This window comes from Squalius cephalus (genome assembly GCF_949319135.1).
Source record: "Squalius cephalus genome assembly, chromosome: 22".
Taxonomy (NCBI): domain Eukaryota; kingdom Metazoa; phylum Chordata; class Actinopteri; order Cypriniformes; family Leuciscidae; genus Squalius; species Squalius cephalus.
The window spans coordinates 25,988,426-26,132,604 of record NC_137143.1 but is presented as its reverse complement, the minus strand read 5'-3'; the positions used below and the strand labels follow the sequence as shown (position 1 = coordinate 26,132,604).

The following is a 144,179-nucleotide window of genomic DNA, read 5'->3' as shown; positions in this document are numbered from 1 at the left end:
GCCCACCGACTCTATACACCAGTGGTTCCCAATCCTGGTCCTGGGGACCCACAGCTCTGCACAGTTTGTATGTCTCCCTCATTTAACACACCTGATTCAGATCATCATCTCATTAGGAAAGAGCTCTATGAACTGAACTGGGTGTGTCAGATAAAGGAGACATATAAAATGTGCAGAGCTGTGGGTCCCCAGGACCAGGATTGGGAACCACTGCTATACACAATGTGATTGGCCTGACTAGAGTTTGGTTTTTCCAGCTTGCAAGCCAACGGAGAGTTGCTAGACGACACTGGCTGCAAAATAAAATTTGCTGCCGCTAGGGTGCGTCTAGATTTCTAGGCTAATGTTTTTGGACATAATATAGTATAATTTTTTTATATCAAATTGGGATCAACTGTGGGATCCCCATCTGATACCATGACTGTACCATAGTAATTTTTTTTGGAAGATTTTTCTGACTCAAACTCCTAAATTACAGGTACCAAACCAAACCTGTGTTCCCTCCACATCCCTTTTATACTCTTATGTTTAATCGAATAACTTCTAGTGTAATAACAGAACCTATCGGATTTACAGTTGTATTCATATGTCCATTGTCAATATGACAGGTTGCATCTTGTAAACATCATCTCATAATTAATACAGATCAGTTGAGGTCTTTAGGTCAGTTCTTTTATGTTGTTGTTCTTTTCATGCTGTTGTTTTTTTGTCTGTGTGAGTATTTACAAGTGTCTGAACGCATGCATACATACAGCACAGTAGAGGGACAAATGTGTTTTGTTCAACTCAAGGTCAAGCATTAGGGTCAAGAGTTCCGCTAGCGAGGCGCTAATCTGCTCAAAATGGAAATGCAGGAAGTGTACTTAGTTGCCAAAAGGTCATAACCTTCCTATTCAGTAAAAAAAATTAGGTCACTGTTAGCAATAAGGCACAACCGGCATCATAAGTATTCAGGTGACACAAAAAAGCAAATGTTTTGCTCTCATTAAAGCACAAGAAGTACTTTATTCATCTCCACAATGGCTTTAAAACTGAGAATAAAGTGCTTTAGCAATCCAGTAGTTCCAGAAGCATATTGGCAATCCGTTCTGTATTCATTCGTAGCCAAAAAAAATACTTTGATTGTTGGATGATTGTAATATTTAAATGTAAAATAATAGCAATAGTGTTTCTCTATCATTTCAAAGAGACATGGTGTAGGCAGATGGTGCTCATTTTGTGATTATCAAAACTTCTCATGCTTTGTGTGCAAACACAAATATCCCATCATGCTCACATTGATGTTTTAACTAATTAAAAATCTCATTAGAAGAACTGGAATAATTATTTAATGATCCCTCCATCGGCATATACTGTAAATCCGGTCAAAGGTTCAATCAGATTTGCGCTGATTATGACTCATTTCAATGTCAAACGGGTCATAAACAACTGATTGTTGATTTATTTTTAAACCCTGAACATTTCATTTCATTATTTATCTTTTTGAATGCCATCTCAAATCCCTGTTTGACTATTTTTTCAACTTTTTCAAGATGCTGTCAACCATGGCTTTTCCCTGGAGAGTGTGTGAGACGAGGTATAATCCAGGATAAAGTTTTTAAGTAATTTTTTCAATGTTTTAGGCCAAGATTGTCGGCTAATCACAAATCTGAGATCCAATCTGGGATCTGTGCTGTTGCTACGGATTGTTCTAAAGCTCCCACGGCAACAGCCATGCAACTTGCATGCAACCGGCCTGAGCAGAATTCCAAATTGACCTTAGAGCGATGAGATTGCCACAGGCGTTTTTATCCCCCACCTGTCCGGAATTGGGCCTATAACAGGGCGGTGTGAGAAAATACTTTGCTGTTGATCCACTGACACTGTCTGCCATGGCTTTGATCTCGCTGTAATAATCTCATTGTTTATGGAGATGGAATTTTGTTTTCCAGGAAAGTTGTCGCTGTGTTTTCAAATGAACTGTGGTGAGAATGCGTGTCCTGGAGGTGCATGTACCGTATGCATGCGTGTTCTGAGAAAAAAACGTCGGCTTGAATCTCATTACGTTTGATTTTACATGAGTTGACAAGTGTAATGCATTAGCTATGGGAATTACAACAAATAGAAATCTTGACAACGGAATCAATATAGTTCATAAATGAATTAGATTAATCCCCCTCAGCCATAGTTTCGGATACTGTACGATTCTACAGTCAACATACCATCTGATTCAAGATAAGGCCTGATTTACCCACAATCCCGAGCAGTTATTAACTGCTCACTGTTGTTTGATGAATCGTTCTCATATAGTCTCATATGTCCCCTGTCTTTTCAGTCCCAATACCATGAACATTTTATTAAATAACATTGAGTGATAGTTTTAATCTTTTTCCCATTCACGGTATTTATTCAATTATTTTTATTTACTAATTTTCCGAGTTTAAATGGGCTATATGCAATCATTTTTATATTTTAATTGCTTTTTTTTTTTATTGCCTATGTTTAATCAGCTTGTAACAAAACAAGACCAAAAAAACTCTTTTGTTCAATGATACATGAAATAAATGCTTATACAATGTTCAGGATAATGAAAGAACCATTGTGTACTGTAATGTCAATGTGTCATGCAAAGAAAAGGGATTCATTTAAACATAGCCAGATCTTTAGTCTCAAATATACTTTAGAATCAAACTATCACAACAGTGTAATTTTACTTAGCCTACCTCATCATCTGTCGACATGATGCCGGTGAATTGCAGAGCTTGTGCAAACATATCCTCATTGTTATGATCAGATGATTTCTTAATTGCTGTTTTCTCACTGCTGTCATTGTTTTGTGTGTGTGTGTGTGTGTGTGTGTGTGTGTGTGTGTGTGTGTGTGTGTGTGTGTGTGTGTGTGTGTGTGTGTGTGTGTTTGTTAATGAGAGGAAAGCACGCAGCACATATTTACATATTCATCTAATTGTCGTTCTCAGCAGCGTGAACGTTGTCGAGATGTTCATTAAAAGTATAGGCTACTGTTGCAATGGTATTTTCAACTTCTTTTTACTTCTAAGCCACGAACAAAAAACAACTTCGCCTTGAGTATATCCTGATATCAAGACAATTCGTACGTATTTTACGAGTTGCCCAAATCGTATGAATTCGTACGAATGACATACCCCTGACCCCGCCCCTAAACCTACCCATCAGACAAATTGTACGAATTCGTGCGAATTGGTTGTGAGATAGCGTTGGTATATCGGGGAATCATGTTCAGTCCCTTGTACGTTAAATGTGCATGAGTGTGAGCACGAGCAATAAGTTGCCAGATGCAGTTCACTGAACGGCCACCGGTGTCGCTAATAACAAGGGTTTTTGAATTCCACATACTGTATGTTGCCCCTTTAAATGTCCTTGCGAAGTGGACAAATAACAAAACAAAGTAACTATTAGGCTATAAAAATCTTATATAATTTTAACTATTATTTTAAAAAAAAAATACATGTATGCTTTTCCCTTTCTTTCAACATTATTAATTTACCTTAAAACATTTAAAAAGTTAATCTAAATGTGTCGTCGTGTAAGATTTTTTATTTTAAATAGTGAAATCGAAACATGCCAGATCATTTTTGAAAGCGATCTTGGGCATGGTACTGCAACAGCAATAACTTCAGTGTATTAATATAGGTTTGAGACCATTTCAAATGTACAAATGATTCAGTCTATTATTTGCCCTCGAAGGATAGGGCTATAGTGCTATATTGAATACATGTTTGCTAAGCACCAACATGTTCTCAACAAAAGGATATTTTATTTATAAATGAGCATTGTTAACTGCACAGAAAGGAGATAACGTGTTGATGCAACTTTAACAAGCTTCAGGCTATTTAGCAGTTCAGCCTCTGAGGACTGCTGTTGTTACTAAGAATGCACTTATGGAAATGTTGTCAACAACACAATTTATTTATTTTATTTCTAAATTAACACTGTCAACAGGAAGAAAAGTTTGAGAAATTGATTAAACAAATTGCCTATGAATGCTTTCAAGCATCTGGGTCACTGCAGAATGTCAGAAAAACATTATTAGAGCATTTAATTTTCCATTTGTTGACAATGTTTTTGACACTCAAAACTAGAGAATGTTTTTTAAAAGTTTACCAGACAATTTGTCAAAGGTCTACTCTGTGCATAGCTGTTGCAAGAACACTTCCTATGTGAATGCCCCTTATACTGAGGCTGAAAATGGAACTTACAAGTTAGTTTACAGTTTTATGCAGTGAATGTAAGAGTAAAAAGCAAGTTTAGCTCATGTCAGACACCTAGATAAAACACGTCTGTTACCATAGCAAAGTCGCGCACAAGAAGTCCTGCAGTGATGTCCGTTGAAACGGTGACGCGCGAAGGATGCGCGTTTCACACTCCTTGAGTGACGTGACGGATCCCATTGAGCGCGCAAAACCGGCCAGAGAGCGCGCGTATGGCGGCGTGCGGCAGCGCTGTGACAGTTCCCCCGCTGGGTTAAAAGATGACAGAGGAAAGAATGAAATGAACACACATGCTGGGACATCTTGTGTGAAAGGCTCACCAAAACTACCCAGACAGTTTTTTGTGTGTGTGTGTGTGGAAAGAATAAAGATAAAGAAGTGAAAATGGCGTATTTCTTAAAGCTCCCCAAACGGACCCATCTGGCTCGTTGTTGTTCCTGACTTTAATTTGAAATTGATCGCGTTGACATTTTAAAGGCTATTGCGTTTGCCAGTAAGCTTGAGCCAAAAAAAATAAAGAAAGAAGGAAAGAAGCTGCAAACCTCAGCCATAGACCAAAGCATTGATGTTACTATGACTTTCCTCGTTTTTGTCATTCTAATCATATTTAACTGTTCCTTAAAAACCATTATATGGATCCAAGTTAAAACTTAAGGTTTTGTCCTACTTCATATGGCATTGACAGCAGTCTCATGTTTCGGTATGCAAATACACCTGCCGGATTCAGACGGACATTATACTGCATAATGCATAGACACTGACACTGGCGAATTTTAACGCGAGTGTCTATTGGGACTTGCGCGATCCCGAGCTCACTGGGGTGAGACCTGTCAATCAAACACCACGCGAATCAGCATTTCTCTGTCGCCGCGACCTTGTCAAATGGCGGTTGATATCTCCCCCAGGAGTAGCCTTATTATCGTTACTCATTATCTCCCTGGTTGAGAAGTCGTTTGTTATGATGACTGATGGACCTTTTAATCAGAGGAACGAGAGGAAGTTGTTGGAAACAAACAAACTGTGCAGGGTCTGAGGAAAAGCGTAATGTTAGCACCTATGTCATGGCAGATACCACTGTAATTTCTCACACATCAACAGATGCTTATGATGTGAAGTGCGCTTACTCGATGATGTCAACCAGAGGACAGATTGCATTATATGTAGACCTGAAGGATTGTAAAAACAAAACAGCCCACATACCCCAAAACACAATTAAATACAGTAACACTGTATTAAATTTTTTTTTTTTAAATAACACCTAATAAAAATAACCTGCTGCCTTCATTTTTTTAAGTACAATCAACTTGGATGTTTAAGTCATTTAAACTTAAATTACATTAAACTGACTTCAAAAATTAGTTCAATCTTATAACATAAAGAAGTTGAAAATTGCTTAACTTTTTTTGATGAGTTAAGGCACTGGAAAAACATAACTTATTGATCAGATTTTTATTTATTTTTTTAATTTTATTTTTTACAGTGAACTGATTAGGGAAAAAACACATACACATACAATTCAATTAAAAAACATCAAATGTCATGCAGATTTACATTTTTTGCACTGTATTATAAGATGACTCGTTCTACACGTTACATGAAATGTTCCTTTACATCTATTACATTATTATTATTAGACCTATTATAATTTTTCACCGTAAAGTAAGGGAACTTACAGTTCAGAGTTTTTTTTTACTATATATCATTTTTACAGTCTCAAATTAAGATTTTTTCCATGTTGCATGACTGCTTTACAAACTGAGTAATATATAATGACATAGCTGTAAATGTCATAGAATCTGTCCTAAAACAGGCTTCTCCTCTATTTCATTTGATGTTGAGTTGAAAAATGACTTTGACCCAGTAAGATGTGGTTGTATGCATTATCTGTTTGACATGACTTGGAGACAAAGTGAATTGTTTATCTCTGTCCACATCAATCCGTCTGCTCAGGTTAGGAGGAGGGATGAGACAGAAGAAAGGGGGAGAGGCCAGTGGCCCATCTTAAGGTGTTCTACAGAGCTGACATGATCCAATTAGGAGATGATTGGGTCTAAGCTTCTAATCCTGACTTTAGAGTGCTTAAACCAGCGTGAAAAACAAACATTACCCCATCACCAAAATCATGAGGTGGAAATTCCTTGTCTGTTACGCTGCTGTTGCACATCGTTCACAACAACCTAACACATCCCATTCTGCCTGAGCACAAAATGAAAGCAGTTCATCTACAGACTTTGTTCAAAGCAGCGCACACACACACCTTGATGCTGGCAGATGCTCCAGTCACTGGGATGGTAGTTTGAAATACCTGAAACAGCAGAGAGTAATGATGTCTAAAGATAGAAAGACACTATAGGTTGCGATTATCACCACACACACACAGACACGCGCACATAAACAGGCGGCTGTACTTAAATTGTTCATTTTGAGTAGAAACAATATTCAGGGCAAGGCAAGGCAAGTTTATTTATATTGCACATTTCATACACAATGGCAATTCAAAGTGCTTTACATTTAGAAGAAATTCAAATAATAAAAAGAAATAAGAATAATTAAAACAGTTTAGAAAAATAAAATACAGTACAGTACAAACAGTCGGACGAACAGTGGCACAGTGCTCATTCAGTAAAAGCACAGCTAAACAGATGTGTTTTGAGTCTGGATTTGAAAGTGACAACTGTAGGAGCACGTCTGATCTCTTCTGGAAGCTGGTTCCAGCTGCGGCTGGCATAATAGCTAAAAGCAGACTCGCCATGCTTAGAGTGAACCCTTGGTATTTCTAGCTGATATGATCCTAATGATCTGAGTGATCTGTTGGGTTTATATTCAGTGAGCATATCTGCAATATATTGAGGTCCTAGGCCATTGAGTGACTTATATAATAATACTTTAAAATCAATCCTAAATCTAACTGGGGGCCAATGTAAAGACCTGAGGACTGGTGTGATGTGTTCATATGTTCTGGTTCTGCTCAGCGTTCTTTATGAGCTGCAACTGTCTTATGGTGTTTTTGGGAAGGCCAGTGAGGAGTCCATTACAATAATCCACCCTGCTGGTGATGAAAGCATGAACAAGTTTCTCTAAGTCTTGACTGGAAACAAAGCATCTAATTCTTGCAATATCTTTGAGATGATAGTATGCTGATTTAGTTATTGCTTTGACATGACTACTGAAGCTAAGGTCTGACTCCAGAATCACACTGAGATTCCTGACTTGATTTTTAGTTGTTTGACCCCTAGAGTGAAGGTATGTGTTCACTTTGAGAACTTCATCTTTGTTTCCAAATGCAATGACTTCCGTTTTGTCTTTGTTTAACTGAAGAAAGTTTTGGCACATCCAACTGTTGACTTCATCAGTGCATTGGCACAGGGAGTCAATGGGGCTGTAATCGTTAGGGGATAGGGCTAAGTAGATCTGTGTCTCGTCTGCATAGCTGTGGTTAGCAATATGGTTCTTTCTCATTATTTGGCTCATTGGGAGCATATACAGGTTGAACAGGAGTGGCGCAAGAATTGAGCCTTTAGGGACTCCGCATGTCATGGATGTCCATTCAGACTTATGGTCTCCTATACTCACATAATAACCTCTCCCTCCTAAGTATGACCTGAACCATTTTAGGACTATCCCAGAAAGCCCCACCCAGTTTTCCAGCCTGTCAAGAAGTATGTTATGATCGACAGTGTCAAATGCAGCACTGAGGTCGAGTAGTACCAGCACTGATAATTTGCCTGTATCAGTATTTAAGCGAATATAGTTTATTATCTTTATGAGCGCTGTCTCTGTGCTGTGATGCGATCAGAAACCAGATTGAAAATTGTCAAAGTATCCATTCGAGCATAAGAATTTGTTCAGCTGATTGAAGACAACTTTATCAATGATCTTGCCAATGAAAGGAAGATTTTAAATCGGCCTATAGTTGCTTAATATGGTCTTATCCAGATTGCTCTTTTTCAGGAGGGGCTTCACAACTGCAGTTTTCAGGGAGTTTGGAAAAGTCCCAGAGAAAAATTGTTTGTAAATTGTTTAGAAAATTCACTCAAAAATTATTAGTAAATTTCACAAATAAATAAATGCCAAGTACCATTGAATTAAACATGACATTTTGAAGTAGAAAGAAATTGTACTTTCTTGTAAATAACCTTATTTTATTCTTATTTACAGTTTCGAAAAAAATAATTTTACACTATATTATTTTCTTTTTGTTTTATTAGTCTTTTTTACAGCAATTATAGCTTCATTGATGAATGAATGAATCAAGTGAAGGAATGAAAGTAACAAACACATCATGTTTCAATTACAAATATGGAGTTTTATTTGTTGGAAAAAAAGTCTCCTTGCTTTGTTCTGCTCATTTTTCGATTTGTTCCTGAACACTTAATTTCCAAAGAAAATGTTTGGAGTGTCCAGATATTTCCAGACAGCGCTCAGATGAGAATTGAATAATGGGTATACATAGAAATGTGTGTGCGTGTGTGTTTGTGTGGCCTTGTGAGAGTTCTGTTTACCGTTAGCTTGAATTAATTGTGTTGTTCTCGCTTGTGTTTGCTCATTCACTCACTCAAATACACACACACACACACACACACACACACACACACACACACACACACACACACACACACACACACACACACACACACATACACACACACACACACACAGAGCCTCCCCAGAACCATGTACCCAGACACCTCCCACCTTCTGCATGTACATTGTCTGGAAAGAAAGCATGAGTGAGATTCCGCTTTCACAGGAAGTGCATGAGTGATTTATTTAAAGGGGTGCTATAGACCCTTTTCACATTCCTGTGTTTCTCTGAAGCGGAAGTCGTCATAGTTGGGTAAACTTTTATAGCGGTGAATGAGAGATTACATTAAAAACATTTTTTTTCAAAAATAGGAAAAAAAATAGAGAGAGATTGAGAACGGCAGTCAGAACTAGAGAAATATGTCATTTTTACCGTCACTCCCATAGCCGCTCACAACAGCGTTAACTTTTTATTTTTTTATTTTTTTTTACATATTTTACATTACTCCTCTCTCCCCTATCTGGCTCGAATGTGACATTAGTTCCTGTTTCGATGAAGCCCCTTCTTCCGAAATACGAAATGTGCTGTGATTGGTTAACTGGCCCAGTGTGTTGTGATTGGCACCACTTAGCGTGTGTTCTGGGATACCGCCCGCCCCTCCATAACTGTGAGTTTCATCTGCTCAGGTGTAAATATGAAGGATGGTGTCAATTTCAAACCAATTCAAGCCTGATTTAGACTTAAGAAAGTCCAGAATGGATTTCATGCGCGTACTTTGCAAGCACAAATTTCACAGGACGTTTCAGAGTGGTATGTGTTTTTTTTTGTGTTTTTTTTTTTGTCATTTCCTTATACATTTTATATGGGTATACACCATTTAATTATGATATTTGTCAGAAAATTATGGTAATACAAACACTAATCAATCACAAAAACATGGTTAATTTTCCTAAGGGGCGGTGAACAGCCTTCCAAACGCAAGAGCTTACAAAAGCTAAAGTAAACACTACATCAATACTGTAATGTTAATGCCCTTAGTTTGCATCTTAGCAACTACATAAAACGTATACTTAGAATCAATTTTATCCACTCTCATCAGCCTTAGGAAGGTCAAACAAATGAATTTTGGAAAAGGGGTGGAAAAAACAGCGTCTCTGACATAGCAGCAGCTCAACCAGGCCTTGTCCCCATTTTTGTATATTCTGTGGGCGGGGATTATTTAAATGAGTAACCTTATGACTTCACAAAGCCCTTAAAAATATGCACTGTTGTCCAAACGAACCATTCGTTGCAGTTCTTGGAAAGTGGATTCTGTTAAATAAAAGATCTCCCTTAGGAGTGGACTTTGAGCTTTGTAACCTTGTAGAAGGTTTAAAGCTCTCATACCAGCAATGTAGTTTTTGCAGCAAAGCTGCTGCAAGCCAGACTCTTTAACCTGTGAGGCCCATATGGAACGATGCCTAATTAAGAAGGCCTTTTTCCAAAGCATAGTTCAAAGACCAGCAGCTATGCTTAGCCATCTAATGTGCATTCTCAGTAGAATAAGCAAGTAAGAGCACCTTGGCATGCTTCAGGCAGGTACATCATGTGCCTATGTTCTTAGACACCATGTAAGCTCCTAAGCGGCTCCTTTGATTCCTAAACACCATTTTGTGCACCATTGAAAATCTAATTTAGAATGCCTTTAAAATTCCAATTCACTCCCTGAATTTGAGTTGAATTTTAATTTAAAATATTGCAGAATCTGTCTGCAGCCTGCAAAACGTCTAGTTACGCCCCTTCAAGTTACACCCACTTCAGGTTATGCCCACTTCAAGTTGATCACTGTTTTTTTCCGACTTAAAGCAGCGCTGCACAGACCGGTCGGTGTGTGACATCAAAGTACCACGAGAGCGCTTAGAGAACAGACAGTTTTATCAATTATTCGTCCCACCTCAACTAGAGTGTGGAGCAAGCACTAATATATCCTTTTGGAATTGGGCTTTATTTCTATTATTTTTTTATTATTTTTTTATTTAAATAAATCATTTTATTTTAAACATCTTTTGATGTCTGATTGTATGCCTGATTTACTGATGATTAAAATTTTTGACTGATATCAACAGCACTAATGAACAGCTAATGATACTTTTGAGACAAATGAACAACAAGCACACCCATAGCAAAATATTTTAATTGAAAGGCAACACAATGAGGGTTTATGCAAACCCAATCTAATATGTTCTGGCACTAATATTGTCTGTTCTGGGCTACTGCGGAAGAATTACATCCAATAGAAAATCAGATCTCAGAAAGTGCCCCCAGCCACATAAAAGCAGTAGAATCTAATCCTTGTAGTTGTCCCCTCTGTCCACATCCCCTGTAGGTTTCACAGTCTTTGTAGAGAGAATTACATTGAATGCAACAGGAGATTAGATACGGAGTTCTGTAGGTCTTTCTATGCTCCTTTGAAAATGTGTTCCAGTTTACCACACCTGTTGACAAAAGAAGAGATGGTTTCATGTGTAAAACATGTTCAGATTTTTATTTTATTTTTTAATTTGAAATGTTCTGGTAGCAGTGTTTCCTCAGTATTCATTTTAGTAGTGGTGTGTCAGCAAGAAAATGTCAAATTAAAAGAAACACTTATTGTCTAAAACAAAGCATTAGTCTACTATAGAAGTAATTATTATATTATGATGATTAAAATTATTTTAGCTCTAGAACCTCGACTTTAATCATAACTTAGGCCCAAACATGGACAGATAAAGGACAAATGAGGAATCGTCACTCAAAAGCACCACCGCTGCACAAAAAATAAAGAGGAAACAGACATAAACTGGTATAGAAAACAATAAATGTCATGTAAAAAGCGGCAATATGATTACTTATTACTTCGATTTACACGGTTATCTCAGAAAAATATTACTACCGTTGTCTCTGTATGAGCTGGCATCTTGCCGACAACATCTCGCTTTGAGTTAGACATATTGTGTGGTTCTGTGTGATTTGGACAACTTCAATTTACGCCCACTTCCTGTTACGCCCCTCTCTTGCAGTCCGCAGACAAACCCACCTCGGAGTAAGCTCGTGTAAAGGATCGGCCCTTTTCTGAACGGAGGCGGGGAGCAGCAGCTCATTTGCATTTAAAGGGACACACAAAAATGGCGTGTTTTTGTTCACACCCAAAAAAGGGCAAATTTGACAAGCTATAATAAATTATCTGGGGGGTATTTTAAGCTGAAATTTCACAGACACATTCTGGGGACACCATAGATTTATATTACATCTTGTGAAAATGGGCATAATATGTCACCTTTAACAAGAAAAGTAAAGAATTTTGACTTCACAAAGCCTTATTTGAAGGTTTTGAAAAGTTTAAAGCCTTAAAATTTGAAAATGTAGATAGATAGATAGATAGATAGATAGATAGATAGATAGATAGATAGATAGATAGATAGATAGATAGATAGATAGATAGATAGATAGATAGATAGATAGATAGATGTGGGGTGTGTCCAATTAAATTCAAATTCATGCTTGTAAATTGAAAAGGAGCCAGTTCTTCAGGCCTGAATTTGGCGCAGTCCTGCTGACCGCAGAGAAACTTTCAACAGGCCGCCATCCGATCTGGCTGCCCCCAAGTGACCTCAGCAGAGCAGAACGGACACATCAGACCGGTCCATCGGAGAGATCATTTTAGATCTGCCACCTGTTCCGCTGCTGAAACCGCCAGCAAACACAATGCACTGTGAAGGACAGGCTCAAGCCGACCTGTTAGCCTGTGCTTAGACGTCACACCTGACTGGCTTAGGGCCAGACAGAGGCGGCAGTGGCATCGGGTCTTCTTCCTAAATGAGTCACTCTTTAGCCAGCTCCAGAGAGGTGGAAATGAGACGTATGTTAATGCCTCACTAGGAAACGAACCCCTGGGGTGCAACCATGGGAAACGATGTGGGTTGGCGTCTACCACACAGATGGGATGGGAGACCTGCCACCCTTAACCCAACATGCCAGGCCAAAAATAGGTTCCCTGATCACAATAGAGAAAACACGGTTTGCAGAAGTTAAATAGTTCCATTCAGTTTCGCCATCTTTAAACAAAAATCATATTTAAACACCTGAATTCCTGGTGAAAACTACTCTACACCCATCTGATGCATATTGCATACAGAAATTTCAAGATTGTTCTCAATTTGACAAGCTCTAAACTGATTGGCTGGCTTTGTGAAACTAGCAGGAGTCTGTCACAATTCAAATGTTTTTTTGTTTTTAGTTTTTCGTGCTCACCAAGGCTGCATTTATTTATAAGAAAGTACAGTAAAGTACAGTTTTTATTTATATTATAACAATTAAAAATAATAGATTTTTTATATTAGTATATTTTAAAATATAGTATATTCCTGTGACTACAATGCTGAATTTTCAGCATAATTACTCCAGTCTTCAGTGTCACATGATCCTTTAGAAATCATTCTAATATGCAGATTTTTTTGTGCTCAAGAAACATTTCTTCTTATTCTCATATTTGAAAACAATTGTGCTGCTTAATATTTTTGTAGAAACCTTGATAATTTGTCCCCCCAAGATACTATGAAGAATAGAAAGTTTAAAAGAACAGAATTAATTTGAAATAGAAATCTTTTGTAACATTAAAAATGTCTTTACTTTTTATTAATTTAATGTCTTTGCTGAATAACAGTAATTTATTTGAACTTTACAATTATCATTATTTGTTTTCTGTACAGCTGTTTGTGGACAGAGACTGCTGTGCTATCACATTTGAATGATTTTTTCACCTGTTTGATAATCCCACCCCTAAATGTCTTAAAGGTCCCATGTTGTACACCTTTCTGAAGTTTCATTTTAGGTTTTGTCCTTAAGAATATATATTTGCGGTATAAGTACCAAAAACCATCCCAGTACATTTTTACAGCTCCTTTCTCAGGAGCTCTGCTAAGAACATGTCAATTTTGGCCTGTCTAATTAATATTCATGAGCCTCTCTTCTGATTGGCCTGTTGTTTTCTGAGTGACGCACGGCCAGGCCAACTGTGGATTGCTGTGGATTGGTGATGCTCACAAGTAAGGTAAATAAGACACCTGTAATGATGCACATTGCTGAGGGAAATGTTATCCGGCCTTATATGTTCGAGCCGGACTCAGACCCCGAATCGGCGACGACGGGATACAAACAACCACCTCCTTACTTTCGGTGTTATTGTAAGAGTATTATAATTAGCATTACATCAAAGCTGCACGCAGACACTGAATGCAGTATGCTTTCATACTGATACAGTAAGTTGATGTGCTACAATTTCTTTTACAATGTTACTTTTTTCTGTAAAAGGTGTACTTGTGGTAAATGTGCAAAGATGCCCACAGAACGTGAGAACATGCTGCAATTGAGGCCCAAGGTAAACTTGTAAAACTATGTACTGGTCGAACTAAATTGCTGTGGCGTTTCTGAATAAATAAACACTAGCCACTGTTCTCTTATATTAGTGTTGTTCGGAAGCCTGTGTAATGATGTAGTTTCCTGACGGTGGGCAGTGCTCGGGGTGGGGACTGTTCTGACGTCACATTTATACGGAAGTCACAACGGCTCGTGAAAAGGCACAGCTACTTTATGCTGGCTGTGTGCATTTGTCTGTGGATTGACTGTTTTGAAACTTATATGGTAGGCTCATAGCCCCTAGACCTCTGTTATCATGAAAAAAAGCCAGGAAATTTCAAGTTTTGACAATATGGGACCTTTAAAACTAAACAAAATGCCATTTGCTGCTTTAAATGTCATTCAATCAGTTGTCAGTTCTTGGCCGGAATAAGCTAATAGTCCAAAGTCTGGCTCTACCAGACTAAATTGTGTAGTTATGAGAGGCAGCCAGTCACAAAAGATAGTCAAAGACTAATGTGCACTTTGTCTTTCGTTTTCAGAGCTTTGTTTGGTATTGTCAGCAATGAAGGCTGAAATTTCAGTCAGTCATTTCTTTTATTCCATCAACATTTGCCTGTATGTGTGTATATTATGTGTGTGCATCTTTGTTCAGACTGAAATTCCTTTCAGGTCAAGGTCCAGGTCCATTGATCTGGATATTTAATTTCATTCAGGAAAGCCCATTTGCAGAGGGATTCCATCTCTCTCTCTCTCTCTCTCTCTCTCTGTTTCCTTAGTTCAGCTCCTTAGTGTAGTTTTCAGAGGGGAGAATAGGCTGGTCTTCTCAATGACGATAACGGGAAAATGAAGAAGAGAAGGAACAAGGGAGAAAATAAGAGTGTGTGAAATGGCTTGAGTCAGTCTCTAGCGAGTGGCATCAGTCACTCAAGAAGGAGAGACAGGAAGACTGTGAGAAACACTAGCCTTTCTGAATGCAGAAACCAATCAAAACTTCTATAGTGTACTCATTTTTAGCAAATGCTGACTTATTTGTGTGCAAATTACTTACTACTTATACAATTATCAATAAAATAACAGTGACTGAACTTAGTCAACTGTTTAGCATGTGTTGCAAAAGAATGCATAAAAATATAACCATAACAGTTGCACTTTATTTTACAGTACTTGCACTTATGTGTACTACTAAGAGAGTACTGGTTAATATAAGGTAACTACATAGGTTAAGTTTAGGTTTAGGGGTAGGTTCAGGGTTAGTACCTAGTTATTGTAATTACTATAATAAGTACATGTACATGTAAAATAAAGGAAAAAAAAATCTGTTTAAATGTTTTTTTTTAATCTATATTTGCCAAACATATGTTCCCCTAATGTCCCCGTTTATCACCATTGCATGTGTTATATAGAATATCATATACATAAATAATAATGTACAGCTTACATTAAAATAGCATGCTTGTGGTCTATGCAGATTTTTTTTCTAAAATGTTTCATGCATTCAGTGTTTTTTTAGTGTGATTTATTTACCATTATAGTGTTTATTTATATTTTGAATTAGCTTTTATTTTTAGATTTTCAGTTTTCATTTTAATTTAAGTTTTACTCATTTTGCTATGTGTGTCTGTCTTTTTCATTCGTTGCTTTTTATATTTCTATTTAGCCTTAATTTACTTTAGCTATAGAAATTTTAGTAGCATACTTTATTTCAGTTAGTTGGCACCATTTCCAATTTTTGTAGTATTTCAGCTTAACAGAAGAACATTTCTGTTATGTTTACATTTACAGGACTTGTCAAGCTCACAATTTATTTTGTAAATAATAAATGCACAAAATAAATTATTATGTTAAATAATAAACTTCTTGATAAACTTTTACAGAAAAACAAAATTAAAGATTTTTTCGATTTATATAAAGTAATAATAATAATATGTGAATAATGTGTTTGTAATGTGTGGTTATTTGCTAGTCAGACATGTTTGCACCCTTTGCAACAATTTAACTCTATAACATTCAGCTCTGATGTGCTACAAAACAAAAATGTTTTGTTTGAAATGAATTGACAAACCTGGTGAGATTGCAATGGTTAATTCATGTATTTCAACAATGCTGTAAATTGGGAAGAGCCATGGGTGTGTGCCGAGTGTGCCAAGTGTTTACATCTTATCAAGCATCAGTGCGACTAGCAAAACAAGCACAGCCTTTCCAAACACTTCTGCTTGTCACAACATTCTCTGCTCTTATTTGTCTCAGCTAATGCTAATAAGCCTCATGTCTCACCTCTGTTCTAAACTAGGAACTGCAGAAAATACTCCGCTTGGTTTGTTGCCCGCTTTTCTGAAATCATGTGAAACCCACACATCACATCTTGGCTGGTGCTCACTGACCTGTTTGCGAGTTGTAGCCCCAGACAGAAGCCAGTGCTAAAAGCTTTGGCTCTGCGGTGTGACGGGAGAGAGATTGTGGGGGAGTTTGTGTGAGATTGAGGTGTCTCGTCTCAGTTTAATTATGGCCTGGAATGTAATCCAGCGTAGAGTTTCTCTGTAAACTGCGCTGCCCTCTGCCTTCTTGATTGACACAGGGGTTAAAATGAGTCTCAGTCAGAGATGAAGTTAGAAGGACTGCAACTGAGGGAAGGCAGGAGAAAAGAAGAGTGCAAATTGTAGATGTTCACAAATCAGCGCCGTCTTTAGTGGTCACTTACGGACAGCGTTTGGGGGTAACGCATTACAAGTAATGCAAGTTATGTAATCAGATTACTTTTTCAAGTAACTAGTAAAGTAGTGCATTACCTTTAAATTTACAACAAGTGTGACTTTTTCAAATAAGTACCACAAGTTGCTTTGTTCATTGACACCTCTCCTGTCCCCATGTTGAGAGAAATCGGGAATAAATGCAGAGGCGTTGTGTGTGCTGTGTAAATATGATGGTTACTGTAGTTAAATGTGAGAATGCATTTACTCATCTCACTTGCACAAAAACAGACTCAGCTTTCCTCAAAATAAATAAAAACAGTGAAATGCAAACTCAGAATATTATGCAAATCTGCGATAATTAAATATGTTAAACAACACAAACATACTTTATGTATTTAATCTCACTTTATTAACCAATGTCTTTACTGCTGATCTTTGATGATCCAATTCAACCATAGGAATAAGCAAAAAATTACTTTTTTTTTACTGTTGAATTAAGAGAACTTTCTTCTCCTGCCCTATTCTTCTGCAATCCAGAATGGCAGCACAGATGAAAGGCTTGTTTGAGCTGCGCCCTCTACTGTACAGGTGTGAATTTGCACTTCCTTCAGCCAGAGGCTTATTCACTTTTGTCGTGAAAGGGCCTTTTCAGTGGCAAAAAGTAGTACTTTTTTTGTTATTAAAAAACAAACAAACAGGCCCAGCCCAGGTCCGAAAAAGTAACATAATATAATACTTTCCAAAAAGTAAAGCAATTATATATATATAGGCTAAGATTTTTCCCTGTGCTCCCGATTTCCAGTTCAGTCCTGGCGATCTGCCTAAATTTGTGGATGAATGAGTCTGTCTGGATCAGAAAATGAAAAACAAATAGAGTGCAATTTATGGTCTTTTAGAAGCCATTATCACAAAAGAAGATCAACAGGGTGAACTTTCTTCCTTCTCTCACTGTTTCCATGCTCTCTTTTTCTATAAATGTCACTTATTCTTTTGGGATTCTGTCATTTTTCTTCTGAAGGTGAGGACACAACACCCATTCTCTCTGTCTCACACACACACACACTAAAGTAACCTTCAACAGTCCTCCTCCACAACCAATTTTGGAATTGAAATTCTAACAAAATATTCTTACTATGTAAGTATGTATAGTATATCTAGTAGTAGGTTAGTGTACATTGACCTTCCATTTCCAGTGTGATGAATGAATCTTGACTTAATTACAGCTGCTATGTTTATATCTGTCTCTCTGTTAATATCTCTGTTTTTATTTCCCAGAAGTAATTCTGAAAGCCATTCACAAGCTTAAAGACTTCAAGCGACAACAATGCAGCATACTACTCTTCGAAGAATTTACCTTGGAATAACCCCTGCTGTGTCGAATACTGTTTATAAAAACAGTAGTAATCAGAAAGTATTAAGCTAATATTCCATTCCGAACATAGATATGCAGTTTAAACAGTTTTCTTTCCTGATGAAGTTTTTTTGTTTTTCCTGTTAAAGGGGGGGTGAAATGCTCATTTTCACTCAATCTCCTGTTAATCTTGAGTACCTATAGAGTAATATTGCATCCTTCATATCTCCAAAAAGTCTTTTGTTTTATTAAATTTTTAACAGAAAGATAGGCTGTACCGAGTCTTTCCGGAAAAAACCGAGCGGCTGGGGGCGGGCCCTGTGGGCGAAGCTTAGCTGTGCTAACGCGCCGAGCTAGTGACAACACACAGAGACATTTGTTCAACAAACAGTTTTACTCACCGTCCGGTTCCAACGCACGACCGCGAACCTTTATCATTGTGACTGCTCGATCCTTAAGCATTAGACGATCTGCAAATCCGTCGATATGGGCTTTGTTTATAAAACAATCATCGTCGAAATGCAGGGAACAAACAGTCTAACAGTTACACAACTCCGTTTATGCTCAGGAAAACAAACTCCATCCACGGGTTCCTTAACGCTGGGTTCTTTGGGAATCTGTGCAGGGTTGTCTTGCCCTGGCAACCAAAAACACACTTCTTTGGTGACATTGACTTCCCAAAAGCCGGGCAGGGCGCTTTGATGGTGAACTGCTTTCACTCTCTTGCTCTGGTCTACGAGTGCGCGCGCGGCCGCGATCTTACCGGAGAAGTGCCCTTAGGACCCATATAAGGAAATTCCACCCTATCTTACGTAAGACAGAGCCATACTCGAAAAAAACTTTCCGAAACTTGTGACAAACCGGAAAGAGTATTTTTGGAACAAAAATACTCCTTCAAACGTACAACTTAGTTTTTGAAACTTTGTCCATGTTTAGCATGGGAATCCAACTCTTTACCAGTGTAAAAAACTCAGTATGCATGAAATAGCATTTCACCCCCCCTTTAAAATAAGAAGTTGGGGCGCAAAAAAGCTTAAAAAAACATATGTAATAATACCCTTTAGTACTTTTCAAAATAAATAGAATAATTGAAAGTGCTATTTTTACTACTTCAAAATGTCATGTTTAATTTAGTGTGTTACTTGGTCTTTCTTTGTAATTATTTTTGACATTTACTAGCAATTTCTGAGTGAAAATAGTTTTTACACCTTTTTTTTTTTTTTTTTTTTTGAGTGTGGAACAATATAAATGATACGAGCACAACTTTGCCGTTGCAGGCAGGACTAAAAGCCATTTTAAGTTGTCTTTAAAGTGCAGAGACAGTGATTTCTGGAATAGTCTGAAAGAAATTGTAAGTGTTTAGGGGTGAAAATCTGATGAAACTATCATTCATTTGTTATACTGTTTGTTGCTGCAGAAATTTGCGTCTACATCTTTAAGCACTGTCGCTCTGACTGTCCTTTCAGCAGACGGATGGCATCGTTCAGCCACCAAACAGCAGTGTCATGATCACACCGTATCGCAGGTCCTCTAAAATGACCCTTAGCTGCAGAAAGAGAGGGGGAGACCATGAGACGCCTAAAGATGATGAAGTGCTTCCACAGGCCTAGCAGATGGACTGGGGGTCAAAGGTTAGGCTGCAATGTGCTGTTTTCCCGCCTCTCTCCCTCCCTTCCTTTCTCTCTCTCTTTCAAATTGTTACTCTCTGTTACAACCCCACATCAAAGAGGACTGATAATTCTATCAATTTCAACCTGGGGAAATACCAAGATACAACAGAGAGAGAGCAAAGGAGATGAGAGGGAGCGAGAGGGAAACAGAGAGATGAGTGTGTTTGGTTGCTAAGGAACTGCTTGGTCGAGCTCAGATTGTACTTTCTGGTGTGTGTCAAAGTGATGGTGTGGAAACAGGAACATGAAACCACTTTCTCTCCTTATTTTCATCTCCTGAAAAGAGAGATAACCTCCAATCAGAACACACGCATCGGGTCCGAGACCTCTCTTTAAGAGGTTAGATTGTAGCTGGGCCGCTTTACCTCATCAAACTTTATGGTTAACCTCCCATCTCTGCCTTAGCACACCGCTGTTAACCTCGCATCTGTATCGGTGTGAACTTTACCGTTAACCTCTCGTCTCTACCTCTGCAAGCTTTATTATTCACCTGTGTAGCGTACTGAAGCATGTGTTTTAAAGTGAATAAAAGTCATAAACGGAGAAAGTATGAGGAGGACTTGATACTAGAAGATAAGGAAAGAAAGTCCCATCTTTCAGTTAAAAGAGCCAATCAGTTTATTGGTAGATTAGCAGGGCCAACCTGAAAAATACAATTTTTCATTTAGTTTGTTTTTAGTTAAAGTCACAATTATGATGACATTTGTCCCAGATGTTATTGGTGATTTGAGAAATGTCATTGGAGCATAAGCTCAGCCACCAGTTCTGGAGATCTGTCTATAAGTAGATAGGAGAGACTGCGTGCTTTTCAAAAATCGAACACAGAAATAGCCGCCAGGGACCAAGATGGCCACCAAGTGAACTGACTTGCTTTAAATGGAACTAAATCAGTCTAATCTGATAAAGCAAGAAGCGTTTAAAGCTATAAAGTCCATGTAAATCTGAATTTTTTTCCCCTAACCAGATACGACAGGACATTTAGTCTTTTTCTTGGTTTCTAGAGAGTGCATGCCTGATGTATTTTTGCAGGCCATCCCAGCAGTTAGCATCACCCTGATTCCATTGACGAAAAGCCAACAGGATTTTTCCATTGGCTTTTAGAATACTGCAGAAAATAAGCTGTGTCCAAACAAAGTTTATGATCCGTGCACGTTTTGTTCACATATGAACGCAATCTAAATTTTGTTGGAATCTACAAGTTGAGTTTTTCGGTTTGCCATGTTGATGTTTAATGTCCCCAAAAACCTTTGTAGTCCGCATTAGCCACTTGAGTCCCCAGCATGAGTTTAAGGTGACTGTTATTTTAGAACGCAACATGTTGCAAAAATCGGTTTAAACTGTACTGCGGTCTCCCAGAGTTTTAAAATCGGTTAAAATCGTGTTTCGGGGGTGGAGGGGACAAATTTAAACTGAGAGGGCAAACAAAAAGATCTGAGGGGGCCCCTCGTGGCGCCGGGCCTGATGCCTACCCTAGTATGCAAACAATATATTAAATTATAATTTTTTTTTTTATCATACCCTCATTGGGGGCTGAGCCCCCCTAATATCGAAATCCTAGAATCGCCCCTGGGTGAGTAAATGATGACAGAGTTTACATTTTTTGGTGTACTATCCCTTTAAGACATAAAATATGTCCATATTGGCTGTGGTGTTGCATGGTGTCACAGACAAATGACTTGTTGCTGGAAACCTATAGAATCACACCTGGTTAGGATGCTTATATGGTCTTTGAGAGCGCCAGAAATACATGTAAACAGATTCGACTAACTATATGCAATGTAAGGGCTTGAGGCCAGTGAGCTCTATGGATGTAATTATGGAGAAGGCGTGGTGGAGGGATGCCAGAAATTTTTTATTAGGGGTGAGTTGAGCAGCCATGTATACAGTACATCCTTAGAGATGTGATTAGCATACTTCTATGAACCTTTTGTTTACTTTATTATTATTATTATTCTCAATTTTTCATGTCACCGGAAAGAAAGTTATAATCATTTCTTGGTACCGTTGTCCACGTTCATAATGTACATGAACATTTAAAATACAAATCAAGTTATTATGTAATTCCTGTTTTTTTTTTGTTTTTTTGCTTGTTTTTTCACACATGAATTCACACCTCGTTCCACAGGAGGCCAACGCAAATAACAGCAATTACGATAACCACATTCACGCAAAATAACTGTGTTTAATACCTGCTCCTTATGGGTCACACACTCACACTCACACACACACACACACACACACACACACACACACACACGCACACACACACACACACACACACACACTGTTTGTGTTTGTATGTACGTATGAAAAAGCAGAAAGTTTGGGACCAGCAGAGGCCACGGGTTAAAAGTTATAAATAAAAAGAATATGAAAGCACAGAAGACAGTGTCAAGGTTGAAGGCAAAATAAATAAATGACAGTGAATGACAAAAGGTTATAAATCATCATTCATTGAAGGTAAATAAAATGAAGGCCTTGTCATTTGAGGACAGCTCTCAAGCACCAGCATAGCCAAAATCTCGTTTTAAATTTCTACCTGGCTTGTTTATCTGATGAAAGAGGAAGTCATTGCAATGCTACATAAACAACAATATTGTGTTACAGGCTTCATTTGCCTAATGCTTACTGATGAGATTTAATCTGTCCTTCATGCACAGACACTTTCACAATGTTCTGGTCTTTGTCCTTAGTCCCTTAGTAAGAAGAAAGAAAAAAAAATTCTCAAAAACATACTTAGCATTAAAGTTTGAAGCATTAAAGCATCAGATTGATACTTGATGATTTTTGTTGTGTCGTTCAGAACCTCTATAACTATCTTAATTCCGCAAAACACAATATATATATTGTGTTTTGATATATATATATATATATATATATATATATATATATATATATATATATATATATATATATATATATAAAGAGTTCATACAATGAAAGTCAATGGGGTCCAGTGTTGTTTAGACACCACTGTCATTCAAAATAACTTATTTTGTGTTTCACAAAAGAAAAAAGTCATAAAGGTTTGTAATGAACACTGGTAGCACAGATAATAAACATGACAAAATGCCATGTTTTTTTTTTTTTTTTTTTTTTTAACATGCTGATTGAACTGTTGCATTTCTCCCTAGATTTGTTCTATTCTATTTTGCTACAATGTGTTTTTCTTACAATATTGGATAACAGCCAGATCTCTGAAAAGATCAAGTCTTTTTGATACTACAGAGAGTTAAAGTTTAAAGTTTTAAAGGAAACATAATATGTTGATTTTGAAATTATTGTTATTACTTATTTTTACACAGAATCATCTCGGTCTCTGAGACCCTAAACAAAGACGGTAAAGTCAATCTAAAATGAATCAGAATCAGAAAGAGCTTTATTGCCAAGTATGTTTGCACACACAGGGAATTTGGTTTGGTGGCAGAAGAAACTTCCAGTACGCAAAGACAGCAACAACAGTACTCACGTGGTAAAATAAAATATTAACATATATGTGAATAAGATATTCAGATAGAACAGAATAATGGAAGTGTTAAATTATGCAAAACAAGTGTGCTGCCCCACAACTCTTCTGTTCAAACACTGATCTGTTTTTCCACCATCTCTCAGACTGCTTAAAATGAGTGAACAAGCTTTGAATATTTCATTAGTTCACACATATGATTACCTGAAATACAGAAGCTCTTAAGATTAGGTGCAATTTGTGCTGAGGCAGTTTTGGAGGTACCACTAGGTGGGGTAAAAGAGCACATGAGAAGTGATTCATGTTGAACATAAATCATTAAATGCACTGTCCCAGGACTATTAGCATTGAAATTGATTTTTAAAATGAGCTATACTAGAAATAATTAAGCCTAAATGTGGATAGGATGTAGGGCAAAAGAATAGCTTGCCCAGATGTCTGTTCATTTGTATGCAGTGCAAATATTGGGTCCAGTATGGAAAATGGGCTTGTACTGTATGACATTTAAATTCAACAGAAAATATTGTTTTTAAAAACATTTTTTTATATAAAAAAAAAAAGAAAAGAAAAAGAAAAGTCCTAGTTTGTGATTCATCAGTGCAAATGTTTGGCTATGTAATGTTTAATCAAAATGTGATAAATGTTGTGTATATATATATATATATATATATATATATGTATAAATATATGTGTGTGTGTGTATATATATATATATATATATATTTTTTTTTTTTTATGATCAAGTCAGGTCCCTCCTTCCATTCTTTCCCTATATCCGGTTTCATTTAGCCTATTATGTCCTTTTACAACGTCTTGATTTTGTTTTTGGGATCTACTCGAATACGTTTTCGGGTTGGGGAAAGCCCTGGCAAACTACTTTGGAAAACCCATTGCCAAGAAAATGTGTGTACAGTCTCTTGCGTATGGCGAGAGATGGCCATAGAATGACCAAGAGTTGGATACGACTGAAGTGGTAATATAGACAGAAAATACGCTTTCATGCTTGAATGTTAAAAAAAAAAAGTATTTTTTCACAAATGTGATATTGTTGCAGCACCTCTCTTCCCAGTCTGTCAGTAACGCTCTGTTTAGTTGTCTCTATGCAGCTTAGTATGTCTCTCCTGTCTCTATGAAGCCCCTCTTTCGGAAAAGCACAATGTGCTCTGATTGGTCAGCTGGACCAGTGTGTTGTGATTGGTCAACCGCTTCAAGTGTACTTCAGAAATACCACGCCCCTCACCATAACTGTCGCTGTGTCTCAATTTAGGGGCTGCATCCTCCGAAGACCGCATTTGAAGGCTGATTGCGTCACAGCGGCGCGACGAAGGCTGTCCCAGAGCCATAGAGAGAAAGAGTTGCGACACTCTTTGATGTCGCCGCTATGGCTGTCACGTGGTTCATGTAAGCCCCAATAGTTCCAAAACATACGCTGGCTGTCATGTTCTTCTATGGGACAGACAGCAGCGATTGCATTATTGAACGGTAAATATAAAATAAAACACACACCCAAGTACTTTTTCAGCTGTTATTGCATTATTGCATTTTGTTAATGTCAGTTTTGCATTTGGAGATAAGTTTTAGGCTATATTTTTGGAGGGAAAAGCTTATATTGTTCATGTTCGCATGGGTAGTAGCACTGGCTTTAGCGGCTCTAACTTAACTTTTCCATATCATTCATCTAATGATGGACGTCTCATGATATTTATTTTAGCACAACTGGGCTGTATTAGGCTATTGATTCCTGTGATTTTGCTTATAAATTTTGATTCAGCCATTAGCCTACCTTCGTGATCACGCAAAGAGGTCTGCCGTGGCGGTCCGTTCAGAGTTCACTTAAATATTTTTTATTAAACAATGACAGACAACAAAAATGTGTGCTTGTGTGAGTGTGTGTGAACAAGAAAAACAAAAACCAGGGGCAGGTGATCCATGAAACAGACAGGACTGGTGATCCCATAACAATCCTAGAGGTCCAGCATTGTTCTCACAAGCCGCTTCATTTAAGACAATAAAACATAATGAAAAGTTAGTATATCCCAAAAAATGTAATTAAATAAAAGTTGCTATTAAGGTGGTAGCAATTCATTACCGAACTCTTACTGTCACAGCTGACGAAGTCGCACTAGCTAGCAGGCAGTGCTTGAAAATTGGTTGAAACAACCAACATAAAATATAAATAATTACGCTGTGCATGTACAAATGAAGACCAGTATAAGCATCGCAAAGGGCCTCTGATACAATATAGACAGTTGACAATTCAAAAGAGGTCGATATTTCAGCAACTTAACTCTGGAACAACTCGACGCGCAGCAATGTAAGTGAATGGTGTCCAACGCCCAAATGACAGTGTTTGGAACTATTCCGATCTTCAAATCCCGGAAGTAGGCGGTTAAAAGCGCCGCCATTTTTTACAACGGAGGTCTATGGGAGTGTCGCAACTCTTTCTCTCTATGGCTCTGGGCTGTCCCAAGTTGAAGGATCCTTCTAATGCGGCCTACCGTCAGTGTTGCCAAGTCCGAGGATTTCCCCGCGGAATTGGGCTACTTTTAAGTTGTTGCCGCGGGTAAACATCTTTTACGCTGGTTGATTTCCATCCCCGTAAGCACGATTTCAACGCTCCAACACCCCCAAAGCATCCCTCAGACGTACAATCCGGTGGAGAATTCGGCCACCCGATAGAGAAGAGCCGATGGGCTTTTTGGGCTACTTTTGTTGCACAGACCTGGCAACCCTCCGTTCTTTACCTCCCTACCGTTCTTTTTTCCCCGGGCCACGAAGGATAGAACAAGGAACCAGCACCAGCCAAGAGAAACGAGACCGAGAGGAGGAGCTGATCGATATACACTCTAAAAAATGATGTGTTGGATTTACTTAAAATATATATGCACCATTTTTGCATCATACTTTTTAAGTAATCCTAACTTGTAATAATTTTACTTAAAGTTAATAAGAAAACCTTTGTTATATGTACTTAAATATTTGAGTTCATGCAACATTCTTTACTTAAAAATATAAATACGTATAACAAAGGTTTTCTTGTTAATTTTAAGTAAAATTATTCCAAGTTGGGATTACTTAAAAAGTGTGATGCAAAAATGGTGCATATACATTTTAAGTAAATCCAACACATATACATTTTAAGTAAATCCAACACAGTGCAGGCCATGTGAGATCAAAATAAATCTTAGTTGTGTTAACTTAACATTTAAGCTCATTTATAAATAAAAATAAGACAATTAAATGAATTAACATTTTTACTTAACATTTTTAACTTATTTTAGATCTTCAGCTATTGGTCTGCTTACTGCACTGCTTTCAATGTCTTAAAATAAATAAAACATGCAAATCACACACAATAAAGCATTTCACTTTATTTTTTTTGCCACAGGCTGCAAAGCCTGAAACCACACATCATGAAATATACAACAACATATGGCAAATTGACAAATGGAAGTTCACTTACAACAGGTCACTTTTTCACCCTTTGCAACACTTAAAAAGATTTTCTGTTGAGCCACCTTTCATGATGATCCTCAATGTGAGCTGTTCCAGTTCTTCTTCGTTCCCATGAGTATCCTTAAAAACAAAACAAAAAAAACCAGCAAATCTGCATTTACTTGCAACATCACCTGCTATTGTTCAGATTGTCGCGAAAAATACAGTGCATTGAAAATACATTGTATTGAATCACAAAATTAGAAAGAAATGTATAGAATTTCTATAATGTAAGTATAATGCATACTTGCTGAATAAAAGTATTCATTTTGTTTCTTTAAAAAAAAAAAAATAAAAAAAAAATCGAACTGACCCTAAACTTTTAAATTGCATCTTAAAATATATTCAAATAGAAAACAGTTACTTTAAATTGTAAAAGAAATTCAAAATATTACAGTTTTTGCTGTATTTTGGATCAAATAAATTAAGCCTTGCGAACAGATGGAACTTCTTTTATAAACATTAAAAAAATCTTACTGGTTGTGTGTGTGTGTGTGTGTGTGTGTGTGTGTGTGTGTGTGTGTGTGTGTGTGTGTGTGTGTATCTATATCTATATAATTATTATTTTGTCTGTTGATCAAAAATCTATCTAAAAATAAAAAAATAATAATTAAATGTTACAAATTAGTCCATTATTAAATGCCTATAAATATAAAAAATTAGTCTATTCAATAATATTGATTAATATATATATATATATATATATATATATATATATATATATATATATATATATATATATATATAATAAATAACTATAAGTTAATTAATGAAGACTTTTGTCCAGAGGTTTGGAACGAATCTCATTGAAAACATTTTAACAGTAACTACTGGAATAGCCTAACAATGTAATAGATCTACAATCTTTATTTGCATTTACTTATTTTGATAATAATTTCGAAGGTTTAATAGACAGTCGTCGTTGTCATTTAGGAATAATATTGTGCTTGAATCAAGATCGCCATTTTTTAATGATAAATAGTGCACACATATGGAGCTGTAGCCAATGTGTTTTCGAATTTAATATTTATACAGTACGTTAACGTTACCAAAAGTAACCCACGCAAGGCCACAGGCCGCCCCCATTTCCCGCGATCCATAGAGAATATGGGAATATGTAAACATGCAAAGAACAACTTATATGCATATATAATAAATGACAACTACATTTACTTAAAAAATACTGAAGTATAAGCTACGTGACAACTCGTTAATGTAAAGTACGAATTTCTCCGTGCGGGAGAGCAAGCCTCCCAATAACGCCGTCTGAATAGTCATCTTAATGCAATCTTAATGCATACGTGCCAATGCGATGCATGGTCATATCCCACGAAATAAACAATAAATACTCTGACTACTATAAACACTTATCCCTACATTCGATGGAAGCTCACTCGCTTAATAATTCAAATAAAATATAGCCTATAGCCTATGTTTTTGAATACTCGCACACAGTCACTCATTTCATAGGCTACATCAACTAATATGTCTACAAACGTTTTTATAAGTATTCGTAAGTAACACGTTTCTTGTTGAAAATTCATAGCAATTCTGAAATTCAGTTTAAAAGTTAATTTCTTGACCAAAAATGCAATAATCTAGTGTAGCCTACCTTAAGTGAAAAAAGTTAAGCTTACCTCTTTTCAGTGTCTTCATCACGTTGCGTTTCAGAAAATCTTCACCCACTAACACAATAAACAATAAACAAGTGTTTAGCCTATTAATGTTAAAACGTCAAAATCTAATATTTTACTAAGTTTATAGAAAGTTAAGCTTACCTTTTCACCATCCTCATGTGCTTCACAAAATGGCTCCAATTTTTTGGCTGGAAAGGCATCACGGGAAATTGCATATCACGTGGCTCGTATAGTTACTTAAAATGTTATGCTAGATTTACTTAATTTTGACGCAATTGTTATAGTAGTTGATTTGACTTGTGTTTTTTCATTTTATTTATGCATACATTTAAGTTCACCTGGTAACTTATATTTTTGTGTTACACACACTATATATGTTAAGTAGAGGTTGAAAAGTTATGAATACTACGTTTTTTGTGTTTAATAAGTAATGGTTGTTCAGCCAACGAAGCGTTTTTTAGAGTGTATTTAGGGAGGACATGAAGTTTCATAGAGAGAGAGAGCAGGGAGAGAATGGACAGATTTTTTTCTCTTCTTGACAGATTGTTAGAGAAATAAACTTTTGGTTATGTGAATTAAAATTTGTAAATCAAACAATCTTATACATATTTTTTTAATTTTAATTAAACAAGAAATAATTTCTGTGCATTGTTTATTTTTTGTAATGCAAGTTATAACTTGTAAATGTAATAAAATGTATTTTTGTCATGTCAGTGAATTTGTACATTTGATACAAAATAAATTGTTCTATACATTTTTACTCACAGTACATTTTACAACTATTTACAAGATAAGTTACGTTTAAGATAAGAAATACAAAATTAAAAATAACAGGTTTGTAGCACTGACTTAGGCGTGGGCTGCCATGTCACTGAGATGTTCTCAGAAAAGGGAAGAATAAAAGAAATTAACTCAAAAATCAAACCATAAAATATTTTAACATGCAAACCCATTCTATGAGCTAAACTCTGCAGGACAGCAGCCCTCCAGGACCGAACGTTACCTATCCCTGATCTATAAGACATATTTTTAGTGTTTCTATTATATACTGTTCATATTTTTTTAAACAATATCTAATATCAAAATCTAATATCCATGTGTAAAAAGTCAATATTTGCCTCTGAGATGAAGTGGAGTTGAATCTAAAGTACTTCAAATTTATACTTTAATCCAGAGTAATTTTATGTCGTTACATACCACCACTGGTTATTTGGAAAATGAAACTAACAAAATGTATTGTCACATTAACAAATTGTTGCTAGCTGTCCTGGGAGTTGTGACAGCCGTTGTGATGAGCGGCAGTAACATTGGTACTGGACCCTAAAATGTACACCAATTTATGTACATAATAAAGTCTAAATAGTATAAACTAGCCTATGTAAAATCACAGACTGATCACATATAAGTCAACATTTGAACCTTTATTGTATTATACGTATTTTTTTCTTTCATTTTTATCATGAGATACATGCAAAAGATGCAGTTCCTGAATTGGGACACAGCTTGTGAGTTTCAACACACTACTAACACAACTCTCAACCCCCACTCCCCCCTCTCCCCTCTTTTTTTCTTTGCTTTTGCCTTGGGTAGGAATTATTTAAAGTTCCCCTGTGGTGAAAATCAAGCTTTTAATGTTGTTTATATGCCTATGTGGTGTTTTTAATATGCTTTAGGACAAACCATGTACAAATTCATAAGTCAACACCATTGCTGAGTATTTTCTCCTTAAAACTGCATTGAACCAAAAGCAGTCTCAAAACCGTGGTTTAAAATCGCTGGTGTTAATGACGTCACAAACTACCTTGTAACCAATCACGTCAACGTGTGGATCTCTGAGCTGGTGTGAGTGAGTAAAGGCGGGACTCATTTGCATATTCATAAATCCGCGTATACTAAATGAGGTAAGGGTGTAGAGTTACATTCAAGCAATTTTAAGACACAAAACTTTTAAATATGTCATTTTTGTGATCAAAGAGGAGATCTAAGGAATACAATTATTGACTACAGGGGGACTTTAAGTGAGAAATATTGTGGCATGTACCTTACCGGAAGAAACTTAAGACTAAAATGGAGACATTTCAGTTTAGAAACAGTGCTAATACTAATATAAACTTTGTGCTTTGTAACTTTGCAGACCTTTTTCCTGCACAAACAGCAACATTACACACTAACGAAAGTTGAAAATGTACAAAAGCGTCGTCTTTAGATCTAAACCTGTGCCTTATTGTCTCTGTATTAAAATCTATGCTAGTTCATAAATACATATGTACTCACCCCAAGTAATCTGACATGTTGCTACTGTAGTGAGATACAACACGCTGTGAGGTAATGGGTAAATTTAGGTCGTCCCTGTATTTCCCGAGAGAATAAAATCACTGCTAAACATCCTTAACCACATAACACAGCTGACACTCAACAGTCATAAATAATAGAGATGGTAGTGTTTTGCTCTTTATAGACAACACATTGGGTATGGAGGAATGGGGTGTCAGGAAGAAAGTAAGGAATACTGTTTATTTCACTCCTCCTTGATTCCGCCTGGCATTAAAGAGTGCAGAGCGATAGGGGGAGAGTGAGAGCACATGTGAGCAGGCAGAAAGAGTGAACACAGCTCATGCATGAGGGGACACGACACTTGAAATGGGTTACATGCCTGACTTGGCTTTGTAGCTGAAGATAATAGCAGGAACCAGCTGTGAATTGCTGGTTCGATACCTGCACAAGCACGCTTCCATTTATACACCGCGGAAACACAAGCCGGCGCGTAGAACGAGGGAGAGAGAGAGAGAGAGAGGCAGAAGGAGAGCGAGAAAGAACAAACACTTAACAGCTATTTAGGGAGAGGATGAGAAGAGGAGAGAGGAAAGGAGGAGGCAGAGAAAGTCAGAGAGAGAGTAAGAGTGATTTGTTTTATCTCAGCGGTGAGAAGCATCAATCTCTAATCATTGTCTCTTCACAGGTGCATCAGTGGGACATAGATCCGTCTGACAGCTATTTAAATAGGTGCTATTTTAGGGGGCGGAAATACATCAAGAAAGATGGATCAATATATTTGGGCGCAGGGAAATTTGCCTTTGAAATCCTCCGAACAGCTGGATTCAACCAAATGTTTCATGTGCGGTATATTATTTTGTCCAATCAGCATCTAGAACCGGAATTATCTGGTTTATAGTTAGCGATTGACTGATTTTGATCCTCCTTCTGTCAGTTCCAAAATCTGTTGGTAGCATTGATGTACATATTGAAACTCAATGGGGTCGAAACCACACTAGACTCCATTGACTTTCATTGTATGGACAAAAAGACTCTTTAAAATATCTTTTATTATGTTTCACAAAAAAAAAAAAAAAAAAAAAAGAAAGAAAGAAAGTCATACAGGTTTGGAATGACATGAGGCATGGCAAAAATGTTTTATTTATCAAATTTCTGCAGGGAATCCTGACGTATCTTCCCGTTGAAAGCCATGGAGTGCGCTGGGCTGAGTGGTTAACCCCACCCTGTTAACTAACACTGTCAACCCTTATTTCCACATCAAAGTGTGCGAGAAGGCATTGTGAGATCATAAGAGGCTGCTCTTAACGGAAGCGCACTGGCAAAAATACGAGTCAAGATGAGTTCGATGTGACTGAGTGTCTTATTCTCAGAGCTCTCTTTTCCTCAGAAGTATTTTGGACAGGTTTGTAACGTGATCCAGCAGTGCCTCAATGGAATTATGGCCTGGTTTTCATGGGTTTCTGCCACTTCAGTCAGAAAAGCAGTGTGCAATTTGCTGATGCTCAGTTTGTCCCTTCATAATATGAATCCAAGCTGTTCAAGGTTTTTTTTTTTTTTCCCTTCTAAATTCACACAAAAAAAGGTAACACTTACTTAAGGCCTTTAGATATAATGCATTATAAAAGTATTTTAATATGTTAATTATGCCTTGAAATGCACCTTATAATTCATTGTATGTTATAATAGATATGATATTTTAATGTATTAATATAACAGTTGTAATACATTATAATACATTATATTATCTATTCATTGTTACACCTTTAGAAAGTATAGTGCTTTAAAACACCTTACAAACAAACAACTTAGAATCTGCAAATATTATACTGCATTTTAACTTTGGTTACAGTTAATTTAAATAATATATATATAATGCATTAAAATATTTATAATGCACTATACATAAAGGCTTTAAGTAAAGTTTTTCACAAAAAAAAAAAAATTAAAAGGGACAAAAAGGTCATGTTTCTTCCCAAAATCAAAATATGTAAATAATACATTTTAGTTTGCTTAAAGGAAATTAAGCCTATTTTAGGACAATACGGATTTTTCCATTGTATTTAATTTACTGTATTTTTTTTTTATGTTTCTCTTCAAATTCTTATTACTGTAATGCATTGCAATATTGCATTACTCCCTAAAAAGTAACTAATTGGGTTACTTTTCATGGAAAGTTATGCATTGTTACTTTTTTAATAATATTAATTATAATAATTTGTTACATTTATATAGAATTTTTAGGAATTATTTAGGAATTTTTAATGATCACAGAGAGTCAGGACCTTGGTTTAATGTCTCATCTGAAAGACGGTGGCTTTTTCTCACCCGGTGCAGGGCTGGGCTTGCTTGTTTGTTTTTTAATAACAAAAAAAGTTCAATTTTTGGCAAATGTAAAGGTATTTTTAAACCAAAATTGAAATGTATAGACCTCATACCGAAGGAAATGCTCATTTAAGCCTGTACAGTAGAGGGCGCAGCTCAAACAAACCTTTCAGCTGTGCTGCCATTCTGGATTGCAGAAGAATAAGAAGAAAGATCAACACTCTTATACTTCAGCAATACAAACAAAAGATTTGCTTATTGGTATGGTTAAATTGGAAATCAACGAAGGTCAGCAGCAAAGATATTAGTTAATAAAGTGATATTAAATAGTATTAATTATTTTACTCTAGGTTTGCGTAATATTCTGAGTTTAACTGTTTTTATTCATTTTGAGGAATACTGAATCTGTTTTTGTCCAAGTGAGATGAATAAATGCATGCTCACATTTATAGAACTACAATAATCATCATGTTTACACAGCGCACACAACGCCTCTGCATTTACTCCCGATTTCTCTCAACATGTACCCTGGCTAATGTCAGACCTCTTTCTCATTGAGACGTGGTCTGGGAACCACATGTTCATTTTCTCGTATTTGAGGCGTGGTTTACGAATGCCCAGAGCCGTTTATTGGGCACTACGAATGTCTATCAAATGCGCCTGTACGTAGCTCATAGCCAATCGTTTCAATTATACCAGATGACGTATGTAGAGCGACAGAAATTCGACGAGGAAGAAGATGATGGGTCAGAGATTTATGTGTACACGATGGCGTTCAGCGACTAAACTACTTAGAACACTATCTAAGGCTGCATCGAAAGGTAACTTCGCGTCTGATGCCATGTTGGATCCATAGATAGAAACAAACTGCTTCGGTGTGTCGCATAGACGTCGTCATCGTCTTGCTGCTCCCTCTCCGTTCTGTGATTGGTTCCCTTTTTGAGGGGAAAATCTGGTCCATGGTGTCCAGGCTGCCTAGCAGCGTGAATAAAATCGCGCTGCGCGCAAGGCAGCATGGGGAAACCCAGGCTACTCAACATGGGGACAGGAGAGGTCTCAGTCAATAAATGGGAAAACAAAGTAAATTTTGTCACTTACAGTATATGAAAAAGCAACTGTATTATTTTGTTGTAAATTAAAAGTAATGAAGTACTTTACTAGTTACTTGAAAAAAGTAATCTGATTACTCGCGCTACTTGTAATGCATTACCCCCCAACACTGTTTGTAAAATATGTATACATAAGTATAGTGTTAAAATAAAAAGGTATTTCAATAAAAAAGAAAAACATGTACTATAGTAAACAAAATGAGTATTATTATAATGAGAACCTAATGAGGTAACCATTGAGAATAATTGGAATAAAACAAAAAAATGTCTAGTAATTATAATTTTGGGCAAAATTTTGCTTCAATTTTTTTTTTAACTGTACATATTGGGATGAACTGTGACTATTGTCCCAAATTGATCCTAAAAGCTTTTATATGGAAAAAGGTCTGTAATGGGCTATAAACAAAAAACAATTTAAACAAAGATGATGTACTGTATATGATTTCCAATCTTCCAAAGTAACCAAAGATAAATAAGCCAATGAATTGTTCTCCTCTTCACTTCCTGCTCGGGCTCTTTCCTCCAAAATGACCCCTTGTCCTCGTTTCTCTCTTCGGGTGAATAATAACAATAATTGTGGGCTAAATTGCAGCTTGAGAACAGAGTCGCCTGACAGTAGCTTCCTCAGGCACGATTCAGCCTCATCCTGGCTCTGTGACACGGTCTCCAAATATCCATCTAAAACATGTATACACACACCTTTCATTGTTTAGTACATTATTACATTATATTTTTGTAAATGCATGACTCTGTCACCCTTAAGTGGTTCTCTCATTTGATATATATACTGTAAAGACTCCAAGCAAAAAAACTCAAATAAAGTGTAATTGAGAGGACAAAAAGTGAACTAGCTTGTGTGAATTAGTCAAGGACAAACTAAATTAAGAGCTAAGAAAAGAATTTCATCCTTGATAGAGTCTTTGACCTTGTTATAATTACTTTGTTGGTTGGAATGAAGAAAGGAGTGAATGTTTGGTTCTGTAGAGTAACCTGACGGAATATGGAACGGAATAATTGTAACCTCATTCAATCCAATTTTTGACACTAATAATTGCAACGTTACATTGATAAATCGTGGTGTTCTCTGGGAGCGATATTGAGAGAGATTTTTTTGTTTCTGATTAAAGTGACGATGGATTTATTGAAGATTTCGTGTTGATTCACATTATTAATTCATGAGTCAGGCTGTCAATCATGTGAAAACACTTCTGTGAGCTCTCAGCAGACACACACACACATACACACTTGTCATACAGTACTGTAGATGTGAGAGCGGGGGATTTATTTACTGTGAATAGGATGCTTCACCTACAAATATGCAACCAAGAGCATAAAAGTGACTTTTTTAAACATTCTCCATGGTATTCTTTTTAGCTCAACTCGTAGAATAGCAGCACTAAGGTTTGATTCCCTGCCGGGAAAACACAAACTGATCAAATCAATTCGTGCAGGTAAAGCCTCTGTTTATTTAATGGCTCATGATTGCTTTCATCACTTAATCTGTCAGTATTTATCTGCATGTTGATAAGACACAAAGTTTGTCCACTGTTGCTCAGTGTGTCCAGCTGAATGCTAGTTATTTTAGTCAAGTAATTTATCATTTAGGCAGTATTACAATTGTGTGGCTGTTGTCCATGATATAAATATACATACACATTCCATAAAAAATAGAATGTATGTTATATTAACATATTATTTATTAATGATTTAACAGTACACATTATTATTATTCTTTATTCATGTGCTCTTTTCCCTCCATCTTGCAGCAATATCTCTTACTGTCACGGTTTCAGGACCACCTGTCACTCACTTGACATCACAACAATCCAATTGATTGACAAAATCAAGTCCCACCCTGCAATTTAAGGCTCTTGTTTTAGCACAGTGTTTGATTGACAGGTGAGTAGGTGGTCCATTGCTATAGGGATGCATCAGGATAGATTACAGCTCACACTGCACGTGTGATATGGTCGCATGTATTTTTCACTAGCTGTTTTGAGTGATCGGCTCGCCAAACATTTTACACGGCCCATTTGTGAAATAGATGTTAATTTCAGGTGTAAATGGGTCTGAATGTCTTTTCGTCCTGATTTTCCCCATGCTCTTCTGTTAGCTCTGATGTGATATCTCTTTCTTGCTCAGTATATGGTATCAGACATATAAATGTTATAATATATTGAATAATTACCATGAATTGCATAGGTCTGTTGTATTTTGCGGTATGCAAAAATATTAACATGGCATGAGCTAAAAAGGAAAATTGACTAGTTTTACTTTATCTTTACAGTTTGAGGTTTTTAAATTTTGTTGAATATTCTCAGTAGATTAAATTCTCAAATCATGTTTAACCTCCTGGCAAGCTAACCTATATTTACTCCAATCTGCGATGTATTTTCTTTTACTTTGTGTAGTTTCATTCATAGTTTTCGAGGATGGCGGCATCGTGGCTTTTTGTTACATGCAAATCGATCAATCTCAGACTTTTCCCAGTGAACTATTAGGGTGCCTTCATTAAAAACTTTAACGATTTAAAAGAATTTCTTTACATCTTTAGGGTGTGTGTGCCTCGCCTGAAATCATGTGCTGACCCAACTCCCCAGAACAAAGAAAAAAAATCCCTCTGACCCATTTTAGTGTGAAGTAGTGCAAGTTTCTATTCCGTCCTTACGGCTGAGATGAACAAATGAGAGCGCGGAGGCCATCCCCGCCTTCTATAAAGAGCATTGTCTCACACAAACCAATTTATTGCAATTCCCACTAGGACAGAAATAGATTTGAGTATAGTGATTGTGCGCTGTTTTCATATAGACAATGATCATGCCCATAGGGCTGGAAAATGAGAGAAACACAGAGAGGAAGGCAGTGAAAAGGGATGTAAAATTGCTGAGATGTTGGGCTGTGGAGACTGGTTAACTATCCCACATCTACAATGAACACACTCAATGGGTTTGTACCGTAACGGCCCGTCAACACCTTGAGCGCAAGACACAACAAAACCAGGAAGCGTGTATGGAGTGGAGTGTTTCTCCTTGTGGCTTGCTTGCAGTGTTGACACTTCAAAGTTGGCTTTGCTTCAGGGCTGATCAATAATCACATGTAGAGCATTAGTTTCTCCTGCCAAGTCTGTGTCCTGTTTAGATATATATACCAAACCTGTTGAGGCTTAAAACAATGGGCAACTCAATATGGTGAATGCGGAACAACAGCATTACACACCAATTACAGTGAGCGGAAAATGTGGGTGTTTGTGTTCAAGTGGGTTTTAGTTTAAAGAAGCAAAAACAATATTCTGATGGGTAGATGTACAGTCTGTACTGTGTGGGATATGATCTGAGTTAGGCTGAAAAGAGCTTTTAAAGGAATGTTCCTGGTAAAATACAGCAATTGAGGCATAAAACTTGTGTCTCAGTTCATATAATCAAGCAAAAATCATGTACAGTTATGAACTTGAAATAAAAAGTTTATGGGGCAAGGCTTTTCACCTGAACACACTTTTAAGAGCATGATTTGGGATGAATTGGACAATTTTCCAGCACCAAATAATTCATATTGGGTGTACCAAATAATTAGTAAGTACTTTGACAAAAAATACAAGCTTTTTTTTTTTTCTGAAATGTCTTGTCCCATAGACTTCCAGTGCAAGTCTCTGGAATAACTTACCAATTTATGTTAGAGCGGCTACCTAGTTTTAAGAACTTGCTTAAAAAACATTTATTTTCAATAGCTTTTAACCAGGTATAACATATCTACTGTATTGTTTGTATTTTATTTCTATTTTGTCTGACTTTACGTGTATTGTACAGCACTTCGAGTTGTGTTAAAGGTGCTTTATAAAATAAATACAAGAAGAGATTAAGCTGCAACAGATGCTGTCGATAGTTAATACCATTAATCAATATTTTATATGGGTTAGTTTATGGGTAGATCGTTGATGATGCTACCATACCGTTAAAGCTTGATTTATGCAAATGTTGCATGCCGTGCTTTTTTTATTTATTTATCTTAGATTTTCTATAAATGTATAATTTATACATACTCATTAGAAACGATGCATAGTGGAAATTTGCAGTTGACTGTAAATAACAAGTTGTGCAAGCTGTATTTATTATTTGTTGAGCTTGGGTTTAAGGTTATAGCGGAATGATTTCACTAATGATTGATGTCATATGTAACTTCCTGTCATTATGAGAGTTGTTAGTCTCATAACACAGTGGTGATTACAGTTAAATGGTTTGTCTGTGTGATGTCTATAAGGTAGAACGAATTCAAGCAAAAAAAACGATTCAATTATATTTGTTTAAGAAAGCGAGGAATTTAAAGTGTTTTTATATGGCAAAAATGGCTGCTTTTAATATTAGCTCAAGAAACTTTCAGCTGTTTATTTCTGAACTGAATCTTCTAAACATCAATTAAAGTGGTATATTTGTATGTGCATGCAGTTTAAATCACTGTCATCCACTGATCTCACGTTCTCAGGGTGTTTCAGACTGACGAAACATTAATTAGAATTTCGCCTTTGTCAGCTTATCTCACACCTGCAGGACAGAAGTGAAAGAGAGAAAAAGAAAGAGAAGTTTGGCTCCACTGGGAGCAGGTGGAAGAAGAAAAGAGAGAGAGAACCCTCAATTTCATCAAAGTGTGGCAGGGCGAGTTTAACTAAGATTGAATCAATGCATGCAAAATCAGAAATAAAGGTAAATTGTGATTTTGATTTTACCAAGTATATGGTGCCATTTACGCAGAAAGCAAATGCGGGATGCAGAGCAGTGAAATTAAAAAATCGCAAGGTTTATAGATGCGCTTAAATTGAACTCCTTTCTACCTGAGCGCTGTGTTTTTAAGATGTGTGCACAGCAGTCAAACACGTCCATCTACTCTAGCGAAAAGAGCAGTGGAATGTAAAAGTGCGTTCAACCCAACCATAAACTTAACTACTTCTACAAGCATAGATGGATGGATGGATGGATAGATTTTTTTTACTGAATGCTTGAGTGACACTCATAAAACAGACATCAGCCGTTTTAAATGAACGGGTTAAGTGAATGATTCAGTGACTGATTCATAAGGACACTTGTTTCATACATGAATGAATCAGTGTATTGAACGAATCGTTTGAGTGAATGAGTCAGCATCTAGCTCAAAGAGCCTCTGAAGAAACCCCACCACTAATGCCCAGACAGATAATGTGTCTTAGTATAATATCACCTACTAAATGAATAAATATAAACTTAACTCTAAAGTCTAATTGGATGCTAGCCATTTTGTTCCATAAGCATGAACATATAAGGATGTAAGATGTTGATTATGGCATGTGATATCCAATTCTGAGCTCTAACCCACATCTGTCCTCATCATAACAAGCGCGCACATACAAACATATTCTAACTCATGCAAATATTATGCCTGGCCTGACTGATAGGTCCAACCAAATCTGTTTTCAGTTTATTCTGTTTGTTCAGTGTAAATTAGTGAGATCTCTCTATACATCCAGCAACTCAGGTAACAAAGGTTCATGGTCTGCTACAAAACAACATACATCCACTTTCTTGCACTTTTACTTAGAATCCAGAATGGCACACAAACACCTCAGCGTCATGTCTCTGAATCCAGCTTGGCAAGGTTCTCACAGACAGACATCACCTCAGCATCATTACCAGTCCTCTGAATGCAGCATGGCAGGGACTCCACACAGACAGAGTGAATGAAGCCAGCAGACCTGTCGCTCTCTCCTCCTCCGCTCAGCCAAGGCCCTCCTGCTGTTAGGCGGATTGAGGGTGGCTAGCAGGGTAAAGTGGAAACCTTCTTCTCTCAAACTGCTCCAGGTCTGACCCAGACATTTATTGCTTGGCTCGCGGTGAGATGGAGCCTCACACTGGGGCTTTTTTTCTTGAGGTGTTGTGGTGTCTGATCTGAAAGCCTGCTTAACTGTTCTCAACACTGAATGCCCAGTAGGGGTGGGTGGGTGAGACCAGCTGTGTTCTTCTATCACTAGTTTACTGACCTTTCGGTGTGTGGGTGGCCTGTGAAACAAGTCATGATAGATATATAGATAGATAGATGGATGGATGGATGGATGGATGGATGGATGGATCTATCTATCTAATATTATATTAGACAGATAATTAGACAGATATCTATCAATCTATCTGTGTCTGTCTGTCTGTCTATCTATCTAGACAGACGGACTGACGGACAGACGGTCTGATAATTAGACAGATAGATGATAGATAGACAGACAGACAGACATACACAGATAGATAGACAGACAGACAGATAGTCTATCTATCTATCTGTGTCTGTCTGTCTATCTATCTAGACAGACAGACGGACAGACAGACAGATGGTCTGATAATTACACAGATAGATAGACAGACAGACAGACATACACAGATAGATAGACAGACAGTCTGTCTATCTATCTATCTATCTATCTATCTATCTATCTATCTATCTGTGTCTGTCTGTCTATCTATCTAGACAGACAGACGGTCTGATAATTAGACAGATAGATGATAGACAGACAGACAGACAGACATACACAGATAGATAGACAGACAGACAGATAGTCTATCTTTCTATCTATCTATCTGCCCGTCCGTCCTTCCATCCATCCATCTATCCATCCATAGATGTGTGAAATTTTCTCTGCTGTCATTTTGCGAGTGCAGGGACAGAAAAGCTCTGATCTAACACACCCCTCCATTCCCTTACCATTGCAAAACAGAACAAGAGGAGAAGAGAGCAAACGCAGATGAAAATGTTACTGGAAAGGGCAGCTACACTGAACAAACCGCCTCCTCTGAGAATTGTCCTCGGCAGACATTAAAAAAAATTCATTTTGTAGCACATAAAAGCCTCATCTCGATAGAAGGAAGAGAGAAGCAGACAGAGACTCCGCTTTTCAGGCAGCCAGTCCAAAAAGACCAGGCCCTAGCACAGTCTTAATACCTGAAGAAAAACTGTGCCATTAAATTGAAATTTAATCTGCCAAATTGTGTTTTAATATATAGCTATTTGCTTCCATCCGTCCAAATGTGTCTTCTTTCGCGTGTCTTAAGGCAATTTAATTGGACTAATAGAGACAGCTGTTAATAACAGGGCTTCTATTGTGTGGCATTGGTGGTTTTCCATCATGGCTGGACCCTCAGGACACACTAGAATTTGAAGTAGATTCAGTTGGAATCCAGAAGGGAGCTTTCGGCTTCTGCAAGCAACAAGAGATTTGACTCAGCACACACGCAAACACATGTGCCGTATGGCTTCTCTCATAAAGTCCCTCAAAATCCACTGAATTAATTCACATGTGAGCTTCAGCTTGCCAGTAACGCCATATGCATCTTCTATGTCAAGAAGAGGCATAAGAGGGAAGATGCAAAAAAAGATGGATAAACACCCCCATCCTATAACACCTCATGAGTAGGACATATGTGCGCCACTTCCTAGAGAACAGAAAAACCTCATCATCGAAGTCAAGAGAAAAGGTCACGCTCAAGGTCAAGGATACGGCAGCCCACATTGAGCCTGAACGGGAAGATTTACAGCTGAAGCACTATCAAACGCTGCTCTATCAGCGCATAATCAAAGGGCATTAGAGACAGAGAGGCTTCAAACAGCCTGCATTACAGAGGCAGCCCTGTAATGATATGACAATGGAGAAGCATCTCTAGAATATTAAGGGGCCGTGCGCTGGTATTCACAATGAATTCAGACAGCGGCTCCAATCCCCATGTCGGCTGATGATGAGCTGGGCCCATGCGATCAGCAAATGAAAACTTGCGTCAGACAAAGGCAGCGGATCTAGAACCGTTTTTTGTTACGTGTCATATCAAAAAGGATTACAGCACATGACTGACGCTTGGTCAGTGGATGGGGTGATTGCTACCTAGATATCTTTATTTTTGTTTCAGAGAATTGCACTACATTATAAATGTATTAAATCTATAATTATTATTAAATACTATTAAACTATAATTATATCAATTATATATATATATATATTCTATATTTATTTATTTGTTTCTTATATGGATAAAATCATTATATGAAATACACAAATATTTTATAAAGATATTTCATAAAATATGTACACAAATAAATATTTAATATTCAATAAAAAATACAATATATAATACAGTATTTACGCAATAATAACAATACAACATTAAATATACTATAAGTATGCTATGTACAATAAATTTGTACACACACACACACAACTCACGTAATGTGCCGTCATGAACTTCACAGTGAAAAACGAGGGGAACTCTAGTTGAAGGTTCAAAGATGTCCACTAGAGGGCCTAATGAGCTGATGGAAGCATCTTGTGTTTTTCTATTCCATTTTCATCCTTCAGCTGCTTGGCACAACTCATAAAGCATTTATATAGCATTTTATAGCTAAATTTTGTGTTCCTGAGTGTAGACTGAAAACCTTAAATATGTTCATGTTTTTGTAGTATACAATCCTATGTAAAACATTCTAGATAATTTTATAAACGTGGCTGTCTGTCTTAAGAGACATTCTATAAACTGTTTTATAATCTCTCTGTCAACCGGACATACACACATAGATGCTACCTCTCATGCCATACTTTTTCTCCTATCTAATCATTACAGATATTGAGATTTACTTCAGCTAATGGACAACTCCTTTAATAGTGACTCTTCAGAACTCCTGTTGTTGTTGTTTTTTTTTTTTTTTTTTTTTTTTTTTTGTCAGTTCTAAATATACCCTTTTCTGTTGTTTTTCTCTCATTTAGTTTTTCTCTAAATGTAAAGTCAAAAGAGCACCAACATTCTGAGAAAAGGGAGAAACAATACAGGCATGCAACTTCAACCTAACTGCCAAGTTAGTTCTAGAAAGCTCAGTGAATAAGACCAAATTATGATCTTGTGTAGCCTACAGGCAAATAAATTTAACGTTTCTGCTTGTTCATTCATCTATCTGTGTGTCTTTTTTGAAAAATTTTAGTACCTCTTCATCAACTCCAAACCAGAAATATGTTTCTTTTAAATTTGTATTATACTGGATCTCATTCAGTATTGTTATAAATAATATTAATTGCCAAATGTTAGTATTAATAACAGTCACTAGTAGTATTGGTCACTATTATTCTAGTAAAACAAAACAAAAACCACCCCATGCTGTAGGTGGGAAACAGACTGACCAATTTGCGAATATAGCCTAATTCTGCCATGAGAGTCGCACAGTTTCTTTAACGTAACAATTTCCAACCCCGCTTGTAGCTCTCAAAGTACAAGAGTCTTTTATAAACTCCCGTCTGCGCTCAGAATCGCGTCCACATCACTCACATAAAGGACCTCTTTGAAAGCCCCGCCTATAATTTGAATTCCTAGAATCCGATTGGATACGTTACCTCCTCCTCCTTCATCCATTGGTTGGCGGCGGATCAGTAACAATGTTTAATGCACTATGAGACAGAGTGAGACAGTCAGAGAGAGAAACGCACAGAGGAGGCTGAAGGGACACCGGCACGCCACAGTGCATTTATTCCCGTACCGTTATTGACAGCTGGTTTTTAGTGACAGTCGGATTGGACTGAACACTTTCGGTTGATTTCTACATTTAAACTTTGGACTCTCTTGTGTTTCCTCTTTTCGGTTATTTTCTACTGGGAACTAGACGGATAGCCTCCCGAGGGGCCAGGACGCATTTATCACGGGGATGTCTCACCCCGCATCATTGCAGTATAAGAGGCTGTTCGCGCTGGTGATATCAACGGTTGTGGATGTACATTTTACGCCTGGGACAAGATATCTGTCCTGAAGCGTCTACAGCCTGAGTCCACGAGCGCAGGAGAGTCACTGCATCCTAATCAGCCTCATTGACATTACAAGCGCACTTTTGGGGAGCACTTTATTTTTCCATACAGTCTAGTTGGAGTTTTTCCCACTCATCGGAAAGGTGCATTAAGGATGTAACTCGTCTTTGGTGATGGTTGTGCTTAGACTGGATAGTAGGCTACAGGTAAGTCTGTGTGATGTTTCTCATCATCATTCTGTTTCAAAGTGTCATCCTGGAAGAAAAAAAAAAGAAAGAAAAGATGAGACGACATGTCATATATGCTCCCTGAGCTGCTGGATGCGCACAGTGTCAGTGAGGATGCAACAGCTTATACTCGTATTTATTCAATAAGCGCAGTATAAATAACCATCTAGGATTGTGTTTCATTTTCTCTGCTTTATGCGACTATGTAAGAATTGTATTTAACAGCAGGATTATGCCGGTTAAGAGGCTTATTTCAACGCTTTTGCATTCAAGGGATTGCCTTAAGACAGCAAGGTAGGCTATAGATATGGCATCAGTTAAGCAGCTGTTTCAGGACGCAGGGACACTGAAAGAGATTTGTCCGTTTTTATTTGCTCACCACCTTTATCCATAATTGCGCGTTTGATGCGCGTAACGCTCTTCGTGCCACATGGCGCATCCTCGACGCATTGCTTAGCCTACATGTTGAGAGCAGAATAACACAAACATCCACCTGTGTTTAGTGGTTAAAGAGCTCGACGCATCTCAAGGTTAGATTGACATGCCATTCACGTCGTTCGCCAGGGAATGAGGAATTACGCATTAGAATTACGCGGTCACAGTACAGAGGAAAAAAGCGCATATGTTGAGACACGAGGTGTTTGTTTAAATCATTATGTCAGGATTTACATGATTAAGTGTAATATTACATGCAATACTATGAAATAGAAATGTGTTTTTCTTTTCTTTTTTCCATTACAGGCGAAGAGGCTGGGAAAGGCTATTTCTTTGTGGAAACTGGATTGTGATTATGCCTCCAATGCGCCTGGGCGTTCAGCAGAATATAAATTAGCTGTACAGCCTCACCGTTTGTTGTAAAAACTCAGGATAAAGGGAGCTCTGCGAAGAAAAAAAGCATTTAAGCTTTAAAAAAAAGCCCACATAATGACTTTATACATTTTTTATCATGAATCAGCAGCATGTGTGCTCAGTAATTGAAAGTATAAATTGTGATATTTCTGGGAAGATCAACAGGTCGGAGGCGTAAAACGCATCACAAACCTAAGGCACTCTCACTGAAAGGGATGCATCTTTCTGTTTTCCTTTTCCTACTTTTATGGGCGCAAGCCCTGACGTTGAAAAACTTGAACTACTCAATACCTGAGGAGAAAATTCAAGGCGTCATTGGAAACATTGCCAAGGATGCGGAGCTGGAACTGGGAGAGCAGGGGAAAAAATCCAACTTCAGGGTGTTGGAGAACTCCGCCCCACACCTTATTGATGTGGATCCCGAAAGTGGGCTATTATACACTAAACAGCGGATCGACAGGGAATCACTGTGCAGACAAAACTCCAAGTGCCAGCTCTCTATGGAAGTGTTTGCCAATGACAAGGAGATCTGCATGATTAAAGTTGAGATACAGGACATAAATGACAATGCACCAAGCTTTCCTTCTGATCAGATCGATATTGACATATCTGAGAATGCAGCCCCAGGCACACGTTTCCCCTTGGCTGCTGCCTACGACGCTGACACTAGGGAAAATGGCCTGAAAACATATCAGATCACGCGGGATGATTACAGTATATTCTCTTTGGATGTCAAATCCAGAGGGGACGGAACTAAATTCCCTGAATTGGTTGTTCAGAGGTCCTTAGATCGAGAGGAACGTAGCCATCACACTTTAATTATAACTGCCACAGATGGAGGGGAATATCCCAAATCAGGCACAATGCAAATCAATGTTAAAGTCACTGATTCCAATGACAACAGCCCTGTGTTTGATCAGCCCTCATATGTAGTAGAGGTCCCTGAGAATGCACCCCTAGGCACAGTATTGATAGATTTAAATGCTACAGATACAGATGAAGGCATTAATGGGCAGGTTACTTATTCTTTTAGCTGTTACGTCCCAGACAGGATCAAAGAGTTGTTCTCAATTGACCCCCGAACGGGTGTCATAAAGATTCAGGGTAAAATCGACTTTGAGGAGAACCCAATTATAGAGATTGATGTTCAGGCAAAGGATCAAGGCCCCAACCCAATTCCTGGCCATTGTAAAGTCACTGTTAAAGTGCTTGACAGGAATGACAACTGGCCGTCAATAGGTTTCGTTGCGGTGCGTCAGGGGGCGGTTAGTGAAGCAGCAACTCCAGGGACAGTTATTGCGCTTGTCAGAGTCACAGACAAAGACTCAGGCCGCAATGGGCAGCTCCAGTGTAGGATTTTGGGAAACGTTCCCTTCAAGCTGGAGGAGAACTATGATAACTTCTACACAGTAGTGACTGACAGACCTCTGGACCGGGAGGTAAAAGATGAGTATAACATTTCTATTGTGGCCAAAGACAATGGCAACCCTCCCCTGAACTCAACAAAGTCTTTCACTGTTAAGATTTTAGATGAAAATGACAATGCACCCCGCTTCACAAAAATGGTCTACCTTCTCCAGGTGCCTGAAAACAACATCCCAGGGGAATACCTGGGTTCTGTTCTGGCACATGACCCAGATTTAGGCCAAAACGGTACTGTGTCCTATTCCCTCCTTCCCTCTAATGTAAGCGAGGAATCTATCACGACATATGTTAACATCAAACCGACTGATGGTGCAATTTATGCCCTGAGGAGTTTTAACTATGAACAAACCAAGTATTTCGACTTTAAAGTCCAGGCGAAGGATTCTGGAAACCCTCACCTGGAAAGCAACACCACTGTCCGTGTGAGCGTGCTGGATGTTAATGATAACATTCCTGTAATTGTCCTTCCATTACTTCAGAATGACACTGCTGAGATCCATGTACCTCGGAATGTGGGAGTCGGACACATTATCACCACCGTGAGAGCGGTGGACAACGACTTTGGTGAGAGCGGTCGGCTCACCTATGAGATCTCGGATGGGAATGAGGAACACCTGTTCGAGATTGATTCAGTGACAGGCGAGGTACGGACAGCCCAGCCACTTTGGGAGGAGGTGGCACCTGTTGTGGAGCTCATCATTAAGGTCACTGACCATGGCAAGCCGTCACTTTCCGCCATGGCCAAACTTATCGTCAAAGCCTACTCAGGGCCCTTACCGGAGGGTGAACCGCGCATCAACGCGGAACACCACAACTGGGACATGTCGCTCCCGCTAATAGTAACCCTGAGTATCATCTCGATCATGCTCCTTGCAGCTATGATCACCATCGCAGTCAAGTGCAAACGGGAGAACAAGGAGATCCGCACATACAACTGTCGCATCGCTGAGTACACTCACCCACAACTCGGCAAAGGCAAGAAGAAGAAGCTCAACAAGAATGACATCATGCTGGTGCAGAGCGAAGTGGAGGAACGGGACACCATGAACGTGATGAACGTTGTCAGCAGTCCATCTCTGGCCACCTCGCCCATGTACTTTGACTACCAAACGCGTCTGCCCCTCAGCTCTCCAAGATCAGAGGTCATGTACCTCAAACCCACTGCCAACAACCTCAGCGTTCCTCAAGGACATGTTGGCTGTCACACCAGCTTCACCGGACCTGTTACGAACACCACAGAGACGCCAGTGAACAGGATGTCAATAATACAGGTAGGAAGGACAACTTATATTCTTCTTCCTTATTACCCTCCATCCCCCTCTCATCCTGCTCTGTCTCACTAGGTCAATACAGGAATGGATGAGTAGATGTGTGTGCATACAAAGCAGCGAGGGAATCATAATGTGTGGGGGGGGAGGGGATCACAACCAGTGATATTATGAAACACGAGTCGCTCTCCACTCCTTGCCAGATGCCGAAGAGCACCTTGCTATCGTTTTTTGAAATCTAGCTTTGCTCATATTGTTTCAGGTAATGCGTTAAGAGGAAATTGAGTATGGAACATAACTCTGTTCTGGAGATATTGTTTTGATGTTACCTCTGGTGTGGAGAGATTTGATGCACTGACAGGTTCAGCCCTGAAGGTTTGTTATTTCATAACGGCCATACTGTGATGATTTGCTGCTCTTGCCTAGAATATCTTTCCAGCTACTATATTGCGAATGAATAGAGCTTCAATCAATATGTAGTTTCCTGTGGCGCTTTGAATGTAAGGTTCCTACACTTTGCTTCTTACAATGACAGAACTGATGTTTTCATTTTTTCCCAATACATGGAAATGTGTTTTCATACAACGTAATGTAATTTTTCTTGACCTCAAACATTTCAATTTTCAGTCTAAACCTAACACCCTTAACGTTTTACTTATTCAGCAGGTTTGTCACCTTCATAGTCAAGAACGTTATGAGAATCCTCTCTCTATTAAAGATGTTCAGACCGCATTTCACCACAAGAAAGAAAGAGCTTTCCCAGATTTTCCTCATTCCTTGCTAATGCGTCTTTGTGTGGAGCGATTTGGTTAAGCCAGTGACAACTTATGTGTGTCTGTGCTGCTAAGCCAGTTTAAAGTCATTTGAAATCTGTCGTGTCAGATGAGGCTAAAGTCACCTCTTTAAACTCTGTGCATCAGGTGTGCATGTGTGTGCAGCAACTGAGATTACAGCTGGCAAAAAATTAATTTAGCTCTCTCTCTCTTGCTTTATTTTATATACATATTTCGTTGTAGTATTTCTACTTAGGATTGTCTTTTGTAGTTAACTCTCTGCTGAATGTGTATACTATCACATGTTGCTTTTGCTCATATTTAGGGTTAGTGATTTGAACAAACCTCCAACATTAAGTATTTAACTTTGGCGCAAAACTCATCCCACAGTGTTGCTATAGAAATGAAGTAAACAACCACCCAGAGCACATTAGCATTGTGGCTAACTGAAGCATTGTGTTTTTGTGGATAAGCATGAATTTGTGAGAGCAAGTATTGATAGTAAAGAGCATGTTATTCTCAACAGAGCATCTTGAATTATATTATGCATGTTTTGAATGGGTATCTTGTGTGATTAACATTCTCTAGATCTGTGTGTTTGCTTCTGCGTGTGTCTGTTCATGATTGTGTGAGTGAGTGTGTTGCTATTCATTGCTATTCATTGCATCCCAGCTGCAGGTCAGAGGTCAGAGTGAGGCCCATTATTCTGGGCCCTTTATTAATAAGCAGAATAACTGCAGACAGAGGCTTCATCAAATCACAGACTCAGGCACTACAGCATAGATACATGCTCTTCTCTCTCACTACCATCACTCTGTCACTGAAAACAAACAAGTCCCAAAACACATACATAGAGTGCATGCTGTGTTTACACAGATCCATACAGTACAGGATATACTCTCCATTATTTACAGCAGAAGTGTGGCAGGAGGCAGATCTGCTATCCTGTTACTGAGCCCGTAAAACAATCTGGCTCTCCTCTCCTCTGGCCCGGAACAGAGAGAGAGAGAGAGAGAGTGGGATTAAAAGAGAGCCATAGAAATGTGAATCCCAGTTGAGAGGTTATACATTTTTTTAGAAATCTCTCCCTTTCCAGTCCCTGTCGATCGATGTGTCCAGGGGGCTGTCATCTGTATCTGTCATCAGAGCTAGAAGATAGCCTGAAAGGTGAAAATAAATGGACATATAAACAAATATATAAATACAAGCTCACACAGTCCCCACTGCTTGCCACACAGCTGCACAAGGGAATTGTAAATGCTTTCCATCAGTCCCGGCGACAACAAGAGGGTAAGACCCGGGGCTCCGTAATGGTGTTTTATAATAACTGATCCAGAGGTTGCGAACAGCTGGCCGTTGAAGTAATACGTCTGAAATGAAAAGAGGTTTAGGGTCAATTACAGCGCCAGGGCTGTCTGCTCTCAGAAAGCACAACAGAATGAGGGGTATAATTCGATTGTCCGAGAAAAGTTTCCTGGATAAACGGATGTAATAACGTTTAATTGCACCACAGGCGTCCAAATCTATTACTTAATGGCGAAGAGAGGTTTAAGAAAATTTTCAGTGGTCGAGATCAGGGGATTTTCCTTTTTTTTTTCCACCTAGAGAGCATTTAATATTCGTCCTCATGTTTTAAACATACTTAACCTCAGATCTAAGGCCAGAAAAAAAGCTAAGATTTATTTGCAGACGCTTTGTTAAATCCTTTTTTTTTTTTAAAAACACACTCAGGAAAATGAATTCCCTTGCTTTATTTGGGCTTAACTTGCTGTTAAAGTAAAGATAATGTTTTTACTGTTACTTACCTTAGTTTGAGAGAGTAGAAATGTGTGTGAGAATGAGCCAGAGGCTGCTGTGAGCATCAGCATTGGTGATCCAGGCTATAAAAGTGTCCCCAAGGTGGCGACAGTCTGCCTTCAGTTCAGAGTACTGTGAGCACATAGCAAAGCGAATGAGGCTTGATTTGAATGCACATGCAGTGTTAGCTTTCAAATTTATGTATTTTTTCTCTATGCGTGTCAATGTAATGATGCTTATGAAGTGAAAATTGCATGCAATTTAAAATCTTTTGATGCTTTCATCTGTTTGTTTATCCTAAATAGAGAGGTCAAATGAGTCACTTAAGGTCAAACCGGTAAGGCAGGAGTAGCAATTCATGTAGCGCTGGGGGAGGGCACACACTCCAGTTGTAAAGGTCAGCGGTTGGAGGGAGTTTGCTACTGGACAATAGTGATGCCTCTCCAGGGATTGTCCGTCTGAGTTGTTTCTTTCCATTAAATGCACTTAATGCAGAAAGAGAGGAGTGGAAAATAGATGACAACAGATCACGCTGTTGAGTAACTGCCTTGATATGAGGGCTGTAGTTGTGCTTGTGGCATAATGTTGTTGTGTCGTGCAGTGAAGTCGCAGTGTTTCATGGAGATTGGGTTTCTGTCAACTTGTTTTTGCAAAATTGTGCGATAAAAGCAGCTGTCAGGTAATCAGATTGCTGCACGAGCTCTAAATGTATTGCTTTGGGAACTGAAGCGAAATACTGTCAAATGGCAAGGCATGAGACTGAGAGTCAATGTCTGACAATCTGTTTAGTGCCCTCTTTCACTCTCTCTCTCTCTCTCTCTCTCTCTCTCTCTCTCTCTCACTGTGTGTGTGTTTTGCAGTGGGACAGCAGGAGTGTGAGCACAGTCATGCATGCTAATGGTTCTGTCCTTCCATGCTGCATTATACGATACATTGTGTGTGTGTGTGCAGTGTGGGAGGGGGGATTAGTGTGTGTGTGTGTGTGTGTGTGTGTATGTGTGCTGGCAAATTGAGTCATAACAATTCCCCTTGATGAGTGTAACAGCCCATTGTTTGTCCTTCAAGTTCTCTTCTCTTCTCTTCTCTTCTCTTCTCTTCTCTTCTCTTCTCTTCTCTTCTCTTCTCTTCTCTTCTCTTCTCTTCTCTTCTCTTCTCACTTGTAGAGAAGAGGCTTAGAGATTTTCATCTGACAACATTAAATTGCAATTTCTGCTATACTTCAGTGGAACGAGTCTATAGAAAAAAGTAATTGTAAAGAAAGATGCATTTTCTCCCCTTTAAGCCTGAGCAATAGAGCATTTGTTTATGGTTCTGAGTTAAAGACAAAAGACTGAGAGAGAGAGAGGAAAGATAATCATGACAGTTTTAAGAGGTGTTTTTTTTTCTTTTCATTTTTCTGCCCCAGCTTGTCCTTCTTTAGCTCTTGCGTATTAAATTTGTTCTTTCTTCTGCCCTTGGTGTCTTGTTCATATTTTCAGATGGCGTTTTTGCGCTGAATTATTGATAGCCGGTTTTGATATACGCGCGTGATCGATGTGTTCTGCAGTATATGAGGGAAATCTAAACAGTACTTGTCTGCTAGGCTTAAACGGTGCACATGAGACCCTATACAGTAAATCCTGCCTTTGTTTGTTTGATTTCTCCAGCTTTAGTCCTTCTAGAGTTGCAGGGGTTTTATTTCTTTACCTCGTGATTTGTGTGGCTGTTTATTGCGCGCGTGTGTGTTACGCACTCATCCGATCCTCTGCTATATTTACCGGCTCATTAATAAATGATCAGATTTAACAGAACAAGACAAGACCAGAATGCCACGATAAACGTCTGAAATTTCTCTCACTACTCCATGTTAACAGCAGAGAGCGTCGCCACAAAACCTCACTTTTTAAAATCATATTTCAGAGAATGTGTTCACATTTTGGATAAATGTTGTTCATAAGAATGCCTTCTTCTGAAATAGATTGATGCACAACCATCTATGTCGCACAAGTAGACACCATATTTGACAAGTTTTTTTGTATTCATCTGTGAAGAAGCCTTGGGTTTCAAGTGGTTTAGATACAGATTAGAAGAAGGATTGAGATTAGCCCAGTTCTTCGGGAGATGAAAATCAATCCTGCAAAGCCAGAAACAACAAAAAAATCCATCCGTCTGTCCTCCCCTCCCTTCCTCCTTCACGTGGTCGCTGAGTTTCTTTGGGTGCGCTGGAGTGTGTCAAAACCTCGGCATGAAAAATGTAGCAGGGAGGGTGAAAAGATCTCTGTCGTTTTTTGGCACTCATTTATGTGATTAATTACTGCAAAGCTGAAGTGTATAGATATGTGTATAATAGCAGAGACATTTGTTGAACTGCATATATAATGTATGGCAATTCTGGAAATCCAAGTAATGCCGTTGAATTATTTATTGAGTTGTATACTTAATAACCCAGCTCCGTCCACCCTGCGTGGATTTGGAATCCCAGACCCGTTTGGGAACCAGCGGGCCGAGGCCATTAATAACTCATAAACGCATTCGTAATTTCACCCCGCCTTTGTACAGTTCCGCTTGAACGATGGAATTAATCATGAGAAAGTCATTGTGCCGGAGTCGTTGGGCTAGATTGACGACGTGGCTTCAAATGCACAGACGAATGAATGAACGATACATATGGTTTTGAGAAATGAACGGATATGAGAGGTTGTCGGATTTCTTCCTATTCTTTTTCGTGACCAAATACATCTTATCTAAGTGAATTTGGAGCCAGAGACACTGCTATAGTTTACAGTGTTCCAAGTGTGCTGATATTTCATATTTTGTCAAACTGTAGGCCCTGTGAACATTCAGAAAAGAAACTTAAATATCTTATAATTCAAATAAATCTTTAAACACTTTATTTTTAGGATGCTTAAAAGCGAGAATTGTATATATCCTACATAAAATGAAATTGTTAGCAAACTTTTTTGCATAATTTGAAAATTAAATAAAGAAGCTTGATTGAACTTGTTTAGGAGACTTTTGTCTCCTAAACAAGTACATTTTCTTTTGAGAACATTTGTTAGGATTTATTTGTTGGTGTGAAAACGATGCCACAAGTGTGAGGCAGTTTTTGAAACATTTATAAATAATTTTCTCATAAATATTGAAGTGGTTTATGATTATTTCAGACTTTGTTTAGATAATTTTATGCTTTTAATAATTCATTTTTTTAATGATGGATTTTCATATTTTAAGATTGAAAGTCTGAGTCTGGGACAAGAGCTGTGTTGATCTAGGAGAGTCGTGTAGTTTGAGATGTTAGTTTTGTCATTTTTGCACAGGGTTGCAAGTAATGCTCCCATAGTGCAGAGGTTATTTAATTACTTAAGCAAGCACCAAAACCTAAAGTGTTAAATGTGAAAAAGATAAATAATCCAGCAAATGTTATAAGACCACAAGATTTGACCCTTGAGGCAGAAAACATTGAGGCACTTAAACTAATTTGCTTGGTCAATGGAAAGGAACTCATTGAAGGACATACTGTATTGGTGTGGAACATCCTAAACTGTTTTATGTTCAAGTTTTTAAAGAGTTTGGAGTTTGTTTGAACTATACCTGCATTAAAATGTTCTTTCTCTCTATTGATTTCACAGTAAACGCCATGTTCCTCTTTCCTTGCCCACAAGGATGTTGCACGATGGGATGTTTGGGAAACAAGTCCTAGTTACTCACTGTCAATATTTGTTGCAGTAATGGCTAAAGCTAGCCTTGCTAACGCTTCAAGGCATTGGCGTTGGAGTTGCTGTCAAAGGTTTGGTTGCTTATGTGCTTGTTTGTTTTGGATGGTAGGATAATCTAACCCTGATGTACATGGTTTAGACTGTGTCAGTGATGTCGGGCAGAGTGACGCCCACATTTCAGATGGCTTATGGTTGTGTGTACTCTCTCTCTCTCTCTCTCTCTCTCTCTCTCTCTCTCTCTCTCTCTCTCTCTCTCTCTCTCTCTCTCTCTCTCTCTCTCTCTCTCTCTTTTCTGGCACCATTTTCCAGCTAGCCTTTTTAGCCATGTGGCGCTTAGATTTTGAGATGAGACACTCAATCAGACAAGTGCTCTTTAATTAGAAACAAAAACATCATCTGCATGTTTAAATGATGCGGATGCTAAGCTAGCAGTCTGCTAGGTTACATGTGTCAAATGGCTGACCTTTGCCATTGTTCCTTCACTCTGAATGCTGGAGCAACTTGTAAATAGTTGATGCAACAATGTGGCGGCTAAACACAAAGTCAAATCAAATTACAAGTCCTTAATAAAAGAATCCAACACTGACAGGGGAACAAATAATTGAACACATGGCGTAAGTTTGTGCTGGATGTAATGAATTAAATGAAATCCTACACACAAGTGTATAATGAAAGACTACATTCAAATAGTAACAGAATAGATTAGATCTGTTTTAGTGCTTTTGCTTTGAGTTGTGCTCTTTTTCTTTTTCTACATAAACATGCAGTAGAGAGATGATTTAACTTAAAAAAAAAGGGGTTAATTGTGAAAAGACATTCAGGTGTTACATTTTTTTGCAATGTCTTTTAAATTGATTTTGATTGTCTGATTCTATTTATTTTATCTCGATGTATCTTTTCTGTATGTCTTTGTAAAGCGCTTTGAGATGCAACTTTTAAAGGCGCTATATAAAATAAAGTTTATTATTATATCATTATTATTAATAAAAGTTGCCATATTTGATATTTACTTCAATTGCTATGGTTACAGGTGTTCACATATAGACAGAAAATGGGTCTCATTCACTAATACTTGCGTGGATTATTCGTATCTATATGCACAGAACCATTTGAGAAAAAATTCTGGTTACACTTTATTTTACCGTATTTAGTTTACTTACAGTGTACTTCCCCAAGAATGTACTGGTAATATAATGTAACTATATAAATGTGTATATATATATATATATATATATATATACCGTATGTTACATATACTATATGTAACATGGGTTAAGTTTAGGTTTAGGGGTAGGTTCAGGGTTAGTATAGGCTAACTACTGTATAAGCCAGTTATTGTAATTGCTATAATAAGTACATAGTATGTACATGCGGGAAAGGACTGTAAAATAAAGTGCTACCAAATTTCCTCCTAATTCACAACTCATGCCTACACACATGATTGTTTCCCTAAATTCCCTAAGTTCTGGTGTTAATGAATGTAGAGTATTCTAAATGAGCAACTATGTAAGGTTAGTAATTTACATAAATCACATCCAAACCGTTCCCATATAAAATCTTTTAGAGTTTCTTCACTCTCAGCAAACATATGGTTTCAGTTCAGTTGTTCCTTTATTTTAAAAGAATCACGAAAATGATTGAGACCCAATATTCGAACCACTACTGCAAGATAATTGAATGAACAGGGAAACCGCGAGTCACACCTGTTAGTAAATGTGGTTGTCAAATCCAGACTTTGTAGCCAAAGAAAACAGCAGCAACTTGCTTCTAAATTCTACTCTCAATCAATGCAAACAGATCGTTTTCTCTTCATATTCACGGCAAAAACACACACAGCTGTCTGTTGCAGCGCGTTTGGCCACAGGGAAGCGAGTCCTCACAGCTCTCTGCTGCGTCCTTTCTCTGTGTGTCAGAAATCATGGAGCATTGTTCAATCACAAGCTGTGCTTTCAAGCACCATCTCTCCTTTTATTATGTGCAGATTGCGTCAGTTCCCCTGCAGGGCCACTCTAGACCCCGAAGGGTTCTTGGAATACTTCCCACGGGGCTACTTCTGCTAAACTGTTTAAATGGCAGTATCCACTTAAGGATGTTTGTTTGCTTCTCTTTTATTTACTTCTTTCATTTTCTTCTTTTCCCCTGGTTTATTTATCAAAAGACAAAGTTCCTACATTAGCATTATATTTCACAGAGCACACATCTGGGAATTTACATGTAGATGCTGTAGAAGGTAACGCTAAAAACGGCATCCTGTTTCAAAGTCAAACGATGGGGAACATGTTTTATTAAGTGTTGGCAGTTGTCCAATCAACAGATCTTTTTTTCTTTCAACAGATGTTTTCTCAGGTACATTATCACAGTGGGAATTGTGGCCTTTTTTTTCTGGGAAATAAAGAGAGATCCATTTTCCACCTCCTATCCTTCTTCTTTTTCTCGCATCATGTCGTTTTACAGTTTGAGGAACTCTTTGCAAATTTCCAACGGACATCTTGCAGGTTGCCAACGCACTTGTCCTGATGTCTTAAATGTTGTCAGAGAAAATAGGTAATTAAAGAATTCCCGGTAGTAGCATAAACAATAATTTGGCGCAGCTCTCGTCCGCCTCAGGGTGTTGTTCGAACAAGTTCTTCGTACTCCTCTCAAATCTTATTCCTCATGCTATCCACTAGCTTTAGTGAAATACCTAAAGATAGCTCCTGGCTCTAGGCCTGTCTTTCCAGTGAGGTGTTGGGCACAGAGATGATGGCTCTCTTTCGAGATATCGGATTGCCATGTGACAGGACCGGCTGGTAACATAAACCCTGCATCTGTGGCCCGGTCAAGTTTAATGAGTGAGCTTGTCAGCACTCATGTTTTGTACACAGTCTTATCTGTCTACAGTTACATCTTTTCACCTGCAGCTCTGCACTGATGGGCTGAAGGCTGTCAGCATCTAAATAAAATGGCTGGCGGTTTACATGGGGCTCTTATTTCTGTTTGTTTTTCTTAATCCTAGTAAATACAATGTGAACATGCTTGACTGACAAAAACCTTCTATTTGTTTATGGTCTGTTTTTTTCTCTCTCTATTTCTCTGTCTGTGAGGGTGATGTCCTTACCTGTATGCTTGGGTTCAATAATGCAGCCTTCAAGCAGAGACATACAGTAAGAAATATTTATAAGTTGACAGGTGACAGAATTCTAATAGGAAAATGAATGGGAGAGATATCAACGCTGGAGGCTGTAGGAATGGAAGTTCTGCCTTTTCATTATTTTATTTTATTTTATTTTATTTGCTGTAGAACACCAGTTTACTTTAGCCAGAGTGTGATTTGTCAGATTTGATTTGCTAATTCGAAATATGTTATTGAAAATATAACATAATAGAAAAACAGTTTTGGAGATTCTAGTCTTTCCTCATTCAAGTACACTCTCAGAAAAAAATGGTACAAAAGCTTTCACTGGGACGGTACCCTTTTTTAAAAAAGGTTCCAATGTACCATTTAGGTACCAATATGCACCTTTAAGGTACTAATGTGCACTATTTGGGTAAAGCAGTTCTACTCTCTTTTTCTTTGCTTCATTTCTTTTTGCTTGCTTTTTCAAAAATATGAATACGCCCAACTGTATTCATACCAAAATCCTTTTAACAGTAGATTCTTGCATTCATCTTTTAATTGAATCAGTGTACAAGATGCTGGTATATTATGAAACATTTACTTTTGCATAGAACTCAGGCAGATAATGTTGAACTTTTAATGGCTGTTCATCAGTTTAGTATAGTAGACAAATGCAAAGTTTCTGAAAGTTGATTGTAAATCAATGCCGCACTCAAGTATCTGTATTGTATGGCAGCACTTAAACACCTGACCAAAGATTACCGTATAGCCATCCACTTATATTTACAAAAACAGTATATCAAAACATGCTCAAGTTACAAGCAAATATCGAAATGAATGTCTTGAAGGCCGCCCCATCTTCCGTCTTTAAGAGAGGCATCATTGGCGCCCTTTTAAAGTTAGATCAATCCACAGTCTCTGAACAATTGATTGATCCAAAGAGTGAGAGGTTCATAAAGGGCCGATCCAGTCGGAGAGTTGTTTTCTAAGAGACCACTAACACACTTGGAGCTGATAATTACAGCCTCGCTTTCTCTTACATGCTCTCTCTATGCTTTTGTCATTTCACATCAGAAGTGCAATGGCTCATGTCGCTGACAACTAAATCCAAATTTCGGACAATTAGATTATCTTGTCACCATACAGTAGCAAACTTCACACCTTTTCATCAATTGATTTTGTTAATAAATGAAGTGGTGCTCTCAAAATCTGTTGCCTCCATTCTGAGCCGGATCTAAGGTCAGTGCATATTCAGGGCTTAGAGCTGCCTTTCTGACTGGTTGTTTTTAAAGGGATAGCTCACCCAAAAATGAAGAACACAAATGAAGATACTTGGTGTGTTTTTGTCAATACAATAAAAGTCAACCCCTTTGATTTTCATTGTATTGGTACTGTTGATACATTCATCAAAATATCTTCTTTTGGAACAACACGAGGGCGAGTATATGAGATAATTTAAAGATAAAAGGATAAAAGTAAATTTGGAAGGGTAAACTATAATTGTTGGATTTTAAGTTTGTAAAGTTCATATCTCAATAAAAGAGGTTTGCAAGTACTGCAAATGTCCTGGCTTGTCTTAAAGCTTAAAGCATCAAAATCCTCAAGCACATCTATATATTTTTATGTCTGGATAGACCGTAAAAAAGCGAACAGGGTTAATATCTCTGGTGTTGACTGTAGAACGTAACGCTAAACGATAATTTATACAAGCTTCAATAATGATATTGTAATTTATGCCGATAGTCAAAAGTCTATCTTGTCTTAATTATAGAACATAATTACAGCCCTAAACGGATTTAATAGTGACAAAAATGATCAGACATGAAAACCAGTAAAGACAAGTTGAGAAGAAGAAAAAAAGATTTGTTCAGGCCGGAATCCTGATGAGAAACCACCATGATGATGAGTCTAACAAAGGAGTCAGTGTTTTCACAACAAACAAAAGGTATAGCAAAGCCAAAAGCGGAGGTCACATTCAGAAAGAAAAAGAAAAAAAACTCATATGGAATTTTATTCAGAACTGTTGGGAAGGCGAGTGGAGAAGTCAATCATTCCTCTTTATAGGAAGAAAAGATTGGAGGGCAGAAAGGAGAGAGAAATCTATTGACTCAGTTCCTTTAGCTCTCTCAATCTCCCGTTTGAAGGTGGAAATTTAAGCGCGTTTGAAGGCAAGGTCGGCCGAGTTTATAGCTTTAGATTATGCAATTGTTTCTTCAGGGGTTTGCTGATTAATTCCATACTCTGGCTGACAGGTTCTTAATGCACAGCAGACAGGGCTGCATCGGGACGTTCTGACAGCATTGCATTAAGCAAACCATGCTTTTCTCAATTTATACACACACATAAAGAGAGATGCACGTAGCTGACCCTGAGAGAAATGGAAATGGAAAGAGAGAGAGTCACCTTGGAGTGAAAGACAATTGTTCTGAGCGCTGCCACAACAGTAATGCGTGCAGGCTTTTATGTGCGAACGTGTGCGTTTTTGTGTGAGGCATCTCTTTCTGGAGTTGTTTGGAGAGCAGTCTAGCGGCTTAACAATGCTTTCTTTCATTACTATATTGAACCATATTATATATTTAATTTTCTTATTTGCTTATGAATTGTTTATCATGTCCCCATGACCTAAATTGAGGCTCTGTTGCTCTGTTGAGTCATTTGGCAACATTTTAATCTTTATCAAAGCATGTTGGATTGCAGAGGAAGGCTGCTGCACTAATGAATGGAGTCTAATGGAGTCTGGTCCCACAGTTTCTGTATTCTATGCCTGGCTCATGGGAACCACTTTATGTGGTCTGCTATAGATTATATCATGTAAAAAAAAAAAAAAAAAAGTGGTATGCTGTAAATGAATTTGGGAAGAGTTCTGAAACTCATTTGCTCAGCTCGTCTTCCAGAAAGCTCAGAGAGTGGAGATGTTTAACCACCCTCCTTTCATTATGCATCGCAAAAAGCTGTAGCTAGTTTGTTGTTTTGTAATTAGTGGTGCTTGCTCTAAGGTTCATGCTATCATTCATGCTTAGGGATGTGAACAGACCATGAGAACTACATCTCAGCATAGACATGACCCCCTAAAACAGCTTAGCAGCCACCTAGAACACCCTTGAAGCACCTCAAAATCCCATACCAACTAACTAGAACACCCTTTCAACTAGAGCTGCACATTAAAAAATCATGATCTCGATTCAAACACCTACACGATCTCATTCCTAAATGACAACGATTCGCCTGTGTCACAGGCTCTTTGGAAAACCGTTCCCGTGGAAAAAAATTTGCAAAACACACAATACGTACCAATACGGACATATCACTGCAGTTTTTAAAAGAAATGAACACTAGAGGCAGTAAAACAGCAAGCACTTTTAATTGTTTTCACACACAATTATGATTACAGGGGAAAATTATGGATTAATAAATACTTGTTTTCACGCGGCTCCTTGCACAATTATGTTATGACCTTAAAACACTTTTTACCATAGTGCATGATTTGTAAATGAGTATATTTTTGAATTTGCATCACTTAAGCAGGTCCATATCTTCAGTTTTACTGACTTAAGCTTGCTCAGTAGCTCAGTTGGTACAAAAATGTATTGTGACGTGAAGAGCTCGGGTACAAATCCTGTGCAAGGCAAGTCACGATAAAAAAGCTCAAAGTTCAAAATCAAGCTAAAATGCCATGGTTATGATTACGTTTTTATGATGCATTTGCTTTTGTTAACACTATCGGGTAGGTTTAGGGCAGGGTATAGTGTAGATGTACGTTATTTTAAAACGCAATTGAGCATTAATCTTTTAGCGCCACTCACTGGACATTTCAGTTCAGAACAGCAGTGATACCTACAAATGCAGACGTAATAAAACGTTCATCTGTTCCGGAAAAAAACTAAACGCGCTTTTAGCGCCACTCACTGGACATTTCACTTTGAAACTGTCGCGAAATGTGCACAACACAACGTATTTTGCGCTTTGCGAAAATGTTGCCATAGGTACGTTTTCGAATGAGCCTGGGCTGATTAAACCTTTGACGAAATCACACAGGAATATTCAAATCCACGTTTGCGCTGCCGTTAACCTAGGGAAAGCAGTAGGTCTTGTCAACCACACAGAATCGCTATTTCTGCCTTACAAATATTCAAATTATCACAGAAGTACTGGAATAAAAGTTTATATTTCGGATATAAACACTATGGAAGCGATCAAACTAGAGCAATTCACCTTTGTAAAGTAACTTGGTGCTTTAAATAATGATAGTATCGATTGCATTGTTACGCCACTAGGTGGCAACAAGTGACTTAAAACATTTATTTGTCATTGAATCATTCATTCAAGAGATTCGTTCAAAAATGCTGATTCATCCAGTAATGAAGCGAGTAAATTTAATCATCCATTCAAATTCAAACTCAAATTTTTTTAAGAATTCATTCAAATTAATTATACATTTTAAATAGACTGCAGCAATTAACATTTTGTCAGAACCTCTAGTAAATTACATGTTATTTTGTTTAGTTATATGTTGAGAATCGTGGGAGAATCATGATCTCTATTTGAAACGAATAAAATATGATTCTCAATTTATCCAAAATCGTGCAGCTCTACTATCAATCAACCCCCCAAAACACAATAGCTAGAACACCTTAGCAGCCAACTAAATCACAACCCCTAGCAACCCCCTTAAAATCTCCTAGCAATCACACAGAATGCCCTATCAACCACCAAAAAGCACACAAGCAACCAACTTGAAACATGACAGCAGCTTTTGCACGAGTAAGCAACACTCATATTTGTGATAAAAAGAAAAAAAAGTAAAAAATCTGGTTCTATATAGTCTTTGTGGCAGAGCGTAAGCGTATCACAAAGTGTAAGTAAAAAAAAAGTGGAACATGAATGTTTTCGAGGGCGACAGCTACTCACAGTCTCTCTTTCCTATCTCCTAAACTGCTACTAATTAATCTTTTGCTGTTACTTGGATTACAGGGTTGAGGTCTGGAGCCTTTAAGAGCCAATCAGAGATTAATTGTGTTGGACATAACATACTCTGAAATTAGTTTTCTCCTCCATTACTTTGTTTTCAAGCCACCTAGTTATTTAATAATTTTTTTAACTGATTTCACACAGTGGCCTGACGGGTCTGTGGAGATTGTTCCTGCGTGACGGCGGGAAGCAGTTTGGCGTGAAACAGCCTCTATTTTGAGAGAGCGTGTGAACTGCTGTGTTAGGAATTTCAGGGAGAAGAGGAGAAGAAAAACGATATTTCATTCCCCGAGGCTGAACATGTCACTGATGAGGTTTGGTGATACCAACACAAACGGTCCAGTGACATAGCCAGCATCCCATTTTATACTTCTCCTCTTCTTTGAAGAAGAAAAAAAAAGCTTCCATTAACAATAGCTGTGCTCATAAAAGCATGCTTATATGAGAGATGAGAGGCCAGCTCATATACTCATCACTGCGCGTTGATGCATTAGTATTTTCAGCATTCGGACCTCTGAGAGGGTTGCACATAAATAATCCATCATTTCTCCTGCAGAGATCAGGTTCGTTCATTCATTCACATAAGACTTCCCGATACGTGCATAAGGTTTCTTAATACTGTACACACAACACTTTTAAGGTCAGTGGTTCTAAACAGGTCCTTCACAGTCTGATATGTTCAGATAATCATGCATATTTACTAGGATGGCAAAATAAATATGCTTAACACACTTCTTATAGTTTATATATATATATATGAAGATGTGCCCGATTCTGGATAAAGTAAGAATCACGATTTTTTGGTTTCAAATAGGGATCACGTTTCTCCCCCAGTTCTGAACAGACTAAATAAAATAACACGTAAAGAGGTTCTGACAAAATATGAATTGTTGCAGTCTATTTAAAAAAATTATAATTAGGATGAATATAAAATAAAATAAAAGGTTTGAATGAATGATTCAATGACTCACTCATAAAGACTTCACTTGTTTCATTTCTGGATGAATCAGCGTTTATGAAGGAATCTCTTGAGTGTACGATTCAATGACTCACTCATAAATACTTCACTTGTTTTATTACTGAATGAATCTCTTGAATGAATGATTTAATGACAACTACTGTACATTTGAAACAGTCATTTTTAACAACATAATCTTATTTGAAGGGGCATGTTTCTTTCAAAAGGGTATTTGCTCTATTTTTATCGCTACCGTAGACATCAGTGTTTATATCTGAACTCTGAAATGTTATCCCAGTACTTCTGTGATCATTTGAATTATTTTAAGACATAAATAATGATACTGTGTGGTTGAAAAGCCTGTTTGTAAAGTTGTTTCATTCCTATGCATTGCAAAGGCTCTCTCTGGCTCAGTGTCAGCGCCAACGCAGATCTAAATGTTCCAGAGTGATTTTGTCAAAGGATTAATAGACACAGGCGATTCGTTGTTTTTCAGAAATAAGATTGCATGTGTGATGAGAACTGCTAATTTAGCTAGTTTCTTCCATACGCACACACACCCACGTTGCAAAGGCCAAACGCAGCATGACACCAGGGGGTGGCTTAGGCAAAGCTGTTGATAGCCTCATCTCCCAAATCACTAACAGGTGGTCAAAGACTGGGCTGTGCTCACCGTCTGCAAACTGCATGGGGTGTTTTTCAGTGGATGTCTTTTCTAAGGAAAGATTAAGAGGTCTTTGACCTGGTGCACACTAGTTTTAACACCTTCTTTAGCAGAGTTAACCCCATTGGTGAGAGCTGTAAGGCTATTGGCAGAGGGGTTATCGTGCTTAAATAGGTTTAGCTTGGCGTGCCCGTTATCTGTTTTGCGTTTGAAAGACGACCAAGTGTTGTTACCTCAGTTCAACTCCGGATCCAACTTCCAACACGCTCCCACATTCAACCTCTCAGATACTTATCCAGTGATAATTTGATCTTCTGCGTCGAGGCCGGAGAATCCCGACCACAGCTCCATTTAAGTTCCCAGCTCCAGCCTTTTAACAGCGAGCAGATAGGGCCGACATCGAGGGCCGACGTCTAGTTGGATGTGTTTTGTGGTTTGGCTTGAAGTTTTCAAAAGGCCTCCGTTACGTAAAATGGAAAAACTAATAATGGAGGCTCCAGCAACACAGAGAATTGCTTCGTGCACTTCTCACCAACATGGGCTGTAAAAGTTTGATGCACAAGTTGAGCATTTATAGGGCTTAGGTTACAGTTTGTCTCTCAATCTCGTTTTCGTGTCATGCCTCATTGTCTTTAATGAGGAGATATATTTGGGAAGAAGCAGGTTGATATAGGTAGCTGCTAAGAAGCTTGGGCAGATTTGAGTGTATTGATTTTTCCTGTTCTAAATCTGTTGTCTCCATCTTACGCTCCTTAAAGGTGCAGTAAGTGATTTCTGGTAAACGCTGTTGATATTCGAAATCACCAAAACAAACACGCCTATACCCAAAAGCATCACACCCATATCTTGATGCCTCTGCCCCCACATTCACGTACAGTACATGCTATGTAACACAGGCAACGACTGTTTGATGTCATCAATAAGTGAAAGCTATGATAATTCCAACGCAATCTCTCAGTAATTCGTTTGTATTTTACGAGGTGGCGACCTCACTTGTATGTTTTCATAGCATTTGTCTTGACCCCAGTGATGGGTAGGTTTAGGGGTGGGGTTAGTGGTGATGCCGCTTTCTGAAAAATCGTACGAATTCGTACGAGTGAGGTCGTAGGACTTTGTACGAATTAGCCACCTCGGGAAATACGTACAAATTGCAGTGAGATCGGGTTGGATAATTTAGGTTGAGTGTCTAATTCATTCCGATATTAAGGCGGGACCTCCTGCCTGATTATAACCGTTCTTTTGAAAGTTATATCCCCCTGACATTTTCCTCTTTTGTATTTTCTCTGCCATCTCCCTCTTTCTATAGTCGTTCTGCTAATGTCCATCTTGTGCACCGAGCTCTCTCTCCTCCGCCATCATGAGTGGACACGCCCCTTACTGCTGATTGGCTACAGGTGTGTTTTGGTGCTCGGTCCGATCCACTTTTCAACAACTTTTTTCAAAATATCGCTTACTGCACCTTTATCGTTTGAATTCTTCTACACTAATATGTTGTGCCTTCTCTGTATGCAATATATTTTTTTGTTCCCTTTCAGTTAAATGTCATATGGAGGCCATCTCTTACCTCAGCAAGCTAGTTGTTCAAACAGTAGAGCATGGTGCTAGCAAAGTCATGAGTCTGATTCCCTGGAAATGCATGAAGTGATACATTGCATTCAGGGCATTCATTTAAGGATGATTTGAATTTGAACGCATGAATGTAAAACTTGCTTTGTTATGATTGTTTTGTAATGTTAATGATTATCTTTGTGTTTTGTGTGTGAAATGTTAAGGACCGCTATCTTGATTCATTTTAAGATGCATGCCCCAAGATGTCTTCTGATTCTGCAGAGATCCTCATTTTAAAGTATTGCTTGCAGTAACTTCTCCTCATTTATTCAAAATGTTATTCTGATAAAAAAAAAGCTGTGAGGTTCAGTTGGATCGTTTGTCTTCACATACAGCTCATAACTGAAGAAACAAAAAACAAAAAAAACAGGCTGTGCTATGAAGTGTTTATGTTTATGAATGTGAGAGGCCGCAGTGGACCAGATCTTTAGCGTGTGTCTGAGAATGTTTGTTTTTGAAGTGCTCTAAAAGCTTTTTGCTCTTCTGCGAGGTGTCCTTGGGGAGGTCTGGACCACCAGTGGTGGAGAATCAGGAGGAATCCACAATCTGCTGTGTAAGGCTCTGAGCTTTCAGGAGCGACCTCGGACGATTAACAAATCAATTACACGCCGCTGCATTTCGTTACAGAGGAACATGTGCCATAGCTCTGTAACCTCAGCATGAAGCCGTGCCGATTCGAGACACCCTGCACTCTGACCAACCCCTGACGGCACTGCTCCAGCCGTGAACCCAACGGGTGACCTTATCCAATAATAGAGAGAGTAGATTGCACATGTTTGTTTGTCTTCACATTCACTGAAGCAGAAGTGTGCTTGACATTTCCAAAGCAGTACCTCGACTCTCAAAGCCCCCAGCGGAAACTTTTAACACCCTTCCTCTCAAGAAACACGTTCAAGAAATGGTGTCATAAACCCATAACCACTCTTAATTAGTGCACGGTCCATTTGTGGACATCTCTATTTTGAATAAACCTACATTATCTCAAGTATCATGTTTGCATTTGTAGAAACCAGCTTTTCTTCTGAACTACAGGGTTCAAATAAGGATTAACTGTCACGCTGTTTGATGTTAAGCGTCTCATCCGGGGTTCTCTTCTGTAACACCTTTTTGAAATTCTAATTAGTCCCACACACTTCATCCAAATGAAATAAAATTATGTGGGAGATTTCTGCACAAGTAATACATGCAGTGCAACGTGGGAAGTGAGGTTGTTAAGCTGGGCACATTTCGGCCGAACCGCAGGGCTCGCTACTTGAAAGGGAATAATACAGGAACGAGGTGCACATCTTTGAACAAATTCGTTTTGAGCAGGATCCTCCCCCCCCCCACCCCCCCCCTCACACAATTTCGTATCTTTGAAAAGAATGAATCAGATTTAGATTCTCCATCTATTGCCTTCTTTCCCTCAGTTTCCTTTAATCCTCCAATATATATGCACATTATTATTATAAAAATATGAATATGAACTAGAAGAAAATGTAAAAAATTAGTTTTGAGCAGGACTATATATATTATATATACACACATTTTATGGTACAAATATAAATATAAAAAAGAAGAAAATATGGTTAATTTTTACATTCTTTATTATTTTAAAATGTGTTGTATATTATTTTTTCATATTGTTTAGAATGGGATGGCACAAAACCGTGTATAAACACTTTATATATTGGAATGGTATAGTTCATATAGATATTTTTATTGATTGGAAAAGCCACCTGTTTCCTACAATAACCCCCAACACTCTTGCTCCCTAAAGCCTAAGAATCGTTAAACCATCCACCATGTTTCGACTCAGAGAGGTTATCCCTTGTATCACACCTCTAATGTGCTTAACTGGAAAGCCAAGCCACCTCGCTCTCTCTATCTCAAGCTCTCGTTCTCACTCTGTCCCTCTATCCTTGACGTCTGCCTCAGGTCTCACCGTTGTATCCTATATTTCCTAGAGAGTCTGAGCATGAAAAATGACATTGGCAAGAGCCTTTTTATATCTCATAATGAGCTTAAGAAATGTATTTTCCACTTCGCTTGTTTTTAAGAACAACGACCAGAGCTTTAAGGACGAGTTGAATGTCAGAAAGCCTTTTGTTTCTCACTTCAATAAAGCAAATGAAAGTTTTGATATGTGAATGAATTTTTTTTTTTTTCAGTGTACTCATACTCATACTAGAAAAGGACAGCTGCCATCTTTTCTGTTAACATAGTTATGGGATTATGTTCTGCATTTCCCGAGAGAAAATTGGGTCTTATCTGGTCTGTATGACAGTTGCCACTGACTGCATCCATGTCAGCCGGACACAGGCGGTTGGGAGATAGAAGCAGGTCTGCCCTGAAGCTTTTATAATCCCACCCGGGATTACTGTAATCTCCCTCTCTTCATTTTTGAAATCGGGATTTGTGAAAAGAAATGGTGACTAGATGTGGTTATTGCCACTGAGATACACTGTCTGGCTCACATATGTATAAGGGCTTCTTTTGTGGCTCAGATCGCTTGTTCTGTAGTTATGACGAGCGCTGGAATTGAAAATCGCTGTAATTGCACTCAGAAAGGATTTCATGTATTAAAAACACAAAAGAACAGACATGTAAAAATGGTAATGCAGATTTTAGCCTAATTTGCCCAGTGTTCTTGTTCATGCATTAAAATAGGTTTTATTCCAAAAGGCTGTAGGATCAAAAAATCGTGTGAGGGGACACAACCCTCCCACCCTTATGTTGCTTCAAACCTGTGTAACTTACTGTCTTTTGTGGAAACCAAAAGATGATAGTTTGGAATATGTATTTTTTATCCATACAATTAACGGCAGTAGGGTCCAGTGTTGTTTTCGAACCCATTGTATTTTCATTGTCTCTAAAATATCTTCTTTTGTGGTCCACAGAATAATGAAAGTCATACAGGTTTAAAAATGAAATGAGAGTCAGTAATTGATGACAGATTTTTGTTTTATGTGTCCGGCTGCATTTTTTGTCTTTGTATTGTGACCAAACCAATCATGAGAAAAAAAAAAAAAGTTTAGAGATTTTTAAAAGTAAAGTGGATAGTCACAATGGTTGTTATGCACCTGTCTGGGACCGTTTTAGGACAATGATATCCACTCATAAGTGGACATTTGGGACACAGATTAGACTTAGCATTAATGGCGATTTAAACCCTTAAACAACAGAAAGCGGAGTGTCGTGGCTATTATATTTAAAAGGTTCCTGTCAAATCCAAGCTTAGATAAAAACGGATGACCTGCGGTGTCTGTTGAGCTCCCCGTTATTAATCTCGATGAATATAACTCTGACCACAAACGTCTAGAGTCATGTGGCGTTAATTTCAAAGGAAGCAATTAATTTTTCAAAACTTTTAACTGGGGAGACCAGAAGCAGGAAATGGCATTTGGTTCGTTAAGGCTAGACGATAGATAGGCTCAGTAACCACAGGAAAACATGACCGGCTAATTGAATTTGATCACTTGGTAATGCACCAGAGAAATGACCTAATCAATGCCCGTGCCATTGAGTAGGCCATTCTTTGTCTCTGCCCCTATAATGAATGCATCGCTTGAGAGTCCGATTATTCTGTTATTCATTTGAGTCGGCTCGGCACGCACTGGGGTAACTTGTCCTGCTCTTGTTTGTTATGTAGTTGTAAACATCGATCGCTCTTTGTTTATGAAGCTTTATTGTGTACATTTCGCAAATGCGATTCCACCCAGGGGCTTGGTGTTCAAACAGCCAAACAAACAGACGCAAAAAAACGGCTTGTTTGCCCTTGAAACCTTTGATTCTCGATAGCCCGTCATGTCAGATGGCTGTTTTACACTCAATTAGGGAGCTATTGGACCCCAGTCTGTTTGCAGTCAGAGTTTGGTTTGTTTAGTTGCTGTGAAAGTTTTCTTCTGGGGTACGGTTAATGTGGAGATATAAATAAATCTAAATTATGGATGTGAGCTACATATATTTGACGTTCATTTTTGGTCTCATTTCCCATAGTATAATGCATTTCACATAGCTGCTTGTCACAAAGTTTTGGTGGTAAATCCAATACAACAAAATATGAATAAATCAGTGACGCTGACACCTGTTTAATACCTATGAGAGCATTTTAGTGCCAAATTAAAATAAAACATTTAATATTTGGATAATAAAGTCATAATATTTAGAAAATAATCTCAACATCACAAAATAAAAGTAATACTATTTTGAGAGTAAAGTTAAAATAATGAGAGAATGAAGCTTTTTTTATTTCATTTTATTGTATTTAATTATTTCAACAATGCACAAAAAATACACTAGTAAATGGTGGTCACTAATCCTTATTGTGGCAGTGACATTGATGATGAAAAAACAGAAACAACTAAAAAGTCTGTTTTAAACAAAGTGCAAACAGCCTTAATTTTACTTTGCTATGGTCCAGTGTAAACTTTTACGTATAGGCTACATTAAATTGTAATTGTACACTACTGAATGTTTGTCTGTATGCTAAATATAGCCTTTATAGTTTGTCAGTAAACTATATATATATATATGTATCTGTCCACTTGGCAGACTTACAAGGTTGAATTGAACGTAATGCACACATGCTCTTCTCCGAGTTGTGTTTGTATTGTCAGACAGCAGAGGGCACATATCTGGCACGGCGAAATACCCAGATGCATTTCACAAGCCAGAGAGCTCCAATGACGTTCGAAAGGCAGATGGGCATATATGCTGCATAAGCATCCCTTCCTTTCCCTCATGACATCTTCCCCCCCACCTCCATACCTATCGCTTACAATGCCTCTATATTTCATTCTCTGTTTGTCTTGTAAACACGCTTATGCACACACACACACACACACACAGATTTGCCTGTCTTTTGTTCATTTGTCTCTATTGAAAGGAGGCATCTGGCTGGTCACCGTGAAAACACTCAAGAGAGTGTAGTGAGGATTCCTTGAAATAGATGAGCCATTTTCTGCTTCTCTCTTGAGAGAGTCTGTTTTCTCCCACACACTCCCTTAGACAAAGTTCCTCCCGTTTTGTTGCTTCGCACGAGTTTGCTTACCTGTTGTTTGGGGAGTTTATGTTTAAAAGTCCTACAAAACCTCCTTTGGAGAGATTTGGGGATCACACAATTCAAATCATATACATTTTTATTAGTATTTATAAATTATTATTTAATATATATACACACTAGGGGTTGAGCAACTTTTTTAAAGTCGACATTTATGTGATGAAAGCCGATGTCGACCAGTCGCTGATGGCGTCATCGATGAACAAATAAGCCTGAACCTTGAGCAGAGACTCGAACGCGAGTTGCCTTGTGCACAGCTATGACATATGACAGAGCTTCTACATAACAGTTTTTTTCTTTGGGTAGTTATATTTCTTATTCTGAATCAGATAGAGATAAAGTAGCACAGTAAAGATTACATATATATGAATGCGTGAGAGAGCGATAGCGTGAAGTGCACGTGGCAGCGTCTCTCTACTAATAGTGAAGCTGTGAGTTTTAGTTACTAAGAAATATATGCTAGAACTTTTCAGTTTCTAAGCTATTTTATTGAGAAGTCAAAGAGCAGAGTTTACAATACATTTCTGTGCTACTGAATGATTCTGTGTGCGTGCGATCTTCACGTGAAATGCGCGCTGCTGTCTGAGTGTGTGTGTGTGTGTGTGTGTGTGTGTGTGCGTATGCAGCAGCAGTTTAGAACAACGATTAACTTATCTGTACAATAAGCTGTGTAAAATGTGCATTCACTCGATCAATTTTGAGCATCCAGATAGTATAATCATATTGTGGAGCGCTCTCTGAGTGTGTTTTTATTTGTCATTTTAACTGAAACGGAGCGTAAAAATGGACTTCAAAGATTTCTTATCCTGTTGTGCCCTCTATAGGCCATGAATGATCAGCGATCAGGTGTGTGTGAGTGTGTATTAACATCATTGTTTTATTAAATAACTAAGGTATTAGGTTTTCCTGTACACAAGCACCAATGTGCAAATATTGGTGATAGTTTGTATAAATATTCAGTTAAAGTACAAGCAGTGATGTTTTCTTTGAAAAATGTATTTTGAAGTTAGGAGTTAGCCATTAGCGTTTGTCTCTATTAATAAAGAAGCATCTGGCAACTTTGAAAAGTCTGATAAAAATAAAAGAATGGTAGAAGTTAGAAAACTGCTGAATCACTTACAAAACAAAGAAAAATCTAGAAATCAGTCATGGAAAGTCTAGAGTATTTTGCTAATGGCTCCAGTCGAAAACATGCAGATGGAAGCTAATCCTGTTGTTAATACTTGTTTGCTGCATTACTGCAAATGATGGTCCAGTGCCCTCATTTGGGAGTTAAACACTCAATTAAAACAAGCGTAAGTTTAATAACAGTGATAAATAGTGTTAGTCATTAGCTGTCTGCTAGCCTGTTGCATGTAACAGCTGGACTGGATATGAAAATAGCAGAAACGCAGTTACCTGATGCCATACACCTCCGTGTCTCATTAAAGCCAGGACCTGAAGTTGTAAAAATCAGTATGTGCTAATTGGCAGGAGAATGTGTGATCTGTACTACTGTAATGTACTTTATATTAGCTTTTAGTTGTTGATACAAAGCATTTATTTATAGCGGCTCACAGCAACACTGTTGGAACGAACAGGCGACGTTGGCTGCCAGCCTGCAAGATCGTGTTTAGTTTTTTTCTTGATTGTGGATATTTTCTGATCAAGTTTTTGCGAAAGACACATGGTAATGGAAGAAAATTTAAATAAGCAGGCCGCATGGAGCCGTGCATGACCCAGAGCTGCCATGGCCAACGGACACAGCTTGCGCAATCTCAGGAAAAGCCTCATGAATCTCGACTGAGACCGGCACTATCCTCTTCGCTCTCTCGCTCAGAGATTTTCTCCAGGGGCAGTTTGCACACAGGCAGGATGTTGTAAAACACTTCCTCTGAAAGTGCTCTTATCAACCTTTTAAAACGCAGACGTGTGTAGGTCGTATTGCTGTGATTCCTGTCGCTGCCAAGGGCACACTGGCGCTGCTATCAAAATGAGCCATCATCCTCCGTTCTGGCACCCCTGCGAATATTTAATTAATAGATAGTGCCTTTTTAACTTATCTTTTGTAATTGCTGGTTTTTGCATTCTGGGAAAATGGCTGTAGAGCTATTTGAATGCACTGAATTCACTCTTCTTTTACCTTGAAATAGCACAGCCATGCATCAACGCTGCGCAAAAGGTTGGTTTGTCCCCTGACCCCTGAAAAGGTGCTTTTTTCCTCGGGAAATAAAGTTAAAAAAGTCGAAATGAACCAAAGTTCGCTTTGAATTTTCAAAAGGCAATTACAGCTTTAGCTGTAAAGCATTCCAATCGCTGATTTAGCCTTTGGTTCGGCTTGTGCATCTGCGCTTTTTATCTATGGCTGGAGTTGAAAGATGCGCTCCGTTCTGCGATAGAGAGTCTCAACAAAGCTCCATAAAGGTCACGAGGGTACAGAGAGGCCTACGTGACCTTTCACACAATCCCCTCCTGCTGTGGCTTTACCGTCTCGTTTCATCGTTTCAGCCGTCAGTGACATCGCGTACCATTCAAATATCTCCTTTTGAAGTCCAACAGTGCGTTGAAGAAAAATATTATATCTCTCTCCAGCAAATAGAAATTGTATTATGGCGTAAGGTTTCAGAAGCGAAAAAAGAAAATTGAAAAGATAAACATTGCTATCGCACTTTGATTATATAGCAGGTCTTTTTTATGTAAAAGTCTAAGATCTGTTTGCTTAGATCTTTTCCTGGTCGCATCTTTCAAATGTCTTTGAAATCAACAGGTGCGATTACAGTTTTATACACCAAGTACATGTGGTAATGTCAGGCATAAAAGCATATATTAGTAATAAAGAATGTTCCAGCACTGCATTACTGTACCATCAAGATGTCTGAGAGGTTTTATGATGGTGAAGAGAGAGAGGGAGGGAGGGAGGGGGGGAGAGGGGGGTTTGGGGGGTGGGGGGGTGTACGGGAGGGAGAGGAGAGGAGAAATAAGGCAGTGCATTAGTCTCTCTCAGTCTCGTGTTTAGCCGTGTCAATATTGTCTGGACCACAGCTGAGTCCAGATTCTCTTCCGTTCCACTCCGTATTGACTCAGAGTTACTGCTCAAACACGCAACATTGATGTAACATTGAGTTGAGTAATTGAAACCTATAGAAGAGAGATCAGAGAGGGATTGTTTTTTTATATAACTCTGTAAAGAATGACAAACTGGTGAAGTTTACTCAATAAAGCGCTTCTTATTATTACTCAGCTTTGTCTTTGTGTGGCAGAACTGATTGGTAGACTTTGAGGCGTTCTCCTTTTTCACATAATGATGATAGATATGCAAAATCTTCTCAGCTGAAGTAAGAGTAAGCATGAGTAAGCACGAATCTCCAGAAAGCTGTACACAAAAATTTTAAATAAATTATATATATTATATATATTATTTTTTTTGGATTTGGATATTTGGATTAAATATGACCCACACATGTTTATTGGCATTCACACATAAAGAAAAAAAGAAATAAATACATGATTGTTTTCCATGAAGTATTAGCAAAGCATTAATACACACAGAAGATCAAAAATAAAACATGATACAATAAAATAAACTCTCAGCAAGACATTAATGAGCATTAAGATGCTGGCAGATCAAATCACATCACTGCAATCCTGTTTACGTCTTTATTTTATACTTAGTCACTCTATAAAGTAAATACAATTAGCTTCTATTAAGAACAGTAGTTGTGAATGGAAGTTCTCAGAAGGTTTTGCATGTGTGGGTGAGTGCGCAGAGCCTTTAACAACCCATCCTCTCATTTTCTCATCCCAACAAACTCCCTCCTCTTCATTCCATTTTCTGCCTTGCTCCTCCACTCTTATTTGTATCTAACAGGTCATTAAGTTCACAAATGTGCAATTGAGTGTTTTGGATGTTTAATTAGCATGTTTCCTTGACTAATTAAAATGCACAAATCTAAGGATTAAAGCCCCCCTCTTTTTCTGCTTCTCTCCCACCCCATTTTATGAATAATTAATCAATCTCTTTCACCAGGAGATTCAGTTGCACACCAGGACACATTTCAGTGTCGTGCAAGACGTAAACTCTTTTCCTTTTTCCTTCACAGACAGACAATTTTCCTGCAGAGCCCAATTACATGGGTAACAGGCAGCAGTTTGTTCAAAGGTAAGGCCTATTTAACAGTTTTCTCAGCTTTATTTGTCTTGAACTCCTCTGCACATGAATGTTCTTTAGTTTAGAACTAAAAACCCATGCCCGTTTGATCATTCCCGTCTTGTTTTTTCGACTTGTAGCAGCTCCACGTTCAAAGATCCAGAGCGAGCCAGTCTCAGAGACAGCGGGCATGGGGACAGCGACCAAGCGGACAGCGATCAGGACACTAATAAAGGCTCCTGCTGTGACATGTCCGCTAAGGAAGCGCTCAAGATGAAGGCCACTGGCCTCAAGCCTCAACCACTTGAGCAGGGTGAGTCCTTCAACATCAGGAACTTAATTTAGAACCGAAGACTGAGTTGTTTAGAGTCCGTCTCTCTTCTTGTGCTCATTCTTATAGTGTTTCTTTTTGAAATTCGCTCAAATTCCTTATATATAAGGACGTTCCTTATATTCCTTGTGTGTTTGTTGTCTTCACCTGGCACGTTCCACAGATGCTTACACTTTTGTCCCATTAGATTTTAGATACAATGGTGAACGTTCCACCTTGGAGGCCTTCTTGATTGTTTCTAACAATTAATATCATATATGACATATACAGTAAATCCTAATTTTAACAATCTGTTGAATTGATATTAGCCATAACGATTAATTCATTCATTCATTTATTATTCTTATTTGTGGAAAGTGTCATCTTTCTCTTTGCTGTTTTCCTCTGCATGTCCCTTTCTCAATCTAAATGAAAGCTCAGTCAGAGGTCTCAAACGGTTATTCGTTTCCTGACCTCACCGCAGTTGAATCTTCATGCTGTCTCGCTCTCATTTTCGTAACAGCTCATCTCTCGCTCCCACTCTTTCGCTCTCTTTTGCTTTTCAAACTATCTTCCATCCTTTAGACTCCCTATTTTCCTTGTCCTCTTTCCTCCATCTTTCAATCCCCCCCCCCTCCCCCTTCTCTCTCTCTCTCTCTCTCTCTCTCTGTCTCTCTTTCTCACTCTCTCTCTTGTATTCCAGCCACGTTCTCAGTTTATCAAAGCAGGCAGGCCCATTATGATTTTATAAGCCAAACCACTCTAGCCGTTCCATTTAGTGAGTGCTGGTTAGGCGCTGGTAGGCGCTTCCTTAAAATTTTGATAATGGAACATGGAAAATGACTTATCATCCAGCAGGCCATGTCACATTCTCAACCTGATTAAATATGAATAATTATTCCGGCTCTCTCTTGGTAGGACAAATTACTCGTGACATGTTAGAACAATAACTTCAGATAAGAAAGCAGTCCCATACTCCCTTTCCATTGCACTCGTTTGCGAAAGAAGCATGTAAAGATGGTTTTATTCATCTATACCCAGGTCTGTTGGGCCATGTTGAAGACTATTACACTGGGGCCATATTCCACAAAAGACAATCTGAGAGAAAAAAAAAAAAAAAACATGAGAGAAAGAAAGAGAATAAATGGGCCACAGAAAGCAATACATCAAATATAATGGCACAATTAATCAATAGAACAGAGGGGAATCTGCCGCTATCTGAGCCGAGGCAGCGGACGAGTACGCCAAGCCTGTCTGCCTTGATTTGGCTTGTGTGTGTATGTGTGTTTTCATTTGGATTCAGGAATAGACTGAATGCACTGGCAAGAGAAATTGGCCAATTAAAGGGGCCCATATGTTTCATATTTTGAGAATGTTGTTATTTAATGGTGCATGGGAAAGGGTTGGAGAATGGCTGAAATTAGCTAGTTTAACAGTGTGACTCACTTACACATACAAAAAGACAAAAGCCGCAGCCACAATTGTCACACGTCCAACAAGCTTTAGAGTTACCTAAGCCAAGAACAATGAAAAGAACAAGAACAATGTCTGCATGTGTTTTATCCTTATTTGTAGTTGTTGTCGACTCTTTCTGCATTTTACAATGTTACAGCAATAACTGATGACAAGTGAAAGTCTGAGTCAATCATTCATTCACCAATCAAAACTTTGGTTTATTCACAAGACAACTGACTATCTTCTATAAGTAAGTCGTTGAATTATTTACTCAACCAAATACAATCTGCTTAAAAAACATGTTCCTCAATAGTTTCGTTGTGTTTATTGAACTCTTATATAAAAGTGGTGTCAAGTGGTGTTTTTCTGCGTGGAAAGATGTACAGTAGGCTGTAGTCAATGAAACATAGACACTGAGCAGCGTTAGTACGAAATCGCAATCAGACTGTAACTCACTGCTTTGTGTTTGCGTTAAGTTAAATATGTTGTCTACTCGGATTAGTTTTATAGTATATTTAGTTATCCTCTCAAACAGGTCACTTTTGATGACCAAACTCTTTACTTTACTTCCTTTCCTCACACTGTTCTGTTTTATTGAGTATTGAAATCAATAATTAAGCTACAAGACAGTTAATTGGGAACGGCTGTCTGTTTTGTCAATATATCTCCAGATATGTCCAGAGGGCTGGGTGTATCTTCTCTCAGACAGGCACACTTTAAACTCTCTCACAGAAATGACACATGACAGTCTAGAAAAAGCCCAGGCTAGCCTAGAGATCCCCTGTGTCCTCTTGTAAGCATTATCACATCCAACATTAGACCGTCTCCACTACCACCAGCTTCTAAATCTGTGTTAAAAGCCTCTGAAATGGATATTTTACAGTTGCTGTATGCTATAACAACATTGCTGTGTAGTAAACGTTATGTCTCACTACATATGCAGCGTATTATAGTGGTGTCTTTAACGGTGGAGTATTATAGCTGTTTATGGCAGCAGGTTATGGTCAGTGGATATCAATATGTGTGTGCGCACACGAGGAGCCGCTTGGGCTTGATGCATTATTTAGGAAATGGAAACTTCTCTTTTTCTGCCTGCTTTTCCCTACTTTATCACCCTCTCTAATCTCTCATTCTTTGGTTTTGACTCATATTACACTATATATAATATTTATAATTATCATTAAATTATTAATGTGTCCATTATTACAATTCTTTGTTTTAAAACTTCAAAACAATTAATACTGTGGGTGAAAAAGACTTACCAAGTAGCTTCCTATTCCTTTAATGAGACACTTGAGCTTGTTTGTCTTTCACAAGTTTTGACAGTTCATAGTGCAATTCTAATTGACGTTGTGAAGAATAGATAGAAGTATGGGTGAGACGAGCGGCAAACTATCTTCTGCACAAATCGACCTCTGTGCAATGCCTTTTTGTTTTCATTTACTCACCCTCAAGTTGTTCCAAACCTGTACACATTTCTTTGTTCTGCTGAACACAAAGGAATATAATTTGAAGAATGTTTTTAACCATACAGTTTAACCGTTTGTTTACAAACCACTGAATAACCAAACCATTGACTTCCATAGTATGTAAAAATAATAATAATACTATGGAAGTCAGCGGTGCCCCACAACTTTTTGGTTGCAAACATTCTTCAAAATATCTTCCTTTGTGTTCAGCAGAACAAAGAAATGTATACAGGTTTGGAACAACTTGAGGGTGAGTACAAATTTTTGGGTGAACTATCCCTTTAAGAGCTAATGGATATTATATATCCTTTCTTTAAAAGGATCCATCCATCCATTATTTGGCTTCATAGTCTTTAATCAAAATCATTATTACTTTTAATAATAAGTTACATATAACTTATTTGTTCTGTGCAATTCTAGTATTGAACGCCCACTTTTCAGTCAATTCCTGATTAAAAAAATTCCCATCCTGCATGTTTTTTTTTTCTCATTAAATGTAAAATACGTCACATTACAGAAGTAAAATGCTATTTGATGTTGACTTTAAGTACCCCCTCGGGTATGTTGTGAATTCCATTTCTAGATGCGTTTCTAGATAAGCATACATGCTTGGAATATTAACTAGCTGCTGTACCAACAACTGTTATTGCTGATGGCAAATTGTGTATTCATAAGGGCAAAATTAAATATAAATGCGAATGAAAAAAGAAACAGAACAAGATATTAATCGCTGGACGGAGTCTTTCTTATTATTGCATGCATACACATGCATGTTTTCACTTCCTTTCAGACATGCACCCTAGCTACTTTTCAGGGTTGTGAGAATGTGATGCCCGTGTGTGTGTGTGTGTGTGTTTGCGATTTTTCAAAGGTAATATTTCAGTCGAGCAGAGAGAGACCCAGTCTGTTCACACAGACACAAACAACAGAGGGTAGTAGAAGACAATACTCATTTTCCTCTCTCCCTTTCTCTCTCTCTCCCTCTCTTTCGCCATCTACTCTAATTATGTTCACCCTCTAGCGCAAACACATTCATAGAAATCATAACAGGGAAGACATACGCATTGTGAATAGAACTGCAGTCCCGCATGGATCTGGTGTCATGTTTTGATCCCTGTAGAGAAGAGTTAGTTTTATCTGCCATGTTCCTCTCGCTCTCTCGTTCTCTCTGCTCTTAATTGGATCAGAACCAAGTTGTTCTTAGAACAAACACAAGCTCTGTTCCAAAACCTAGTGAGCTGCCTATACATAGACAGTGTTTTAAGGCATCATTTTCCCAATGGGAATGCTGTTCTAAAAACATGGGTTGCAATTTGAGATGTTGTTTTGGCCCAAATTTAAGTATCCTTTGCAGATAAGGCAATCCCAGAATGCATGATGATAATACATTTTTTATGTGATTTATAAACTCTTTTACTCAATATTGGCGTGATGTGCTCAATTATTTATTTATTTTTTATTATTTAATGCGCACTCTAATTTTCTTTCTGTTTCTGTATGTTTTATTTCACTCCCCTCTTTTCCTTCCTCCATTATGTCGCCCGGCACGTGTGCAGTCGTGAAATTGATTAATTAGGCTCTCTAAATTGGGAGCTGTGTATTAATTTAGCAGAAAAGTATTTTTCGTATTAATTGGTGATTAATTGATGTAAAGTTTTGCCTGCAGCATGGGCTAATCCTGGAATGTGTTCATCAGTGGCCATCACACGGTCCGATACGCACGTATACGAGTAACGAACACCGGACCATTATACGCAAGTGCCGAGATGTGTACCTTGCGATAATGTGTGCGTGTGTGAAAAGGTCCCATTAGATTGCTGTGTAAGTGTTCTAGATGACCTCTCTTAATTGTGTTTGATTGGAGCGCGATAATCAAATTGTCTCACCTCTTTTCCACTGTAATGCTTCAGATTATTCGTCTGAAGGAGCAAAACGGGAGAGAAGGATGGAGAAACTGAAATAGAAAAAGAAATGATTTAAATAATTGAACCAGTGTCTTCCAGTATGCTAGCTGGTTGGCTTGGGTTAGGGTTATTTTAGCATAGTATTAGTTTCTAGAAATATTTTAAATTAGTTTATATAGTGTGGCGGAGCTGAAATGACAAAGAACAAATGAAATCAATGTCATCTCCGCCCATTTCCGCTGCCAAATGGAGAAAAAGGAAATGAGGTAATCATATAAAAGGAGGAATTTAACGGTTTAAGGTTTAACGAGAAAGTGCTGAAAAAGACGTGTAGATTGTGGTTATAACTGCGCATCGACGTCGGGGTGAGTAAATTATCAGCAAAAATTTTGAAAGTGAATCCTTTAAAGGGATACTTCACCTCTGGGAAGATGAATGTGTATTTAAAATAGGTCATTTAAGTAGAAGAAATGTGAAGAAATTTTTGAATTTGGAGCTTTCTAGACTGAGAAAAGCCAGAAAATTTTTTTTTGGCTTATGTGGATGAAAGACAACAACTCCCAGAATGCACTTGCTTCGGCTGCCTTAGGAGGCCACGCCTACCGGTAAGGGAGCGCAGTTGAAAACAAACAACAAGGCTAGCCTACGTGATGAGTTTGCCAGGGATTTAGAGATCGCCCAAAATGTCCGGGATTCGGCTTTTGCGTTCTACAGTCGCCATTCTTTCATTATGTTTACTGTGGTCGAGCAGGACGAGGCTGACGGCCGCGGGAGAACGGCGCAAGGCCGGTGGCGTCATTACTGAGACGCGCCGGGTCTCGCATCTCTCACGGAGGAGCGGGAATTTTCTTAGCAATGGTAAAACGCACATCAACCGATCACTTGTTTAGCGTTCATGTAAACACTACATTCAGATTCACCGATCGGAATGAATTCAGTTAGATTGAAACAAAAGGTGTGCATGTAAACAATGAATGGCGACCGCAGAAAGCAAAAGCTGAATCCCGTACATTTTGAACGATCTCGACCGCCGGACAAGTCCGGGAAAAGGAGGATGGTAACCCCTACTTACTCAGCTTTCTCCTACTATTCAGCTTTCTCCACAGAACAAGAGCCTGCTAGCTTAGCTTCCAAAGAAAGACGGCTGACTGTGTGTACATTCTGTGAGTGAGATCCCACCCTCTATGGGCGGGCTGAAAACATGCGGAACAGCGCCATCTACTGGCTGTAGTCTTTAGCCTCTGGCCAGAAAATCCTCCGATGACGCAAAATGACAATTTTTGCGTCATCGGAGGATTTTTTCCAGACAAAAAATACACAAATCTCTTGTCTTAGGGGGATATGAGGGTGGAAAGCACGGTAATTCGAAAATACTACAGGTTTTCTACTAATACAAAGCTTAATGCTAAATCCCGAAGTATCCCTTTAATCCTTTAACCCCTGCTATAACTACACCATTATGGTGGCAAAAGGAACATACTGCTAGTATTTCATTCATACACGCACATATATAAACACAAACTTTCATGTCAGATGTGATAAATCGCGATTAATCGATTTGAGCGTACTCTTAAAAGTGTGAAATGGGTTTCTATTTTCCCTTTTCTTCTGCATTTGACGTCACAGCACAGAATAATCAATGACGAATGATTAGAGGTGTTTTCTTTTAGCCAATCAGCATCTTCGTGATATCACTAGTTGTGTTCGAGTTGAAGCGGTGCTGCGCAGATTGATCGGTGTATAACATCAAAGTCCCGAGAGAGCGATTAGAGAATAGGCGGCTTTTTAATCGCTCTCGTTATACTTTGATGTCATACACCGATCGATCTGCGCAGCGGCGCTTCAAGTCAAACACACCTATTTTTGTAAGGCTTCAGAGTGATTAGTCATATGGCATTGGTTCAAAATAAAAACGTTAGCAAGCCAAGCACCTGCCATTAAGATGAATGAGAATGCTAACGGATAGATTTCTCCAGACACAAACCCAGTCACCCATTTCCCACTCTTTTTTCTTTTTCTTTTTTTTGGCGTTGTAATCAAGATCTCTTTTACCCACTTTATCTATTGGAACAAAGTGCTGTGATGCTTGGTCACACACACATTATAGTTTTGAGACTACCTGAGAATGACAGCTGATTGATTCTCTGTGGCCACCGCAGTGCTTTGAATTGAATAGTCAGGTGGAGGCAGAGCTCTGGGAAACAACAGACGCTCCAACAAGAATCCAAAATGCGTCAGAAAACCACACAGGCGAAAGGTCTGATCAGACATATTGATTGAGATCCTGATTCTACAAGCCTTGTTTAACTTCCCTGCCAGAAACAAGATTCATTCATCAATACATGATTCATTCAGCAGGGCCTTCGTTAATGAAACAGGTGCTCGAAAACGCATGTGTTTAAAGACAACGTCAATCGGCATTCATAAAGCATGTAACTTGGAATAGTTCACTCAAATATCAAATCATTGTAAATTCTATAATAACTGAACATTTCATTGACATCAAACCTGGTGTGCCTAATGTTTTAATATGAGTGAAAAAATTCAGTGGACATAATGTTATCCATTGGGATCTGGTTGAATCAGACTCATTAAGCTATGATATTATTAATTTACATTATTTTTCCCTGCCTACGCAGGTTGTGTATGCATTAGCAGAAAAGAGTTTTTCAAAAGCAGAGAAGGTTATTACATTTTCCTCCAGAATATGCACTGGTGATTCGTGCACATTAAGATCAAGGACGTTTATTTCGAATATAATGTCACGTTGTCTTTAAGACCAGTGCATTAGTTTCTCGCACTTGTTTTGTACGTGGCATCAAACGCTTCAATAGAAAGCACAGAAAAATGGGTACGCCAAGTTCGTGTGGTGTGCCATAAAGGGGCTGAGATGATATTTTCTTCTCGGTTAGGAAATAAATCAAGAAACTAGTAGCACTCTGAAAACCTACCTAAAGGGATTGATATATTTTTTGTGTGCATATCCCTCTTTGTGATCCTTAAACACATCCACTTCAAAAGAGCAAAATCAGTTAATTAATGACATTCTAACAGATGCCCTTTTCCCACTTGTTGCCTAGGTAACCTCCTCATCCTGGCACTCAGGCATTATTTGAATCCATATTGACAGATTTGAATGTTTTTTTTTTTGCTCCTTTTTCCACCCAAAAAACGTCATTTCCTGTCATTCATTTTTTATGCCCATATAATGTAGATGTTTTTAGACGATGATGCCGTGTTTGAAATGGCTCCACACTTCTCCAGGGCTATTCATACACACTCTCAATGGAATACATAAGTACTCTTGGCTTTCTTCTTGTCAATTCTTTTCAGGACTCTTCATTCACCTCTTTTCCTTAAGTTCCACATCTGTTTTATTCTTTCTTTTCTGCCAAGAAAAGCAGGTCTGTGTAATACAGATAAAGAATGGTGTGTGTAAATGACTGCCACAAGACATCAGGCTGTTTTTTAAGACGGTAGAGCTGCAGTACACACACGCACACACACACACTGTTTGTGGTGATTCATATGTCTACTCAGTAAAGCATTGGCTTGTGGAGAAAATGTGCAACTTTTAAAGGTTGTATTAATACTACAGTTGCTAACCTGCACTCACTAGTTTTAATTCTAAAATTAAAATAAGTAAACAGATTGAAAAAGGCTGTCATACAAAAAAAAAAATTATGAGCACATGCAAAAACAAGAGAGAACCAACAACATATTAATACATGATAATGTTTTAGTCAATGTTCAATGTATTTTTTTACATTGTAAAATAAAACCTGTAGTTTGCCTTTTTTTCAGATAAATACCTTAACTAAATTTAATGTTTTGTTTCATTTGTGAGAAAACGCTTCCACGCCATTGATGGAAAGTTTCAGTGTGTTTTCACTGTTATATGGTAGGGGGCGCTATGACACATCTTCTGAAAGAGTATTGAATCTACTGATCAAAACACATGCGAAGAAGAAGCAGAAACAAGCGATCTTATGTGTAATCATGTGCATATGTAAAATAACACGATCATGATCATGGAAAGAGTTAAAAATAAAACATATTTTCCTCATATTTTGATGGTTCAATCGATCTTGTAGGGTCATTAAAAAACATTGTTTTTGTCCACTACTGCATATTAGATTTATTTCAATTAGCCAAAACAGTTTTTCAACACTTTTAGTTTCAGTTAGCAAAAACAACATTGACCATACGTGCCCTTAAAATCACTATTGATATCAGATCATATTTTGGTTGATAATGTTGCTCAAGCTTCAACCCTAACCTTTAAAATTGATCCACATTCTACTCTGTGAAATCACTGTAAATTTTCATGGATCCTTTCCTTTCTGTAAAGCAGTTCTGTGTGAATTTCACTCTTGCACAACTCCATAATCTCCAAAAATTTATCTCACTGAAGTTTATATTGCAGAAACTCTGGAAGCAGGGCTATATTTGAGTTTCACAGGAATAGACTCAGCTCTGTCATCAATGCTTTCGTGAGTCGACTGTCAGTAAGAGTAATCACTGTCATTGTCTCGCTTTAAAGGGACTCAAATATGCATTAATATCACATAAATCTTACAGTTTTAGACGTCAGTTTATTTTTCATGTTTGACAACTTTCGTATTTTTTTTTTTTTTTTTTTAGGTAGAGCTGTCACAACACATCTGATTTAGCCATATAAGCTCTCGAATTTGTTCTCTATCAATTCCGACAACAACAGACGTGTCGCAATAATGTAATTGATTTGTAGTCGAGAGAAAAACGTAGACAAATTAAAGGGTCAGCATATCTCTTCTGATTTATTTTGGTAATTTTTTTGATACCTCTCAGCAGTGGTGCGGTGATTCATCAGTCAAAATCGCTGAATAGTTAATCACTTTCTTTGCTGTATTTTTTAAAACTTGTAAATGAACTTTGTGCAAATGCGATTTTGATCAGAACATACATCAAAACAGATCATCTGTTTTCATGAGTCATGTTTCCAGAAACGCGTGGGCGAGAGATATGGGTTAAAAAACGTCTCGCAGGCACGCGAGCACCAGATCGGCTGTATAGCAGATATATGGCCTGTGACTGCGTGAGCATGAAAGCAGCTGACCTGCCGGGTCCCGTGGGGAACTACGGCTTTTCCCTCATAACGATTACAAATCGGCAGCAATGCAATTACCAGGGGCTAAGCAATGACTCTGGCGACTTAAGCAATGGTAGCAGGTCTCGGACAGCATTGTTCAATGGCAGGATAAAGCTGGAGATTTGCTGCTCTCTCAAACCCAATAAGACACCATATTCATTCACTTCTACAGAGCTTCTGGGGCCATCAAAGTAATATTCATGCTATTAAGAGACTTATCCAAACATTTAGCATACTGGATGCTATGCTTTCAATGGAGATATATGTCTGCATTACACTGTAAGAAAAAAAACAAAAATCTGGTAATTGGTCATTTTATGCCAGGACGTTCTTCGTTCTGTTTACGAATAATTCTCCTTTAACTCTAAAACACAAAACAATACAATGCGTAATTGAAAATACATTGTGGGTAACCTTTATTTGTATAGCAGTTTATAAAATACAGATTGTTTCAAAGCAGCTTCATACACATAAAATTAACAGAATCAATGATGCAAACTTCATCAAATATAAGAAAAACTCAATACTCTAACTTAAGCTCTAACGAGACAATGGTGTCATTATTCAGCTCAAGTCTATTCAAAGTTGATTCAATTCAGTTCTGCAAAATTTGTCAGTTACGAAACAAATTTGATTGAGCTAGAAAGCAGCTCTACAGAAGACAAGAGTGGTATCATCCAGCTCAGTTATGTTCACGTTTTGTTGTCATATGATATGTGACCCTGGATCACAAAACCAGTCTTAATTAAGTCGCACGGGTATATTTGTGGCAATAGCCAACAAAACATTGTATGGGTCAAAATTATCGATTTTTCTTTTATGCCAAAAATCATTAGGATATTAAGTAAAGATGTTCCAAAGATGTTCCATGAAGATATTTTGTAATTTTCCTTCCATAAATATATAAAAAAAATATTTTTGTGAGTGGATGCAGCACAATCGCCAATAGAAATGGACAACTTTAAAGGTGATTTTTTTAATATTTTGATTTTTCTGCACCCTCAGATTCCAGATGTTCAATAGTTGTATCTCGGCCATATATTGTCCTATCCTAACAAACCATACATCAATGGAAAGATTATGTATTCAGCTTTCAGATGATGTATAAAAAAAAATTTCTCATAAGACTGGTTTTGTGGTCCAGGGTCACATATTAGTAGTAAAATCGATAATATTACTGAATATATTTCACTTTCATGGACTTTTAGTTTGTTTATCACCTGTTTCCTGTTTCCTATGTTCTAGTTTTCCCGTCAATCATCTGTTGCCTTGGATATTCATTTAATTACCACAGCTGATCATTATTGAGTTCATGATCATTGAGTATTTAAGTTTTGTTACAGTAGGTATTTGCTATGCACTTGAGTTGTTTGCTTTTTGTTAATAAACCTTGTTAATATTTTAAAGCTCTTATCCTGCCTTCATCTTCAGACTTTAAACGTGACAAATATTAAGTTTTCCTTTTTTTTCAGAATATTTTAGGCCTTATTTTTAAAGACTTTTCTTATATTGCATTACAAAATGTCCTGCGCTTAAGTGACGTCCTCGTTTGTTTGAAATACTCACATTAACGTTGTATCGTCGTTAAGAACAACAGCTGGTACGGCTAGCCTCGGCGGAGAACTCTAATTAACGTGTTTGTACGCATAGGATCTAAACAGGTACCATATGGGAGATTGTTGGTTCATATTTCTATATCACATCTGTCTGGTAAATGTGATTAATTGATGTTTAATGGCTTGCATCTCAATTCTATTGATCAAAAATGATGTCTCAGGAATGTTTCAATTCAGTGGTGTCAATAGAATCGAGTGAGGAAGTGAAAGTGAAAACTCTGCTCTTTTGCACTGGAAGTGTAAAACTCTTGTGTCAGATGGCAGCCTTTTTGTTGATGTTTCAGATAATTATTTCATCACCCCGAAATCGATGTGTTTTTTTTTTTTTTCGTCCTCATTAATAGTCCCTCTCCTGCAACAGCCTTTGTTCTCTAACTGAATAAGCACGACCCAATTGATGCATGTGCATGTCAGAAGAAACATTTGGAGAGGGAAATTAGAAGCCTGAGCAATCTGGAGTAGCGTGAGTCTTATCATTCATGTATCACTCTTGTTGTTGTTGTTGTTTTGTGTCCTCACCTCACTCGTTCACACTCCTCAGGCTCAAACGCACACACTTAAAGCAATTTAGTCCACTAAGCTAGCGCAATCCCACGGAAAGGCTGCAAATCTTTTTTAAGGGCAATATCAGGAGCTTAGGATTTTGTTTCCTTTATTATAGGAGATTTAAGGGATTAGCTTTCACTCTTAATACACAAAGTTTCATTTTGTTCCATTGTGAGTGTATTTATGTGGCAACAGAAGCATTGCAGACATGAGGTTAAGAAAATATGTCTTGTGTCCACCATCCTATGTTGACTGATGACTACTTGTGTCTCATGACTCACGAGTATGAGAGCGTCAAGATCATTTAACCCAACAAAACCTCATAATTCCATGTGAATGAAGTGCCGCATGCAGTTTGGGCCATCTCTGCTTGTTTGCAATGCAAGGGTGAATAAAGAACTGGTCTTCGAATCAGTACAGTGTTTTTATTACTCAAGAAACTCTCTATTAAGGCTATATTAAGGTGTTATGCATTTGAGGAGCGGAGAAGAGTGTCTTAGCATTTGTCGTTGAGTCGTATTCAAACTGTCTTAAATAGCACAGTTCATCTTTTAGATTTTGCAGCCGAATGACAGAATAAAACTGAGCGCTCACATAGCTACAAGAAACTTTATAATCTGTAAGTTGATGAAAACGTAATGCGTTGCACTTACTGCCTCAGATGCTGTCGTTCTAATGACAGACAAAACACGGATGTCTGAAGTTCAGTGGTTAATTATTTTAAAGAAATACAGTTTGTTTTTGTTTTTTCCTGAAAAGTAGAGGTTTTGGACATACGAGGTTTCCGCCTGACAGCGACGATGTTTAATATGATATTTGCAAATTTGTAAAGCAAATTATTAACATGAACAAAACTTTGCTGAAAAACCTGACATGTCTACTACATGTCTTCTGTCTACATTCAGATACTCATATGTATGTTATAACAATATTTCATTGATTTACATTACAAGCAATCAGAATTTCATCTTACTTTTTGGCCATATAAATATTAGCAACTGCGCTGAATTGGAAAATAATGCCTATTTTTTTGCTCAGTTTGGGCCTCTGAATAAAACTTTTTTTCCTCCTGAGTTCCTTATTCTCACTATATTATATGAGCGGTAAAATCTATCAAGTATGCTACTCAAAAAACAAAACAAAAAAAAACAAAAAATACAGCCACTTTTTTCCAGATTTTTACTTATTGATTTAAGTTTTGTATAAAGGATCAATAAACGGTTCTATTTCTAATATATATATATATATATATATATATATATATATATATATATATATATATATATATATATTTTTTTTTTTTTTTTATTATTATTATTTTTTGAGGCTTTACAGGTTTAATAGCAGTTTAAAATTTAGTAGCAAAAATGATTTTAGTATTGCTAAAGTTTGACTAGTTTCTGTGAATATATATATATATATATATATATATATATATATATATATATATTAGTAGAAAGTTTTAGTAAATATATATATATATATATATATATACATATATATATATATATATATATATATTTACTAGAGGTGGGCATAGATTAATTTTTTTAATCTAGATTAATCTAGATTAATTTTGAAATTAATCTAGATTAATCTAGATTAAAATGGCTCATTTGAATTCTGCCGAAGGCATTCAGAGTATGTGTGCTACCCAAATAATGACTATAAAAGTAAGTCTTTGAGAACGGGTTTCTCAAGCCAGGTGGCGCATTAGACCAGGGGCTCATCTCCTGTTTCCAAAATGCATCACAAACTGCTTGAGAAAGCTGTTCTACTCATAGACTGTAAAAGGTTACTACTGTACTGTTACCGTCCGTAGGCAACATTAGGTAGGCCTATGTTATTATCAACTACTATAGGCTATCAATTAGGGATGGGCGATATGGCCTAAAATCCATATTGTGATATACATTGCAGCCTCTTGCGATAACGATATTATAATAAAACCATTTCAGAACAGGTTACACAGACCCTGCTAAACAACTGCTAAATGTATTTTTTTATTTATTTTTTTAAAGGGTGTATGTAGTTTTGAGAACATATATTGTGCAAAACTGTAAGTATACAACATAATTTTGCAGATAAATAAAATGTAAGTACACTAGCTGCAGAGACTTAAGTAGGTCTAATGTTTATTATGGCTTGGAGCTTATGAAACCCCAAATTTAAAATTAGAATATTGTCTAACTGATGTCTTTTCAGTTAAAAAGAAACACAACAACGATTCTTAAAATCGGGCGCTTTTAATAAAAAGAGATTATGTGCTACACCACTCACTAAGATATATTGGGAATAATACGCGCGCTGGTATTCAGTGATATGTTTCGTTTTGAATTTGAGGTGGTAGAACGGATTAGTCGTGTGTTAACTTACCGACCTGTTACACCACACAGTCTACATCGGACGGCTTAAATACAAACCAAGTCCAAATAATGGATGTTGCACGGATCTTTTACACCAGCTTTCACTTTCAGCCGTGTTTACTTAAGATGATGACGAATATGATGCGTTGCAGCCGGTGTTCCTCGCGGCCGCGGGTAGATTGCGTCATCATAGCTTGTGTAGCTTGAGCCAGCTCCCAACGCTCCCAACCCAACTTGGAGAATAGATTAACGGCGATATTTTTTTTATCGCGCGATAAGAGTCTCGCGTTAACGCAGCGCGTTAACGCCGATAACGGCCCACCACTAATATTTACTAAAACTTTAGTAGTTTATATATATATAAACAATAACCCTTTATTTATCCATTATGCAAAAAAGGGAAACATCTATTAATAATTACTATTAATACATTTGTTCATTTAGTTAAAAAAACTGATTGGTAGAAAACATAGATTACTTTAACTAGATATAGTTCTTACATTATTATTTTTTTCTATTTCTATGCCCAACCCTTTTGTCTGTGTGTGCATATACCCTCATACCTCTGTTTCATGTAATTAAGCTGGAACCTCATTAGCCCCGGGTATCGCGGTTATGATATTTGAGAGTCATAACGACACTGTGTCCTCTGCCTTCTAAGGGAGCAAACCATAAATCTGTGACATTAGCCCGCCGCCCCTGTCGCCGTGGTGACTAATTATGCTCTGTTTGTATAAGTAATGGCTTATTCTTCACAGTACAGGGTGATCATGATTAAGAAGGGACCCGCCGGAGCCGTAGACTCATTTTCCTTTGCTCTCATTGGCCGCTCGCTCATCATCTCCCTCTCTCCTTAAATGAAAACTCATTATTTGACGTGTGCTAAATGCTATACGGAGTGTTTCTCCCACTAGCCCATACTGCAGTGAAGAAATTAGGAGATATTAATCCATAAAAGGCTAATTTATACCTCACAAGCGAAGTGGACAAGGACTCGTCTCAAAGAGGAACTTTAGTGGTGGTAATTGGAGGCTAGTCGCACTGCGACTCGCACGCTTGTCCTTTATGATCTTTTGCATCTGACCTTATCATTTGTTCAAACGCTTTGACATAAAGGTTGGAAAAAATGTTTTTCGGCAAAAATAGGCAGCCTTTAGAAAATTGATAAAAGGTATAAGCCTGGGCAACAATGCTGTTTCTTTCATTTTCTTAGACCACAATATTACTGTCTATGGAAAAATGCTTTATGAAAGCAATCAAATTTGAGTACAGACAGCATTTAAACTGGGCTCAATGGCTGTAAACCATTAAATCCAATATCCCAAGAATCAGCAGTAGATTAATATACTTTAACAGTGCTTGAGAGATCTTCACATATGAGTTCATAAAACAAGCCTGACAGCTCCAGATGTAGGCTGCAGTATTAATGCAAACATCAGCCTCTTTGTTTTCTGTCATACGTGACCCGTGGTAATTTTTTGTAGTTTACACAGTTACGGACAGATGGAAATGCCCAAACCGTGTCTGATGATGTATGTTATAAGCCCCATTGTTTTTTAGGGTGGGTTTTTTTTTTTTTGGTGGTGGTCTTTCTCACTAAGCAGTCAGGTTGTACATTATGTAGTGTCTGGGTGTTTTCTGTTTATGTCACTGCAATTTCTGACAAACGTTTGCTCAGGGTCACTGACTGGTTTACATTTATTGAATTTTCATGTGGCCTTTTGTGTGTGTAGGTCAAAAACAAATGTAATTTCCTGTTGCAAACAGAATTAAGAGAAAGATTAGACATAATAGGTGAGATTTATAATGTTGTCACCAGCCAAGTGTCAAGTACATCACTTTCAATTTCAATTTTCCCCATTTACTTTCTTAAAGGGATAGTTCACATTTAAAAGATTCTGTTGTCATTTGTTCCCCGTTATGTCATTTGACATTATTTCTTCTTTGAAACACAAAATAATGTGTTATAAAATGTCACACAATGAAAATCAAGGGGTCCAATGTTGTTCGAACCCCGATGACTTTTAGAATATCTCCTTGTGTGTCATACAGGTTTGGAACAACATGAGGGTGAGTAAATTACCCCTTTGTAATTTCCAAATGAATGATCCGTTACACTTTATTTTAAAGTGACGGAATTACTTTGTAATTACTCAAAGAGGTACTGAGTAATATTAAATAACTACATGTACTTATTATAGAGTTACAGTTAGGGTTAGGGTTTGGTTTAGGGTTAATTACTTGTAATTATGCATAATTTACTGTTATTAAGTACATAGTAACGTGTAACTACGTCACCTAAAAATAATATGTTATAGGATGATCTCTTTAATGCACATTCAGTGGTGTGTTAAAGTGCAAAATTTATCAGTGCACATTATTCCTGTTCACAATCCAATCAATTGCCGATGGAAAAAAATCTCAACGTGCAACATCCATTTCAGTCTGAAGAATGTCACTTTAGGGAAGTAAATGTTATATATAAGCAGTTTAGCCTATTAGCCTGATCTATTTTTTGGGATTCAGAGTAGCTGTAGATCAATTTCTTCACATTTTCTCCATCCCTCTTCCATTAATGTTTCTTAAACTGATTATTAACTTTGATAAGCACACATATGTTGGATTAATTAATGAGTCTAGTCCCTGGGCGATTCGGCTCACGTTTTAGTTCTAACCTTTTACTTTAAGGCATTGTTGGGTGTATAATTACGCTTGGCTTAATTAGTGAGTTATTAAGACCTGTGATGAGATATGACAGGATCTAATGGGCTTAAGAAAAAAAACTGTCTGAATGGAAGATTAGAAAGGTTGCGTTGAAACTTATTGAACTGCAGTGCAGTTCCTACAAACAACTTGATTAAGTTGAAATTGCCTCTTAAATGGTATTAAATGGCAACACGCTAGTAGCTAGTAGCTTGGACTGTGCCATCTGTTTTCACAGACAGAGCTTAAAGCGTACTCTCAATGCCTGGGAAAACTCCCCATTTGAGGAGGAGAAATTGATTGGACCTATCAAAAAATAACCGGGCCTTATTGTTTGTTTCCTGAGGTTTTTATGGGCTTTTGCAAAGACACAAATTGGAGACCTTGGTTCAAGTGTCCAATCATCTATACAGCCACCCTTCCTCATCAAGTCTATCAAAATCACAATCTCAATTTTTCTGTCCTTTCTCTCTCTCTCTCTCCATCCGTCTCTCTGCTGTAATGAATTATCCATTATTTCCCTTTTATCCACGCTGGCTTCTTCTGCGATAAACAGCTTGTGCCAAATGTGACCGCATGCTCGCAGTGATTCGCAAGAACCTTGTTCTCTGCGACATCCTCCATCTGGAACCAGTCTTACTCATATATATATATAATCCGTTCCATGTCTTTGTCAGATTGGGAGCAGGTTAGAAATAATTCATGGTCATGTCCACTTTCCTCAGGCACGGCTCCATTTCAGATTGCAATGTCTTACCGGCGAACCAGGGAATGTTTTATGAATCATTAAGAACTGTAGAACATTTATGCTAATGACTTTGAACTAATTTTAACTATTTCCTCAAGGCAATTTTAACCACTTTAAGGTCTGTTAGGAGTAAAGCTGAACATCAGATATTTAGTAATAGTTCAACTGTAAAAGAAAATGATATCATTTACTCACTCTCATGACCTGAATGACTGTCGTTATTCCTATGAACATAGGAGGAAACATTTCTGGCCACTTTTTTTCCATGCCGTTTTAATGAATTGAAGATTTGAAGCTAAAGAAAATGAATACCATAAAAGTATTATTAAAGTCTCAATAGTTTTGTGTGAGGAAAGATTTACTGATTTACTCATGAACTCGAGCACTGGTTCATGAACAAATAATAGAGACAGGTTTTGTGAATCTGATCCACTGATTCATTGGAAACTGATTCACTGAATAATTTGTTCATGAAGCAGGCAACTCTCATGAACACGCTAGGAGAGAGGTGCGTATCAAGGTTTTTAGTGAATAATGACTTCAGTTTCTACACAGAGCTCTATGACTTGGAAAATCGACTTGGAATCACATTGACTATGATATTATATTGTGTTAAAGAAATGCATAGTGGCTTGGATCCACATACAGTACAGGTGATTGATGACAGAATGGTGACAGAATGTTCATGTTTGGCTCAACTATGAGGCTCCCAAAGTAGAGTCCCAAAACAGCTTAGTTACACATACTGTTTGTGCGTAAAAATCTGCCAGGATTAGTTCACTTCAGAATTAATTTCCTGATAATTCACTCACCCCCACGCATCCAAGATGATCATTTCTTTCTTTCTTCAGTCGAAAAAAAATGAAGGTTTTTGAGGAAAACATTCCAGGATTTTTCTCCAGACTTCAATAGGGTACAACGATTTGAAGGTCCAAACTGCAGTTTCAATGCAGCTTCAAAGGGCTCTACACGATCCCAACTGAGGAATAATGGTCTTATCTAGAGAAACGATTGGTCATTTTCTAAAACAAATACAAATACAGTATATATACTTTTTAACCACAAATGCTCGTCTTGCACAAGCTCTGCGATCACGTTGAAAGGGTTGCGCGTGTTCCGGTTCAAAAATCGTCCGACATCATTGGTTTACCTTTTTTTTTTTTAGTGAACTAATCCTTTAAGATTTCCTGCTCTCTGCCAATTAAAGGGGAAACTGTTGCCAATAAGCTTTTTGTTGGCCATTGTTTTGCCATTACTGGAAGTTTAAAGTGACCCTGGTCTCATATAGGAGGCGATGTGTAGTGATATGTAGTGAGCGATTAGTTTGATGAATCGTGCTGAGATGGAGTGTGTTGTGTGGGTAAGACAGGCCAGGGCAGAGGAGCGAGGCAGCCTTCGGGCCTACAGATGGCCTCCTGACCCGTCTTTGGCACATTACTCTACTTTAGCATGTATATTATGTGTACATGCTTGAATGAATCTGCACCTCTGCGTTAGTTTTCGAACTTGCGTGTGTCCGCCTCTCAAACTCTGCGGGGGAAACATGTTGTCCAGCATCGCGATAGCAATGATGCCCCAGGAGGAGATTATGATGATGCATCCGCACTTTCTGGCTCTCTGCCTCTCCTTCCCATCTGTGCTCTGTCTTCAGCGAGCGTTTGGGGTGCGCTCGTGTAGTAGTGGCATTTTTAGAAGGAAGTGCAAAAGAAAACATAATGTGTTGTTTTCCAGAAAAGAAAAATCCTTTTATTAGTCAGCATATTAGTATTAATGGAATAGTTCAGAGACAACAGGAACGACATGAGGATGAGTAAATGCTGACAGAATTTTTATTTTGGGGTGAACTATTCTACAAGGAACTAGACCAAAAACAAGTAGATTTGCATAATTAAACACAGTCATCTTGCATATTTATTGTTATATAAAGTGCGGTGCTCAACACTCTTGCTCTTGTCTGCCTATTCTGTTCTATAAATGATGACTTCCTGTTCTGACAGCTTTGGAAGATTCTAGAGGTTCTGCTCTTTAAGTGACATCTCCTATCCTTCATCTTCAAGCTGTGTTTAAGCGAGCCTAGGGATTTGAGAGAGACGCACATGAAAACAGTTTGTACTTGTTGGGCTTATCGCGGTGCGCTTGTATGTATAGGTTTTTTTTCCCCAATGGGAAATATTTTGTCTCAGTTTAGTGGGTATAAAATGCTCAAAACCATATTCTTTTCTGCCTTTACCTGCTCTTTTTCATTTATTTGTTATTTTGGTAACACTTTATTTTGATGGTGCATATTGAGGCTCTCCGGCTGCTTTCAGAAAAACAACATGGGTTTGTTGAGATAAGAAAAGGAAAAAGCAAGAATAGCGTAGAATAAAAAGCAGGTCAGAGCCATGGCTGGCACTTAGGATTTTGTCACAATGCTCCACAGTGATGTGTTGTTATTGTCAACTAAAACTAAGACCATTACAAATAATTCTGTTAATTGAAATACAATATAAATATGTATAGGCCTGGTTTCACAGACAGGGCTTAGGCTAAGCCAGGACTAGGTCTTTGTTAAATTAAGACATGTAGCTTTTATAAACGTGCGACAAAACAATAGCGCTGACAAATTGTAAGATACAGTATGTCAGTGCAACACAGTCTCACCCCCAAACGTCACATACTGACGCGTCTTGACCAAACGGCAATATACGACGAAAAGGGTACCCCTAAAACGTCCGTATGTGACTATTCGGGTTATGGGTAGGTTTAGGTATGCGTTAGGGTACCGCTAAGAGGCGCTGCTGGTGCGCTTATGTCTTCGTCTCATATGGACGTTTTAGGGGTACCCTTTTCGTCGTATATTGCCGTTTGGTCAAGACGCGTCAGTATGTGACGTTTTGGGGTGAGACCGGGCTGGTCAGTGCAAGTTGCTTTCAGTTGAAACAGCTCAAACATGCATTAGGCTCAAGCCTTGTCTGTGAAAAGGGCAATCAAATAATATTACAGAAAAACGTAAAAATGTCACTTATTTTATTTCCGTTTATATTTTGAAGTTGAAGTACAAAATTTACTTCAACTGAAAAAATATTAAATTTAAAGCTACATAGAAGTATAAAAAATCAAAACCTAATAAAAATGACAAAAGCACATAACAAAATTAGACACAGGCTAATGAATAAATGCTACAATACTAAAATAACACTAATGTGAGTTTGAATCCAGCTTGATCCAGTTCCCCTACTTCTCACCATCATTTCCTACTGTATATAAATAAAAATCAGAAAAAAACCAGATGATGCTAAAAATTGTGTACATGCTCTAGTGTATTGCATAGATGCACTTTTATGTGTGGGCGACCAGGGTTCGAGTCTGACTCAGGGTCATATCCCCATCCCACTTCGTCCGTCTGTATCGTTTCCTGTTTCCTGGAGGATAGACAGAGATGAACAGGCTGAGTGAGGAAGGGGAGTCGTGCTGTCTCCCCTCAGGAGGTGAGCTTAAGTACAGTTCTGTTGTTTCCTGAGGGCTATAAGCCACCTACAGTTCAAATAATAATCAAAAGACAAGCGGTTGAGTCACTGAGTCTGTGTGCTTTATGGTAATTCGATGGATCATTTCAGTTTATTACAGTTTACGTATGTGAAGATTTGGCTTACAAGCAGGGTTTGATGCTTCTACATCAGTGTTATTCACCTATCAATTCCCTCTGATTGTAGGGTAAATTTATGGATTGGTTAGGTTTAGGGATAGGACTACATTTTTGGACAGGAATGTTGTTCCAGGATCAACAAAATATCTTGACACAGGAACGCGTCTTACTTGGCAAAATCACGGTGAACGACCTAAAGTCCATATGACATTAAAATGGGGTCATTTACTTTCTATACACAGTTGCTGTTTATATTTAATTATATATTTATATTGTAATATATTTTTTATGAAATGTATATTGATACAAAAATTTATATTGATAAATAAATGTATACATTTAAAAATATGCTTATTTTATATAATAATATACTGTATGATCATTCAAAATATTTTTTATATAATAATTTTCCTCGCCGCTGAATATCAGTTTCACTTGAAAATGTCACATTACGGACTTAAAATGGGTTTCCAGTTTTTTAATTAAGCATTACTTCTTTTCTCACCCATGATCATAATTACTATTTGACATTTCTCCATTATTCTCATTATTTTTTGTCTTTAGCAGAGAGTGACAGTTACTCAAACACGCAAGCTGCAGCACAGGACTTTCTGATTATACAAGATGTATAGAGTCTAGTATTTGAATCTGTGTGTGATCATTTGTGTGAATGTTGGGAGTGTTTTCTCTCGATAACCTCAGCTTGTTGCATTTTTTCTGTTGTTTTTTTTCTTTTCTCCTGCTGAATTAAGATAAGAGCGGTTTGTTAATTAAACTGTCACATGGCAGCACCTTGAGGAATCGCAGTGAAAGAGCCGCTTTAATTGGGAAGCTATTGTCTCAATACAGACACTCATCTTATCCAGTGACTATCATAACCGAGGACAGGGGGGAAGTATCACATAATACAACACGAAGTCAAGGAGCGAAGGGATGCTGTTCCTGATATATGTTGTGTTCAGTTTGTTACCTTGTCAACATGTGGGTTTTTTTCACCAATCTTTCTCTCCTTCTTTTTTAGAAACGAAGTGTTCCTGTTACTGTTGCTTATACCTAAACGAAACTCGTCGTGTACTTTTGTCAATAAAACAAAGATAATTGGAAAGTTTTACAAGAAAATACTAGTCTTAAAAATTCACATTTAATTCACTTGTCATTTCTTTGTAATTATTCACGAGTTCACATGTACATGAAATCAGATGTAGTAATTTATGCGTATTTGACGTGCTGTCCGGGAGAGGGCTGCGAGCACGGAATTTGGCCCGAACCCAGAGTACTCCCCCCCCCCCCCCCCCCTTTTGACTGGGATAGAAAACCAGCCAAGAGTGAGGTGATAGGATGGTGGAGGGATGCTGTGAAACTGTCATGGGACAGAGGTGAGGGAAGGCTGTATTTTTGAGCTGATTGGTTGATTACCTGAAAGTGTTACCACTTATTTTTTGCACTGTTTGAAAAAAAAACAACAACAACAAAAAACATAATGGCTTTCAAATGTGGTTAATCCAATCAGAGTTTAAATTTGGAACTTTCCATTTTACAAGTCCAAATATAATATGTGTTGCCTAGCTACAACAGCAGTGTTTTCTCCCGAACGTGAGAACGTGCTCCTCCCGAACTTTGTTTTCTGAGTGAAAATTGTTTCAAAGTAAATCCTACATCAATTTTTTTGTGTTTTTTTTTTTTTTTTTTTACTTATAAAAATTATAGCTTAATTTGTGCAATTGTGTTTTTTTTTTTTTTTATAGTGGATAAACAAAAAGATTGTGAAAAAATCCCATAGTCTTACATTTGAAAGGAGAAAAGGGTATCAAATTAGAGACATATCATACACTGTAAATATATATTTATATATATCTAGAAGTTGTAAATGGAGTATGTTTTACAAGAACTTTCTTTTTACTTTAAAATCGTGTTTATTACATTGTGTTACTTGCCTTTCTTTGTAATTATTTGAAATTTTCTACCAGTTTCTAGTGTCATGTACCAGTTTCAATTTTATTTCCGTACACTTCCAGCAGTAAGCATCCACTGATAAACCACCTAGAACCCCTAGCAACCACTGAGAACACCCTAGCAACCACATGGTGAATCGCCCCAATCATGTAGAGTCCTAGAGGCCATTAGTGATCATAGTTCAGCACCAGAGTATGTTGGGGGGGGGGGGGTATTATACATAGATGTTGGGGTGGGCTCATGTGGTAGTGAATTTTGCACCAATAAGCACCTTTAATTTTTTCAGAAAATGTACCTCTCACTTTTCTTTTTTATTCTTTTTTATTTGTATCAGAGGAGTGTGCTCAGGGGATCAATGCTGTTAGGTGATGAACTTCCTTGGCCAGGGCTTAAACTGTAAATACCATCAGCAATTAACACTGCTCAGAGAGAGAGAGAGAGAGAGAGAGGGAGAGAGAGAGACGGAGAGAGAGAGAGAGAGAGAGAGAGAGAGAGAGAGAGAGAGAGACAGAGAGGGAGAGAGGAGAGAGAGAGAGAGAGAGAGAGAGAGAGAGAGAGAGAGAGAGAGAGAGAGAGAGAGAGAGAGAGAGAGAGAGAGAGAGAGAGAGAGAGAGAGAGCAATTTAGAGTCCTGCATGGAGGATCAATTATTGAGATTCTCTATCTCTGAAATTTACATCCCCTGGTGCTCATTATATTTGTGGCTATATTGGGTTGTGTTTATGAATGTGTTTTGTAATGCGGTTGTTTTAGAGCTATAGATCCACAGTCACACGAAGGCTTGTTCCTCTAGTGTGACAAATTTGTCCGGCCATCTGGGCTGAAGGTGTTGAAAATCCGCCTTGATTAAAAAGTGCAAATCTGGAGATCACAGGCCTGTTGATCTTCTCCTTTCCGATCCCACAGAAGACCCCTTCAATAATCTCATCTGGAGATTATGATGATGCTTCTTTAGATGAGGGTGTTTTTAAAGAGGGTGGGAACGAGACACGGAGAAAACACTGCTGTTGTAGCTAGGCAACACATACTATATTTGGACTTGTAAAATGGAAAGCTCCAAATTTAAACTCTGATTGGATTAACCACATTTGAAAGTAATTATGTTTTTTGTTGTTTTTTTGTTGTTGTTGTTTCAAACAGTGCAAAAAATAATTGGTAACACTTTACAATAAGGTTCATTAGTTAACATGAATTAAGAATGAACAATCCTTCTTCAGCATTTATTAATATTAGTTAGTGAATATTAATTTCAACATTTAACAAAGATTACTGTAACACATGTATTGCTCATTGTTAGTTCATGTAATGAATTAACAACTGATGTTAACTAATTAACCTTATTGTAAAGTGTTACCAAATCATTTTCTTACTCATTTTTTTTTTTTGTTAAAGATGTACACTTCTTAATCAAGGTGGAAATCTTACACATTATTAGATAAGAACAACTGTAGATAAGATGAGTTTACTTCAAATTTGTGTTTTATATATATATATATACATTGATCATCTATTACCATATTGCTGATGCCAGTTACCGTGTTTTACCAGTGCCTTCTTGGGTAAATACAAAATCAAGTGTAACCAAATAGATGGTAAAATCCCAGTAACACGGGCCACTTGTGGCGTTCCGCTTTATTGACCAACTGTGTTTATGAAATCACGTGTTCCGTAACCTGGTTTCCACCAGTTAAATCAGAATGAAACAAACATTCAGTTCATGCTTCGTTATCACCGCTGCCAATTACGGCCATGTCTCGGAAAATCGTTTTTGCACAGATCGTGAGCTGCCTATCTGAGTATTTGCCTCTGAGCTTTGGTTTCCCACCAGCCGTTCACAATGGCCTCACCCCATCGCCTCTCGTAGGCACGTCTGCGTGCAGCTGCTACATCAACATGACAAGTGTTTCTAGAACATTCTTCATTGTTCACTGACCAGTAATCGAAGTGCAATGGCCGCCGTCGGGGGATATTTTCTGCTGTTGGGCTCTGAAGAGCGAGCACCTGGGCCTGCACTGAGAGAAGAGAGATAGTCATGCTCAAACACACCGCCTCATTGTGATTTCACCTCAGGCTTCGTCACTCTGAAAGAACTTGTGGCCAGCTTCAAATCAGTTGCGTTTTGCTCGTTCATTTGAATTCACTGTAAACCTCACACTCCAGTGGTGGAGAGGGACACATTCTTTTAAATTAGCTTCTGCTCAGTAAGTGCAAATACATTTATGACCTCTCTCAAACTGTGACCAAGATGAGTTTTATTGCTTAAAGGAGAAAGTGAGACCAATTACTCACTATTTTCGTTTGGTTGTATTCTAGCCCAGTCTTAAAACACTCAGTATTCCTTAATTCCTCAAATCTTTTGTCATCATTTACTCACCTTCATGTTGCTCCAAACTGGATTGATTTTCTTTTCTGAAAGATATTTTGATGTTTTTTTGTCCATACACTGAAAGTCATTGGGCTCTGGTGTTATTCTGGACCCCACTGACTTTCATTTTATGGGCAAAAACTATTTGAACTTTCTTCAAAATAAATCTTCTTTCGTGTTTAGGTTTGGAATGAAATGAGGTTGAGTAAATGATAACAGAATTTTCATTTTTGGGTGAACTATCTCTTTAACTCTTTCCCCGCCAGCATTTTTGAAAATAGCTGCCAGCCACCGGCTGCATTTTTTGATCACTTTCACAAAAGTTTCATGGCCCCCAGAATATTTTGTTGTATAAATATCTGAATATGATATATATATCAAAAGAGAGAACAGAGCCTCTGCAAAACAGTTCTATTCTAGCTTCATACATTTGCCCTTTTTTATCAACACTTGAATGTAGGTAAGTTTCATTAAAAAAGCAACATTTTGAGCAAAAGCTGAGAAAATCGCTTTTGCGTCAAAGACTACATCCTGATCGGATTCAGAACGATGATCAAATCATAGATGGAGTAGATTGAGTCCATTAACACCCCCAAAGCTTCACAGTTCTATAGCTCGTCCTGGGTCGACATTTCATTCAGTAACAGGCAGTTTTGATTTATATGCTGTTTAATGTTGATGATCGCGTTATTTTACATATGCATCTGCTTACATATGCTATCACTTGTTTCTGGTTCTTCTTCACATGTGTTTTGATCAGGAGATTCAGTACTCTTTCAGAAGATGTGTCATTGCGCCCCCTACAGTATAACAGTAAAAACACAGAAAGCCGGAAATTTCGATCAATGACGGGGAAGCGTCTCATAAATGGCAGTGAAAGAGTTAATAGTATTTATTAGACATTATAATTTCTGGACATGGACCTGAAATTAATCACCTGACAACCACCCACAGGTGACTTTACATAGAAATAGAAATTACTTTTTTTTTTTTTTTTCAGATGAGAATGCATGATTTTTTATGGCTAAAATAGTGTTTTTTAAGTTGTTGTTTTTTTACAAGGAAACTCAGCTCTGCTATACTCTGATTCCAGAGAAAACATGAGGACATTCATAAATCTAATCTGTAATTCAGAACAGAGATGCCCGTGGAGCATATCTAATCCCAGTGAACCGGTTTTACTATGACCACAGTCTGTCATCAGCTGTGAACATGCTTTCAAGAGCATGTCACTTCCTCTCCTGTTACTACAGCAACTGTGTTTTTAGATACTAATTAGTGGCTCCAGTAATGTGTTGTTTGGTTGTCAGTGTTAGATGTACATGTATTATGAGGTTGTTTACAAGCCAGGTGTTTTGATGAAATCTCAGATCTGTGTTTTAACATTGTTGAGCGCATATAATCCCTTTCTTATCCTGTGTGAACCCGCTAATCTTTGACCTTAATCTTAAAATGACACAGATTATTATTATTTTTTGTCTCTTCCACCCCTTTAACACTGCAGAAAAGGAAAAAGGAAAATCATCCGTTGACATCCTTTTATTTTCATGGAGAGGAGTCAATAAAAAGTCATTTGAGTTTATAATGCCTAAAATTGTATTCTTCATAAACGGCATTATAAATTACCAACCTGCAAATGTGGAAAAATAAATAAATTAGCAGCTAAAAACAGCTGAAATCTGATATTGAAGTGAGACCTCCAAATGGGTGTCCCTTAACAACATAAAGGCTAAGCATCTCTTATTGCATTTCAGTCAAGCATCTCTTTGTAATTTGATCAAATTTATGAAGCAGAGAGTAAATATGTATTTATACGAAAGTTACAGAAGCGTTGGGGCTCTAGACGGCGCAGTGCTGTGCCTGTCAGAGAAGGAAAGGTCAATGCTAATGTAATAAAGTGAAACGGAAATCTGCTAGCATGCTAAGACTGGTAGCGCGGCAGGATATGGAAGCAGGATAAGAGCAGGACAGACGTGTGGTCGGAGTGTGTTCCTTTGCTTTTTAACCAAGTTAGGACCAGGATTCAGACATTTGATACTTTAAACCGAGAGAACACTCTCACTTTAGTCACGCTTTTCTTGTTTGTTCCATTTTATGGTTGTTGTCATTCACTGTGTGTGTGTGTGTGTGTGTGTGTGTGTGTGTGTGTGTGTGTGTGTGTGTGTGTGTGTGTGTGTGAACCATTTAAACCATTCTAGCATAAATTGTTGCACTAAGTTCAACATTAAATTGAATTGATCAAAAACAACTGTAAGGACTTTTATTATGTTACATAAGATTTCAATTTCAAATAAATGCTGTTCTCTTGAACTTTCTATTCGTCAAAGAATCCTGGAAAAAAGTTTCACATTTCCAGAAGAAATATATATTAAGCTGCACAATGATTTCAACATTAATAATAATGAGAAATGTTCCACCAAATCAACAAATTGGAAACTGAAGTAATGGCTGCTGAAAATTCAGCATTGCATCACTGGAATAAATTACATTTTAATTGCATGTAATATAAATGAAAATAGATCAAGTTGAGGACACTTCCTATGTACTCGTAAACCAATTGGCTTAAAAATATTCTAAAATTATTATTATTATTATTCTTTACGCCTATGGAGAGTCCCCGTAAGCTACATATTCGTGTGTGTGTGTGTGTGTGTGTGTGAACCCCTGGTGTCAGCTGCAGAGATTGGCACTTCTGTCAATGGAACTCTTGCTTATGTTTGGCGCCCTGTTGCTAAAGAGATGGTTGGCATTGCAATACTGTCCACAACTGCTTTGATCACAAATAATATGACAAAATCTGCTTTCTAAAATGAAATGTATTGATTTATTCTTTTCAGTAATGTGTAAATTAGGGCTGTTAATGGATTTGCAAAATAAATTATCTAAATTAAATTATATGACAAACAGTAATTCATTAGCAATTTGTTTTACATATTAATATTTCCTGGCAAAAGCCCACATTGCATTAGAAAAACATTGAATTGACATCACAAATAGTGGCTTTAGAAGTCAGTGTATGTGCTTCATTTCATTAATCTTTCACTTTTTAAGACGCCGTAAGTAATTCAACTCAGCTCATCGCTTACTGTGGACTGGCAAAAACATGAAGTGTCACTTCAAGCTTAAATTGCTTAAATGGTAGGAAATCCCTTATTACAGCATTTACAGGGTCAGGAGGCATAATTAATAGCATAACATTTTTATTGTATTTTTATTTTTTTTACTAATCACACTAAATTGAATTGACAGGCGCAGTTTAAATGCATCATCTCAGCAATTTGTGAATTAGAATGAGGACGGAACGAGTGGACGGTGCAATGGAGAGGGATTAGGAGAGATGCAAGGAAGCCAATGCAAAATTAAAGGACTGGAACAGCTGTGTGTCAAGCTGTGTGAATAGAGAGGGATCTGGCTGCGCTCTCTTCCTGTCCCACTGAAAGCCACTCATGAGATTCAACAGCTTTCTCCCCATGACCCTCAATGTTCACACTGAGAGGGCCGGCTTCAATGGATCAATTACCCCAATGATTACGTTCATCAAATACTTGATTGAAACTCAAATCCCCTCACAGAATTAAATGTTTCTCTCTTTCAGATAAGAGAGATTGATTAAAGATGCTTTCGGTCTGTCAATCCATTGGTCCTTTTGTCTGTATTTCGTCTTTTCACTTATTCCCTTTCTCTATCTCCCCCCTCCATCTTCCTGTCTATTGTTCACTCGTCTTCATTAAAAGGTCACACCTTATCTCTTCAAGTTGATTTCTGATTCTTTTTTTTCCCCTCCCTGCATCCTTCCTTTCAATTCCGCCACTTAATGGGGTGAAAGCCATCTCCATTACTGTGAAGTTGTATACACACGAGTACAGATAACACCCGCTGTGTCTAGTAATGAGTGACTGGACATCATCGAGTGTGCCTGTTTAGTTAGCTCGCGATCCGCCTGCATCTCGGAGAAAAGGAGATAATTGACAGACGTATAATCCTCTTCCTCCGCATGGACTCAGAGGAACCGTCGCAGCGACAAAGTGATGACACGTAGAAAAAGTATTAAATTCAATTGTGGGAAAACAGCAGGAGAAGGAAGGAGCGCAGACTGAGAGTGACATTTACATTACATGAAGTGATTTAGAAAGAGAGTTTCACCATTCCATTCGAATCACCTTTATTTAGACTCATGTAGGGCAACGTTTTGGTGTTTTTGAGAGATGTAAATACTTGTTTACAGGCTGTTTTGCCTGGTTAGCATTACCCGGTTAGCTATGTTATGTTAATGGGTACCTTTATATTATAAATTCAGGTATTATAGACATCCTTCGTCAACACTAATATGATGTTTCCAGATGATTTAGTTATTGTCAAGTGAGGAACAGTCCTCTTTTACCACCCGCTGGGTTTTTTTTGTCACTGAAAAACTGGTGGGTTGCTTTTGTAATACTAGATGAGTCATTGCTTTCCGGGCTTAACATTAACAGTTTATTATTGTAGAAAATAGAATGCAAAGGTAAAAAGAGAGAAGGGGAGAGAAAAAAAACAACAAAACTGTACAAATGCCATTTGGGGAAATTAAAACAGATTAATACAATTAATGAAAAAGGCGTTTTGTGTGTTTGTTGGCGTAATTAGTCGTAGTTATTATAGAAGCAAGTGGGACTTGAGTCACAGTAGGTGTGTGTGTGTGTGTGTGTGTGAGTGTGTGCACCTGCTATCCATTTCTTTCCCACCTGTGGAATCCCGCAGTGGTTTTTCAAGCTTTTCCAAGAATGAACTTTGGCTGACGCGGCAGGCGATCACAGCACAAAGACTAAAGGATAGCTTGAATTTGAACTGGCACGCTCACTAGAAGGATATTACAAAAACTTCACCCAGCATGAACGCGACTTCCTCTTTTCCTAATTACAAAGGCGTAAACGACACAGAGGACTTCATTTTGACTTTTCCACCTTTTTCTCATCTTTCCCGAAATGGGCTGAATTTTTCTGAATGCACACACAGGTGAAGATCTGCACCTGTTTGTCCCACCAGTCACAGCGGTTCTTGCATATTTACAGCACACATAAAAGGCATACAACAGAGTGTGTGTGAATGAATAGAAATCTCATCCTGTTCTCCCTGCTTCCCTTTTTTTTATTCTTTTTAGGTACACATCATTAGAAATCATGTTCTGCCCTTGTATCACCTCTGTGGTGCAATGGTTCTTTTGTGTTCACCTTTCTTCCTTTCTAGTTTCCTTTCAGCCATTGAACCTCAGTCCTATACACACATATTGAATAAACAAGGTCTCTTTAAAACTTTTAAAGCATTTTTAAAAGGCAGGCATTATTTTTATGAACTCGCCATATTAGGCACAGGCTTCACCTGATGAGCTGGTGTATATGGGATGTCAATACAGATAAATAGCTAAAAGGACAGGATGTGTTTTCTTTCAGATCAGATAACAAAGAGAGAGATGATGTGATCAATTAATGAGTAGCTGAAGTACTGTAATGAGAAAGACGGCATATTGAACAGTGTACTTGTACTTTTTGATGATTGAGGATCTTTGTGCAGTAGTACAAAATTAAAGGTGTGCAATGTATAATTTTTAAAGACAGATTTTTGTTGCATTACTGATAAAGTTTTGTTGTTTTTTGTGGATTGTAAAATTTGTATATACAGGACTTGACATTAATGTCCACCAACCCACCAAATGCGGGTGGATTTCAGCAGTGGCGTCCTACAAGCCACTTTGGTGTGTTGAAATTTATATATAAATATACATTTTTACAATTGCAGTCTTTGAAAAAAATTCTGAAATATGAAACATAAAGCCACCTCTCAGTACTAAATTTAGTTATTTTTCGCTTCTTGAAGCTCTTAAACAGTCAAATGCACACAAAATAAAGTCTAATGGTTTAAGTGAGCGTAAACAGTCGAGAAAGAAAACGCATGTGTAACAGTATAATGGATCCGTGAGTGAGGTCTTAAAGTGACAGCAGCCTAATATACCTGCTGCCAAATTATGAGATTATATTAAAAATATCTATATGGGAGTTTTTCCCCATGGTATCAATGTCAAAATTGTGGCCAGTGAAAATGCTGAGTAGCTTCTAGCCACAGTGGCTGTTGAGCAAAAAAGTTAATGTCAAGCCCTGTGTATAGGAAGTGGTTTATAATTTGTAATGTGAGTTCAGTCTTTGAATAAACACATCCAGAGGGTAGAGGACAGATCTGAGTGTGAGTGTGATCACTGAGATCAAAGATGCTGAGATTCTAAGTCCTCTTTCACTGCTGAAGTGCCCAATGATGCTTTCAGAAACTAGTCGCTGGCCAGACAAACATGTAAACACACTCAAGGGGAGGCACAAAACCACACAAACCTATACAGCACAGAATGAGCTAATTTCGCCCTATTCGAATCCACACAGAAACACTCGCACAAACAAGTATGCTTAGTTGAAATGCGACATCCAGTGATCCATAAAAGTAGCCCTGGCCCTCCACCCCCATAGTACCTTTCATGTGTGTGTTGTGAAGGTTAGCACATTCTCTTTGAAAGGCCAACAGATCTCTTCCCCGCAGGTGAGCGCTAAGGACCGTAAACCCCGCTTTGAGCCCCTGCTGCGCCAAGAGAAAAACATCTCTCGCTAACCTCTCTCCTCCACACCGCACCCATTCTCTCCCTTCCACTAGTGTCTCGTTCCACCAACTTCCGTCTTCAAGGAGGTCCTGCGTGTGAATGGCCATTGATTTCGTCTTTCTGTGTTTGTTTGGAGTCCTCTCCTTCGCCGTCTACTCCGGAGGCGGGCTACCCTGAGGCCTCGACTTAGAGCAACTTAACCAGGCATTAGCTGCCTGCTGCTCGGCTGAGAATGCATAATGAAAAGGAGCGTTTGATCGAAAGACATTTGTCCTTGGCTTAGTTAAAGCATCTCTGCATTCCCTTGCTGTTTTCGGGTGGCTTGTCAATGAGCCTCCCAAGAGTCCATTGGTATTTGCCTCAATACCACCCCTGTCAACTTATCCTGGATCAAAGTTGTCTCTACAAAGGACTTTGGTAAAACAGCATATAGGTACACATTCAAAAATAATGGTTCCATAGAAGAACCACTTTTGTTTCCCCAAAATCCTTTCAGTGAACAGTGAACCTTTTTTTTTTTTTTTTTTTTCATAGGGTGTGTTCACACTTCTCTTGGTTCTTTTGGTCTGGACCTAAAAAGAAAATTATACATTTAACCCTGGCTTATAGTGTTCACTCTGTCATTTTTAACACCAAACCAAAAGGCATAAGGATAAGGTCTCAACCTGATTGTACACATTTTATAGGAGGTATATTTTGTGACGAAACTCAACGAACATCCAAAACAATGTTGTGTGCTAAATGCACTGTACTTCTACCCTTTGGGGTACAATAGATTGGCACTGGGGCAGTACTCTTTAAAGGGACCTTTTTGTACCTTATTTACTCATAAAAGTACATTGTAGGACCTTAAGTGTGCATATTACTACTCTAAGGTATTAAAATCCACATTATGGATAATTCTGACAGTGTATGGTTGTATTTTTACCAGTTGAGAACTCACAAAGAGCTTATAAAATGTGTGAGTCAAAACAGCACTAGGAATTCTTCCATTGCTGCAAGGAGATGGCGGTTTCAACGCCTGTACCGAACTGTGTTGAATGTGATTTCACCAAGTACAACATGATCCTGGATCAACATCTTTGTTGATCCTGGAACAACATTCCATTCAAACAATCAGATTTGAGGGACAAGTTTAGAGTTTATGTCAAGTTTAGGCTTAAAACCAGGGTTAGGTACTTCTACATTGGTGTTATTTACCTACTATTCCCCTCTGATTTTAGGGACAAGTTATGGGTAGGGTTAGGTTTTGGGGAAGGGATAGAGTTAGGACAACATTTTTGGACAGGGATGTTGTGACCACCGAACTGTAATGGGCAACAGCTCCTATGATGAAAATTTTCAGGTATCTTTGAACATTCTGTCCTTTTTAGGGTCTCATATTGTGACACCACATCCTGTTTTTTGGTTCGTTTAGAATTATTTGGTATGTGTTGTGTTCATATCACCAGAGTTCGCTTTAAAGCAGAAGCAGTCCAATTGTTTAGTTATTCAAATGAACCACACCACTAGCGTTCGTTTTAATCAAACCAAACCTGCCCAGTATGAACACACCTTTAGTGTGAAGAACATTTTAAAATACCTAAAGAACTTTTTTTCACAATAAAGACGTTTTTTGGGGGGGGATTGAAAGGCTCCATGGATGTTAAAGCCTCTTCATAGACATGGCATAGATGCCTGTAAATTACCTTTATTTTTAACTGTATATTTACATATTTAGTGGCGATTTAGACCCGAGAGGAAGTGAGAGATCTGCGGTGAAATGTTCAAACACACAAACATGCACACAGGTGCAGCGCCAGCCTCTCATGAAGGCCTTAAGGCCTGTTCCAGATGTCCGCTGAGCCTTTAAGGTACAAGGCCGACTACACACACACACACACACACATACATCCCCCTACCAACTGCGCCCCAGTCTGCCAGGGCACAGGTGCGAGCGCTCTGATGCTACCCTGCTCACGCTGAGCGGGCGTATCACACTTTCTACACAAAGCCTGTGCTCACGATCCCTACCCCACTGCGACTGTGCCCTCTCATGCACCCTCACTCGACTTCATTCCCAATGTAACACCTTTTCAGATGTAAGGCGGTCCACGTGAATGCTAACATGCAGAACTAGCTGCTAACATCATATTTTAATGTTTGATGTAACATTCAACAGAATATCGCCTTTTTATCACCAATTAAATATCATAAACAGCTCAGCCTGCAGTTAGTACTTCTTATTTATTAGCAGTTCTTATTTTTATTTTCTATGATTTTAATTGACTGTTTCCTTTTACCTCATGGCTTAATTATAGTTCTTATAATGACTTCAGAGCAGATTTATAACTGTTGTCTGAGACTATCAACCTCTGTCTGTGCCCACTGGTGGCATACAGCAGATTGAGAGAGAGAGAGAGAGAGAGAGAGAGAGAGAGAGAGAGAGAGAGAGAGAGAGAGAGAGAGAGAGAGAGAGAGAGAGAGAGAGAGAGAGAGAGAGAGAGAGAGAGAGAGAGAGAGAGAGAGAGAGAGAGAGAGAGAGAGAGAGAGAGAGAGAGAGAGAGAGAGAGAGAGAGAGAGAGAGAGAGAGAGAGACAGAGACAGAGGGAGAAGTTGAAATTGATGTTGGCTGCGAGACACACTGTGGACCAAGGAAAGCAGGAAGCTGGTAGTGTGGTGCTGAGATCGGGAGGGGTCACTGGCGAACGAGCACAGAGAAACGGAACGACGGGACTGAAAAACGAATTGCTAATAAAAGATTTGGCAGGAGGCCTTAATGCACTGAGTTAGTCTCCTTCATTCTGTTTCCCAGCTGGAGAATAAAATAAAGCACCTAGTTACCCAAATTCTTCTGAGAAACGCTGGCATTTGAAAGCTTCCTCCTTCACTGAGAGTGCAAGGTGTTTGTTGAATAAAACTCTTCAACAAACTCTTAAATGGCCCAGATTTTTACTATTTCTTTCACCCACCAGGCTCAGAGGGAAGGTCTACCTCTGGCAAATTCTCATGACATCATACAATATATTACAACATTTTTTGAATATGTCAACAATAGAAATAATTATATATTTTTTAATAATTGTATGACATCATAATTCAGTTTGTAATGTGTTTTCGTTAAAATGATGTCATACTTATGTGTAATTTGTCATTTAAATGTTAATGTTTTTTTTTATTAAAGAAAATATTACAAACTGATTTATGATTGCCATACATATACTTTAAAACTTATATATATATATAAAATGTTATTTTATTTTACAAAGTCACCTCTAATCACTGTTGCTAATTGCATAACATTCATTTCAGACAATTCTTTTTTTTTTATTATGATTATAATTAAAACATAATTAAGATGTGAGAGGTTGTGCTAATATTGTGAATACAGTCAGACCTTAAGGCCATTGTTAAGCAAGCCATGCACTACCTACAACCCTTTCAGACGTGACTATGTTCATAATATAAGACAACTCAACTCAGATGCAGCTGGGAACAGACCAGAAAGTAGTGAATGTGTTATGATGTGACCTTCTGTTAGGAGTGTCATATAAATATGCCGTTGTCTTGAGTTGCTGCTTTGCCTTTGGGACTTTGTGTGCAAAGTAAAATGAGATTTGTCATACACACATCATTAGCTTGATGAGTGGGACCAGCGCTGTGCTTGCAGAAGTCTTGTGCTCTGAAACTGAAGTCTGTGATTCGCTGTAAATGTTGCTTGTGATAATAATTGGGCAGTTGATGTGACATTCCTGCAGAGTGGCCGATGAGCAGCCCATAGCTCACGAAGAACCATTCGATATATAGATCTGAGTGTGAACTGTCAAGAAAACACAGGCATGTCACACAATACAGTTATAATGAAGTGTCCCCAAAACAGCTTGTAACCTTGTGTGCTGACTGTACGTGATGGGGATTGGAGGTGGCAATAATTCACACCATGCCTCCTGCTCTGTATCTGGCGACGAATTAGTGGCCTCAGCCGGTGTCACATGTCTTATTGTTAGTCATGGCGACCCTGCCAAGACTCAAGGTCACTTGTTCCGCCCAGGCATGAATAATCTATTGAAGGATTGGTTCCTCCTGACTGGCTGCATGGAGATGTGTCAGCATGGATTATTTATGCTTTATTGTGCCTCCACTCATTGAACGAGCAGTCGGCCCTGGAAAAAGCAAGTCTGATTTGCTTTCTTAGCGTAGCTGGTTACTAGCAACGTATTTTCGTTGTTATCTTTTCTGCTTGAAATACCATTCAAAATATTGGGGGGCAATATTTTTTGATAGTCTTTTCTGCTCACAGAGACTATTTAATTGGGGGGAAAATCAGTAAAAAGAGTAATATTGTGAAATGTTATTACAATATAAAAACAGTTTATTTCAATATTTAAAATGTTATATATCCCTGTGATAACAAAGCTGAATTTTCAGCAGCCACTACTCCAGTCTTTAGTGTCACATGATCCTTCAGAAATCATCGATATTTATGTTGTTTAATATTTGTGTATGAGGATTATCTGATGAATAAAACATTTAAAAGAACAGGATTTATTTGAAATAATCTTTTGTAATATTATAAATAAATCTAAATCTGATCAATTTAATGCATCATAGCTGAATAAAAGAAAAACAAACTGACTGTAAATGTTTGTTTTGGTAGTCTTGCGTCTAAAGGTAACATGAAAGTGTGGGGCAGAAAGATATGCACACGCACATACACTGTTTAGCGTGCATACCCACGTTAATTTATGTTTAGGGAAGATAAATAGCTGCAAAATCTAGCAAAACAGCTCAGATTCAAAGCCTATGTGGATCTGAAGTCTCTCTCTGTGTGTGTGTGTGTGTGTGTGTGCGTGTGCGTGGGAGATCTCATTATTTAAAGTGGACAGCATGTTCTTCCTCACCTTGTCATGCATGCTAGTTTGTGCCACTCAGGACTAGCCCTTGTCTTCCTCTTGCACAACACAAGAGCACCACATTCTAAATGTCAAGCTCTTTCTCCCCTCTTATGTGGTACTCACCCCGTCCTCTCACACTCTTGCAGAAAGCGTCCCTGAGGACGTACCAGCCTGCTGACCCTCCAAATGCACAAACAAATTTTATACATGGCACAAAACCCTAGGTGTCCCCCTAGTATCGGTCTTTGGTCCGATACTTTCTCGGGTGGTTTTCTCTCTGCTCAGTCCACAGATGCACCGCAGATGTCCGTTTGTGTGTGTGTTGGAAAGACATATTTTGACCTCAGGAGAGGCAGGTGCAGTGTACCGTTACCATTGAGAATGGGTTGGGGAGTTTGAAAACTTTTTCAAGGTTAGCAGAAACCCCACAGACCAGAAACAAACTGAACGGAACCCCAGGGATGGGCTTTTGTTGGCCAGACACACGCACAGTGAAATCAGGAACAATAGGGACTCAGGAGCCGAGTTGCAGAGGATCATTTTTCATGACATGGCTTGGCCTTTAGCAGAGAAACATCTGAAAGAGCAATTTAAAATATGATTAATGATGATAATAAGGTCAAGTGGTCATCATTTATACACGCCTTGCTCATCATTTGAAGAAAGAAAACCAATTGACTACACTTCTGTGAAAGTAAACACAGATATCAGTTCAACTATGAACACTTTAGCAGTGCACTTTCACTGAATGAGGTGAAGAGACAGTGATTTCTTTTCACAGAGAATGAGTAAATCTAGCTGGCTCCGTTTCCAAAATGTACTGCTTTCAAACTTTAACTGGCTTTATGAATTCCTGTGTCCCATTATTCATTTCATGAAAAAGAAAACAGAAGCGACGTGAAATAGAGCAAGAAACAAAGGAGTAAAGTGAGATGAATATTGCATTTCCATAAGAAAAAAGTTTCTAATCTGATCATGCACTGTTTGAGGTGAAGAAGAGATTAATATTTTGGGGAAATCAATAACACGAATGAAGATTACTCCAGCATTTGCACTAGGCATTTTCCGATCTCATCTGTTATTCCAAGACACTTAAATGGGTGAGTGATGACTGCTAGATTATTGAAAACATTTCTTCTCATAAATTCATGAGGTTGTTTGTGTTTCCATGTTTTTGTCTCCCAAAAGACAGACATCATCAAACTATTAAATATGAATGGAATACTTTTGTTTGTTCTGCTCAAATCACTGCACTTGACTTGTCCAACTCACATAGAACCGATGGCACGGGTCCCCAACTGTGAGGTCTGCGTGCGTTCACGACCCGGGTCTCAGCTTTACCTGAGCTCTTTGAGCATTTATATTCACAGGGCAACAGCTGTGCTTTCCTTTTCGCTTTTTTTTTTAACTTTCATTTTTCATGTTTTCCCTTTTGTTCCCTTATTTTTTTTCCCCTTTCTTTCATTTCCCATTTTAAAATACATTATTTTTTAATCCTCTTCACAGTCCTGGACCCATTTGACACACCATCAGAACAGCCCACAATAATCCAAAATGTGGTTTCTTCTGAGCTGAGATGAAAGGGGGGAAGACGCGCAGGCACACACACACATACACACGGAGTACTGCACTAGACACTTGGCTCTGTGATATGGCAGGGCTGCCTTGGGATAGCTTCAAAGCCCAGTGACATAAATTTATGATAGCAGCACCACACTTTTTGCCAAAACTGAGCTGTTGTTGTTCTACTGAGTGGAGGGTTGAGGAGAGAGGGAGGGTGTACTGTAGAAAACATGAGCATGATGGTGAGGAACGTGCAGATTCTTTGCCATCTTTTTGATCACGGTTATGGAAAACTCACTTATTTAGCCAGATAGTTCCCATTCTTCCTCTGAATACCTTCTTTTATATAATTCATGACTTTGTTTAGCTTGTTTCTGGTATACTATGCAGAAGTTTGGGGTCTGTAATTATTTTATATATATTTTTGAAAGAAGACTCTCATGCATTTAAAATAGAAAAAAGAAAAACTGTAAAAAAATATTGTGAAATATTAAATGCTATTTAAATGCTATTTATTCCTATGATAGAAAAGCTGAATTTTCAGCATCATTACTTCAGTCTTCAGTGTCACATGATCCTTCAGAAATCATTCTAATATGCTGATTTGGTGCTTCCATGGAATTCCATTTTATTTCAGGATTATTTGATGAATACAAATTTTAAAAGAACAGCATTTATTTTAAATACATATATTTTGTAACAATGTAAAAGTCTTTACCGTCACTTTTGATCAATTTGATGCATCCTTGGCTTGACCCCAATGTAGTGTATATATTAATAATAATTATTATCATTACTAATAATAATTCAGAAGAAAGGGCTTTTAGAATGATTCAATAAAAGCACCAGCTCATAAGAGACGTTTGTTCATGAATAAGATTGCACTAGCTTTCTGTATGAATGTTGATTGTGCTAGTACACTGTCTTTTTATCTCACCAAATTCAATTTAGACTGCAAACTCAGATTCACAACTCAGGTAAAATGTGATTTCTTTTGACATGGCTCTGATGATTTAGCTCTGCTGAAACGTGGTGCAGGAAACATTGACTCAAGTGTTACGTTATCTCAAGATGTTTTTGCACTGATGACAGATTTGTTCATTTGTGACAAATAATCTCTCACTTGAAATTCCTTTCATTTGTGATGTTTTTACTTCACTTAATTATCCAAAATTAGTCCAAATTTCCAACGCTGTCTCACGACCAATTCATACGAATTCGTAAGAGTGAGTAAAAGGTGACTAATTCATACAAATTGGTACAGTACGATTTGTCTAAACCCCAGTGATGGGTAGGTTTATGGGCGGGGTCAGGGTAAGGTAATTAGTATGAATTCATACGAAATGGGCAACTCGTAAAATATGTACGATTTAGCAAAAATCGTATGAATTTGTATGAGTGAGGTCGTATGAATTCATACGAATTAGCCACCAAATTTGTACGAATTGCCGTGAGATCGGGTTGGGATTTCCACATGGCTATTTAACGTGTTGTTGATTTTCCAGAAAAATCAATCTTTTTCTCTCTCTCTTTTTTTTTTTTTTAGAGGAGGATTGTGTGAACTGCACAGAGGAGTGTCGAGTGCTGGGTCACTCTGACCGTTGTTGGATGCCCCAGTTTCCCGTCGGGGCCGGAGGAGCTGGAACTCCCCAAGCAGAGGGCTCTGACTACCGCACCAATCTCTTCGTCCCTGCCGGAATGGAAGCGGTCGCAGTGGAGACCGAGACTTACGAGACAGTTTGCAACCCCAATGGCAAAAAAACGTTCTGCACATTTGGAAAGGAGCGTCGGGACCACACCATCCTGGTGGCGAATGTTAAACCCTACCTAAAGACCAAACGTGCCCTCAGCCCTCTCTTGCAGGAAGTCCCATCTGCTTCATGTAGTCCCACCAAAGGCTGTAGTACAGGTTCCCCGTGCTCTTCGGCCAAAGGCATGGGTGACGGAGCAGAGGCCAAGCCCAGCACCAGCCACTACGGACCCCCAGACGGACAGTATATCTCCCCGAACAAGCAGAACAAAGAGCAGGGCTACTCCACGCTGCCTCCCTCTGACCCCGTGGCCAAAGTCCTGGCTGAAGCGCGTTCGCGGATCAGCCAGGAGACGGCAGTGGAAATGGACTGTGTCTTGGAGCAGGGCGGAGGAGAGATGGGCCGTGGCACCATGGACGCAGACCAGGTGGTCAGAGACATCGACAAACTCCTGCAGGATTGTCGGGGAAACGAAAAGACCCCCATCAGAAAGTAAAAATGGACTTTGAGCGAGCATAAGAAACTACATCGGAGACTACATAAGTCGAGACACTCTCCGAGAGAGTGCGGCGCAGATGGGTATGCTTTTTGAGAACAAAAAATATGCGTACTTGAAGATCTTGAAAAAAAACAACAAAAAAAAAAACATAAGGAGCAAAAAAAACTGTTCGCTTTTGTTCGTCTGGACGCCGTGTTGTGTTTTGGGGGGCAAGGGAATTCCTTTGGAGTTGCAGAAGTTGCTGCTTCTGGCTTCTTGTGAGCTTTTTCTTCTTCTTCAAGTGCCCACCAGCTTCAAACTCTTTCTTACAGTGACGTCTTTCTGTCACTTACCCGCAAGATGGCGCGTCCCACCCTTCTCCTCCAGGGACTTTTGGAGGGGAAGCGGGTGGACGAAAGTGGTTTGTTATGACAATCGCAAATCAAAAGGGTTCGGGGTGCATCGGACGCCCCAGAACAGATGGACCACACCAAGACAGAGACTCTCTCTTTAACTTTTATTGGCTTTGTAATATCAGCATAAGAAGTGCAAATGATATCAGCAAACTCTGTGTGTGGGGCCTCAAATCTTTAAGGGGGTGGGGGGTGGGGGTTGATTATGAAATGTAACCATTCTTCACCTGTCATTTCTAGTCACGTGTAAACTGTGTCCTCCTCCCATGTATACGTACATATGGAACATTCCAGAACGGTGAACCTGTTACTCTCACTTTATTGGTCCTCTGTGATCATCTGTCTTCAGCTTTTCACTACTTTTAAAGTGACTCTCCACGTGTCCGATGTTAAGTTATAACAGTCACTCTCTTGTATATTAGGGACATTTTTCCTCAACTGTGAAAAGATATATCTATATATGCATATAGATAAATATATATATAAATATATGAACTTATGTATAGTGTCCAGATAACACTGAAAATATTTATACATTTTGTAAAAAAAAAAAGATGGAAAAACCATTAATCTCAGAAAAAAAAAAATGAGGGTGCGCACAGGATGAAAATGCGGTTGAAGATATTTATTAAACTGCAAAGGACACTGTTTTCGATTCCAGAAAAACTACATTAACAACAACAACAAAAAAGATTTTAAAAAAGGAAATGTCCCTTCACATTGTCACTTATACACAATATCATTTTAATGTGTAAAATGTATCCAATTTAATGTGTTTACATCAAAACGACATATTTTTATTGATTTTTCTGCAGTTTCTGTGCATTTGAGCCAAATTGTTACGTGTACAAGAGCTATATTGTGTATTTTATTAAATTAATATATGGTTGTGTTGTAATATACATGGGCTTATATTGTACTTGGCAACTGATGCCTTAGTAGTCGTCAAACTCTATGAGTTTAATTTCCATTCGGTTTCATTCTTGGTTCACTCTTTCGCTCTCGCTTTCTGCTTCGCCTCGCTGCTGTGCGTTTGGACAGGTTATGTTGTTTTAAACACGTGTTGGAAAAGACTGCTTAAATGACATGTTCACTACTTGCTGAGTAACTTGTTTTTGTCTACAAGAAACAAAACTAAAAAACAGCCACACACAACTACAGTTTGCCTAGTTTTTTTACAATACCAGCACTGTTTTATGGGCAGCTAATTTTACAAAAATGTCCATTGTCAGAAGTTCTTTGCAAGTGTTGTTTAGCGTCGTGCTCTATTTTGATTTGATGAGCAGAAACAAGTCCTTGGTGAATGTTAAGTGATGCTGTCTAGTCTTTTTAAGGTCATTTGTACTGCAGAGGTTTGGAAGGATTCAGAAGAACATGCTGTTCGTTTAATAATAAGGACCAAAAAGTGGTTCCCTCTGAGGAACTATTCATTAATCTATCTTTCTCTCAACGCATAAAGCCTGCCACTTTTGGAAAAAAAAAAATACATTTGTTGTGACTTTTGTGCTGTTCCACAACCCAATAAGCTGCCTTTTTTTGCGTACTGCCTCAATTCTATGTTGATTTTAAAGTCACCATGAAATGAAAATTGACCATTCTTATTACAGTATTTATTATAAATGATTTATCCATGCACATCATGTGCCCTCATAATCTTTAACCAAAAATAACTTTCCCTTCCTCTTGCAATGACTTTTTTGGCTTGAGGGCGGGACAACCTGTCACTCACATAAGATCAACCAATAGCAAACCACAATGATCCAACCATCCAACCAATACCTGCCAAAATCAAGTATCACCCAACGTTTTTTTTTCTTGTTTGAGAAGCCGTTTCTCTCGGACATACCTCACAATAGGGAAGAAAAGAATGGCAACTTCCGTTTCATGCAGACAAACAACATGATATTTTGAAAGCATATACGTCCATACATTTTAATATTGAATCAATTTAGTTAGAATCAACATTTAAATCATATCATCTTGGTTATCCACTGAGCTTTTTGCAATGTATCCCGCAAAGTTTTCTTTTTTGCTGCCTTTGAATATGGCCAAAAGCGAAAGGAACCTAAAAGACAGCATAAATAAACCTAACTTTTGAAACAACCTTTGCTCACTAGTTCTTGGGAACAGAACTGTCGTTTTCATCTTTCCCGCATAAAATGGATCTCAGTTGTAGCAGTATTGGTAGCTCAAGCTATCATTCCAATTTAGCTTATAATGCTCATAATGACCTTGTGCACTCCTCATATCATAGAATATGAGAATATAAACAATGAATATATGAATATATACATATATGTCTATATGTTATTAGAACGGTGCCCTGCCCACACAGTGTACTTTGGGATTTGAACTATTCCCAGGCACAGCAATTAAATGAAAAAAAAAAACCAAAAAAACACTCCTTTTAAATGAACTGCAGTTATATGTTATGTTTTCAAAGTTTTGCCGCATTGTGACTAAAATGAGCTGCCACAATCACAAAAGAAGCTGAAAAAAAACTCAAGGGGAAGAAAACCATTTTCATGATCGGCTATTTATGTCATCAGAAAGCGTTGCCCGCGGTGTGCGTTAAACACAGGTCGCCCTGCACAGCTGCCACAGGGAAGGGGAAAAAACTTCTCTCATCTTCCATAAAGACGCAATCGTGTCTGTTCCATTATTTATTTATATATTTCTTGTTTTATTTATTTATTCATTGTTCTATCCGTGCATGTATTCCTGCTTCAAAGGAGGCTCTTCTAGACTTTCTCCTTTTTTTTTTTTTTTTTTGTTGTTGTTTTTTCTCGTTTCATTCTTTATTTTCCACACAGTGGGTTTATCAGTACCCGGGAAAAAGAGAGCAAAAAAAGCAGTTTGTTGCGAGAAAGTGAAAGAGAAGCATATCTAAATGAGGTTGTTTTTTTTTTCTAAACACAGTGATGAGTCTGACATGCCGACACACTTGACACAACCGCAACAAATAACAATACACAGCACGGCGGTTGCGTCTCAGATCTCGCTGTGGTGTGTGACACAATCACTTTTTATTTTCGACTGAGCCGATTCTCCGTGATCAGCGCACTGCCATGCTTCAGTCTGTTTCATTTACACAAACAACGTCTTCAAAAGACATCAAGGTTCTTAAGAACGCTTTAACCTGAAGCCACACAGATAGAAATAACTTCCCTGCTTGTCGCTCAGCTCAGTTTGTTTCCTTTTTATATCTTTAGTTAAAGTTCATTTTTTATTGCTCTTGAATGTGTGAGTCGAGCGCCGGTGGATGCCTCCATGTCTATATGTGTATGTGTATGAGAGAGCTAGTTTGTGTGTTAAATCTTCTAATTACCCAAAATTCATGTTTGCAATAGTGGAGGATGTCGTGGCTTATTGGTTAGAGAGTCAGACTGGTAACCTGAAGGTTGCGGGTTCGATTCTCAATACCAGCAAAGACTGAGGTGCCCTTGATCCCCAATGGCACCTAACCCCCAATCACTCCCCAGGCACCACAGCTCTTAAAAAGCCAAAAGCTCCCTTGTTCTGCCTCCTCTGCCAGGTCTTTCAGAGCCTTCCTCAGGTTTGAGCCTGAGATTCCAAGATTCAGAAAAGTAGTATGTATACCAATTTAGGTTATGCCAGGTTGTTGTGAGCCAATCACTTGAACTGCAAATGTCGTGAAAGTCAAGACAAACCTTCACTAGCAGATGTTACATCAAAGGCTGCAGAGAGGGAAAATATGCCCAGTTCATAAAATCGAAATAAAAATATATTCTATAATGAAGTATGATCAAATATCTGTGATTATGGGTATGTTTACACGACAATGGGGGGGGGAGGTTTTCCTTTGCGTTTTTCGCTTGCAGACGACAACTTTGTCATACCGATCCCCGTTCACACGGATCCGCGAAGACGATTTAAAACACAAATTCATGTTTTTGTAGTTTACACGGAGACAATAACGGTCTCGCTTTCAAAAACTTGCATTTAAAAAGTCGTTTTCAAAATTTGTCATGCCCCCAAAACGCTGTAGTGGAAATTAACAGCCAAAACACTGAAAAAAGTTTTTATTCGAAAACGGTGTCATATAAACGGCCCCTCTTTTTCTGCTACTTGGAAAAAATATATACACAAATACACAGCTCATGCTAAACATAAACACTTAATACAACAGAGCACACTTTACTGTTTCCCACAATGCAATGCACGTTAGCTGATTTCCATATGAGGAACGAACCAGAAGCAACTGAGATTGACTTGCATTGTTTAATTGGACTGCCAAATGTTATGACAGGTTTACACAAAATTGGATTAAAATGCAAAATGATTTTAACTTGTAAAAAAAAAAAACATTTTATTTTCAATATAATTGGCTGTCACTCACTGAATTAAACATGCAATATGCGTCATGTTGAAACATTTAAAGTTCAATTATTTCAAATGAACATTTCACATACTTGTTTTGAATAGCAGACAGTATAAAGTATAAACTGTGCAGTATTTGTTAATTAGTAAGCTTGTATTCTATTCTTAACAGTCATATTGGTTTATTTCCTGGGGCCTCCAAGGATTTTCCATGAGGCCTCCAATGCAGCTTATAGTCTCTAGGCACTGCCTGTACATGTACATGTAATGCTTCAGTCCTCAGCTGAAGTGGAAGGCATGGTTTATTATGCTAGCCTTGTGAGCTATTTGCTGTCTAATGGACTATAAGTTGCTGAGGTCAACACATAGTTTGAGATCCAGCATAAAGCAGTTTCCTCATTATTGTCTAATTATACTCAGTAGGCATGGAGAGAGATTGATTGCAGTATTAGTGAACAGGGGTATTTTTGGCCATCAAAGTCTAAGATGTAAATCCATAATTGAATGAGACTTTATACATACCCCCTCAGTCGCAACACGCACACAAAACAACAAAGCATATGGATGAGAGCTACGGCTGTATTCCATGTGATCTATAACATTAAAAACAAGAAAAAAATATCTTATTAATAGATGCATCTCCGTGCTTCTTGTCATCGTTTTGCCATGGTACACATTAAAAGATTAAAAAACAGTTAAGGTTTTGCGTTGACGAAGATGGCATTTTTATTACAATCATCAAACATTGAGGCGAGGGGAATATATTTATATAACCTATCGCAAATCTGCAGTGAATTTCCATAGTATTGGTTATCGCATGTCATTCCCACCCGCCTCTTGTACTCCATTGCTTTGGGTTGAAGGAATCTGTTTTTTTGCAGAACATGGATGATATCTTTAAAGTTTAGCTCCAGGCTAATGATTCTTAATTTATCTCATTAGTTCACATTCCCACCACTCAGAGAGATTAAAGCGCGAAGGTAGCCGACAGGCATGAGTCAAGCAGTGGTTTAAGTCGAGCGTGAGGATGCTCTGAATCACAGCGATGGCACTTCTGCACAGTTCGGATGCTTCAGGCGCCCGGCCAGAGGAACCTACAGGCAGGTTTATACACGAGAGCAGCTTTACTAAAATGACAGACAAGGCTTATAACGTAAACATCATCCTTCTTTGCATAATCCTTTTTTTTTTTTTTTTTTGACCATTAAAGATAGTAGTTTTTGATTGTTTTGATTTGTTTTTTTTTTCTTGTTTGTTTTCAAAGGAAGTCACAGAGTCAATCTGTGTAACTTTTATACTAAATCAGAATGATATGCTTTGAATAAAAATAAATAACAATTTACATTAGATACATTGCAAATTAGTAATTAGTAAAATCACTGTAGCAAAAAAAAAAACCTCTTGATAGCCTATTGCTTTAGAAAATGGTAATATAATAACACTGATGTTCAATTAACACTTATATTCATTTAAAAAAGCATTATATATATATATATATATATATATATATATATATATATATATATATATATATATAATGCTTTTTTATAAAATAATCATATATATATAATATATATAATAAATAATCACATTGGGAATATTTTCCGTGGGTAAAAAGATTTGCAGTGGAATAAATTCAGTTGGATACTGATATCGTTAGCCCTAAGAAATTAAACAGAAAAGTAACTCACTTTCCCACTTCTAAGCCAATTAAGAATTTCACGAAAATGCATAATGCGTGGTACAATATTTATTTTTCAAAATAATGTTGGATGAAAATTCATTTCCATCTCTTATCTTGTATTTGCTTCAATTTGCTGGCACATTCCATGTGCATTCCTTCTTGTTTGTATATATCAGTAGCTTGGGGGCAGGTATTAATTAATGAGAGGGAGGATTCTGGGAGAAATAAAATCTGGTCTTTTGCACAGTGCTTTCCCGTGCAAAGCTCATTTAGCTCAGAGCTTTTTCTCTGGGTGCCTGTCCGCCGTAAGCTAGACAGACCTCTAGCTAAGGCTTAAACACTGGGGCAACTAACAAGCATCACCATCTGAACTGTGCAAGAACTGCTTAACTTTACAAGTCATTAACAACCTAGCAGATTTGGGGAATTTATTTGAATAAGATAAAGTCTTATTAGTAATCCACTGTGAAGTGTGCACCAGTGCAGTCTTGGCATATAAGGCATATGAAAGAGGGGAAATTGTCTCATGGACTACATAGACTTGCACGAAAGTGCACCATTTGGGACAGAAATATTATGATCAGTTTGAGCATTAAACTAAATTCATGCAACAGTTGCACACTGATATACATGAATGTGCAATGTTTAAAAGGATTTCAGTCAAAAATGCCATCACGAAGCGACCACTAACAGGAAATGATGTCATCAGCTTCATAAAGGGCAACTATGACCTTGTTTTGCACACCAAGGTGACAAACCACACCACGAAGTTGCTAACACAGGAAGAAATCGTAGCCACTTGCTTGCTTGAGTGCTGAAACTACCATGTCATCAAACAGCCGTAACAGAAGCAGCGGAAAACCGATACGCCTCAATGTGAGAGAATGAGAATCTGCATTCATGGCCTGTTTGTGCATGATCGGGTGAGACCTTGATTAAACCAAATGAGGAAAATTCGCCTACATGCGTCCTTTGAGAAGAGCCTTGCCTTGTTTTGCAATAAAAAATAAAATAATGATATCTCTACAGGCATCAAAATTAAGCAACAGCAGAAAAGATATGGACAACAGCAGCAAAAAAAAAAAGTTCCAATTACCAATATCAGATCATCGCACAGCGACCATGTTGTTTTTTATTGGATTAAGTGAAATGTCAGGCAGCTAATTAGAGAAGTCGAACGCGCTCTGCCTGTGTAGAGGAGAGGCGTCAAATCCCCAACATTACATTCAAAAGGTTAATCTCCAAACCCTTCCAAAATATTGTAGCCTGAGTGTAAAGTGCATTATTTGTCTGTCTGCCTGTCTCACGTTGTGCTTTATTTAGAAAATATCTTCCATTAAAAACATACCTGATGTCTCTGAGCTCTCATTCTGCTGTGCAACAAAAGCATGTACTAGTAAATGGGAAGGTATATACTTTATACTTGGCAATTATAGAGAGCAAAAGTGTACATCAGTACTACAATGATGTATGGATTCCACAGACTCATTTGTCTTGCACTGTTTTCATATTAGAATTAGTAAGTAGCTAAATCACCTCAAAGTGAGCATGTAATCTGTTTTTTAAATGCATGTCAATCTCACTGTGAACGATTCAACCAGATGAAAAGATGAAATTATGGTTTCCATGCAATCTGCCAAAAATCAACACTTTAGAGTTGAAAAACTGAAAAACAGCAGAGTCTACCTTTATTGTAGCTTGTCAAATACTAAAATGTAAAATACATGCAAACTTGTAAAATTTAAGAATGGAAGTTTAATTTAAATTGAACGCTTGAATCCAAAGAAAATTCACAGTTTCATTATTCAGAGTTTCATTATTCAAAGTAAATAAATCTGACAAAGGATGTTTTTGGTTTCAAGTGTTTTGTTTTTTTTTGGGGGGGGGGGGGGGGGGGGGTTAGGGGTCTCACTTATTAGACTAGCACTTTTTACCATCACAAGTGTTTGAAAACCAGACATAAAAAAGGCAGAGGCTATTTACACTATGTATAAATAGCAATAAATACTGTGATCTTTATACTTGTAGTCATAGTAGAGCTATGTTGCTGTTTTGAGCTGATCAGAATCCCCAAACAAATCCCATGTTATGCTTTAGGGGGAATTCTTAGTATCAAATTGGCTGCTTCATTGCAAATTGAAAAATATATATATATATATATTTTTTTTTACTGTTTCCAAAAAACGATTTGCTATGATTTGTGCTTGTAATTCTGTAGTCACATACAATTTAGGATGGTTTAGCATGTGCATTTGGACACAACGTTGCTTTTAGACATCTTTCCATCCATATATGAATCTATTTATCAACTAAATGATCTGCGCTTGCTTTGATGGGAAGGCAAAACCGCTGAACCTGAGGGCTATTATGACTGCCGTCTCCACCCAGTCGCTCAACACACACAGCAGCGATCCGTGACAAACAGGGTGTGCTCCCGTGCCACCCCAGGCTTCTATTTTTTATGCCTTTGTTTTACAGACTATAAACGACAGCCAGCACACACACACACACACACACACAACTGCTCGGTAAAAGATGCTCTCTCTCGTAACAAAGCAGCAGTCAGAACATAATGAGTCCTGACAAGTCCATAGATGTGAAGGATCGCGTATGCCAGAGAAAATGAAAAGGTCAGTAAGCAGTGAGGAAACTTAATATGAAGTAGACATATGAATCCTATCCAAAGAATTATTGCCATTAGCAAAGACCAGCAACGCCCGACAGCGCCAAATCAATTCATAGATATATGCAGAGATTACGCTCTCCTTAATTCAGCTAGAAGGGATTTGCTTCATGTGACCTGTACCTTTGAGTGCCGCTCTTTTAGAACACAGAACACTGATAAAATTGTTTTTTGGGCAGCAAATGAGAGCCTGTGAGATTCTAGGAATCAGAAGAGCAGTTTATTGCAGTCTTGTTCATCATATAAAGCGATCGTGTCTGTGAAATTTGGACTAAACCGCTCGATTCATATGGATTAGTTTTACTTTCACTTTATTAATTTTTTGACGCACCAAAGTGGTAGTTACGTAGCTGTCAACAGAAATCGATCAGATTTGATTAAAAATATCTTCATTTTTGTTCCGAAGATGAACAATAGTCTTACAGGTTTGGAACAATATGAGGGTGAGTAAATGATGACAGAATTTTTATTTTTGGGTGAACTAACCATTTAAAGTCGACATGAGATCAAAATTGACCCGATTTACTTTGTTAGCGCATATTACTAGTCTTGTGGTGAACAATTAATCCGTGCAAGTTAATACATAGAAAAAAAATTTTGTTTGCCGTGGTAATCTTTAATCAAAATCTGAAAAGTTACTTCCGGTCTTGAATGGCTTTCCTTTTCTGATAACGTCAGTTTGACGGCTTGGGTTGAAAACGCTTAACCACTCCCCTCAAACCGTTAGTCTGCTATGAGCGAGAGATGGAGAGGAGGAGCGCTAGAGTAAAACCCTGCCCTCTGTTCAATATTCCGTTTCACTTGGAAATACGTCACAACACTGGAGAAAAGTTGTTTGCAACTTCCGGTTCACGGGGACTTCAAGCACACCTGCTTGTCCATGTTTTGATCAATTTAATGTATACGTACTGAAGAAAAGGGTTCATTTCTTTCACACACAAAAATTACAAACCCCAAAATTTAGAAAATGTTCTCCTCAAATAACAAATGCACAGAAGCATTAATACAAGTGCTTTAACCATTTTGAACATTCCTTTTATTGTTTAGCTTTATACTATTACAATTGTTATTTCTTCTAAATCCAAGACACCCAAGATAAAGTTGGAAATAAAGCATAAATGAGGACTAAGTCTCAATTAAGTCTCAGGGGAAGCTACACCTTGCCCTACATACTTACATGGAGTGCCACTATAACAAGCAATGAGTTGCCAGGCAAAATCTGCAAACATATGCTCATCAAATGGCAACTCATAAGATCAGCTAAGGATGGATTTTTAAAAACACTAGGTTGATGAACTGTGGTCATGTAAGGAACACTTAAATCATTAAAAACTACACATTGTTTTTGGTGATGTTACTCTCATGCATTGGCACAGAAACTTACCCATTATTCACAGTTGTGAATGTGGAGGTAAAAAAGGTGGAGGTGTCATTTTTCATGCTGCGTCGTAGAGCTTTGTTCAGAGCACCAGCCAATATGAGGACATTCCTCACGGAATTAATAGACTGTGATCCTAAAGACTGAATGGAAAAATGAAAGAAAAAGAAAAAGGTGCTGAGATAAACGAGGATAACAACCTTGAAAGAAGAGTTCACCCAAAAACACCATAAAAGCCTCATAGAAGTCTTCTGACAAAACCAAAATGCAAGTTATTTAGTGATCATATATTATGTCCATGTTCATATTTCAAAAATTCTCCATCAGCTTTGATATCACTGCATGCTAAATGCTATTGGTTCTTAAATATCGATATTAAACATATTAAACAAACCAGACCTGAGAATGAGATTTGAGAGATTTATTGGATATAAACAGTGAGTTCACACAGAGTGAGTTTTTCCATTCCACTGCGTTACTTTTCCATTGTTTTTCTATGTAAACACATGATAGACGGACATGTTTGACCATTGCGGTCATGTTTTGAAGGGTCTCCTGCATGACAAGGCATTCTAAAAACGGAGCTATCAGGTTAAAAGAAGCTCAGCTTTTTTTGCTTTTTGCTTTTTTTCGTGAATGGCCCCCCAGAAAGCAACATAGTGTCGGCCCAGATCCGGCCTACATCTGGGCCGTGTGGAATCCACATGTACAAGATATGGGCCAGATCTGGGCCGACACTATGTTGCTGTCTGGGCCCTGACACTGTTGAATCTATAAATCTACTGTAGCTATCATTGGTAAAACATGGTCCAATAGCACAGTCGTTTTCCATCAATGATACAAGTAGCGTAACCTGCCAGTAATTCACAAACCTTAAACAGTCATACACACTCTTTCTAATTTCCCTTCAGGCACCAATATCTGGAATGCAAATTAAAGACGCATAATCACATTTAAATTAATACTTACTGCATTCTGCCCCCCTTTTTTTCCATTTAAACTTTGTGTTGACACTTGTGTTGCTCTCCCGGAGACCACATCCTGAGACATCTAATTAAGTTTGCTTTGTTATGGAACGCTAAGGCAAACAACAACACAAGGTAATTAAAGCCCGCCATCACCAGTCTTTTGTTTTGGCCCAAGTGACCTGCTATGAGGCCTTGACGGGATTTTAATTCTCTTTATCTCAGGATGCCGGCGTTCGCGTCTCGGCAAACGGGCTGACATGGTAGCTGTCACCCCTCGGAGGAGATTCTAGCCTGGCACGACACTGCTGACAGCGGGATGTCTCTGGTAATTAGGAAGATAGGGCACATCAGCATGCAGCACCCAGTACATGTCAGACGCACGGGATGAACAATGCCCAAAATGATCCACTCATGATAAAGTACTTGACAGAGACAGTGTATGTTCTGCCAGGACTTTCTTTGACACTTTTAACTCTGAGATCGGTCCCTAATTACACAAATGAGGAAAACAGATTCCCAAGTGTCAGCATGAGTTTGACAATAGTGTGGCCTGAAATGTATTAGATCTGTCTATCTATCTATCTATCTATCTATCTATCTATCTATCTATCTATCTACATCTATCTATCTATCTATCTATCTATCTATCTATCTACATCTATCTATCTATCTATCTATCTATCTATCTATCTATCTATCTATCTATCTATCTATCATCTATCTATCTATCTATCTATCTATCTATCTATCTATCTATCTATCTATCTATCTAAAACCAGTCAGTATCTGGTGTGACCACCATTTGCCTCACGCAGTGCAACACCTTCGCATAGAGTTGATCAGGTTGTTGATTGTGGCCTGTGGAATGTTGGTCCACTCCTCTTCAATGGCAGTGCGAAGTTGCTGGATATTGGCAGGACCTGGAACACGTTGTCATATACGCCAATCCAGAGCATCCCAAACATGCTCAGTGGGTGACATGTCCAGTGAGTATGCTGGCCATGCAAGAACTGGGATGTTTTCAGCTTCCAGGAATTGTGTACAGATCCTTGCAACATGGGGCCATGCATTATCATGCTGCAACATGAGGAGATGGTCGTGGATGAATGGGACAGCAATGGGCCTCAGGATCTTGTCACGGTATCTCTGTGTATTCAAAATGCCAATAATAGAATGCACCTGTGTTCGTTGTCCATAACATACGCCTGCTCATACCATGCCACTCAATCCACAACACTGACATCAGCAAACCGCTCACCCACACAACGTCATACACGCTGTCTGCCATCTGCCCTGTACAGTGAAAACTGGGATTCATCTGTGAAGAGAACACCTCTCCAAAGTGCCAGACGCCATCGAATGTGAGAATTTGCCCACTTAAGTCGGTTACGACGACGAACTGCAGTCAGGTCGATATCCCGATGAGGACGACGAGCATGCAGATGAGCTTCCCTGAGACGGTTTCTGACAGTTTGTGCAGAAATTCTTTGGTTATGCAAACCGATTGTTGCAGCAGCTGTCCGGGTGGCTGGTCTCAGACGATCTTGGAGGTGAAAATGCTGGATGTGGAGGTCCTGGGCTGGTGTGGTTACACGTGGTCTGTGGTTGTGAGGCCGATTGGATGTACTGCCAAATTCTCTGAAACGCCTTTTGAGATGGCTTATGGTAGAGAAATGAACATTCAATTCACGGGCAACAGCTCTGGTGGACATTCCTGCAGTCAGCATGCCAATTGTACGCTCCCTCAAAATTTGCGACATCTGTGGCAATGTGCTGTGTGATAAAACTGCACATTTTAGAGTGGCCTTTTATTGTGGCCAGCCTAAGGCACACCTGTGCAAAAATCATGCTGTCTAGATATGCCACACCTGTGAGGTGGATGGATTATCTCGGTAAAGGAGAAGTGCTCACTAACACAGATTTAGATGGATTTGTGAACAATATTTGAGAGAAATAGGCCTTTTGTGTACATAGACAGAGTTCAGCTCATGAAAAATGGGGGCAATCTATATGCTTTATATAATATGCAATTGTTATGTTAAAAACTTTTTACTCCGAGGAGGCAAGGGAGGTAGTGTCTACTCAAAAAAAAAAACTGTATGAAAATATATATATATATATTGCAAAAATAAAACAACGCAAATATTACACATTGAGACATTAAAAAGTGTAAACGTCTCTCCTCTGAGCCCATTGATATCTAATGCGTGCAGTGGGATTGGTGGGGGAAAGTCATTTGAGAGGAGGCAATGCCTCCATCGCACAATGATTGGATATGATTGGTTATCATTGGTTTATACGATATATCCCGCCTCTTGTTTTCGTGTGCACTCTCTAAATGGACATTATGCCCTAACCCTAACCCACCCTAACCCTAACCCCAACCCCAACCCCAATCCCCTGGACTGAATGAAGATGATGCCGCTTAATGGGAAGACTAATTAAAAAGTAAGTAAACAACTAAGCCTCCTAGATATCACTGCTTTATGTCACATCAAAATCAAACTTGAAATAGAAAACATGATAACTGTGGAGTTTTTTTAGTGAGCAATCAGCTTGGGTAAATTAAAGGTACATATTTGTGTCTGTGTCTGTGACCAGTCTGTACAAGCTTGATGACTATTAAAAAGAAAAGCTGAACATTAGTTCACAAATAATATATATAGTTGAAATTGTAATTGCCTTATTATTTTGGAATGTAAAAATGCGTAAAAATAATAAATTGATTAAATTTATGCTTGGTTTTAATAAATACAACATTACATTGTTAGTGTAAAAATACAAATAGAATTGTATTTGCTCTCTCTTTTATGTAATGTTTATTTAGCCAGAAAACTTTAACACATTTTTAGGGGTGTAACAATACCCTCATGTCACAATTCGATACATATCACGATACTGAACTCACGATACAATATTATTGCGATACTTCAAGCCATATGATAAAAGGTTGAAATATGAAAAATGTACTGTTGATTTAAAATGCTCAGTTTGATATTACATTGTGGGTGTAAATGATTAGGCTTTGTCTTGGTGTTGATAACCCAATGCACAGGACAATGGTGTCACCAGAATAAAAATATTCATGATTCTGAAGCTGAAAATACAGAATTATTTTATACTAATATGCTTGAACTCACTGACTAGATGTATTTAAAATAATGTAGGCCACTTTTTACTGGTAACAAGACATTTGGCATTATCAGGACCCACAAATATTCCCCCATTGCATTATTATACTTTATATTCAACATATAGTAGTTTAATGGAGTACTGACACTAAAACTTTTGAGAATTCTTTTCTCACACAGTAATTATTATTCTGGGTGAACTATACACAATATATATTGTCACTATCCATGATACATAAAGTTGTAATTATGTATTGCGATGTGTTGTGACATGATATATTGTTACACCCCTAATAAATTTACATTTGATATAAGGCCTATAAAAAAAAAAAATGTGGGGACTTTGCCTCTTGATTTTAAAACACCATCGCACCAGCACATTCCTAGTATTTGGCTCAGGATGTTATGAAATGTACCTCTTTCAGCAGAAGTATAAAGCAAAGTTAAAGTGAAAATTGCACAGTTAATTGGCCTTGTAAGATTAATGCATTGGCTAAAGTGCAAATTATTAGTTTGACATAATTCTTTAGAGCTACTCTTGCAATGGAAAACTAATCAACACTCATAGTGGTATTAAAGTGTCTGAGTCACCATCCTGGCATATGGGATATATCTGTGATTTTCCCTCTCTCCTCATAACATATTACTAATAAACATTCTGCCTATCTGAGGCCTGTGACCAGTGAAAACACAGAAATGCTAACAAAGCTGATTAAGCTCGGCACAATGTCTCTGGTCTGATTGGTCGGCCGCCTCTCTTTGAAAGCTCCCGCGATGGCAAAACGAATTGATGAGACAGGCCAGCCTGAGCCCCAGTGGACCCACTATCAAAGCAAATCAGCAGGAGACAAACACAGAGACAAAGTGATGCTAAGCTAATGGTCCAGGAATGCAGGCAGAACTACCAGTGAAAACAGCAGTTTGGAGCGGATGTTTCTGGTGTAAATGAATACATGGTAAGCCAGTGTAACCATTAGCTCCTAATATCCCTCCATGGTTGATTTTTCCTCTCCAGTCAATACAGGAGTAAAAACAGGACGCTAATTGGCCCTGGAAAGCTACTTGCATTCCAACACCAAAATATTAAAGGAACAGTTCACCCTTAAATAATGACATCATTTTATTTACTTACCCATAACATCCCAAACCCATATAGCTGTACCACAGGCTGTCGAGCACCAAAAATGCAAGACAAAATTACTATTGAAGAAATCCATGCACTATATTCCAAGTCTTCTGAAGCCAAGCAATAGCTTCACATTGCAAGTGCAATGCTGTACCAGGTGAGCTACTGTACCGAACAAGTTTACTACCGAACAAGTTTACTGTACAGAAAAGTTGTACATATGGAGCTAGTTATGTAATGCAAGTGTAAAAATGTATAAATGTACTAAAAATATTTTGAGGTCATGACATAGTATTTGTGCAAGGAACCAAGCAAAAATAAGGTTTTATTAAACGATAATCTGTTCCTGTAATCATACAACGCTATCTCACAACCAATTCATACGTATTTTACGAGGTGGCTATTTTGTACGAATTCGTACGACCTCACTCGTACGAATTTGTATGATTTGTCTAAACCCCAGTGACGGGTAGGTTTAGGGGTGGGGTCAGGGGTAGGTCATTCGTATGAATTCATACGAATTGGGCAACTCATAAAATACGTACGATTGAGCAAAAAATACGTATTTTACGAGGTGGCTATTTCGTACGAATTCGTTCGACCTCACTCGTACGAATTCGTACGAAATAGCCACCTCGTAAAATACGTACAAATTGCCGTGAGATAGGGTTGTAATCATAATATGTCTGAGAAGACATATGAATTGACAATGGCTTATTTGTATATGAAACGTTTCCAGAGTTTTGCAAAAAAAATTTAAGTAGGGGCATGTTTATCCACTGAGCCAAGGTTGGTGCTAACAGACAAGTTCCGACAGTTTGTAAGAAGATAAAAAGAGCTTTGAAGTTTGAGAACCTAGATCATGTTTCTGTTGGTGTTAAGCTATGTTTTGTGGTCAACACTGCTTAGGATTTGACTGACAGCTGAACAGAAGAACTTCGATGATCGCCAGCAAAACACAATGTGTCTCTGAGGCTAGTGCTGATCGGGTTACACATGGTACATCTTTCTCTCTTCCTCCCTCCCCCCTCTCCTGTTGATGCTCCGGAAAAACTCGGGCCATTTAATCCACAAGCTCTATCGCCTCAGACAGACAGCTCCGTTGTTTGGCGAATAAATCTGATATGAAACTCAATCATCAGGCATCTGATAACTCGGAGCGGCGGTCATGCGATCACCTCCATGCTGCTGGAACGATTTTAGTGCTCTTTCATTCACGGTGAAATGTATAATGCATCTTGTCGAAAGAATGGCGTTCATGGGAGCAAATTAACTTGAGTGATCTTCGAGGATCTTCGATTGTATGATCTGGAACTCCCTCATTAGTTCCAGAACTTCGACCCTCATAGCATAAAAGAGCTCTCTTCTTCATTACCATCCATGTGGTTATCAAACGCCCTCCCCTGGTGTGCGGGAGGCAGGCCCATGTCTGATCTTCAAGATCAGATTTTTTGATAATGATTTCATCCATTTTGGAGTCCCGGGGTGTCGTTAATTCAGAGTCGAAACATAAACACCTCCCAACCCAGATGGTAGACCATTCTGCTTTTGAACCGTTCAATTTGCTGGGTTTTTGTCGTGCCATGGGTAGGAGGGCTGCAGCTGGTGTGGAGCGAGGAAGAGAGGAAGAGAGGAAGTGCGTGTAACAGACAAAGAGAGTGTCAAAAGGGAAGAGATGGAATGCCGATGTGTGTGTGTAATTTCTAGACCACGTCAGAGCCTGATGGCCCTATGCAGAGATACTGGAGCAGAAAATTATCTCATAGGCCGCATCGCTACAATGGAGGTTTGTTCTGTTCCTCAAAGAAAAACAACAGCGGCAAAGACCGTAATAATATATATTTTTTTTTACAATTGATGATAAAAGACTCCATCTGTCCATCTTGATTTCATTATTTAAAACAGCTTCACAAAGAATTTGCAATGAAACAAAAAACACAATGGAAAAAACTGTCCAGTTTTAAAACATATTCTCTGTTTTTTGAACAATTATTATTTACAATTAATCAGAAAAAATATACATTTCAGCTAACGTCCTTTCTGTATGAAAAGGTAATATTTTTTCCCTCAGAGTAAAAAAATGTATTATAATTGTGAGATAAATTTTTAAATAAGTCAGAATTGTTAGATTTAAAGTCATATTGTGAGATATACAGTTGCAATTGAGATAAAATCATAATTACTAGAAATAATGTCAAATTACCTTTTTCATTCATTCAAATAGACTTCCTGTCTACTGTATATAGAAGCCTGTCTCACCTCAGAGTAAAAAATAAAGCATAATTGTACACTACATTTTAAAATAAGGAGTCGGAATTGTGAGATATAAAGTCGTAATAGTGATAAAGGCACATTTACAAGCAATAATTAATTACCTATTCATTCATTCAGCTGATGTCCTGTCTCTATGTAAGAAAGAAAAAAAAAAAAAAAAAATGTAAATGTGAGATAAAGCTTAAAATAAAAAGTTTAAAAATTGTCACAATTGCAAGATTAAATGCCATATTGTGATATCTGAATTTGCAATTGTGATAAAGTCACAATTACAGTCAGTAATGTCAAATTGCCTATTTATTTATTCATTCATTCATTCAGGTTGGGATGTGTCCATGGTCTCATGCACATACATATTTAATAAAGTAGGGCCATGCCTGAATAACAGATTTTTTTTCAAAAATGTTGTTAGATGTGCTTGGATTTGCACACTTAACAAGTTGATGTTCAACTAGTAATATATACCTGCCATGCAAACCTCTCACTTTGTTTAAAAAAAAAAGAAATAAAGCAATTTTTTCAGTACATATAAACTTGCTTGCAAGGAGGTGCACCAGACCCTTTCTGCACCCTGGGTTTGATATTGAATTCAGGATCTCGGCAGAACTCGGTGCTCTCTGTGTGCTGGTGGCAGAAGGGCTTGTGTTGGAATTTGTGATGAAGAGGGGAAGGCTGGGATGTGCTTGGCCCACTGAGCTCCACATTATGGATGTGTCCACGGCTGTGAGGCTGCATGTCTCAGTGACAGCTCTCTCTCTCTCTTTCTCTCTTTCTCTCTCTCTCTCTTTCTCTCTCTCTCTGTCCGTCTGCAGCACGCCGTGTTAGATTAGAAAGCCTGTCTGCTTTCTGCTCCGGGACGGCCAATGCATTATGAACACCACAGATCTGACAGAAGAGAAGAGAAGGGTGTTTGTCATATGTATGGCTGGTTATTCCTTTGCAAGTATAAAGAAGAGCACTCTGCTGTGAGCTCCAAAACACTGCGCCGTTGTAAATACTGCAGACAGAGGGTTTGTCACTCCGGAGTGCCGGAGTCACATTGCCTGAGACTTGGCAATATGCCTCTTGGCTCTGCGGTGACAGCGCCATATATTGTGATGTATTGTTGTAAATGTTTAAATGCATTCGCGTCTAAGCTGGCAGAATTGCGCTGTAATGTAATTCCTTACAAGCTATGGGGAGGAAATAGTTCTGGTGTGAGCGTGCGGTGACGTTTTCGTGAATGTGATCGATTGTATTCCGCTTACAGGTGATTGATGTGCGTGAGCGGGGCCCTGTGTATTACCGTGCATAATTTAGCCTTTTGCTCTGTTGATAGAGTAAGCTTTCAACCGAGCGCGTCTCACAGGAGATGGACGTTATCTGGGCGCCAAGTTTCCGTGGCCGTTTGAAGTCGCCTGTTTACTGTACAAACAGGTGAGTCACAGTTAAAGAACCTGGGCTAAAGCTAACAAGCTTACCGCGACGTGTCACAAAGTGTGAATCTGAATAACTCCTCTAAGAGAGTTTCGAAGCGATGATACGGGTGCCAGGACTCAGCGTTCGATGACACTTGTTTACGTGACAAGTTCAAAATCCGCCTTACGAAGAGCCACCATGCTTATTTGAATGAAAAATAACTTGTGCCCCCCTAAAATATACCATTTGCATAAAAGCTTTCATTTAGCACAGATGAACGCGGGAGGCGAGCGCAGAGCTTGCTGGAGATTAGAGCAGTTAATTTGTCACATTAAGAAGAATTACGTGTGTTTGTGTCACTGAGCAGAAGGAAAGAGAGAGTTTAGTGTGAAGGAAAGAAACGACAGAGAACGAACAGCGTTTGAAATGACGGGCACGGGCAAATAAATAGAAGAATAAATGAACAAACCGAAAACAAACAAATAAATACATTTGAGCCCGCAACAACTAAATGACAAGAGTAACAGTATTAGGAGGGATTTCAGGAACTAATAAATGAGGGTGCTTAATGGTGGCTAAAGAGAAAAACAAATCTAAATGGAGCTTGACTTATGTGGAGGGAAAGAGTAAACTAACTCAGTAAATAAAAAATCGAAAACACTGACCGCATTCACTGTTTTGTGGTCTGATAGGGTTGGATAAAATGTAGCAAATATCACGTTTAAACAAACATTTGTTTTTTAACAAAACACAAGAGCCGTGAGAGAACGGCTTGAGGCCGGTCTCGTAACTCTCACAGAGGTGATTCGGACGCATGAAAGGAGGAGCGATGACAGTGAAGGACGAGAGAGGACCAGGCCTGGACTATTTTACATTAAAACATTATGACATTCGAAACATCTTTTAAGCACATGCAGACATCCAAAGATAACCAAGGTGGTCCTTCAAAATGTGATTGAAACACATGTATGAATTTATGTATAGTAACTCAGTAAACACACGTGTATATACAGTATATATATATACAGTAACTCGGTATATAACAGTAAACACCAGCCCGGTCTCACCCCAAAACGTCACATACTGACGCGTCTTGACCAAACGGCAATATACGACGAAAAGGGTACCCCTAAAACGTCCATATGAGACGAAGACATAAGCGCACCAGCAGCGCCTCTTAGCGGTACCCTAACGCATACCTAAACCTACCCATAACCCAATAGTCACATACGGACGTTTTAGGGGTACCCTTTTCGTCGTATATTGCCGTTTGGTCAAGACGCGTCAGTATGTGACGTTTGGGGGTGAGACTGTGTTGTAAACACACGTGTATATACACACACTACTTTACTAATCCTCCTAATAAATGCAATACAACTTTAACCAAAAACCCTAAACATTTTTTCTGTCTGCTGCGTGGTCTGTGTGTGTGTGTGTGTGTGTGTGTGTGTGTGTGTGTGTGTGTGTGTGTGTGTGTGTGTGTGTGTGTGTGTGTGTGTGTTCTGATTAAAATGATTAATGAACAAACACACAACACTGGCGTCCTGCAGAACGGCAGACGTTTGAACAGATGATTGCTCTGACATTGACGGATGTAAGACAAACGTGTTTAATGTTCCAGGTTCAGACAAATCTAGAATGCCCTTATTACAGACTCCAAAGACAGCACTTGTCTTTTGCAGCAGGCTGTTTATTGAATAGAAAGCACAAATGGATACAGAAATCCTCCTTTTAGTCCTTTGTGTTGTAAAAAAATAAAAAAGCTTTGCACCAGATAGTAAAATCACCTCCCCCTTTAGCTCTCTGCCCCGTAGTGGGTGGAAAAAATAAACCTTTTTTTGCACCTGATTGGCATTTTCCCTCTTTTCTCCAGCATGGATGAAGGTCAAATGAATAAGACCGCTGTGCAGGGGTAGCTTGACATGGCTTGGAGGAGTGTACTTCATTTCAGCCGGACTTGTTGGATAAGGCCTTTGTTACTTTATTTCTGGAACTCTCGCCGCTAAACACAGGGGAGGGACAGCTCATGACAGGAGCAGGGTCTTTGTGATTCTGTGGGCAGAATGACCCACACTTTAACAAGCAATGACTTGTTTTATAGGCCTGAAATCCACAGCACTGTATCAGATGGTCACTCAAGCAAGTTGTGGCCTCCTGCTAAGCAAACACTCATATTAAAACTGTTTCAAACACATTTTGAAGGACCACCTTGGTTATCTTTGGATGTCTGCATGTGCTTAAATGATGCTTCGAATGTCATAATGTTTTTCCATAATGCTAGATAAAATTAAATGAATTATAAAATAAAATGAAAATTTTGTGATAGTTATACCCAGCTAACAAAAAATATATTCTAACAGCGTTTTGCTAATGTTTCCATTAAGTTATGAAAATGTTATTTCTGAATGTTCCTTAAAGCTACACTGTGTAATATTTTAAGTTGATTTTTTAGCAAAATAAACACTTTGTTCTTTCAAAATTATACGTTCTCATTAATGAGTAATCACTTCAACCAACTAATTAAGTATTCTCGTAAGTGTAGAATCTGCCATTTATAATACAAACGAGCGAGTTGCTTGAAGGGCGGAAGCCATGTTGCGCATCCATCTTGAAAATACATTAGACAAAGAGGGACATACCTGGAAATTCAAGCTTTTCACGTTTTGCACCGTGACGAATGCGAGAGGGAGATTACTCGCGACTGCCGGCAGATTTGAAATAATACGGCCACCGTAGGAGTTAAAACGCCCTCGGAATGGGAGGGGCTAGAAAGTAATATTCAGTTGGTAGTCATATACAATTTCACCGCTAGATGGGAGTAAATCCTACACAGTGTAGCTTTAATGTTTTAAAAAACGTTTTTTTCTTGGTTATACAAATGTTAAGGGAATATTCAATTGTAAAGAATTTTTTTTATGGCAATGTTACTTTTTTAATGTTCTCAGCGTTCTTAAACAAGTACTTGCATTTAAAATCCGTTACACGAACGTCCAACTAAAACATTTCAGAAACATTTTTCTATTAACAATGTATAAATTTCGTTTGTGCTAATATTTTATAACTTTGAATGAATATTCTAATAATGTTACTGAAAGAATGTTTGTTCATAACTTTGAGAGAACATTGGCCATTTTGAGAATGTTCCCTGATATAGATAGTTGAGTATACTGTACATTTGTGTACAGACGGGTAACTAATTTTACAGTACATTAATACTAGAATTTTGCATTAAGATTCAATAAATAGAACCGAGAATAAGAACAGTAATATCCTTTCTTTTTTTTCATTGACATAGTAAAGAACAAAAATATATCTTTATAACAGTCCGAACCTGAATTCAAGTGTCATAAGCTTTTTTAAGAAATATGTATAATAATAATTAATATGCTACATTTATATTTGTATCTAAATATTAATAAATGTATATTAATATATTTTAGTTATTTAATTAATAAATAAATATTTCATATTATTATTGTTATTTCTTAAATTCCACAAATACAAACTGCTCTCCAAAGGCTACAAGCACCTATGGGAAAATGTGAATTATACTTCAACAGAAGCAGTTAATTTCAACATTTTGGAACGGACTGCATTCATTCCAAAACTTACCGTAATGGTACTGGAATCCACATGAACCTTACTGCAGGTCAAACAGACATTAGGTCTGCTCCAAAAACTTGTGTGAAAGCGTCCACAAAGATAGTGGTGTGTCATTCCATTTTGTAAACTCTTATTTGTTATGGTAAACAGTTTTGTTTTCCACAGACATTATGCATTCCCTGCAATGTTTACTCTTTATACAAATGACTGTTTTAGTATAAATAAAAATAATTATATTATCAAATACTCTGATGACACAGTGATATTGAGTCTCTTAGAGAAAGATCATGATATATTATCGTATCAGTCTGAAATTGAGAATTTTGTGCGGTGGTGTAATGTAAATCATCTTATCGTAAATGCATCAAAAACGAAGGAAATGATAATAGATCCAAAAAGATTTGGTGATTATAGCCCAGTTATCATCTATGATAATATCATTGAGCAGGTGGATACCTATAAGTATCTAGGTGTGGTCATTGATCGTTCATTTACTTGGAAAGCCCACATTGATTGTATTTGTTCAAAATTTCAACAACGATTGTATTTTTTGAGAAGACTTGCTGTTTGGTGTAAATCAGAGAATTATGCAATTATTTTATTATGCTGTTTTAGGTAGTCTTTTGAATTATGGGATGCAAACTTGGTATGGCAATCTTTCGGTCCAATTAAAATCACAGCTTGCTCGTCTTGTGAAAATTGCAATGAAAGTTATGGGTGTAAGAGAGTACTCATCACTTCAATCAATTTACGAATCGTTGATTTTTAAAAATGCACAGACAATAGTGAGTGATTCAAGCCATGTTTTATTTCCAATGTATCAGATGCTGCCATCAGGGAGACGGTATAGAGCCCCACTGTGTAAGAGCAACCGTTACAAAAAGTCATTCATTCCTGTATCTATTAATATGTTAAATAGCAAGATGTAGTAATGTAGTTTTTTTTTTTTTTATTGGATCCATTTCAATTTACCTATATGGTGGGAAGAGGCACTGATGCTGTTATCACTTTAGCTCTTTATTGGTTTGTGTGTGCATATGCACTGTAAAAAATTTCTAACCCTCCCAAATCAAAAATGTCAAGTGACCGATAACATCTAAATTTTTCAATTGGCCCAAGTGAAATTCTGTAAATTATAAAATATACAGATTTTCACTTGGGCCAATTGAAATTTACAGAATTTCACTTGGGCCAATTGAAAAATTTAGATGTTATCGGTCACTTGAAATGTTTGATTTGGGAGGGTTAGAAATATTTTACAGTGTGTGTATGTATGTATATGTTGTGTTTTAATGAGTCCAAGACAAATTTGTGTTTTAAATGTGTAAATGTGTTTTAATGAGTCCAAAAAAAGGACAATAAAGTATACAAACAAACAATGTTCTGCACTGAAGCCTAAAGCCAGACAACAATACGCTACAATATTTTACTCTCTAATTTAGCTGTAAAGACAAATGATGATACGAAGGTGGTGCGCCACCTTGCTTTGCCGATGTGCATTTGTAATTGTGTGAATTGCTGGGGTTTCTCCATTCTGATGTATGGCAGCGAAATAATGGGATTGTCTCACCTGTTTTAATGTCCAGAATGCTGAAAACACGTGTTCAGTGTGTGCCAAGATTGCACTGATCTACCTATCCCTAAATAAAAAAATACAAAATAAAAAAAAAATTATAATACTAATCATCATCATCTCACAGTGCATATTTTTTATTACTTTCTGTTTGGCTGGGGTTAATTTCTTGACACCTTTTTGACCCCGTGTGTCATCTTCCTGTCCAAGGGCGTCTCTGCGTGTGGCGGAACTGTGCGAGAGAGAACGGCTTTTTGCGCGTGTGCCAGCAGTGTTATCTGGAACAGCTGGAGGTGTTTGAGAGAGAAGCGTTTTGGCTCGTCCTTGGTTGAGCAGCATATGGCAGCTGGCCCGCACCTGTAAGCCTTGACCTCCGCATTCAGACCCGGTGGACAAACACTTACCACGAAATATAGCACATTAGAGCACTGTGGATTCCAGGCTGGAAACCAAGAGGCTTTAGAGTTCAAACTACAGAAGAAGTGATCCAAGATCTGGACAAATGCTGGGTTCCCCTTACACCATTGTGACCTTGAGCGAAAGGAGACCGACCCTGTAGTTATCGTAATGTAAGTTGCTGCCATACACTCTCTGGAATAGCCTACTTGATTCTGATTGGTCAGCCAAGGGCTTTAGTTTTATTATTACTGTAATATTGTTGCAGTGTTCGTCTTATAAGGTTGTTTTGTATGACGTAGGCTAAGATACTTTTTTTCTTAGTGGAAGCTCTATGATAATATAATTAAATCAAAAATATTAAACTCATATAAATGTCCACGAATGTATTTATTGAGCAGTTTGCATTCATAGCACATGTAAAATAATTAGAAAATTTTGAAAAGAGGGCATTATGAATTCTAGAGGGAAATCAGATGCACTGAGATTAATTTGTGTCTGTAAAACTCTCTTTAATACTTCTTAAAGTCATATTTTAAGCTGATATGTTGGGATGTTCCACAGTGTTTTCTGTTCAGGAACAGGATTTGAATCCATTTGTCAGATTTAGCCTAAATTTAAGATTCACGTATTTGAATTGCATATAAATTTCTCATATTTTTGGTTACATAAACTAATAAACTTAATGTGAAAGTCATAAATGAAACTGAGAAGAAACCAGTAAGATTTCTGTAATATACTTATAAACTGATTTTTTTATTTATTTTTTAAATACATAATAACCATGTTTATTATCAATAAATAATTAGTGTCTAAATAAATATATTTTAATAAATGAATACTGCTTGTTCCACAGCTGGTCAAAAATGTAATTGTTTTCACAATTAATAGGTTTATAATGATTCTAAGCAATCTGAATAAATGCATTTTGAAAATATGGTTATTTAAATAAAAAAAATATGACTGGGTTTGTTTATGTTAAAATCAGAAATTTTATATACAATTCAAATACATAAATCTGAAATTTAGGCTTAAATATTTGTTTGTGTGTATAAAATGGACTAAATTTAGTTTCAGTGCCAAATTAATGCACAAATAATTATGACTCATAGTGGATAAAAAAATATATATATATTTTAAAAAAAAGAAAAGCAAAGACATTACATTAAAGTCTAGTAGTGTTCAAAGTTGTGCTCAGGTCACCAAAAATCACACTAGCGGGATAGAAAAAAGGGCAAGCGTAGGTTTGATACGATGTATGAAGATATGTATTTTGTGTTTTGGCAAGCGTTCTATCATCAAGTGTGTAACATTCTATTTGTTTCAATTCTTGTTGTGTTGGCGCCAGCCAGCATGCCCCATATGACCCCAATGCCATATTAGCGAGTTTCACAAAAGCAAAGCTGTGCTGTGAAGTTCGCAAGCGTCTCTGGCCCATGTCAAAGCTGGTTTGTCTTCTTGTAATGGCACAACAAATATGAAACATTCTTATTTAGCTTTTTTTTCTCTTTTCTTACACACTAAAAACATAAACAATAAAGACTTGGCTCTCTTTGCTTTCTGGAATGATGTATAAGTTCTGCGTCTCTAATGATTCCGGGCGTCTGTGCTATCTCGCCTACTTCAGCAGGCATCTGCCACCAGTCCTCGACACGCGGTTCACAAAGTCGACGGAGGCCGCTTCTGAATATCAATTCATTAAAACACATCACACCATAGCAGACGGCTGTGTAAGATCTATTTCTAGTGAATTAAACTGCTCAGCTCAAAAGTTGTTTGCTCTAATATCATCCTTATGACTCAACGTGCTAATGCAAAGATTTTTAAAGAAAAGTAAAACAACAACAACAACAACGTGTCATCTGAACGTGTGATTAAACTGCAACTGACGAAAAGTCTTCTTGTCAATAAAGGTAATTACAGTATAGGTCTGCACACTGTAATTACCCTTTACTCTTTTGGGGTTAATTCCTGTAATGTCCTTGATAAGACCTGATGCAGGAAGAGGAAATATACTGACCCTCTGTGAGTGCCCTCTAGCCTGGTCAAAGTGATTACCCACAATGCACCGGCTGGCGCAATCTCTGAGCCATCTGTGTGTGACCAGGGAGTGGCAGTGGCTCCTGTCCAGATGTGGACTGAAGGGGATGAGTGGAGGCCGGGTGGGGGCTGAAGGTGCAGGGCGTCAGGACGAACGGGCTGTGGGGATCTGACGGGAGCAGCTGGTCGTTACAAGTGTATAAGTTCAGCTGTAATGCATTAACCAAAGCAGCCACCCAATCGCTTATACGGACACACACACAGCTAGAGACACCTTGGTACAGGGTAAATGGGGCATTGTTTTGTACAACACGTGTACATATACAAAAATGCACACAGTCACGATCAGTGTTGTGGAATGTTAGTTTTAAAAGCAAAGCTATTCAATATTGCATTACTCCCTGAAAAGGTAACTAATCGCATAGTTACTTTTTTGGAAAGTAATGTGTTACATTCAACACTATATCACGACCAATTTGTACGAGTGAATCCGAGGTGGCTAATTTATATGAATTCTTACGACCTTACTTGTATGAATTCGTACGATTTGTCTAAACCCCAGTGATGGGTAGGTTTAAGGGGTAGGTTATTTGTATGAATTCATACGAATTCGTACGAGTGAGGTCGTATGAATTCGTATGAATTAGCCACCTCGTAAAATACGTACGAATTGCCGTGAGATTGGATTGGTTACATTACATTTGCTTTACTTTTTCTCACTTGGGCTGGGCTTGTTTTTTAATAACAAAAAGTTTTATTTTTGGCAAATGTAAAGACCCTTTCACATCAAAAAGTGAAATGAATAAGCCTCTGGCTGAAGGAAATGCAAATTCATGCCTGTACAGTAGAGGGCCATTCTGGATTGCAGAAGAATAGGATGCAGGAGAAGTTCTTACTTCAGCAATAAGTTCAGCAATAAGAACAAAAACATGAAACGCAAATGTGATATTTAACTAAAGTCATTTGGTTGAATTGGATCATTGAAGGTCAGTAGCAAAAAAATTTGGTTAATAAAGTGAGATTAAATACATAAAGTATTTTTGTGTTATTTAACATTTAATTATTGCAGGTTTTGTATTTATCATTACATTTGTGTGCACTTTTTTCCGACATTATAACAGATTCCATGGTCGCCTGTTTCTAATGTTTTCTCTTTTCATCTCAGCCAGTTCCAGAGAACTGAGAGTCGATCGGCAGTGACACACCTGACTAGACTTATAGAAAAGGCATCTGTGTCGTTGTGTTATAGTTTGACAGTGAGACTTCTCAGGTGAATCT

At 38.0% G+C, this 144,179-nt stretch overlaps 1 protein-coding gene across 1 annotated transcript; it reads left to right on the top strand.

Moving 5' to 3' along the window:
• The first annotated feature begins 43,585 nt into the window (after positions 1 to 43,585).
• Positions 43,586 to 118,680, top strand: pcdh17 (protocadherin 17). The gene is made up of 5 exons (XM_079856727.1): positions 43,586 to 44,128; positions 44,891 to 47,694; positions 74,372 to 74,430; positions 74,559 to 74,731; positions 115,211 to 118,680. Exons 2-5 carry the CDS (start codon positions 45,214 to 45,216, stop codon positions 115,909 to 115,911), a joined length of 3,414 nt encoding a protein of 1,137 aa, XP_079712853.1. The 5' UTR covers positions 43,586 to 44,128; positions 44,891 to 45,213; the 3' UTR covers positions 115,912 to 118,680.
• Positions 118,681 to 144,179: the final 25,499 nt, after the last annotated feature.

Bases quoted from the DNA above. Each gene is read 5' to 3' on its own strand.
- pcdh17 (XM_079856727.1), top strand. From the start codon at position 45,214: ATGCATCTTTCTGTTTTCCTTTTCCTACTTTTATGGGCGCAAGCCCTG. The intron at 74,431-74,558 runs GTAAGGCCTATT...TTCGACTTGTAG, and splicing joins AGGCAGCAGTTTGTTCAAAG to CAGCTCCACGTTCAAAGATC. The intron at 74,732-115,210 runs GTGAGTCCTTCA...TTTTTTTTTTAG, and splicing joins GCCTCAACCACTTGAGCAGG to AGGAGGATTGTGTGAACTGC.